Source organism: Schistocerca cancellata, chromosome 5 (genome assembly GCF_023864275.1).
Source record: "Schistocerca cancellata isolate TAMUIC-IGC-003103 chromosome 5, iqSchCanc2.1, whole genome shotgun sequence".
NCBI classification, from domain to species: domain Eukaryota; kingdom Metazoa; phylum Arthropoda; class Insecta; order Orthoptera; family Acrididae; genus Schistocerca; species Schistocerca cancellata.
The window spans coordinates 250196874-250341052 of record NC_064630.1 but is presented as its reverse complement, the minus strand read 5'-3'; the positions used below and the strand labels follow the sequence as shown (position 1 = coordinate 250341052).

General features: G+C 43.3%; 1 protein-coding gene across 1 annotated transcript; it reads left to right on the top strand.

Moving 5' to 3' along the window:
• Positions 1 to 51177: 51177 nt before the first annotated feature.
• On the top strand, positions 51178 to 138061 carry LOC126188467 (peptidoglycan-recognition protein SC2-like). The gene is given in 3 exon segments (XM_049930070.1): positions 51178 to 51379; positions 137446 to 137925; positions 137928 to 138061. Coding segments are annotated over 3 exon segments (816 nt in total).
• The last annotated feature ends 6118 nt before the right edge of the window (positions 138062 to 144179 follow it).

The window sequence follows — 144179 nt, the reverse complement described above, 5'->3', positions numbered from 1 at the left end:
ACAAAACATTTTACCTAGGCCAGGGGCCAGTCCATCAGAGACAATGGCTGGATGGCTGAAAGTGGGTGGAGAAACCCATTTCAGAGAGACTGTTGTCAACTGAGCTTTTGTGCAAATTGGTGAGAAGGTCACGAAACTTCATGGAGTCTCATGTTAGAATCTAGGACAATATGGACACAGTGGCTAGCATATACGTCTAGTTGACATAGGACTTTAATCCCCCCTTCCCCCCCCCCACTATGCCAGGATGTCGACATTCTCTTCTAGGATAAACATATATTGCATGGGGTCGATTGTCTGGGAAGCTGAACAGCCTTCTTTCAGAAATTGGAACTGGTCGATTTGATCACTTCATAAACAAGGGACTGTGGTCCCATCTAGATAGACATTTTTGTCAAAACATGGCCACGCTTACTATGAGAACGACGCCTCCGTAGACTAAAATCTTGTTTTTTCAAACAAGAGATATGGAGCCCCTGATTGGTTCCTCTCAGTATATACAAAGGAGAGGCTTGATCCCCAGTGTGAGAAACCTGGTACTGTGTCACTGGCAGCTAGACCAACAGACCTGTCAAGAGGGAAGATTCAATGTGTAGAGTACTGTAGGGCAGTTTGGTGTTGCTACTTGGGCTCCCATGCAGAGGATGGTGGAAAGTGTGTGTGTGCGTGTGTGTGTGTGATTCTTTGTTGTCTTCGTTTTCTGATTCTCCCCTGGTGGAAAACTTCACGTCTTTCCCTAGCAGGTGAGACTTGTGCTCTGTATCTTGTGGTGGACTAACAGCCTGTGGTAGTTTTCCAACTGTACTGACCGTCAAACTATATATCATCTTGAACATATAGTGTGCACAAGGCTGAACTTATTCGTCCTGCGTCGGCCGTCTGACATTTGACAATTCCAGCATGTATCGTCGTGGCTGTGAGTCAAATTGGATTGGCCAGACCAGCGGACTGGTGCACCTCACACTGAAATATGTGGGGATTTCAGGGCTCTGATAGGGAAGTTTCCCATGTTCTGGTAAGGAGAATGCCAGACCACATAGCTTGCACATTTTCGTGGACACGTCAGAAAATTACAGTTGTCGCAATGACCGCTTGCGCCACAGTGCGCCGTTTTCTGCTGCTGCCTGAATCAAGGTGAAAGGGTAAATTACTGCTGTACCAGAGTAGGGTTGTTAAATGATATTCACTGCTCCCTGTTCTCTGGTGAACCATAGTTTGTGACGTAGCTGATCGAAGTTAATTCCATGTGAATACATTTGGATCGCACAGTGAATTCATATAAACCAAGTCAGAGTGCAGTGTAAAAGGGATTAATTCAGGAGAGAATTAGTATAGCTTCCTCCAAAAAAAGTATGCTTTGCACATCAAACCCCGCTCCTTAGATGATTTTTTGTTTGTCATTTTTTTGTGTAAGATTTTTCGGGTAGTTTTTCAGAAAGCTGTAGTTACTAAGGGTATTTATTAAACTTGTCACTATTTTGTAAAGTTAAATACGCTACTGTTCTCACTCATATTCCGTTTACTATTCAAAGGTTAAATTTTTTTGTGGTCATACATGAGCACACCAGCATGTTAAAATTCAGTATTATTAAGTTAGTTAATTTGATTATTAATTTGACTTCTGAAAGTGATAAACGCATAGGGCAACAAAAGTACCGTGAGTGTATTCACCAATTCATATAAAGACTCATGTGAGTAGCGCATGATTTGAAGGTACTGACAAGATAATACAGTCTTTATATAAAATTAATAACATTTAGCTTGATAGATTGCAGGGCACTCTCACTTCTGATTCAGTGTTATGCCGCTTCATGTTCTTAGGGAATATGATTATTGCAATTTGACTTCATACATCATGATGAAATGGTGGGCAGTAGTTAGTGCTCTTGCTTGCGTGCTCTAGGGAAGGAATAACAGTAAGCTTTACCTGCGTTCAAAGGAATAGGGTGCCCATTTAAACGACTGCAGTAAAAGAGCACGCTGACGGTGGGCTGAGGGAAGCGCGTTTTTTTCTGCGGATCCTGGGTGGAGACATTTCCGAACGGCCGAGTTCCGCAGTCTCATTGTGCAGACACGTTGGTCTGCCCCTGTCGGTAGGCAGCCGCATCCAGGTAGACTGACTAGCGCCGAGAAGTCGCCAGAGCATTGTACAGCAACAATAAAGCAGAGGATGGCCCTGGTTAGGCAGGAAGCCGACAAGACAACTGTAAGCATTCTGCGAATTTCCGTGGGAGAGGTCACAGGCGTCCAGACGTGCAAACTCTGTTACAAAACATATTTGTGAAAGCATGAGGCTTTTACAGAGTTAATGGCCAATCTTTGGAAACTTCGAAATGGATGCAACAGCTGAGATAACAAGCATTTTATGGAGGGCTGTGGTTCCATCCTGGTCATGTTCTTAGCAAAAGGCACGGCGTAAACATGTGGGAAAGAGGACGTGAAGCTGAATCTATTTTTCCTTTTCCCAATTAACTTTAAAGTCTCTGATTGGTCAAATCGGTGTATGCGGAGCAAGGGGCGCTCTCCAACCTTCGAATGCCGCGCTCCTGCTCGTTATTGGCTTGTGCTAAAGTGGGGAAAGTCTAAGATGTAAATGGGCTTTTGCTACCGAGCTGAGAAGGAAAGCGGACAGAAAGAGATCACTCTTGTACTGGTGCTTCGCTAGTAAAGAACTGCAGGTTGTACCCTCCCCACAGAAAATTAATATACAGGGTGATTCAAAAAGAATACCACAACTTTAGGAATTTAAAACTCTGCAACGGCAAAAGGCAGAGCTAAGCACTATCTGTCGGCGAATTTAGGGAGCTATAAAGTTTCATTTAGTTGTACATTTGTTCGCTTGAGGCGCTATTGACTAGGCGTCAGCGTCAGTTGATGCTAAGATGGCGACCGCTCAACAGAAAGCTTTTTGTGTTATTGAGTACGGCAGAAGTGAATCGACGACAGTTGTTCAGCGTGCATTTCGAACGAAGTATGGTGTTAAACCTCCTGATAGGTGGTGTATTAAACGTTGGTATAAACAGTTTACAGAGAATGGGTGTTTGTGCAAAGGGAAAAGTTCTGGACGGCCGAGAACGAGTGATGAAAATGTAGCACGCGTCCAGCAAGCATTTGTTCGCAGCCCAGGAAAATCGACTCGCAGAGCTAGCAGAGAGCTGCAAATTCCACAATCAACTGTATGGAGAGTCCTACGAGAAAGGTTAGTTATGAAACCTTATCGTCTGAAATTGGTTCAAGCACTGTCTGCAGCTGATAAGATTAAAAGAATCGATTTCTGTGATTTTATCCTTGCTCAAATGGAAACAGATGAATCCTTCGTTTCAAAGATTGTGTTTAGTGATGAAGCAACTTTCCACACTAACGGGAAAGTCGACCGTCACAATGTCTGTATATGAGGCACTGAGAATCTGCGGAAAACAACTCAGTATGAACGTGACTCGCCTAAGGTGAACGTTTTCTGTGCCATTTCAGCCAATAAAGTTTTTGGTCCCTTTTTCTTCGAAGGTGCTACTGTAACTGGACTACAGTATCTGGAGACGTTAGAGAATTGGCTGTTCCCTCAGCTCGATCAAGAAGCACAACAATTCATATTTCAGCAGGATGGAGCGCCACCACATTGGCACTTATCTGTCCGTAACTACCTGAACGTCAACTACCCGAGGCGATGGATCGGCCGCCAGGCAGCCCGTGACAGAGCACTTCATCACTGGCCTCCAAGAAGCCCTGAACTTACCCCCTGCGATTTTTTCTTATGGGGGTATGTTAAGGATATGGTGTTTCGGCCACCTCTCCCAGCCACCATTGATGATTTGAAAGGAGAAATAACTGCAGCTATCCAAACTGTTACACCTGATATGCCACAGAGAGTGTGGAACGAGTTGGAGTATCGGGTTGATATTGCTCGAGTGTCTGGAGGGGGCCATATTGAACATCTCTGAACTTGTTTTTGAGTGAAAAAAAAACCTTTTTAAATACTCTTTGTAATGATGTATAACAGAAGGTTATATTATGTTTCTTTCATTAAATACACATTTTTAAAGTTGTGGTATTCTTTTTGAATCACCCTGTATATAATATATAATTATAACATTGACATTTAGTGTAACCTCCCAACAGTAAATTGCGTAACCTATCAATAACAAAAAAAACGTGACTAATCTCTCAATAAAAAATTGTGGCTCACTTATAACCTTTCAACAATTGACTGTGAATTTAAACTGGTAAATTTCAGACGTCAGCAGTGCTGCGTCATGGCCCTGAAAGATCATTCTAAAAAAAAACTGAAAATTCTTACCTCAATAAGGTCGCTGGATAACGCATATATATCTGCTCCTATAAAAAATTATTCTGGCACAACCGAGTGCAACGCTGGTTGATAGATTTGTCATGTATAAAAGGAAACAACTGATTTTTCTTCTCAATAATCGGGATGACCAAGGATTGGAGAAATTAGTAAATTCTTTAAATTGAAATGAATGGTTGTCAAAAGTTACTTTTTATGAGAAAATTTATTATTTCCATGGGACTTGATATAACAATACTACATATGCGCGAGGCTGTTTTCACCTTATACTACAACGCTCAAGCACCACCATCGCTCTACATGACCGGCCCAGCCAACACGATACACCAGACTGCCCGCTAGCAACTACTTACTGCTACTGCTACACAGTTCCTACTGCAGTCAACACTGCTCTTTGGTCTCAGATTCTCTTATAGCTTACATATCGCAGGCAGCGCATGAGCAATCCATCGAAAATACATCTGCTCGACTGCGCTAGCAACAAATTCTTTGATCATGGACCTCTTACATAACCCCCCACTGGGGGGGCAAAAATTTGGCAGCGATGGTGAGTCAATTGGACTTGCCATGAGCAACAAATTTTTCTATAATTATTTAGTTACTAAGTCTACAGTCACAGAGTATATACGTTATTGATAAGTGCAGAACATATTAAGATATGAAATAGAGTGCACACGCATTGAGTTGAGAACATATTAAGAAATGACAAAATGTATACGCAATGAGTATGGAACATATTAAGAAATGAAATAGTGTATTCGCAATGAGCACAAAATACATTAACAAATGACATAAAGTGCACACGCACTATAGAGGTCTTTAGCATATTTACATGAACTGAATACATTAAGAAATGAAATAAAGTGCACACACACTGTGAAAATCTTTAGCATATTTAGGACAACTGATCATATTAATAAATGAAATGAAGTGCACACACACTGTATAAGTCTTTAGCATTTTTTTACTAGAACTGAAAACATTAACGAAAAGTGCACACACACTGTAAAAGTCTTTAGCATTTTATCAGAACTGGATACATTAAGAAAAGAAATAAAGTGCACACGCCCTGTAAAAGTCTTTAGCATATTTAGGACAACTGATCTTATTAACAAATGAAATGAAGTGCACATGCACTGTATATGTCTTTATCATTTGGCAAGAATTTAAACGCACTGTATAAGTCTTTACCATTTTGTAAGAACTAGGAAAGGAATGGGAAGGATTGCATCATGGTTGTAGCACAGAAGGTTGCACATAGCTGCACTGAAAGTCAATATCTTTCTACAGAAGCACAACACCAAGTGAGACAATATGAAGTTCTCTTCCCTGAAGTATTTATCAGTGTAGCCAAGACACTGAAATGTTGTATTAATATTCAAGGTTATCATTTTGGTAGTACATTAGTTACACCAAACAGTAGGACCATAATAACATCTCCATCGTTCAAGGTGGTGGACAGCTTGGTATGTCAACACCACATTCTTGGAGAATCCATACTCTTACATCAACGTAGAGTTAGTGCAAAAACCAAATATAGTGATCCATGATCGTGAGGTTGGACAGGACATACAGATATTGCAGTAATTGCTGGTAATTGGGACTGATGGTGAAGGACATTAAGTCTTATGCTAGTCAGCATTCAGAATTACACTAGTGTATCAACCGATTTGAGTAATTGCTGGCACTCATTGGCTAGTTACTAAACATTTCTATGTATGTATGGAGTATTACAGAACAGTATTCATGTCATCTTGTTACAGTAATTATTGGCATAGTATTTATGCATAAGTCATCTCATTACAGTAAGCGGTGGCATTCATTTATGCATATGTCATCTTGTTACAGTAATCAGTGGCATTCATTTGCCAGTTACTAAACATTTAGCAAGTATTGAGTATTACAAAACACTATTCATAACTCATCTGATTGCAGTAATTATTGGCACTCATTGGCCATTTACAAAGTATTCATATAGTTTTACAAAACATTATTCAGTATTATTCACAAGTCAACATTCAAAACAGAAGCTTTTGAGTATAGCATCAAGCTACTGGTGTTTATATATGATGTCATGCAAGTGACATAAGACATATTTAAAATGTAAGACATTGTAACTATTACTCAAGGTCTGTAGTCCAATAATACATAGACATAATGGAATCAATACACAGAAAAATTTGCATTATATTTAGGACTAGGAATATATCTTAAACTGGTAGCATTATTTAATTGTATACTGGTAATAGTTGGGACTGGTAATGAAAGATTTTTTTTGTGCTAGCAATGCATTGCATTGGGAACTATAGTCAATTGCTGGAGCATGAAAATATTTGTTTTTGACTTACTGCGGGAAATAAGGATTAATAATGTCATTCGTCATGAGTCAGCTGTAGCAAGGTTATGAAACAAGTAGAGTATATGTGATCAGATTCATGAATGATACACACAACTGGGTAAAAAAATGCAAGTTTTAGAACAGGTTTCATAATTAAGCGCTTATAGTATATTAATCTCATGAAAAGCTTCTCCTGGAAAAAATACAATAAGCATTACTAACCTGAAAGAAAAAATCTATATTATGCCGAAAAGTAGTAAACTTCGAATTAACAGGTAATGACACGTGTACTCAATATGTATGTACTCTAGCTGTCTTTCCAAAACATTCAATCATTATACTAGGCGACATAAGACATACTGTCAAAAGGAACTGCAACAAATACTTAAATAACTACACAGCATATCTTAGCTAATAGTAAATATATAACTCCATCATTATCATCATCTGCAAAGAAAAACTTCATTATTCATATTATCATAACTTCATCATTACCATCATCTGCAAAGAAAAACTTCATTACTCATATTACCATATTCTTCATATAACTATTCATCATCATTTATTATCATCAGCAAAAAAATAGACACTTCATTATTCATTATTCATATTACAATTTACTTCATACAACTATTCATAGTATAGAGTTTCTTGCTTCTAGCATATTTCATCACTAAAACTAACATGTGTAGTTCTTTCTGACAGCTTGCTTAATCGCCTCGTATTCTGAAAGAAAAATAATTAGTTAAGACTGCTATTATACAGTATGTATAGTATATTCATGTTAATGCTTGTTAATTCTGATCCATTTACTCTTCATGACACGGTATTGCATTTTCTTTCTTTCATTCTGATGGTAAAATTTCCATTTCGTAGTAGACCACTGTGGTTGTATAATTTATTTCTTTTACACGGTATTGCTTTCTGAAAATGATGAATAAGGATTAATATCTTGCATTTAAATCATATACTCATTAAATAAAAACTTGTTTCTAGTGATATAACTAAGCATACATGACAGAAAACGTGTTAGGTCAAAAACAAAGACAGTTTTCAAGTGCGAAAATGTACACACAATATCATAACGTAGTAGCAAAACATGTAGAATAATCAAGATATTGAGATATCATAAGGCAAAAATGTCAAAGTCAACTGGTGTTTGTTACATCTTAAAGATTTCATAGTCCATACAGAGAAAATTCTACTTTCGATAAGAAAACAATCATTCATGCACCAAAAAATGGAAAATGTCTGATATAAGACGACAACAAAAGCTACCTGCTAACCTTACTTTGCCGGGCACTTGCCAGGAAAAAATATTATCGTCAGTAAGTGGTCATATAATTATCTGGAAATGGCATTACAGTGTGATAAATCGTAAACTATGTTCATTCAATGAAGGGTTTAATATTGGAAATATGGTGATTGCCCTTGCTTTTTCTGGTTCTCAAAGTTTCGACATTTACTACATTGGGGCGAGGAATGCTGCGAACTCTATATGGACATGCGTATAGAAGCTCAAATTTACTGCATCTACTTTTTCCTCTGTTGGGTAAATAATGTGTGCGTACTAATATCTTCTGTCCAATGTGAAAGTCACGGCGTGTACAAACCTGTTTTTGCTGTCTTCTCCGGCGCTCTGCGGCACGTTTGATGTTGTTCAGCGCAATGTCAATTATTTCATGATGTCGTAGTCGACGATATGTAGGAAAGTTTACTAATTCTTTAATTTTGTTAGGTGGTTCGACATTTTTCAGTATAACAGACGGAGATAGCATAGTGGATTCATTTGGTATGGAGTTAATTACATCCTGGAATGAGAGTATGTCTGTATCCCAATCAATATGTTTTTTATGGCAGTATATTCTACATAGTTTACCAATTTCTTTCATTAGTCGTTCACAAGGGTTCGAAGAAGCGTGATACTTGGATATATAGATCGGAGAAATGTTTCTAGCTCGTAACATACGTGTCCATATAGCAGATCGTAATTGTGGTCCATTGTCGGAAATTACTTTCAATACATGCCCTACATGAAATAGAAAATGTTTTACGAATGCATTCGAAACAAATTTAGCAGTAGCTTTGCGTAACGGAGTGAAGGTAACAAATTTCGAAGTGAGTTCAACAGCGACAAAGATGTAGCAAAAACCTCTATTAGTTCTGGGAATCGGTCCAAAAATGTCTACAGCGGCCATGTGTCTCAATTTAACAGGTACAATAGGATGTAACGGAGGAATATGTGAAGTCGTGTCTGATTTAGCTTTCTGGCAAATTTTACATGACGCTAAAACTCGTCGAATACGTTTCTCCATGTTGGCAAAATAACAGTCCTGTCTCAGTATAAGAAAACATTTTCTGGCTCCATAATGTGCGTAACTTAAATGAGTATACCAAATTAATTTGTTCACGAGCTCGTCAGGAATACATAACAACCAATTGTTGCTGTCAGGGTGAGAGCGGCGAAACAGAATGTTATTGCGTACAGTGTAATGGTTTCTAATGGTAACATTATTCTTATCTTGCCAAAGGCGTTTAATTTCTTTCCACACGTTGTCTTTGCTCTGCTCTTGTGCTATGCCTCGTAATGACGATGAAATGAAATTTTCAAATGCGACTTGTTGAATATACATGACGCTAGAATTTGCTTGGCAGAAGTTGGTTGCGATGTCTTGCTGATTGTTGCTGAGAGAACGGGATAGTTCGTCTGCTACAATATTTTGTGTACCGGGAATGTGAACAATTGTGAAATTAAATTCCTGTAAATAAAGTTTCCATCTGCTTAACCTGTCGTGTGTAAATTTTGCGGAAAGTAAAAACTGTATAGCTCTATGATCTGTGTAAACGGTCGTATGTCTTCCATAAAGAAAATGCCTAAATCTCGTAAATGCCCATACAACACATAATGTTTCAAGTTCTGTAACAGAATAATTGCGTTCTGCAGGTGACAGAATGCGACCTGCAAAGGCGATGTTTTTAATTACTGTAGTACCGTCTTCTTCAATTTCCTGAAAAATGTGTACGCCTAAAGCGGTGTTAGAACTATCGGTGGCAATGGAAAAATCTCTAGTAAGACCTGGGTGTGATAAAAGAGGTGCATCAACAAGGCATGTTTCAAATTAACAAATTCAGAATGTGCTTGGCTATCCCAGGACAAAATAGCGTTTTTACCCGTCAATTGGCATCATCTAGGGGTGTCTAAAGCAGAGTAATGAATAAATTTACGGAAAAAGTTAATTAATCCCAGAAAGCTGCGTAATTGTTTCTTTGTCGTTGGAACATTAATGTCACGTAAAGTTTGAAGTTTTTTAGGATCAGGCGCAATGCCTTCTGCTGAAATTACATGTCCAAGAAATTTTATGGAAGTTTTGCCAAAGTGCGATTTGCTAAGATTAACTGTGAGTCCTTGTGCACGAAAAGTTTGCTACAGTTGTTCCAGAATCAGATTATGTTCAGACCAGTTAGCTTCTGCAATAAGGATGTCGTCTACATATGTTGTGATTCTCTCTTTAAGTTCTGTCGGAAGTATAGTACTTAAACCGCGAATAAATGCTGCTGAAGAAATTGTTAAACCGAACGGTAATTTACAAAATTGATAACAGTCACCAAAACAGAGAACCGCTGTGTACTTTCTGCAGTTCGGATGGAGCTGAATTTGCCAAAATCCCGGTTTCAAATGTAATGTGGAATAAACAGCAGTACCATGAAATTTCTGTAGAAGTTCTTCTAGTGTTTCTGGGCGATCTGTTTCATTAATAATAATGTCATTGATGTGACACGAATCATGTACGAGGCGGAGTGAACCATCCTTTTTCTTAACAATATGGAGCGGGTTTCTGTATGGACTAACTGCCGGTTCAATAATTCCTTGGTGAAGCATAGCTTGTAATTCTTTCTTAACTTGTTCTCAGTGAGTATACGGAATGGGATAATGTTTTGCTTTAAACGTGTCGTGCTGTTTAACTTGAAATTCATACATGAAACCGGACATAGTACCAGGGATGTTGTCAAAAACTGGAGCTTGCTGCAAAAGAATTTTGCGTAGCTCTGTACGTTCGTCGTCTGTATTTGCACTGCTTTGCTTTACTTTCTCAGAAATCATTTGCATAACGTCATAGTCAACTTTGTCTGGTGTATTATAGTTGTGTACGTACGTATCTGTGAACAAAGTGGAATGACAGTCCGTGTTACGTGATGTAGAAATGACCTCTGTTCGATTAATTGCCTGTTCTTCTGCTGATAAAACGTGCTGAAATTCTAATGCCAGTTGTACTTTTTCATCCTTTCACATTAAATAGGAATTTTGAAAGTCAATAATTGCGTCATGTTGTACCAAAAAATTCGTACCTAAAATAACGTCTGTTGTCAATAAGGGAACAATCCAAAATTTGAGTGGAACGTATGACCTGCAGTACAAAATTATAAGTGTGTCTGTAATTTTACATCTACTCCTTTAGCAGATACTGCTCCTTTTACTTTAGTTTTACCTAATGGTAACGTAGGATAAGTAATCTCTTTGTTACATTCGTTGAAAGTGTCTTCATTTATAACTGACATAGGTGGTCCAGAATCGATTACTGCTGAAAATGTGTATCATCAAATCTTCACTTCAATGACAGGGTGGGAAATGGTTTTTTGAATAACTGGTTTTTCATGTAAAACTGTCTCGGATGTCGTCAAAAGTAATAACATTTTCGTGAACATGATTGTGTGTGAACTATCCCGTTCTCTCAGCAACAATCAGCAAGACATCGCAACCAACTTCTGCCAAGCAAATTCTAGCGTCATGTATATTCAACAAGTCGCATTTGAAAATTTCATTTCATCGTCATTACGAGACATAGCACAAGAGCAGAACTTGAAACATTATGCTTACGTTGCTGGAAGATGCATCCTGTACTGTATCTAGTCAATTTCTTTTTGACGTGCTGTTATTTGCGGGAGGATGCTGTGGCATTTCGACTATTTGTACTGTTCTGTTATTTCTTCCTGACGTATTACGTTCGAGATGATACCGACTATCTGGTTTATTCATAATAATCTGTTGTTGTGGTTGACTCTGCTGCTGATAAAACCTACTGATGTTATACGTGTGCTGAAAACAGTGCATCTGTCATGATAGTCCTTACTATACGGCGCATTGCGATAGAAGTTGAAATGGTGTGTTTTCTGTACGTAGTGATTTCCTTGTTGCTGTGCGTTACTATTTGGTGGAGCCGACGCTACACGTGTAGGCGGCGGAACATTAAAGCTTGGTTGACCGCGCAGACTACGTTGTTGGTTAGGTATGCTAACCGGCTGGTTTTGTTGCTCTTGTGGTGAAAAACCTCTATTATTGCCAAATGTGTCTGCGATTGCTGAAAATTTTGTACATACTGATGATTAAAATTTTGTCTGATATTAAAATTACTCTGGTAGTTCTTATCATTTCGGGAGTGTCTGATGAAAACTGTCACTTTCGGTAAAACTTGTCATATCAGGTTTTTCTTTACTCATTCTAAATCCTAGATAGATCGATAGTTGAAGAGCTGTTTTGATAGATATAAAGGATAGTAAAAGAGAAGGCAGCAGTGCAGAAAACTAAAGAGGAAATAGCACTACTACGGCTCGGGGCCCTGTGCACGCTACGGCACGTATACATCGAAGTGTAATGAATCCCCTGAGGCCTCTTACACACTGCAAATAAATTTTAATTTCTGCATTAAAGGCCAAGCTGGTGGAAATGCGAAAGGAAATTATTGTATCCAATCCAAAGGGTGTATCTGTGTTCTGTCATTTTTAAATACCTTAAAATTTCTAACAAATAGAAAGTGCTTGTAATCAAAATTATCGTCTCTGAATGTCTGAACAGGTTCAGGATTGTATGAGAATCTATTTGTCTGTGTCTGTTCAGATTCTAAGTCACGTACTCTCTGTAAATTACCTAAATTATACTAGCTGTGTGAGTGTGAGAAATGTTCGGGAAGTGGCGTATGCTGTATGTTAGAGGCTGAGACATTTTTCATCTCTGTCACTTCTTGCTGTAAAGATGACACTTTTCTACGCAATGTATTATTGGACGAACTTATCTCACAGATTGTCCGCTGTAAATTTTGGAATTCGGGTGTTTGAATGAAAGAAATTGGTGACGTATCTTCTGATTTGGTATCATTGTTATTTTCGATAACGTCAATACGACTGGCCAATTCATCAAATTTTGCAGTCAGTGCTTTTACCTGATCGTCATTTTTAGTGTCACAAACATTGATTTGTTTTTGGATTTTACGTGTGGTTTTGTTCAATTTCTTAACGTCTGCTTTAATGGCATCGGGATCCTGTATTAATTCCAATTGTTCAAGTCTGCTGGTCACTGTCTGAAAGTCTACTGTGTGCGTGTCTGTTTTTGTTTTAAGATCGGATATTTCATCATGCAATTCGGTGTTCAACTGTTTGATTTCGTCTGATACTGTAGCAATATTGTTGTCTACGTATGTTTTTGCCTTCGTAAACATTTTACGCTTGTCTTCCTGTCTCTGTGAAGTAATTGTTTCCATGACTTGTTTCTTTACTTTATTCTGTTCCTGTATAAATTTATGGTAACGCGTTTCACTGTTTTGTAAGTGGTGATTAAAACGTTCCTCAATTTGGCTTTTCTGTTGGTCAAATTTCGTGTCTACTTTCGCAACCAATGTGCGTGAAAGTTCTGCTGACATTAACTTAAACTCGTCGCGTAACTGCACTAATTTCATCTCTAAGTAATTTTGTTGTGGCTGCTTGCGTATCATTCTTGTGCAACAGATCTAATTTCTTCACTACTGTTCCTAGCACAAGCCTTAATTTCCTCGCGTAATTGTTCTTTAGTATCATGACATTCCACGGCAACGGCTGTAATCTGTTCACTAAGCTGTTTGAAATTGTTGTCTTGTTTTTCGTTAAGTTGTTTGTTCGATTGATTAAGGTTGTCCTGTTTTTCATTAAGTCGTTTGAAATTGTCGTCTTGTTCTTTCTTCGACTGTTTGAGATTTTCATTAAGTTGTCGCAATACTGCCATAACTTGATCCATGCCCAAATTAGCGACTCTATTTTCTATGCTGTGTGTTGGTGTATCTGCATTTGTCGCGTTTTGTGTAACCATTAGGTCATTGTCTGATTCTAGAAAAGGTTTGCCAATTGGATGTACTGTTGGTCACTACACCGGAATCAAATAAATCTGACGCGTTTTGTGTATTTCGTTCACCTTCGTTAGAAGCATTTGTCTGTTCACTTTGTAAACTTTGCAAATCAGGTGTTTCAAAATGGGCAGCATTCATTGTAACGGAACGTGCCGCGTCATCAATTGTCGTTAAATTAACAGTGGACACAATTGAATTTGTTTGCTCATCATTAGAATTAAAATCATTACTAGTTGTCGGTACGCACTGATTATCTGTAATTAGGGGATTATCACTGTTACACTGAGTGTCGCAAATATTATCGGTCAAACTATTCGAGTCGGCTATTTCACTCATTGCACATCGCGATGTACTGTTAACAGTTTTTCGCGGCATTTTCACAAGCCAAAGTTATGCACAAAATCAAACAAATACAAAGCAAAAATGGAACAAATACAATTACAACAAAGAGCAATAAACTGTCGATGATCTGTGAGAGAAAGAGTGACAAATTAGTAAATGCGTTGCGCCAGTTGCAAACTACATTTAATATTAGGTAAATAAGAGCAGATATATAACTGACTACTTCTCAGAAATTCACAAAAAATACGATCCTGGCCGGTTGTCGACAAGTGTAACCTCCCCACAGAAAATTAATATGTATAATAACCTCCCAACAGTAAAATATATAATTATAACATTGACATTTAGTGTAACCTCCCAACAGTAAACTGCGTAACCTATCAATAATAAAAAAAAATGTGACTAATCTCTCAATAAAAAATTGTGGCTCACTTATAACCTTTCAACAATTGTCTGTGAATTTAAACTGGTAAATTTTAGACGTCAGCAGTGCTGCATCATGGCCCTGAAAGATCATTCTAAAAAAAATTGAAAATTCTTACCTCAATAAGGTCGCCGGATAACGCATATATATCTGCTCCTATAAGAAATTATTCTGGCACAACCGAGTGCAACGCTGGCCGATAGATTTGTCATGTATAAAAGGAAACAACTGATTTTTCTTTTCAATAATCGGGATGACCAAGGATTGGAGAAATTAGTAAATTCTTTAAGTTGAAATGAATGGTTGTCAAAAGTTACTTTAAATGAGATAAATTATTATTTCCATGGAACTTGATATAACAATACTACATATGCGCGAGGCTGTTTTCACCTTATACTACAACGCTCAGGCACCACCATCGCTCCACGCGACCGGCCCAGCCAACGCGATACACCAGACTGCCCGCTAGCAACTACTTACTGCTACTGCTTACACAGTTCCTACTGCAGTCAACACTGCTCTTTGGTCTCAGATTCTCTTATAGCTTACATATCGCAGGCAGCGCGTGAGCAATCCATCGAAATTACATCTGCTCGACTGCGCTAGCAACAAATTCTTTAATCATGGACCTCTTACAAGGTCTCCACCTAAACGGTGAGACTTGTGGACTTTGCTAGTGTCCACATAGAGCCTGTGCCAGTCACCTTCTGAACCATCAGAGCTACTGCTTCTAGCATCATGCACACAATGAGTGATGCGTGGGTGTACTTTTTTGTCTTGAGTCAGCCGTCTTAATATTTGACATATTCCGCCGTGCATAGCCATGGCACAGAGTCAAACTGGTTTGGCAGGCCAGCAAACAGGTCCACCTGCTCACAGGAATCCATTGGGGTTTCCGAGGCTCATAGGGAAGTACCTGCGTTCCGAATTAACCAAATTTGAGAATGCATACTTGCATTTTTCGCGCGTGCGCCAGTAATGACAGATTGCGGCCGTCCATGACTTCAGTCGCCCAACGCATCGTGGTGTGCCGCCTTGACCAGCAGGAGGGTAAGGTATTCGCTGCTGAGGCGTAGGGCTCCAATATATGTTTCTCAACATCCTGTTCTTTCGAACCATATTTTTCTTTTTTTGAATAGTAGAGTATAGATGCTTGGTGGTGGCGTAGTTTTTGTGCCATAGCCCGGATTCATGTGTATGAAGTCAGATAAAGCGATTAGTGTTTTGGTTAGTGTCGTGTGTCGATCCCCAGCTGATCACTTTGTCCACCATAGACCCCATGTTAGTGAAAGCGTTTGTCAAATTAAAATGTTTGTGTGACGGTTCTTTAGTCATTTTTGTTGTCTTGTGATGTTAAGGATGAAAAAATCTATTGCCATTTAGATCACTACTTCTCCCTGTGTTCTGATTAACATTACCTTGCCATTTTTATTAATGTCTAGATTCTAAAGGAGAGTAATAAGTTTGCAAGCTTCACTCAGACATGACACCTTGCAATTACAGACCCTGCCAGGATCTCGAATCATGGCATAATTGTGCGCTATCTTGCAGAACAGGAGAAATTTTTTTCCAGTTGAGAATGTGGAGCTCTGAGATAATTTGGAATCGCGTTTGGTGCTATGCGTTGTCTCTCAGCAATTTGTAGTACTATAAGTTTCCTTTAATTTACGTCTATGGTCACAAACTGTTTGATAACAGATCTGATGATGGTCATTAAAGACCGAAACCGGCAATCTGTTATCAAACAGTTTGGGACCACAGACGTAAATTAAAGGAGACTTATTACATACACGGGTCACTGTTTTTTCGCGACGATGTCGCAGCTTTTGATTGTAGTATTATGTTGTAGCCATTTTATTTCAGAGTGTGTATTGTTTGTGTCTTTTTTGTTTCTTATTGTTTCTTGTCACAGACTTCTGCGTCACTTGTTGTCTGGTGTTGCGTCGTTGCTAACAGCGCTGTGCAAGCTTTTGTGGGAGAAATTTGACTATGGTAGTGTGTACGGTATTTTAGAGTACTTTTTTTTTCATGGACTTGCGCATAAATGGGTGAATTATTTAGAAGTTGAGAGTAGAATTGTGGCGCCTGATGCGTTGAAATCGGAAACTTGCGAAAGTAACAGTCAATTTGAATGCTTACGAAAAGCAAATCCCGTTTTTATAGTGAGAAAGGCTACGCACTATTGTTGTCCAAAATGGAACACCAGCCAGTATTATAGCAGAACAAGTCATAATGGCGGAAGAAGTTCATTTAAATCAGTCTGCAAACACAACGCTAATGTCAAAGGCAATATTCTCCGAGGATGACAGGTCAGTTCACTCAGGAAATGTAAGTGGAAACGATGCCGAGGCAGCATACGCTAAGAGGTATAGTCGGGGAAGTTAACAGTCCGATTTCACTGAAAAGGCGTCATAGAGCAGTTGAGACGCATAGAGCATTTGAGACGCATGCATCTACTCCAGAATACGTTGCTGGAAGCGAGCAGTTAAAATCGAGCATTCAATTTATGCAAGAGGCAGAGAAGAGATGACAGGAAGAGGAACAACACAGGGAGGAAAGGTAAGAAAAGAGACCGTACGATGAACATCAAAAACAGCACATCCTCATTAATGAAAATTCAAAAGCGACAAGACAAGAAGGAAAAGAGACAAGACGAATTCATGAAAGAAATTAAAGGAGTGTTGATGAGTTTATCGAAAACTTAAACCAGGTCAGCAATGAAGTGTAGGGTGTAAAAATCAGACGCTGAAGACATTAGGAAAACGTCAGATGAGGCGGTCGAGTCCAAACGTGAGGCTAAGGCAGCCAGATTAGTAGTACGTGATGCGCGAAAAAATGCCCGAATTGAGCCAGTCCAGGCAGTGCTGGGAAAGATAGATGCGAGCGCAAGCAATACGGCTACCTCTGCTCTTAGAAAACAGGAACAGGGATTAGCGGAAAAGACACAGGAAGAAATGATCTGAATCAAAGATGAGCAAACAAGTCTCACTACCCAGCAGAATGAGCCAGCGGATGAAATGAGACACATGTGTGAAAGGATCGCACTTGCAGAAAGACAGTCAGAAGCAACAGCACATCGCCTTGAGCTAGTTGGTCACCAGGAATGTCAAAAGATAATTTTGCAACACAACCCGAAGCCACATCCCCGGCACAGTCCGATAAACGGCCGGAGCGCCCGCTTAATGGGGTATGGCGTTCGGCGGAGCGCGCGCAGTCAGTGGCGCGTAGCGAACAACGTACCGAGCCGGATTCCAATGGCGCGCGACTCGAACGTACGGAAACATTACTACATGGTTCTGATGACACGAGACGAGGGTCCAACAACATTCAGGTATCGGTCGGCCATGAAATATCGGGCGCACTACCCTATCGACAGTAGAGAAGTCCAGTGGCGCAAAATTATTAATATTTCGACTTAAAACTTTTTCGCTCACTTCAGAATTTTCAGATTAACGAAGAAAATTACAATTCATTACATTCCAAGTCATGGATTGCTCACTATGATAGGGTACTACAAAAAGTCATGGTCATTAGTATACAAATTGGAATTTGTGGATACCTGGAAATTTAATAGCAGAGCGCATGCATAGTGTTGCAGCAAGCCGTCGCAGCTACAGCGAATTGAGGGAGGCTTTCCTAAATGCCTACTGGTTACAGGAACTCAAGAAAGGATTAAACAGGAGATTGTGTTACGGAACTATTACGGAGCATCGGGATGGCGCAGTTCGGTAAAGTTTTTCGAGACGCTTGTCAACAAGAACCGTTACGTGGACCAATCTCCATAAGGAGATAATGCGACACTGCTACATGAAACTGCCATTGATGTACAAAGAACTACTCACTGGGAAATGTAATAACACAACAGAGTCATTCAAAAGCTCTCTACGAGAGTTAGATTTTGCCAAGGAAGCACAAAACGCAAGGGACCGAAGCAGACGTAATTAACGAAATTCGCAAGGTGCATCTCGTGGAAATAATGATGATCAAAACACAAAACAGAAACAGGAATAGGGTGACAAGAAACCAGTATGAAGGCCAAAGATTTAATGATGAGCCTCAGTGGAATGATAGGAGCAGAGGGGGACATATGATGATTTAAAGAAATGGTCCAAATGGCCCTGAGCACTATGCGACTTAACTTCTGAGGTCATCAGTCGCCTAGAACTTAGAACTACTGAAACCTAACTAACCTAAGGACATCACACACATCCATGCCCGAGGCAGGATTCGAAACTGCGACTGAACCTAGATTTGTTGTACGGTTGGATAGAATCTGTCATGTTATTTGTCTCTTTGGAGGATTAAATCACTGGGAATGCTTCGGTAGTGGTGACAAAATCTCGGTGGTACAGAATGCTCAACGCTCAATGAAAGTATACTGTGGTTAGGGGTATACTGTGGTTAGGGCAGCCTGTCACCTCTGACCTCAGATTCGGTGTCAATGAGATAGTTAAAAGTGTGCATGACCTTTTAACCGTTCAATCATTGTATTGTCCGCCTCAATAGCTGAGTGGTCAGTACGATGGAATACCATGCAAAGGGGCCCGGGTTCGACTCTCTGTGAGGTTGGAGATTTTCTCGGCTCAGGGTGTCGTGTTGTCTTCATCATCATCTCATCCCCATTGACACGCAAGTCGCCGAAGTGGCGTCAACTAAAAAGACATGCCCCAGGCGACCGGTCAACCTGACGGGACGTCCTATCCTCAAGACATTTCTTTTCATTATATTTATCCTCTGGGATGCATGTCAAAGACCTGAGAAAAATTCAAGAAACCAGAAAATCAAAAAATTTTTGCAGGCATGCAAAATGAGTGTATGATCCCTGATTGAATAAGGTCAAGACAGGGTATGATATTTTTTAGGATTTGGTTGGCAAAGCTGTTATCCAGAATAAGACTTTCACTTTGCTACGGAGTGTGCACTGATAGGAAAGGTCCCGAGTTCTAGTGTCGGTCTGGCACACAGTTTTAATTGCCAGGAAGATTCAAAGCTGTCACGGTCTGGCATGTCATTCTCGAACACCAAGTTAAAGTGTCATAATATCTTCTGCTCCACCTCACACTAACCTCTTTACTGAAGTGTGACACTCACTATTATTATTGGGTAATGGGGAGGTAGTGAGAGTTGGTATGGCACTCTCTCACTTTAACAACATTGCCAGTCACATTAAAATTGATATTTTAGGGCATAATCTCGGTGTTCCCTGGTACTGCATTTCCTATGTATGGTTAATAAGTTTTCCTACATGAAGAAACTGTGGGCCGAAAGTTCTTGTAACTGCATGTGTAGCCTGTAGAGAGCTTGTAGCCAGGTGGACACAGCAGAAGCGACCAAGAACAGGGAGCAAGACGAACTGGGGGTAATAAATGCTTAACATAGCAACCTGGCCATGTCAGTGATTCTGGGAAACAGTGTTTAGTGGTTGTTACCTGCAGATTGACTTCTGGCCGAAGCTGACTCCTCCTTTAGCTTAGACTTGGAGATTTTAACTGGGCGTGGTACCAGTTCATCATAGAAGATGGCCATATGGCTGAAACAGGGTGGAGAAAACCAATTAAGAAAGACTGCTGTCTGTTGACCTTTTGTGGAATCGGAGGGAAGTTCATAAAACTCTGTGCATTCTCATGTTGTATGCTAGGACAATACGGGCAGAGCAGCTGGTGTAAATGTATAGTGGAGGGAGGACTATAACCCCACCTCTGACACCATAATGTTGACAGGCTCTTCTAGTGAGCGGAAAAAACACATATATTTCACAGGCACCATTGTCTGAGAAGCTTAACAGCCATCTTTCAGAAATTGTAAGTGATTGGCTCTGAAAGATCAGATCACTCCGTAAATGTGGGACTGTGGTTCCATCTAGATAGATGTTTTTCGCTAAAACATGGCGATGCTCATCGTGAAAACAACGCCTCCGTAGACTAAAATCTTCTTTTTTTTCAAACATGAGATTTGGAGGTGGTGATTGGCTCATCTCAGCATACATAAAAAAGAGATTTGATCCCCAACACGGAAACCCTGGAGCTGTATCTGGATTGGCAACCAGACCAACGGTACAGTCAAGAGGCGAGATTCAATGAGTAGAGAAAAGTGCGATTGATTTGTGCAATGTGAGGGCAGTTTCGTGTTGCTAACTGGGCTCCCATACCGAGGCTTGGTGGAAAGTGGGTGTGATTCTTTGGGGCCTTCATCTTCTGGTCCTTCCCTAGTGGAGAACATTAGGTCTTTCCCTAGTGGGTAGACTTGTGGCCTGTATCTTGTCATGGACTAAGAGCCTATGGCAGTTTACCAACTGTACCAACAGGAGGACTGTATACCATCTCGGACATATTGTGTGCACAAGGCTGAAATTATTCATCCTGAGTCGGCCCTCTGACGTTTCACAGTTCCAGCATGTATCGTCGTGCCTGTCAGTCAAATTAGTCAAACTGGTTTGGCTAGACCAGCGAACGGGTGCACCTCACACTTTCACTATTTTCGTGGGTGAGTCAGAACGTTACAGTTGTCACAATAACTGCTCCTCGCCCACACACTCTGTTTTCTGCTGCTGCCTGAGTCGAGGCGAAAGGGTGAAGTACTGCAGGACCAGCATAGGGTTGTCAAGTGATATTCACAGCTCCCTGTTCTCATGTGAACCATAGTTTGTGATATAGTTGATAATAGTTGATTCCATCTGAATATTCTTGGGCCTCAGTGGATTCATTTATATCAAGTACGAGTGCAATGTAAAAGGGATTAATTCAGGGAGAATTTGTATAGCTTTCACCATGCTGCAAGCTTTGTATGTCAAACACTATTCCTAAACTGTTTGTCACTTTTTTGTAAGATTTATCATCTGGTTCTCCAGAAAGTTGTCGATACTAAAGTTTTAATAAAACTTGTCATTATTTTGTCACCTTAAATACGCCACAGTTTTCATTCCTACTCCCACAGTTTTCATTCCTACTCCCGGTACGATTCACTGCCGGCCGCTGGTGGCCGAGCGGTTCTAGGCGCTTCAGTCTGGAACCGCGCCACCGCTACGGTCGCAGGTTCGAATCCTGCCTCGGGCATGTGTGTGATGTCCTTAGGTTAGTTAGATTTAAGTAGTTCTAATTTCTAGGGGACAGATGACCTGAGGTGTTATGTCCCATAGTGCTCAGAGCCATTTGATTCTGTACGATTCACTGTTTTTGTTTTATTGTGATGGTACATGAGTGCACCAGCATGTTAAAATTCAATATTATTAAATGATTAATTTGATTATTATTTTGACTTCTGAAAGTGATTACACGCATAGAGCAACAAAAGTGCTATTAGTATATCCACTAATTCATATAGAAGACTTAAGTGAGTAGCACATGATTTGAAAGTCCTGACAGGATGATACTTTTTCTTTATGTAAAGATATTAACATCTAGTTTCTCTCAGACATGATTTATGATTAAAGCGAGCGGCAGCTTGCAATATTTTACGTGTTAGTAAATACAAGTGAATTGTTATTTCGTTATTATTTCATTTTGTTAGCTTTCCATGTGACTTATACTTTGCTTTTGCATTGCTAAATTAAAAAGTTCAGGGTATGATTTCGGGGATCCAAGTTGTGTAGGAAAGTTTCTCAGGATAGTATTTCATTCGCAAGTTTGAGTTGTAAAACTGATGCATGTACTCGCCAAGAAGTAGCACGAGATGGAAGGAATTAGACGCTGGGAAATCTGTTACAGGAAAGAATCTCCTCACGTTCTGTGAGGTAAATGTTGAGAGCGAGACAGCACGTGCTCTTGGTGCTAGGCTTACAGAGGAGCAAATGGACTGAGCTGGATTTCATGGGCTTTGCGGAAATGTTAAATTTAAAGTATATACAGTGCACTCCACTCACAGTCGCTGGTAATTCGAGCCAAGTACTGTATACAGTTTTCAAAATACGACTGCAGACGAGATTGAAGCCCAAGTAAATGATAAGAATTGACCAGTAAGTATGGCTCCGAGCTGCAAACGGTCTTTGTTTGGAAATTTGCCTGACATGAGAAAAACAATAAGTCCAAAAAATGCAAATCCGAAACAGAAATCGAAAGAAACGGTAAGTTAAAGAAAGAGTTAATAGCAGAAAATTTAAACGCATATGCAGAGCAGAGCGACAAGTCGAGGAAAGAGTTAATTACGGAAAATGCGAAACTATGACAAAAGTAACTGAGGGAATTGATAACTTTAAGAAAAAAATTAGCTGCGGAAACTGATGAGTTAAAAAAACAATTAGGTTGGAGAAATCGATGGAAGGTTCCAAAACCATGACGCTTGAAATTAAAAATGAGATAGATACTGAGTTTGGGACAAAATTTGATACGTATAAAGCCGTTTAAATGCAATGGAGGAGGAACAGAAAAGAGTAAGCCAAGAAGTTAAATCGCAAGTTGAAAATTTAGATATTGAGTTCGGCATGTTGAGTGAAACATGTGATCAAGAACAAAATGCATTTCTTACTGAAATATTAAACAACGAGTTAGTAAAAGATAGGGCTGAAGAGAACAGTACCACTACCAGGAAACTAGAGTAGATGAGAAACACGATACGTTAAAACTAAATGGTTCAGAGGAAAATTTAAAGTTCAAGTAGCAGCTGAAAATGCTCATAGAGGGCATAGAGAATGTAATGGTGCCCGGAAATAGTAATAGGACGGCACCTGTGACCTGTTAGGAAAAGCGAGGGGCTAAGAACCTTACTGAAGCTCAGTAAGGCAGTATCAAGTAACTGGAAGGCAACGAGGTGCCGTGAATGAATGCAAAAGAGTGAATCTCAAATAGAGAACACTATTGGGTGTGATATTGAGGACAGAGCATGTGCACGGATTCAACGTGATGATTATAATGAGAGTGATACGGGTGATTGAGGACTTTGCTCACAAGCAATTCCTCTCCATTAAGAAACTCAAAATATTTCGAAAATCGTCTAAGTTTTTTATAAACACAGCACCAAATTAAACATACATGTAGAGCATGAACTCCTGGATAGTATTTATTCCTTTGTGACTGATTGCACCTACCTAGGCAATGCATTTCATGAAACGACGGTTTAGAGGTGAATAAGAATACTTTGTTCCAAGTGAATCCACATGCAGTTGTGAGTTTTATTTAAATCACGTTTATACTACTAGCTACACAATAGTATGACACGGTACAGGCAGTGTTCTACATTTATATCCAAAAAACGTGAAAAGCACTCAGAGTTATTTGTAAAGTCTTTCCACAGTGTACTGTCAGAGACTCAGATCAAATATCAGAAAATCAGATTTTTTGGAGGTTATATGCAATATGAAGCCGCAGTGTGAGCAACAGTAGCTGCTGACACATGCTACACACACCAAGAATCTGAGAGTGGATTTTTCACATCTACATCTACATGGATACTATGCAAATCACATTTAAGTGCCTGGCAGAGGGTTCATCGAACCATCTTCACAGTTCTCTATTATTCCAATCTCGTATAGGCCTAGCGCGCGGAAAGAACGAACACCTATATCTTTCCGTTCGAGCTCTGATTTCCCTTATTTTATCGTGGTGATCGTTTCTCCCTATGTACCTCGGTGTCAACAAAGTATTTTCGCATTCGGAGGAGACAGTTGGTGATTGGAATTTCGTGAGAAGATTCCGTCGCAGCGAAAAACGCCTTTCTTTTAATGATGTCCAGCCCATATCCTGTATCATTTCTGTGACACTCTCTCCGATATTTCGCGATAATACAAGACGTGCTGCCCTTCTTTGAAGTTTGTCGATGTACTCCGTCAGTTCTATCTGGTAAGGATCCCGCACCGCGCAACAGTATTCTAAAAGAGGACGGACAAGCGTAATGTAGGCAGTTTCCTTAGTAGATCTGTTACATTTTCTAAGTGTCCTGCCAATAAAACCCAGTATTTGCTTAGCCTTCCCCACAATATTTTCTATGTGTTCCTTCCAATATAAATTGTTCGCAATTGGAATACCTAGATATTTAGTTGAATTTACGGCTTTTGTATTAGACTGATTTATCGTGTAACCGAAGTTAACGAATTCCTTTTAGCACTCATGTGGATGACCTCACAGTTTTAGTTATTTGAAGTCAACCGCCAATTTTTGCACCATTGATATATCTTTTATAAATCGTTTTGCAATTTTTTTTGGTCTTCTGATGACTTTATTAGTCGATAAATAACAACGCCATCTGTAAACAACCTAAGACGGCTGCTCATATTGTCTCCCAAATCGTTTATATAGATAAGGAACAGCAAAGGGCGTATAACACTACCTTGGGGAACGCCAGAAATCACTTCTGTTTTACTCGATGACTTTCCGTCAACTACTACAAACTGTGACCTCTCTGACAGGAAAGCATAAATCCAGTCACATGACTGAGATGATATTCCATAAGCTTGTGTGGTACAATGTCAAAAGCACTGAACACTTCATGTGAATAAAGAGCTAGTTGTGTTTCACAGGAACGATGTTTTCTAAACCCATGTTGACTGTGTGTCAATATACAGTTTTCTTCGATATAATTCATAATGTTTGAGCACAATATATGTTCGAAAATCCTGCTGCATATCGACGTTAACGATATGGGCCTGTAATTTAGTGGATTACCCCCACTACCTTTCTTGAATATTGGTGTGACTTGTGCAACTTTCCAGTCTTTGGGTCGGATCTTTTGTCGAGCGAAGGGTTGTATATGATTGTTAAGTACGGAGCTAATCCATCAGCATTCTCTGAAAGGAACCTAATTGGTACACAGTCTGGATCAGAAGAATTGCTTTTATTAAGTGATTTAAGTTGCTTCACTACTCCGAGGATATTTACTTCTACGTTACTCATGTTGGCAGCTGTTCTCGATTCGAATTCTGGAATATTTACTTCGTCTTCTTTTGTGAAGGCATTTTTTTGAAACGTTCATCACAAAGAGAGTAAGAAAAATTGTGTAAGGAGGTTTTCCATCCTATTTAATCAAAGGAAAGTATGGTAATCAGGATATGTCACAAGTACAGGTTTTAAACATTTTGAAGGAGGAAACCTCAACATCACAGAAAAATTATTAGCAATACCAGACTATGACTTATAGAAATTTTTGTTGTACTTGACAGCACCTGCATGTTAGACAACGATCACAGAGTCATAATTTGGCTTAGTTTTAGGACGTCATGGAATGGTGGTGAGAATAATGAGCACAGTTGGAGTAGGGATATTCAAGACCCAATGGGAGAGAGTTACAACACAAGAACAGTGGAGAAAAATGAAGAGAAGGAAACAATCATGGGCATGAAATATATATTAATAGAAGGTATTTACAGTCGAACCAGAACCACTGGTACCAATCTGGTTATTGTAATAACCTCCTAATAGGGATTAGAACTGGAATGAAGGAGGATGGATTTATTACAACTGGAAAACTAAGGGCAGTCAGTCATAGCCCTGAAACATTTATCAAAGGTATGGGAAGGGCAGCACAAAAGAACTAGGGCTCTTATGCTATTACAATGGGAATCGGACTGAACAAAAAAGCAACAGTCCAAAATCAATCAAGCAGATCCCGAAGTAGATGTAAATAAGATACCAGTTATGTTAGTTGTGGACACAGACATGGATCTGAAATTAGTTTCTGCATATTTATTTCGCTTCCTGGTTGGAAACAATAAAATACAAACATTTCCAGTCAGTGAGTTGAGACTGATAAGAGCTGTAGTACAGAGAACCAAGCCTATTAAGCGCCAAATGCATCTGAAGTAGAGTTGAATGGTAGGAAAATCGAACATTCTTTTTCGGTGGCTGGAGATTTGAATTTTGACTGTATTTGGGGCTGAATTTTTGTGGAAGAAAGACGCAAACATAAACTTATTTGCTGGTAAGTTAATGATGTATACTAAAGGTGATTTTCTGAGGCTGATTTGCTAAGGTCCAACACTACACTCGGAACATTCTATGATCAAAGGAAAATGCAAGTAGTAATTACTGAAGATAGGCCATCGCGACAAGTGTACAAGAGGGAACAGGTTGAAATGGCTGCACTGGAAGAAACTGAAGATAAAGTAAACGAATTAGGTTGTTTAAACGCCACATAAAACCAGGAGCTGAACGACATACTGTGTATTTATTTAGATTTTTTTTAGGAATGACCTGAAATAATTAAACAATACTAACATAGTCTTGATTTAAAGTTCCATAAAAGATTTTTCTTTGGACATATTCTATACCTAGGCCTGAACCTTCGGAAGTAAATGATAAATTAAAAGGATCGAGATTGTAGTCCCCTTTTAGCTATAACAAACTCAGGAGAAGGAATTCGATTAGTTTTCGATGAAAGAGCGATGAATAAAATTTTAGTACCAGTAATGAGACTCTCACAAAATTTGAACAGTATTTACACAGATTTTATTGAAGAACAGTATCAATGAAGTGTATATATACTTTTTGTTTATGTGTAAAAATATGAGTCAAAGGGCATACACATAGCCTACTTGGTCAAAAGTAAAATAAACCGTGAAAACTGAAGCAGACAGCAAGATTATTGGTTAGCTTCCATGTCTTTAGAGACTGAAAACAAACTGATGTAGCATACAAACTAAATCTGAGGGCATTTTGGTTGCATCAAATTTGCTAGTAATTTAAACAAATACTGTTACTTCCTCATCATAAGAAGAAAATTAATGAATCTTTTGACGTCTTGCCTATTATATCAAAAAACAAAACCAAGAAATAAAAGAAGAAATGGAAAGTTATACCTGATTATGCCCACTCAGCCACTGAGTATAGCTACTGTGGATATTTCTGGTGTTTTGTCGACAGGACAAGGACATAGCCTACATAAAATTAAATTTATAAGTCAACCCATCAGAACGAGTTTTTCATGAACTGAACCAATTTGTGAGAATAAATTGCTCCCAAAGTCAAAGAAGGTGCTTTGACAATCTAAACCAGTGTCAGAAGATCATGAAAAATCTATCACTCTCTACAGGTTATAAGCATGGACTGATGTTTATGAACAAAGATCGAAATGAACATGAAACAGAACAGCGTTACTTTTACATATATGCAGTATGTAGCCGATATGTTAATGATCAATTAAATATTATTGTTGGGAGAGGAGATGTTATTAAACAATTGCAAAAGTAAACTGCGATTAGTTACTGCTCATTTATTTCATTATTATATATTGAAGGATGCAAAATCATGTTCGGGAAGTCCGTACTCTTCCTGGCGATACTATATTTTATTATTATGAAAAGATTTTGGCAAAGAAATGAGGAAGCTATAAGACTTGAGAATGGCTGACCTTTTTCCCTTGTCGCTCCATTTTGGAAACGCCTTTAGAATGAGGAAAAATGCACAGTATGATGACCCATTGTACAGCGTCGAGATAGGATTGGCACATGTGTCTTGTCGTTTCCATTTTGTGAATACCTTTTATGTGGAACGAAGTGCACCACAGACAGAATTAACTTTGGGAAGTAGCCACCTAGCAGTGAGTGTATGAGATCATGTACTGATGCATTCCTCAATAAGTGAAAGAGTTTGTGTTAACATCGGCACAGATTATGCAAAAAGGTGGTAACTAGCAGATCTGCTGTCTAATGTAAATTATGGCTCCGGATGAAAGACTTTACGAAGACAAAATGGAGTGTCGCAAGAATTACACCATCGTACTTCATGAATGCTCCTCAGATGTGTACATTATGGCGTCTTTGGCCTATCTAATTCTACATCTACATCTACAGCCACACTCCGCAAGCCACCTGACGGTGTGTGGCGGAGGGTACTTTGAGTACCTTCATCGGTTCTCCCTTCTGTTCCAGTCTCGTAATTAATAACAAGCATGAAGACTACAGAAGTACTTTTGCTCCACATTCGCAACTGCACAGCTTCTGACAAGGTAACCTGAAGACAAATTTATTTCATTTTTCGTGTAAGGAAAGCCAGACTTATGTTAACAGGAGCTTACGGAAAGTGTGTTTAATTTAATGTATTGACAGTTAATTCTAAAACGTTTTCCTCTCATTTCAAGAACCTATCATTTACTTGATTAAATCATACGTTAAAATTATTATTTATTGAGTGGAAAAGTTACAACTTTCAATTCACTGTAGGTGTAATTTATTAAAGTCAGGAAGTGGAGAAACGCAACTATGATGGGTCGCATTGGAAAAGTACTTGCTGAAATTTAGTTTGCTTAAATTCGATTGCTAAAAGTCTCAAGCTGAAAGTAACCTCAGTCTAACGACAATATTAGTAACTTCATTATTTTTGTTTTTTTCATTCTGGTACAAAAAGAACCAATTATATTTATTTAAATAAGGCAAGTAATTCATGAACAGATTTACTAACAAAATTCGCCCTTTCTGGACTTGGTAGCTTGTTTCAGTAAGTATAAATAATTTTCAGGTGGGAAGTTCCCAAGGTTAGTTAATACTTGTTCCTGGCTCAGTGGTAAGTGGTAACATTTATTATCAGAACAATGAGTGAAGATAAGAGTGAAGTATAAACTTTGTTTCTGGATAAGACAACCCTAGTTTGTCCACTAAATACTCTGCAAGAAGTACTATAGCTTAATTAATACCTACTGACAAAGGTACAAATGGGTTTAACGTCCGTAAGACTGTTCAGTTTGCTCTAAAATAATGATGAAAATGTTAATATCATTGCTTTTATCAGATGATATCAAATGCAGCTAAGGTTGCAGCAAGGTCACACAACTTAACTGGCGTGAGCAGAACAAGATGCTGCCAGAATTCCGTTTCATATATTTTAAAGTAAGACGATTCATATGTTTCACTCCAGTTGGTGCGGATTCATGTTGCGTAAACATGTTTATACGAACAATCTCCACTTTGGGTGCTAACGATGATGAGCGATGGATTGTCTCACGGAGAAACTATTAATGTGTGACTCGAGGAATGTAATTTATGCAAACATTTTGTATAATAATAGTGAACTGAGAGTAACAAAAATATTATCTTATAGAGTATTCCATCAGGGAATGTGTATGTGTTAAAATGTATATTAACAGTAGCTGCCACTTTCAGGAAGTAGATTACCATCAAAGTTACGTAGAATATTCAAACACTTGTACAACTGTTACGTGCCCACAGTTCTGATGAGGCAGATCCAAGAAGGAATAACTGGATGGAAGACATCGAACATCGCGTCCTATACAGCTTTGTAGTAAAATTTATACTCTGTGTATCGATTCCACGGATTTTCTTGGGAGATCTTTCCCATGCATCTAACAGTGGCGAATGCTGGGAAGGAGAAGATTCTAGAGGCCTCCAATAAAAACTCATCACAAAAAAAAATTCGATATGTAGACTGAGAAATAATTACAGAACAACCTGTCTTCATAAATAATGGTATTTATATGTAATCATACGTAGTTCGTTTTTGAAAACTGCGTAGCAGTTACAATACATAAACTACTTCGTTTATAAACAAGAGGAATGGGTGTCGTATTCATATAAGTTAGGAAATGCGATATGACTGAAGGTTTTGGTTAATTAAGTTTAACAGTGTAGAATTTCAAATCAAGAATTAACATTTTTGTTTCTTTCTTCCGCTTTTTAATACCAAATTAATAATGAAAAACAGTCACACAAATACAGACACTACTCCTGAATCAAGACAAGTGAAAGCCTGCCATGACACTATATAAATCTGTAACCGTTTGGGTTATGGCGTAGCTGGGAACCCTGAAATATATCAATATATCAAACTTCCCCTGGCCGTGACGTAACTCTCTCCCGTTTTGTTTCGTGGTTTTTCACAGAGTTTTCATCTTCATTGTTCTTTGTCATTTACCATTTATTATCGATTGGGCACTCACTTGCACAGTTTTACTTCTGCCGCTGTCCAATTTTCAATTCTCTCGAAATAAATGGAAAAGGAGAGAGAGAGAGAAGGAGAGACGTAATTTGTCGTTTCCTGGTGGATATTGTACTAAGCGGAGGCAAGGGGCAGTGGGCTCCTTTTTTTGTAATAAATGGACTCAATAAATAGGGTCAGTCAGAATAAATGTTGGTGTGAACTACAGTCATTAATAACCGTTTCATTTCTTTTCCATTTATGATACTGGAAGGACACTGAAAGATGCCTGTACCGTATCAAATGAAGGAGCCATGAATAGATTTCCTCTACCATTCCCAATGAAAATAATAAGAGATAACGTACAGTCAGAGCTATATTGAAATTCCAGAGACCACCCTTTGCATGCAATGAAAGTGAATCGCATGCATCAGCGAATTACTTTTACAATTTTATATATCAGTCGAAAAGCACTTATTTCTGTTACCAAAAGTTACTCATTAGCCATCTTCTTGGCAACCAGGTCCAACCAATTATAAATCTTGATTCCGAGTCAACAGTACCGCTGTTCTCCAGAGGAATACATTAAAAATGTGTACTTTCCGTCTTAATTTGGAATTTATTTCAAAATAATAAGACTCAAAATTCATGATGTATCAAGTGGATGGTGTTCACTTTAAGCTTTCTGTAGATGATTTTTTACAATACTTCAGGGTTTTTCACAATACTTAGCCACAGTGGTTTGTGTTGGAAGTGTGATGCTTTTGTTTACGTAATAAAGTGTATTTAACTGACCGGGTTTCCTGAGTAATTATATAATGAGCCTGAATACGTTGAACACTGGATAACGGTATAGAACTACAAATGATGCGGAGATACACTTTTCCACTTGTAACGTTCTCCATATATATTGCCGCAAAAAGTGTGTCGGAAACGACCAAACAGGCTCTGACATAAAGCAAACATTATTTAATCAGATCCACTGCAACAGGTAACAAACTGATTTTGCATTGTGGAAATAGATGAAGACTGACACAGTTAGAGGAAATTTTAAGTATGGCTTTAATTCTGTCCTAAGCTACAGAACCAGGAAGACATAGTAAATGTGACCCAGATTTTACAGAAATAGGGTGGCGTGAACAGCCGGAGTGACGCGTTCGCGTAACACCATGATGTATGGCGTAATTACGCTGAGACTACGCAGCAAATGCTGGTGGCGTGTGTTGCTTCTAGCAGCAGGATCGACGAAGCCGGCGTTGTTTGGTATGACAGAGATATATCGCCAGAAAAACAAGCGAGCGGGAAGCGGAAGACTTAAAAAACAACGAAATACACATGGCCAGCATTGACAGCTCACATCATTCATCTCCGACAGGAAACCCGTGCGGACATATTGAAAGACTTATGACCATGGCAATGAAGCAAATCGTATTCAGAATAGAAGAGGTGCTGCTGTTTCATCGAATTGTAAACTAGTGACATCTACAGGGATGATGTTCCATTGTGTGGCAGCTATACGAGAACCGCATTACTGTGGAAACAGCATCGTAGCATGAACCTTGGACAGAAAACAGCGAGAAACTGTTTCTCAGGCCTCAGTTTACCAACTCAATCAGTTTTTTAGGCATCGGAAAACCCCTACATTATATTTACTGTCGCCGTCAGCCGGGGAAGACCACGAATCTATCAGAGATACTTCAAACTGAAATCGCGTTTTTAAACTTATCCGTAAATGATTTGACAATCATAGAGCCAGGTCACATACAAACTATTGTTTACATTCATAAAATTTCCGTAATGCAACCAAATACAAATTCTACACTATGTTTCTGACGTGTAGGGCACCAAGAATGTTTCTCTAAAGGCTTGACTGTCACCTCCACACTGGACCACTGTTTTCTAATATCAAAAACGAATCTCCTAACAATGTGGAAGAAAACGAAAAGCCATGAAATAGCGAAAAAGAAGTGTTTACAACATGCTTATTAAAAGAAGAGAGTACAAAACTTTATATCAAAGAAGATTATCTGCTTACACACACGAACAAGGAATTAGCCAAAATATTAATCAGGAATGAAATAACATTATACAAACTGTAAGAACTATGACTAATGAAGTGTTAGATAAAAAAGAAAGTACCACAAGAAATGATGATTGAGGATATCTAATGAAGAAAGTGCAAACGCATCTCATCTACAAGGATTGCAACAACAAACGGACAAAACAAGAGAGATACATAGAGAGAAACGAAATGGAGCGAAAAACATTGTAGGAAAAGCTTGCCAAGTGTCTTAGCGCAAAGAACCGTTGAAGATGACATACATGGGAGACAAATGATGGCTTGTAAAGTGCTTAAGCAACTAAATGGCGAAGAAAGACGTGTTAGCAAATATAAATGTATTCGAAGAAGAACAATGAATACAAAATTATAGGGATTTATGGTATAACGACTGCCTGCAAAAAGAAGGTGAAGACTATGACTCTATTTATGGAAATGAGAACTCATTACCTTAGAAGAATCAGAAACCGCTTTAAATGAAGTGAAAAATACGAAACCTGCGTGAGCAGATGGAATAAATGCAGAATTGTGGAGATATGGAAATTCAGTACTAAATCGGAGGTTTCTGAAATTGATTAATGGATGCTAGAAAGGATGTCATATTTCAGGAACATAGTCGCACTCCGAAGTTATGCCGATATTTGAAAACAGGGGAATAAGTAGTTTCCATACAATATATAAAATATATGCAAGAATATTAAGTAAAAGAATACGAGCCATCAGAAAACGTTTTGTTACTAGAAAAAGAAAACGATTTTAGAAAGGGACTATCCTGCAGAGATGCCACTTTCACATTTAAGCAGATAACAGGAAACAAAAGGAAAAGTGACCTTGAAATTCATACAATTTTTATTGATTACGAAAGAGCATTCGACTAAGTAAGTAGTGAAACATTGTGGGAAAGAGATTATCCGTATCAACTAATTAAAGCATTAAAAAGTATCTATAGAGTCACAGCAGTCACTGTAAATGTGGGAAACTGAATGAATAATAAAAAGTACATATAAATCAAGATGAAAGGTGAAGTTGTTGCTTGTCTCCTGTTTTATTTATATCTTATACAGACCGTCTGTTTAGAAAATGGATACATAAAATTAATAGAGATATTTGTATTGTACCAAATTTTACATTTAAGGCGATGCTGTTTGCTGCTGGTCAGATTATTATAAATAAAACTGAAGACGAGCTGCAAGGGGCAGATTACATGTTACAGAAGTTATGTGAGAATTAGAAGTTTAACATCTCCATAAGTAAGACAAAAACAATGGCCTTCAAAGGTAAACATATTGTTAGATCCGAAACAGTAATTTGTGACACTCTATTAGAACAAGTGAGAAATTTAAATTACTTAGGAACATATGACAGGTATAGATGTAAAATGTATTTTAAAAGCAATTTACCCATGTTCAAACAATTAAAGCCTTAAACTTGAAACCAAAAAGGAAACACCAATAAAGTTTCACCAAGTAATGGCTGTGACTACTTTTCTCTATGGGTCTGAAACATGGATGTTGGTAAAAGCTGATAAAAACAAGATACAGACTGATGAGGTAAGTCTTAAGAACTGTGGTATCACATGTCAATACTTCCCCATGGGTGCCACAGCAACAGAACTGCAATTTCCATCTGACACCCAGTGGAAGACGCCTTCTGGGCTGCGCCTTCAGAAGCTCAGTATCACGAGCGCCCTCTGCCACCGGTATGGGAGAGCCAGTTGCAGCCACTGTGCTCACTTTTGCTGGCAGCCACATGCTACATGAAGCTACGCAGAAGCCTCATACTGCGGCTTTGTTATTGCTGTTTTAACAACTGGACTCTGTCTCTTGAAGTATCATTTGTAAAGAGTCTTCGTTCATTTGGAGAAATACAAGTTCAGTAAATCTTCTGTTTGCTGTATTACTTGTTCACTAATAATTTCTGCTCCTCTCTAGCTTTGCAATGACAACATTTGCCACACCACTCTGTAGTCCACCTCTCCTTATCGTTATGTGCGAAGTCGTGCTTAACAAGAATTAGATTGGATGACGTAGAATTGCTACACGAAGTATATTTCTGCTTCTGATGTAGGTATATTTAGATATACCGAAACCGTGTTCAAGGATTTCAATAAATCTTTATCCTGCAACTGTTTGGTTGTTATCATTTACCGTGAAGTTTATTCCTAGTTATTCCCCATATTTCTTCATTTGATATTTTATTTGAAGGATTACATCCTTTCACCATTCTTGTTATCACGACTTCGCACATAACGATAGGGAGAGGTGGACTACAGAGTGGTGTGGCAAATGTTGTCATAGGAAAGCTAGAGAGAAGCAGAAATTATTAGTGAACAAGTAATACAGCAAACAGAAGATTTACTTAACTTGTATTTCTCCAAATGAACGAAGACTCTTTACAAATGATACTGCAAGAGGCGGAGTCCAGCCGTTACAACCGCAGTGGTAGAATGGTGAAGGAGAGAATGCCAAGAAGAGTGTTGTACAAATGGCCTAAGGGAACACGATGTCCTGAAAGACCAAGGAAACGAGGGTCAGATATGTTTTGAAGATCTACATGGATACGCCATGTAAACTGGATGATGTAGAATTGCTACACGAAGTGTATTTTGAAAACCTTCTCGATAATTGATAACAGCCAAACAGTAGCAGGATAAAGATTTATTGAAATCCTTGAGTATAGTTTCGGTATATCTAAATATACCGAAAACATAGTCAAGAATTTCAATAAATCTTTATCCTGCTACTGTTTGGCTGTTATCATTTATCGTGAAGGTTTTCAACAGTTACTGTTCAGCCATGTTTAAAATTTTGAGAAATAAACGTGATAGAATTTTTTTTTTAAATTATAGTTATGATTGGAGAGAACATTTTAGTAGAATGACGAAGGAGAGAATGCCAAGAGGAGTGTTGTACAAAAGGCCTAATGGAACACGATGTCCTGAAAGAACAAGGAAACGAGGGTCAGCTATGTTTTGAAGATCGAACAGGCAATACTGCCCAGTCCACGGAGTGCAGAAGAAAAAGAAGACTCTACACGGCAAGGTATCTCCACAGTACTAAGAAGACTCTGACGTCAACAGTGGACAATAACCGCAAACGATGTAAAGGCTGTGAGGTTCCCTGTGTCTCAAGTTCAGTTACTGACCAAGCTGGATGCCGGTTGGCAGCCGAGGACCACGTTGTTAATGTCCTCTTCCCCTCCGCACTGACAATAAAGAGAGTTTACCTTCACAGTTCTGTGCAGATATTGCTTGAAGCGTCAACTATAGAACAAAAATATGCCAATTTTTATGGAACGTTTTATTCAGTATGGCAACTGCAGAGAGGCACACCGGTAGTAGTTAAAAGTACTCCAGGAAGGATAAAAGAAATAACGAAATATTTGTTATTGTGGGTATATACAGGATGTCCAGAAAGCTGCTGTGCAGCTACAACATATATCGGAAATGACGTCCAAGGTCGGCTATACAAATCTGAAGACGCTTAATATTACTAGAAACACTTTCTGAAGGTCTGATTGTGATATGCCTCTCACTTGCGAAGTGATTTCAATTTTTAAGTTACAAAGCATGTGTAGGCGATTGCGATACACTCCAGATTTTGTTGCTCAATAAAGAAAAAAGTCTGGTGGGGATGACGCATTCCCAAAAGAGTTCCTAAAAAAGCTTTTCCAGAAGGCGCAGTGTATTGTTAGCTCAAAATGTTCATATTTGTGTGAGTTCTTACGGGAGCAAACTGCAAAGGTCGTTCGTCCCTAGACTTACACACTACTTAAACTAACCTATGCTAAGAACAAAACACAGACCCATGCCCGAGGGAGGACTCGAACCTCCGGCGGGTATAATTAGCTGTGCGTACAGTAGCACCAGCTTGCTCAAACCATCTGTAGTTCATTTCGTCTTCCTTTAGCTGGCCAATGAAATCGTGGATCATTACGGAATAACGATCACTACTCATAGTTTCTTAAAAAAGCTGAAAGTCCAGTACTGTGCTTTTCGGATATCGCTAGCCACACTCCAGTTTTCTGATCATCCATTGGCGTATCATGCACAGCATAAGGACCCTCCGGTGACAATGATCATGTGTTTTGTGTGTTAACGTCAGCAGAGAGATGGAACGAGACCTCATTTGTGTAGAAGGTGACGTCAAGAATATCTGTCATATTCGTCTCAATAAAAGATGTAAATTACTTGCTGTAACGCATTCGCTTTTCATCATCCGCATGTTTTATTTCTTGGATTGCTGACAGCTTACGCGAGAACATTTCAAATTTTGGCCAACCGCTTTATGCCTGCTTTTTTTTGTGCCGGCTGGCGCAATGATTTTGATAGGCTCTGATGCATAGGGTCAGAATTATCCAATAACGTTTGCTCGTTTCAGGTTATTTCACAATATGGTGAATGTGGTCGTTTTATATGAGTCATGGTATGATCAGCGTCGACGTATCACACCTCTCCTGAATCGTGTAAATGTTATCTTCCAATTTATTTGTGAAAAATACAGTTCGGTCGTAAACGAGACGACATACCCGTAAATATTCACACAGAAGCGTTCTTTTTTTGACTTCTTTTGGAATGTGTCAACTTTTACAGCTACGAATGCTAGATCATACTTTCGAGAACCATCTATTGCGCACAGGATACATACAGAACCCATTTCTACTGACAAATTTTCGTTGCCTTTGGTTAGCCTTTGTGCCGTAATTACTGTTGCTCCTATAAGTACGAAGTTGTAAAAGCTAAATTTAAGGATGGAATACCCATGTATGTAGTTGTCCCTACAGGGTTGCAAGCTAAATTTAAGGGAAAACAATTATTTTGTAAAATACTACAGAACAGAATGACTGTAAAAAGTGTGATACTATATTGTAATACGTCCGACCACGGCCACGCCACTTTCGCCAACGCACCGTGAAGGGCAGAGCCGGACACCTCCGGTGGATCACACTGTAGTCATTCTGCAGCGACACAGCGGGAAGGCGGGGCGGACGGACGCACGCACTCAAGGAGGGACACAATGCGAAGGGCCTATCTGACAACGAGAAGCGTGCCGTGTCGACAACTGATGGACATTTGCAGCCATTAGGATGGAACGCCAAGAATGTACGAGCGAAAGTGTCTGAGTTGCTTCTGGCAGGGTGGCAGTCATTTTACCTGCCTTAGAAAGCATGAATGTACCGACATTTCCAATACTCCACGGGCACAGCGAGGGGAGTACACAAAGCACGGTGAACTGGCGCAGGGAGGCGTGTTAGAGAAGTCAGCGTTCTTAAGAAGATGTTTTTCTCGACAGTGTGGACATTACTCACAAATCACGGACGCTGGCAGACGGAGCCCAAGCGTAAGAGTGTCCAAGACTCACGCAGAGAGAGAGCGATTATATAGAAGTGTTGTTTAGCTGCTCTCCCAACAGCCTCGGGATGCAGAAAAACATCTTAAGAATGTGAAATCGTGAGAAAGATGCCAGTTCACGAGGCACACACCAGTCCACGCCAGGTAGGAAATTTCCACCCCTCACGGAGAGGCGTGGCGATGAAACGGCGGTCTGTCATTGGGCTGCATTGTAAATTTCGTCCGCCAATTACAGCGCCGAAAGGAAGAATATTACGAAGAGGAGTTTAGCTGAGAGATGGAGGAGATGCGAGAAGGGTGGGAGGGGGGGTGTCATGGGGACACCGTGGAAGCAAGAGGACATGGGCGCTCCTCCACCCATCACCAACATCCGCCTTCCAACACCGTCATAGCACAGCTTCGGTCACGTGACAACTGTGAGACAACGCGAAAATCATACTTGGGGCCCGACGCAATGCCGCGACTGCTGATGAGGGCAGCCGACTCGCGCAGTACGGCTCCGAGACGACGCGCCGTACCGACACAGCGCCTGCCGCAGTCAGTAGTATACGAAGAACGATAACGAAGAATGGTGAGACCATTCGTTCATTCTTCCTTCCCCTTAATAAATGAGTCGTATCCACGTCCAGTCAAATCGGCCCTGCCGGCCGTTGTGGCCAGGCGGGTCCAGGCGCTTCAGTCCGGAACCGCGCGACTGCTACGGTCGCAGGTTCGAATCCTGCCTCGGGCATGGATGTGTGTGATGTCCTTAGGTTAGTTACGTTTAAGTAGTTTTAAGTCTAGGGGACTGATGACCTCAGATGTTGAGTCCCATAGTGCTTAGAGCCATTTGAACCATTTCAAATCGGCCCTGAGTTTTTTAATTTTGTTTTGGTTTGTGTAAACAGCATGAAAATAAATACATTTCTTTCATATTTTGACCATTTAAGCAATCTTTTACGTTCATTCATGAACCACTTAATTTTGTACCCTTTGTCAGTGATTCCATTTTTCTTTTTTCCCTGCATAAGACATGAAGCCATTGCAGTTTAAACAACAACAGCAATAAACACCTCAGTAAGGGTATTATGTTAGACTGTGAGTTGTATTCAGTGGCTGTTTCTGAAAATCGACGACATGGTGATGCCACAGTCATGTTATCTGTGGATGAATGTATGTGCCTGTGTGATACTTCAGTGCAAATTTCTGCTTTGTGCCAAGGAAACACTCACTCTCCTAGAGTAATACTGGATGATCATACAGTAACATCAAGAGACTTTCCAAGAACAGTTAAAATATTTGACAAAAAATAATACACACATCCACTTAGATGGTTTCGAAAATTATAAGGTGAGTGTCATATCTGACACTGTTGAAAACGACATCTCATTTTCCAAACGAATCACTCCTAGAATGACACTTTGTTTTCTGGATTCGCTATGTTTCATGCATGTGTTACTTCATAAATTTATTACGAAAAGGCGTCATGAGGATATACATACAACCAGAGATGCGTATCTTGATGTTGTGAAGTTTCAAAAAATGGCTCTGAGCACTATGGGACTCAACATCTTAGGTCATAAGTCCCCGAGAACTTAGAACTACTTAAACCTAACTAACCTAAGGACATCACACACACCCATGCCCGAGGCAGGATTCGAACCTGCGACCGTAGCAGTCCCGCGGTTCCGGACTGCAGCGCCAGAACCGCACGGGTGAAGTTTCAGCCTGTGATGGAAAAGTGGGTCTTCCCTCACGAATACATGGATTCAAAGGTGAGACTCACCGAAACCACGTTGCCCTACGAAGCTTAATCACCAGTAAACTCAAAGGCACTGCTGTAAAGGATGGGCAAGTGCTGGATGTTTGTCAGAAGCCTCACTTCCCTACTTAGAGGAATAGGCTGGATTATGCATGAACACTGACATACACCTGCTCGCTGATAGTTTTGAGAAATTTCAGAGTGTGTGTATGGACACGTACACTCAAGATCCTACCATCCATTACACTGCACCAGGGCTGCCATGGCACACAGTGTTAAAAAAGACACGTGTCTGTATCGAACAGTTGACCAGTATTGACACATTGTTCTTTTTAGAACGTGGGATTTATGGGAACTTAGCCATTGTGTATACTGGTACACGATGGCAAATATCTGAATCTACATTCATACTCCTCAAACCATCATACAGTGGAAATATCTACATCTACACACATACTTCTCAAACCACGTACAGTGCATGGTACCTTGTACCACTAATAGTCATTTCATTTTGTGTTCCACTCACAATAGAGCGAGGGAAAAACAGCTGTAAGAGCCCTCGTTTACCGCACCTTATCTTTGTGGTCCTTACGAGAAATGTACGTTGGCGGCAGTAGAATTGTTCTGCAGTCGGTATCAAATGCCAGTTTTCTAAATTTGTGCGATGGTGCTTTGCAGAAAGAGCATCGTCTTCCATCCATGGATTCCCATTGGTGTTCATGAGGTATCTCCATAATACTTACACGCTGATCAAACCTACTGGTAACAAATTTAGCAGTACACCTCTGATTTGCTTTGATGTCTTCCTTTATCCGACCTTTGTGGATCCCAGATACTCGAGCATGGATTGCACTATCGTTTTATACGCCGACTCCATTATGGGTGTACTACACGTTGGCAAAATTCTCCCAATAAAATGAACTTGAGCATTCCCCTTCCACATTCTGAACCTGGCATCCTCATTCCACTTCATGTTGCTTTCGAATGTTACACCTAAACATTTAACCAAAGAGAGTGTTTCACGCTGCACCCTACTAATGCTGTATAAGAAAGTAACAGGACTGTTTTTTCTACTCATCTGCATCAACTTACATTTTTCAACATTTAGAGCAAGCTGCCATATATCATACCAACTATAAATTTTGCCAAAGTCTAAATAACCCGCGAATGATGAAGGACGAGTGCAAGGCATCTGTCGGTTTGCGTTACATACTTCACTTTGCTGTAAACTACCGATACAGGCATGCTCTGCAGCAATCACAGCCGTTTGGACGCTTCCAATGTTAGCGATGTGACGAACTCGTCAGATTGGTTAAGTTCCAAGATGTTCCAAGGCGTGGGTGCTGATTCTGGGGGAGGATACGTCATGCAGACGGACATGGCGTATCCTACTTTCTGGCATGATGCGCATAACAACTTGCAGCTGTGTCTGGAGCACTTAGTCCCTGTAAAAAAGATAGTCACAAAGCAGTGGGAATATGAGCGGTTGAAGAATTAATGTCCTGCGGGAATACCAGCTAAGATGGAATATAAATGGGTTAAAAAGACAAAGCGGAAGTATAGTTATGATAAAGTAGATGATAAATGGAAACAAATTTATGCAGAACAGGTGCAGACAGTGAGTGATTTTTATAACTCTACAGAGTATTATGAGAATGAATGTCAGGATGAATTAATTAATGACATAGACGTAGACGAAGAGCAAGCAGATGGCTCTGAAGTAAGACTGGAATGGCTAGCGTGCAGACAGTAAATGACGCTGTTGTGTGCGAAATTGTGAAAAAGTGTGGTGGTAGTAAGGATGTTTTTGTCTAACAGAAAGTATTGACATCTTTGTCAACCTTTAGGCAAAGTTTGTGGAAGTAGTGGGTGATGTTCTGGCCATAGTAGCTAATAGTGTGAATGGATGGGAGAATGAGAAAAAATACGAGAAATGAAAATGAATATACCAATATTTCAGATGAAAAGGTTAACCAAGTTGGTGATCTGTAGGTGGTGCAGAAAGACATGGATATAAATACTGGTATATGTGATGATAATAATTATGAATTATTTTTTGAATGCAGTGCAAGTAAGTAATGTCAACATTCTGGATCTGGGAGTCGATCAGAAAACTGTGGATGTACATATTGACATTCTTGATATAGAAAGGCAGTGTGTATAGGTAGTGAATGAAAGTGTTAGTTATCTTTTTAACAGTGAATGTAAATGTATGGAAATCGATAGTAAGGCAAATGAAATGCAGCTAGTAAGTATCAATGAAAGTAATGCTGTAGCAAAATATAGTTCTGTTGAAAAAGGAAAAGTTGCCAAAGTAATGAATTGTGTTCGTAAATTACCAGCAGTTACTATATGCAAACTATTGAAAGTTAATGACAAAGTAAACTGTATAATGAGCATAGAAAAAATTTTTGGTATTGGCAATGAAAAAAATAACTTTCGAAAACTGATGTTTAACGTAATATGCAAATAGAATTCCTTATTATGTTAGTAATGCTCATTCCTTTTATATTCACTGGACGAAAAATGGTCAGTAGATTTGTGTCAGCCATAGTAGAAAGTACAAAAATGCTGTTGTGTTTTGCACTGATCTGACAACCATTATGATTTGGTGCTATTTGTGACAACATAAAAGTTTTGTATTCAGTGCAATACTATTCATCAACAGGATTACCCATTTGTGTCAAAAGATGTCATACTATAGCCGGTCAGACCTCAGTAAAACAATTCCCTATGATAATAACGTGGAAAGAAAAGTCAAGATTTTTGTGTGTATTGCCCTTCAGGCTTCAATATGATATTTTTGTTAAAGACATTGAAGTAATGATTTTAGCCATTCACATTTTCATACTGAGAAATGTGTTATGTAGAGTGTTAATGGTTAGGGAGTCAGACATTGCAGTAGAGTAATTATTGAGAATTCACTCCTCAAGATAACAATGTTATGACTGAAACTAACAGAAATAAAAGAGAAATGTAATGCTATCTGTATACAGGAGATGTTCTGTTATAGTGAAAACCTGTTTAAGCTAGGAAGCATTTGGTACTACTTACATTGTGTAATATGCGAGAGTGAAAATGGAAATTTGACTGAAAAATTACTAGTTTGATAGAGTGATAATTATGTACCATTGCTTGTCTGGTTTTACACATTAATGGAAATTGCTATCCGTCTTCTGGGTAACAAGTGGCTTAAGATAATGATGATACTACATAGGAAAAATATTTTTAGTAATTAACTGATAATAGTAACTCAAATGTAACATGAATATTCTGTGAAGAGCAATTTAGTGACATTCTGAGAATTTCATGAGGATTTAATTTTTGTGTTTGGTAAAGGTAGTAATCTAAGCTGAACGACGTAATGTAATGATCCCCTTAATTTGAATAAAGTAGTAATTATATAAATGCACTCTGATGACGGATATTTCCTCTCTTTAATAAGTAAAATTCGTGCTTTTCATATGAAATATGAACTGCGCATTCGGAATATATGAAACAATTATCAAATGATAGTATTAGCCATTATATTTCAGATTTAGTTGTGATAATTATTGGTATACTAAAAGGATGTTTTCTTTTGCTTTCCATGTACAATGAAGCAGGAAACAACCTCCAAGTGCACCTGTGAAATTAGTGGACATTCGACAACCCTTTGGACCTGAAACAGAGATGATTCCAGATACTGCTAACTGTAACAGTGAGACGAATATTGGTAGTCAACAAGTAGTGAAGTGATGGGAAGATCTAAATTCCTTTCTTTTTGAAAAGTAAAGAGTGTGAAGTCTTTCTAATTTGCTTTCTTTTGTTATGTAATTTCTGATTTTCAGGGACAAACATTTTAAATGAAATGTGTTTCTGCTTTATGATATATCATTTTATATTTGAAAGTGTTTCGACCAGTTTGTTATTCTTTGCTTTGCAAGTAGCCAGTTGTGGTAATCAAAATAAAAACTGAATGTGTGATTTTTTTTGGTAAATATTTTGTGGTTAATTCTCTAGTTACTGGATTATACAGTTAAATATTTGAAAATATCTGTTTATATAAACCAGTATTGGGATGTAACAAAGAAGGCTGATTCCTTCCGCTGTTACGTTTTTCTTCACTCTGCAAACATATCTTCGATAGTGTCACATGTATAACAATAGCACAGTACCAAAAAATCTCAAATATTGACCCACAGCATTAACTTAAGTTAATTACCTATCAAACTTCTTTGATTAGCAGTAGTTAAGAAGCTACCTACTTTACCTAAAAACAGTGCTAATTAAAAAACATCAGTAACCTCAGATTTCGATGTCATTGTTCATAGATAAACATATCACCAACTACTAATTTCTTGATAAATTAGATGAAAAAGTTATATAAATAACTAATGCATGCCATCAAACAATGATGCAGATATGTTTCGAACTCTTACACTCATTAATTAACATCCTTAGTAAAAACATTATTACTGAAATAGAGCGCCATGTATAAGCAAAGTAACAAGTGTCATTTAAGAGAAAGTATTGCTATATTTGAAAGTCCTTGTTAAAAGTAATCTCCCTAACATTTCAGTGACATAGAAATTTAAATATTCAATTGTAATTTATGAAAATCCAGTAAACAACAATAGATAACCATAGATAACCACAGTTTTAGTTACTCTGAACTTACAAACTTGTTGGAAGCCATCTACTTGCATCTTGTGGAAAGTTATGATATGTACGACATCTATGTTTGCCACTGTGGGGAAACGTATTACAGACTAGTTAGTACAAGATAAAACTCAAAAAATCAACCGAGTTTCGTATAAATTTCGCGTCCTGAAGCGTAATTTGTGATTCAGCTACTGACTTTTAGTGAACTGTATCATAGTAATTAGTATCATGAACTATTTCAAAATTTAATGATGATCATCGTCAAATTTGACAATAGAGGTAGGTCATGACCATAGCTATGCTTAATATTGATACTTACTGTGCACACTTAATTCTTTCTGATATTATTAATTGTTTGGAAGAACAGTGTTATGAGTAACTTGTACTGGGTTAATTAATTAGTTGCCACACATTGCTAATTGTGCTTAATTACGTCATTGTCAGGTTGTTGTTGTTGTGGTCTTCAGTCCTAAGACTGGTTTGATGCAGCTCTCCATGCTACTCTATCCTGTGCAAGCTTCTTCATCTCCCAGTACCAACTGCAGCCTACACCCTTCTGAATCTGCTTAGTGTATTCATCTCTTGGTCTCTCTCTACGATTTTTACCCTCCACGCTGCCCTACAATACTAAATTGGTGATCCCTCGATGTCTCAGAACATGTGCTACCAACCGATCCCTTCTTCTAGTCAAGTTGTGCCACAAGCTCCTCTTCTCCCCAATTCTATTCAATACCTCCTGATTAGTTATGTGATCTACCCATCTAATCTTCAGCATTCTTCTGTAGCACCACGTATCGAAAGCTTCTATTCCCTTGTTGTCCAAACTATTTATCGTCCACGTTTCACTTCCATACATGTCTACACTCCATACAAATACTTTCAGAATCGACTTCCTGACATTTGAATCTATACTCGATGTTAACAAATTTTTCTTCTTCAGAAACGCTTCAATTGCCATTGCCAGTCTACATTTTATATCCTCTCTACTTCGACCATCATCAGTTATTTTGCTCCCAAAATAGCAAAACTCCTTTACTACTTTAAGTGTCTCATTTCCTAATCTAATTCCCTCAGCATCAACCGACTTAATTCGACTACATTCTATTATCCTCGTTTTGTTTTTGTTGATGTTCATCTTATACCCTCCTTTCAAGACACTGTTCATTCCATTCAACTGCGCTTCCAAGTCATTTGCTGTCTCTGACAGAATTACAATGTCATCGGCGAACCTCAAAATTTTTATTTCTTCTCCATGGATTTTAAAACCTACTCCAAACTTTTCTTTTGTTTCCTTTATTGCTTGCTCAATATACAGATTGAATAACATTGGGGACATGCTACAACCCTGTCTCACTCCCTTCCCAACCACTGCTTCCCTTTCATACCCCTCGACTCTTATAACTGCCATCTGGTTTCTGTACAAATTGTAAATAGCCTTTCGCTCCCTGTATTTTACCCCTGCCACCTTCAGAATTTGAAAGAGGGTATTCCAATCAACATTGTCAAAAGCTTTCTCTAAGTCTACAAATGCTAGAAACGTAGGTTGGCCTTTCCTTAATCTTTCTTCTAAGATAAGTCGTAGGGTCAGTATTGCCTCACGTGTTCCAACATTTCTACGTAATCCTAGCTGATCTCCCCCGAGGTCGGCTTCTATCAGTTTTTCCATTCGTCCGTAAAGAATTCGCGTTAGTATTTTGCAGCTGTGACTTATTAAACTGATAGTTCGGTAATTTTTACATCTGTCAACACCTGCTTTCTTTGGGATTGGAATTATTGTATTCTTCTTGAAGTATGAGGGCATTTCGCCTGTCTCATACATCTTGCTCACCAGATGTTAGAGTTTTGTCAGGACTGGCTCTTCCAAGGCTGTCAGTAGTTCCAATGGAATGTTGTCTTCTCCGGGGGCTTTGTTTCGACTCAGGTCTTTCAGTGCTCTGTCAAACTCTTCACGCAGTATCATATCTCCCATTTCATCTTCATCTACATCCTCTTCCATTTCCATAATATTATTCTCAAGTACATCGCTCTTGTATAGACCCTCTATATACTCCTTCCACCTTTCTGCTTTCCCTTCTTTGCTTAGAACTGGGTTTCCATCAAAGCTCTTGACATTCATGCAAGTGGTTCTCCTTTCTCCAAAGATATCTTTAATTTTCCTGTAGGCAGTATCTATCTTAACCCTAGTGAGATAAGCCTCTACATCTTTACATTTGTCCTCTAGCCATGCCTGCTTAGCCATTTGCCACTTCCTGTCGATCTCATTTTTGAAGCGTTTGTATTCCTTTTTGCCTGCTTCATTTACCGCATTTTTATGTTTTCTCCTTTCATCAATTAAATTCAATATTTCTTCTGTTTCTAGTAGCCCTCGTCTTTTTACCTATTTGATCCTCTGCTGCATTCACTATTTCATTCCTCAAAGCTACCCATTATTCTTCTACTGTATTTCTTTTCTCCATTCCTGTTAATTGTTCCCTTATGCTCTCCCTGAAACTCTGTACAACCTCTGGTTTAGTCAGTTTATCCACCTTTTTGCAGTTTCTTCAGTTTTAATCTATAGTTCATAACCAATATATTGTGGTCAGAGTCCACATCTGCCCCTGGAAATGTTTTACAATTTATAACCTAGTTCCTAAATCTCTGTCTTACCATTATATAATCTATCTGATACCTTTTAGTATCTCCAGGATTCTTCCATGTATACAACCTTCTTTCATGATTCTTAAACCAAGTGTTAGCTATGATTAAGTTATGCTCTGCGCAAAATTCTACCAGGCGGCTTCCTCTTTCATTTCTTAGCCCCAATCCATATTCACCTACTATCTTTCCTTCTCACCTTTTTCCTACTTTTGAATTCCAGTCACCACTGACTATTAAATTTTCGTCTCCCTTCACTATCTGAATAATTTCTTTTATCTCATCATACATTTGATCAATTTCTTCGTCATCTGCAGAGCTAGTTGGCATATAAACTTGTACTACTGTAGTAGGCGTGGGCTTCGTGTCTATCTTGGCCACAATAATGCGTTGACTATGCTGTTTGTAGTAGCTTACTCGTACTCCTATTTTTTAATTCATTTTTAAACCTACTCCTGCATTACCCCTATTTTATTTTGTATTTATAACCCTGTATTCACCTGACCAAAAGCCTTGTTCCTCCTGCCACCGAACTTCACTAATTCCCACTATATCTAGCTTTAACCTATCCACTTCCCTTTTTAAATTTTCTAACCTACCTGCACGATTAAGGGATCTGACATTGCACGCTCCGATCCGTAGAACGCCAGTTTTCTTTCTCCTGATAACAACGTCCTCTTGAGTAGTCCCCGCCCGGAGATCCGAATGGGGGACTATTTTAAATCCGGAATATTTTATCCAAGAGGACGCAGGATACTGTACTCAAACGATATTAGAGGGCATCAGTACGATATGTAGCTATCCAGGATATTGATGATGACCAGTTACAACAAAGCTTGTCTCAGGAGAGTAATGGCACTATGACGTCCTGCCCAACCGAACCAGTGCTCGCATTCACTCCAGAGTGGTGCACTGTCATACTAATAAGTGAGATCATACTGCCAAGTTCTTTGTAAATTTGACTTGACTTTGCAAACATTGTAATAACATCGCATACATATCTAGTCGCGAAGTTTCATTTCCTATCTTTTCTTCTTTTGAGCGTCCTACTTTTCTTTGCCAGGCCATATACATACGAATATATTTGCACAAGCAAGAATAGGTACATGTGGACCCAAAAAATGGCTCTGAGCACTATGGGACTCAACTTCTGAGAACATTAGTCCCCTAGAACTTAGAACTAGGTAAACCTAACTAACCTAAGGACATCACACACATCCATGCCCGAGGCAGGATTCGAACCTGCGACCGTAGCGGTCTCGCGGTTCCAGACTGCAGTGTCTACAACCGCACGGCCACTTCGGCCAGCACATGTGGACCAACTCAGGAATATATATGGTAACAATTAAATGTATTAGTGAAAGTAGAGTAATGTTTAGACACAGCTACACTTACATGTTTATACTGAATTATTGTCGTCTAATAGCATCCCTATACTAAAGGAAAATCCTTAGATTGCTTCGTAAATGGATACAAATTTCTTAATTATAAAAGTAAAAGCAATGAATACAATGTATATGTAGATAAATCCACACACGATGTGTATAGAGGAAGAAGCCCTTAAAAATAGACTATGAGATGAGGACGACGAACCCGCATCACACGTAACCTTCCAATGTGGAGTTTTGCATGGCAAAAGGTACAGAATATTCAGGCCATCAAGTCTTGAAGAAATCGTGTCTAATACGGAGCTAGTATAGGGTCTCCCACTTAAGGCCACTGGTTGGATTTACTAGAATTGTAAGGAGCGAAACCGCAATAGTGGGCTAAGACATCTATTGTTTTGTCTCCTTGTGTTAATCAGATCGAATCAAATCAATGTAGAGGAAATGTAAATACGTCAGATACCGTTTGGTCGAAACGTATATCTGATTAAGTTTTTTTTCTTGAATGATCACTAAAAAAAATCACTGCCAAGCATACTTACCTCAATATACAGAGCGATCAGAAATATTCTCAAAAGCTTGTAAGGGTGTTGCAGGGGAAGCTGTGCTAGTTAAGAACAAAATTCCATAGGTTACGCCTTTTCAGGATTGTTTAACATTGAATTTATCTAGGCGCTACAGTCTGGAACCGCGCAACCGCTACGGTCGCAGGTTAGAATCCTGCCTCGGGCATGGGTGTGTGTGATGTCCTTAGGATAGTTAGGTTTAAGTAGTTCTAAGTTCTAGGGGACTGATGACCACATCAGTTAAGTCCCATAGTGCTCAGAGCCATTTATTTATTTATTTTTGAATTTATCCAGTCTGGTCGTTCCATGCTCAAATCCAAGCACTTGCACACGCTAAATTGCGGTAATGCACAGACATATGTGAGTCTGTAAGTTACTACTTGTTAAAATGTCTATTACCAGTTACACTGTGCCTTTTTCGGAATTTAAGCTTGGTGACAAAAAGTAACGTTTGTCGGGACTGAGGAAATCAAACGAAGAATACGTTTGGTGGCAATGCCTCTGGGAGGCTGCTTGAATTTTCGTGCGTGACAACCTGGTTAGTCAACTTCAATGCTACATAACTAGGAAACAGCGCAATGTATCGATTTTTTTTCTTAATAATTATTTCTCAGCACAATCTCCCGTGCAACACGCTTACAAGCTTTTCAAACTGTTTCTACCCGCCTAGTAGATCTTGTATTCCAAAATAATATTATAGTATCACACACAGTTTAACGATTGTTTGAAAAGTATTACGTGAGAAAAAAATTAACAAATGTGTTACATGTATCGTCCGTCTAAAAATTTCAGAGACTGATTTTATTCCTGGCGTGTATGCAACGTCAGCACAATAATTATCGTGGCAGTTTGAACTAACGAACAACAAAGGGGCACTAGTGCAGCCAGTTTTGAGCAGGCTATGTTGCGTAGTGACGTTCATTGATAGAGTGTCAGCTTTGTTATGTCAGAAATCACAACGGAGCAACATCTCTAAATTAAGTGTTCAAGATATGCTCTATGTACTTTTGAAGGATAGAGAAGTGTATGTAAAGTTGGTCCTGCACACCTTGACTCCTTGACGCGCGGACACCTGCCATGACTTGATTTAACGGCTAAATACGGACAATTCTTTTCTAGAAAAAATCACCACAGAAGAGGAGATTTCGTGTTAGTAATATGGACCTACCACAAAACGACAAAACGCAGAAATTCACACTAAGGGCTACAGTTTCACATGGCTGTACGAATATTCTGCGCATTTTACTTAAGTGTGGGCAAACTATTTAAAACACCTGAAACATCAAAATCATCTTAGAACATGTCGCTTTTTTGTTAATCCAGTCTCGAAAATTTTAGGAATTACAGTAGTTCACCTTCTACTTACACAGTAACATACAGATCTGCATAACTTGAATTGGCCCATTCAGGAATATGTTACTTAAATAATAATAGTGACATATCCTGAAACACTGGTTCAAAAATGGCTCTGAGCACTATGGGACTTAATATCTGAGGTCATCACTCCCCTAGAACTTAGAACTACTTAAACCTAACTAACCTAAGGACATCAAACACATCCATGCCCGAGGCAGGATTCGAACCTGCGACCATAGCGGTCGCGCGGTTCCAGACTGAAGCGCCTAGAACCGCTCGTCCACCAGTGGCCGGTGAAACACTGGTGGAAGACGGTCTACACTGTACAGTCATAAATGATTGAAATGGCTCTGAGCACTATGGGACTTAACATCTATGGTCATCAGTCCCCTAGAACTTAGCACTACTTAAACCTAACTAACCTAAGGACAGCACACAACACCCAGCCATCACGAGGCAGAGAAAATCCCTGACCCCGCCGGGAATCGAACCCGGGAACCCGGGCGTGGGAAGCGAGAACGCTACCGCACGACCACGAGATGCGGGCACAGTCATAAACGTTTCATTAGTTGCTCTACCTTTGATAATCTGCATATATGTTCAGACTCACTCTACGCGCAATTACATAGTTTCTTGAAGTAGTGGACTGTGACTTCGATGCCGCTGGGGACAAAGAAAATCACTGTTAGGTAGCGGGAGGGTGGGGCGCACGTGACAGCTTGCGAGGTCAGGAAATACAGTAGCGTCATATTGTTGTACCAATACATACAGTCGCCACATTCTGGTAAATTTTATATAAGCTGCGACAGCAGTGCGCCAAGCGGCCAGTGAGTCATCTAATTTTCCAGTCCAGTTTCTTGTCCTTTTTTCCACTGTGAGCACGGAATAGACTTCCCTACTCACGCATTAATCTTATTAGTTTGATGATGGCCTAAAAGTAGATGTGAAAACGAATTCCCTGTTCGTAGCAGTCACTGATAAGCACCCCTCCCTCCCACCCCCCGTCCATGTAGGGAGAGGGGGATAAAACGGCACTAAAAAAAATGTAGCTGAAATGCTTTTATAAATAAAGATATTAAAGAATGTTGACGGAATGACCGGCAGCTATCTCACTAAGGTATTGGAGAGGCGACGCCTCTGTCTTGCCGTCTTCTGGAGACGGCCTCCCGCTGTGTGGGACAGCGCCAGCTGCCGCTCCGGCTTGGGACGAGCAATCACGGCTACGCCCCAGTTTGCCGCCCACTCGTTCCGGCGCCACCCCGTGCCTCACCCCTTAGCTGGGCCGGAGCAGAAACGTGTGGGGGTTGGGGGGGGGGGGGCTCGACACCGCGCGATCGCACAGTTGAGAGGCGGAAATGAAGAAGCTGGCAGCGAGCCGTCCAATTCTGAAGCTACAAACGACATGGAATCAACAGCAATAGAATATCTGCCTGAGAACCACAGGCATCTCTTTGTTCGAAAGTACCTTGCAAACCAACGAATGGAAGGTGGTGAAGGGTACGTAGGGTAAAATTTAAAGCTGTTTCTGGGAGGGGTGTTGGAAGGAAGATAGCCATTACACTCCATATGAGCCGAATTCCTTTCATTTTATCCCGATTATCATTACTTGAGAAGTATCCTGGAGAAAGCAGTGTTGCTTCACTTTTACTTATGTTTGATTAAGGTAATTAAAATTACGCAGAGAAATTTAAATAATCCCTTTAGAAAGAACAATGTTTCATAGTTACGTCTACCATAGACCTGTCTACGTTCTAATCGAAATGAGCTGAAACTAGTCAGTTTAAAGGCTATCGATGTATGATTTGTTGGTGTATGTGACTATATGCAGCAGATTTGCAGGATATTAAACAGTACACTTGTTTTAATTTAATAAAATTTTATAAGTTTTTATTACTTACTCTTACTACCAGTTTTTAGTTACAAATTCGTCTACAGGAGACAAGTATTCCACAAGAAATGATTTTATGCCTGCTTTACACAACTGTTTGCTACCTACAGTATGTGATCAAAAGTATCCGGACACCCCCAAAAGCCAGCCGCTGTGGCCGAGCGGTTCTAGGCGCTTCAGTCTGGCACCGTGCGACCGCTACGGTTGCAGGTTCGATTCCTGCCTCGGGCATGGATGTGTGTGATGTCCTTAGGTTAGTTACGCTTAAGTAGTTCTAAGTTCTTGGGGACTGATGACCTTAGATGTTAAGTCCCATAGTGCTCAGAGCCATTTGAACCACTTGAACACCTCCAAAACCATACGTTTATCATATTAAGTGCATTGCCCTGACACCTACTGCCATGTACTCCATATCAGCGACCTCAGTTGTCATTAAACATCGTGAGAAAGTAGAATGGAGAGCTCCGTGGAACTCGCGGACTTCGATCATGGTCAGGTGATTAGGTGTCAATTGTGTCATACGTCTGCACGTGAGATTTCCACGCTCCGAAACATCCCTAGGTCCACTGTTTCCGATGTGATAGTGAAGTGGGAACGTGAAAGAACACATACAGCACAAAAAATTACAGGCCGACCTCGTCTGTTGACTGACAAGAACACCGACAGTTGGAGAAGGTCGTAATATGCAATAGGCGGACATCCATCCAGACCATCACATAGGAATTCCAAACTGCATCAGGATCCCCTGCAAGTACTATGAGAGTTGGGCGGGAGGCGAGAAAACTTGGATTTTATGGTCGAGCCGCTGTTCATAAGCCACTCATTACGCCGGTAAATGCCAAACGACGCCCAGCTTGGTGTAAGGAGCGTAAACATTGTACGATTGAACAGTGGAAAAACGTTGTTTGGAGTGACGAATCACGGTACACAATGTGGCGATCCAATGGTAGGGTGTGGGTACGGCGAGTACCCGGTGATCGTCATCTGCCAGCGTGTGTAGTGCCAGCAGTGAAAATTTCTCTTTGTTGTTTTGCGTGGCACTATCACAGCACAGGCCTCCATTGACGTTTTAAGCACTTTCTTGCTTCCCACTGTTGAAGAGCTATTCGGTGATGGCGATTGCATCTTTCAATACGATCGAGCACCTGTTCATAATGCACGGCCTGTGGCGGAGTGCTTACACGACAATAACACCCCTGTAATGGGCTGGTCTGTACAGAATTCTGACCTTAATCTTACAGAACACCTTCTGGATGTTTTGGAATGCCGACTTCGTCCCAGGCATCACCGACCGACATCGACACCTCTCCTCAGTGCAGCACTCCGTGAAGAATGGGCAGCCATTCCCCAAGAAACCTTCCAGCACCTGATTGAAAGTATGCCTATGAGAGTGGAAGCTGTCATCAAGGATAAGGGTGGGCCAACACCATATTGAGTTCCAGCATTACCGACGGAGGGCACCAGGGACTCGTAAGTCATTTTCAGCCAGGTGTCCGTATACTTTTGATCACATAGTGTATCAGACATTTTATTTCACTGTGTAACTGAACAAATCCGCGCCAGTCATAGCTTTAGTGTCCCTCCAACTCGTGATACACATTTTCTCTGTTATGTTTTCAGATACTCACAGTTCCGTTTTGCGATGTGCAACTGGAGTCATGCCAAACAAATACTGTTAATCTCGTATCTTTCATGTGACGCCCAGTGTTTACGGCAAGCATCGGTTTGTTTCCCCTTACGAACAGAATTGATTAAAAAGCGGTTTTTTAGTGGCCCATTCGACAGAGTGGTCCCAAAATAGTACGAAATTGGTTTTATCGACATGGGTTACCACGGACAGCAGAACACGAAGACTAACCAGTACTGTACTCCAGTGGCGACACCATGGCCCTGGCCCCCGCTGGCTGTTGTCGCCATGTGGCAGCGCTGCTCAGTGGCTGATGGAGTACTGGTTATTCCTTGTGTTTTAATAACACTGATAACACTTGTCTATACATCAAATAACGCACTACACTAATTTAGGACCTTCTTTGCGTGTTTTTGGTACTTGCATTGCTTAATTCATAAATTTCTGGCGTATTATAGTGTTTGAGAGTGTAGCATCGCGTTTTAGTACCTGAATAGTGTAAAATCGCGTAGTCTCCTTCCGCCGCCGAGCAGTGCGTCAGCAGTGCGCAAGTAGCAGCATTACTGCATCTATTAGGCAATCTTGTATTTTAATAACCGTTTAAATTTTGTGTCGAATTGTTTGTGCTCTCTGTAGATTAGTTCAGAAGTTCTTTGCACAACCGTTTTTAGCATGGATAGGAACTGCAACTGCTGTGTTCGGATGCAGGCTGAGTTGGCATCCCTTCGCTCCCAGCTTCAGGCAGTGTTGGCTTCGGTCACACAGCTTGCGGCTGTTGCCAATGGGCATCACTGTGAGGGTCCGGATGGGGGTTTGTCGGGGACGGCCAGCTCGTCCCACGCATCCCCCGATCGGACTACGACTTTGGCTGCCCGGGATACTGCCCATATTGAGGCTGATCCCTCACCTGTGGTAGAGTGGGAGGTTGTCTCGAGGTGTGTCAGGGGGCGAAAGACATTCCGGAGGGCTGAACGGAAGGCCTCTCCAGTTTGTCTGACGAACCGGTAACAGGCTCTGTCTCAGGCTGATACTGATCTTCGGCCGGACATGGCTGCTTGTCCTGTTCCAGAGGTTGCCCCTCAGTCTGCAAGATCCAGGCGGTCGCAGAGGGTGGGCATACTGGTAGTTGGGAGCTCCAACGTCAGGTGCGTAATGGGGCCCCTTAGGGATATGGCAGCAAGAGAGGAGAAGAAAACCAATGTGCACTCCGTGTGCATACCGGGGGAAGTCATTCCAAATGTGGAAAGGGTCCTTCGGGATGCCATGAAGGGTACAGGGTGCACCCATCTGCAGGTGGTCGCTCATGTCGGCACCAATGACGTGTGTCGGTATGGATCGGAGGAAATCCTCTCTGGCTTCCGGCGGCTATCTGATTTAGTGAAGACTGACAGTCTCGGTAGCGGGATGAAAGCAGAGCTCACCATCTGCAGAATCGTCGACAGGACTGACTGCGGACCTTTGGTACAGAGCCGAGTGGAGGGTCTGAATCAGAGGCTGAGACGGTTCTTCGACCGTGTGGGCTGCAGATTCCTCGACTTGCGCCATAGGGTGGTGGGGTTTCGGGTTCCGCTGGATATGTCAGGAGTCCACTACACGCAGCAAGCCGCTACACGGGTAGCATTTCACACAAATTTTCTCAGCATGTTGTAGTCTTAGGTGGAGATTTCAATTTGCCAGATACAGACTGGGACACTCAGATGTTTAGGACGGGTGGTAGGGACAGAGCATCGAGTGACATTATACTGAGTGCACTATCCGAAAATTACCTCGAGGAATATAAAAAAAGGGAGGAAGGTTTATCTGTTTAGCAAGAGTAATAGAAGGCAGATTTCAGACTACCTAACCGATCAAAACGAAAATTTCTGTTCCGACACTGACAATGTTGAGTGTTTATGGAAAAAGTTCAAGGCAATCGTACAATGCGTTTTAGACAGGTACGTGCCGAGTAAGACTGTGAGGCACGGGAAAAACCCACCGTGGTACAACAACAAAGTTACGAAACTACTGTGAAACCAAAGAGAGCTTCACTCCAAGTTTAAACGCAGCCAAAACCTCTCAGACAAACAGAAGCTAAACGATGTCAAAGTTAGCGTAAGGAGGGCTATGCGTGAAGCGTTCAGTGAATTCGCAAGTAAAATTCTATGTATCGACTTGACAGAAAATCCTAGGAAGTTCTGGTCTTACGTTAAATCAGTAAGTGGCTCGAAACAGCATATCAAGACACTCCGGGATGATGATGGCATTGAAACATTGGATGACACGCGTAAAGCTGAAATACTAAACACTTTTTTTCAAAGCTGTTTCACAAAGGAAGACCATACTGCAGTTCCTTCTCTAAATCCTCGCACAAACGAAAAAATGGCTGACATCGAAATAAGTGTCCAAGGAATAGAAATCAACTGAAATCACTCAACAGAGGAAAGTCCACTGGACCTGACGGGATACCAATTCGATTCTACACAGAGTACGCGAAAGAACTTGCCCCCCTTCTAACAGTCGTGTACCGCAAGTCTCTAGAGGAACGGAAGGTTCCAAGTGATTGGAAAAGAGCACAGGTAGTCCCAGTCTTCAAGAAGGGTCGTCGAGCAGATGCGCAAAACTATAGACCTATATCTCTGACGTCGATCTGTTGTAGAATATTAGAACATGTTTTTTGCTCGCGTATCATGTCGTTTTTGGAAACCCAGAATCTACTCTGTAGGAATCAACATGGATTCCGGAAACAGCGATCGTGTGAGACCCAACTCGCTTTATTTGTTCATGAGACCCAGAAAATATTAGATACAGGCTCCCTAGTAGATGCTATTTTCCTTGACTTCCGGAAGGCGTTCGATACAGTTCCGCACTGTCGCCTGATAAACAAAGTAAGAGACTACGGAATATCAGACCAGCTGTGTGGCTGGATTGAAGAGCTTTTAGCAAACAGAACAGAGCATGTTGTTATCAATGGAGAGACGTCTACAGACGCTAAGGTAACCTCTGGCGTGCCACAGGGGAGTGTTATGGGACCATTGCTTTTCACAATATATATAAATGACCTAGTAGATAGTGTCGGAAGTTCCATGCGGCTTTTCGCGGATGATGCTGTAGTATACAGAGAAGTTTCAGCATTATAAAACTGTAGCGAAGTGCAGGAAGATCTGCAGCGGATAGGCACTTGGTGCAGGGAGTGGGAACTGACCCTTAACATAGACAAATGTAATGTATTGCGAATACATAGAAAGAAGGATCCTTTATTGTGCGATTATATGATAGCGGAACAAACACTGGTAGCAGTTACTTCTGTAAAATAGCTGGGAGTGTGCGTGCGGAACGATTTGAAGTGGAATGATCACATAAAATTAATTGTTGGTAAGGCGCGTACCAGGTTGAGATTCATTGGGAGAGTCCTTAGAAAATGTAGTCCATCAACAAAGGAGGTGACTTACAAAACACTCGTTCGACCTATACTTGAGTATTGCTCATCAGTGTGGGATCCGTACCAGATCAGGTTGACGGAGGAGATAGAGAAGATCCAAAGAAGAGCGGCGCGTTTCGTCACAGGGCTAGTTGGAAACCGTGATAGCGTTACGGAGATGTTTAGCAAACTCAACTGGCAGACTCTGCAAGAGAGGCGCTCTGCATCGCGGTGTAGCTTGCTGTCCAGGTTTCGAGAGGGTGCGTTTCTGGATGAGGCATCGAATATATTGCTTCCCCCTACTTATACCTCCCGAGGAGATCACGAATGTAAAATTAGAGAGATTCGAGCGCGCACGGAGGCTTTCAGACAGTCGTTCTCCCCGAGAACCATACGCGACTGGAACAGAAAATGGAGGTAATGACAGTGGCACGTAAAGTGCCCTCCGCCACACACCGTTGGGTGGCTTACGGAGTATAAATGTAGATGTAGATGTAGATGTAACGTGAAATCATTATTTAAAAATCATATTTCGTAACGGGAAAGAAACAACACTTTACGGTGGCATTGGGAGTCATTAAAGACGTGAAGAGTACTACTTGTTTGGGGTCACTCCATGTGCGCATCACAAAAATTAAAATGCAAATATCTACCGAAACACCAGAGACAAAGCGTCTGACGACCCTTAGGATGGATGACCGGTGTTATGATATTAAAAAAGTATTTCATATTTTTGGAGGTGACATTGTGGACCAAAACCAGAAAAAAGTCTAGTAAACATGTGCTCTGAAACGTAAACCTTAAAACAGATCAAGACTTTCCCATTTTCGCTATTGTGAACATATCTTTTCTACTGCAAGCTCTTTGATATAGCGAACGACTTACAGACTGCAGCAAACAAATGAGAACACATTAATCTATTGCGGAGATTCTAATGTAATTTGCTTGCTATTACCTACGCCCTCCACTTACTTGCCAGACCATAACAAAAGATGAAAAATGTTCAAATGTCATCGGTCCCTAGACTTACACACTACTTAAACTAACTGATACTAAGAACAACACACACACCCATGACCGAGCGAGGACTCGAACATCCGGCGGGAGGGGCCGCGCAGTCCCTGACATGACGCCTCAAACCGCGCGGCAACAAAAGATCCAGTTGGCCTTTTCCCATGTAGTATAATAATTTCCATTATTCTGGTATAGATGTGTTTCACAGGGAAGTTGAACAAGTGCTCAAAGCTCTTGAATTATGCACTCTAGAGCACTTGTGGACTGGACGTATTTTCTTGTCTTGGTCGCTACGTCCAACTCTCAAAATATGGAGCACCTTTTTTACCACCTTGCATATGTTAACCTCATGTGCGCTGTACTGGTTGTCCAACGGTAGCTGTTATGGTTATACAGACACGAGTGTTTCAGTAGTCGCCATCACATCATGGTGGGCCCTAGCACATATTCTGTCTTTTTCACATCAATATATTTTTCGAGGAGAAACATTCGAGATTGTTCCATAACGTCATCGAATACTGTCGAATGTTTATGAATATTTTCAAATGTCCTAGAAACGGCACATATTCCACCGATCTACACTCGGGAAAAAGTGTGCTAACCGGCGTACACCTCATCGGAAAAATGTATCAGTTTATAGATAGAAGCTACGTAAACAAAGAATGTTTACGTGACTGAACAGTTAGAGCAACAAAAAAGGACATAGTCCAGCAAACAAATCAACAAATACAGAATATAATACCAGTGACAGAAAAATATTTAAATACAGAAGTGTAATCTTCAGAATGGAATTCTTACTTTCACCTAATGTTCCTGGTATGATGATGATGCCGGCCGTGTTGGTCTAGTGGTTCTAGGCGGGCAGTCCGGAACCGCGCGACTGCTACGGTCGCAGGTTCGAATCCTGCCTCGGGCATGGATGTGTGTGATGTCCTTAGGTTAGTTAGGTTTAAGTAGTTCTAAGTTCTATGGGACTGGTGACCACAGTAGTTAAGTGCCATAGTGCTCTGAGACATGATGATGATGAGGTCCCATGCTTCGGGGAGCGTAGGGGATGATGCGGGAGACCCGCAGCGCCGACTAGGCACGGTCCTAGCAGAGGTGGTTTCCCATTGCCTTCCTCCGACCGTAATGGTATAAGCAGGCAAACAGCTTCTAAACAACATCACAGATGGGGAAGTATTAACTGGAAAAGTAAAACTAATGTTGATATTCACACCACGAATAACATTCAATTCCTTACTAGTTAGCTTTAAATGCGCCCTTTCCGGTAGGATTAGCGTACAGTGTAACTATCCATAAGGCACAGCGGCAAACATTCGAATGTTTCGAAGGGAATTTTTTAAAAAACCGTATTTCTCGCATGAACAACTAAGCCAAACATGTTCGCGGTTTGGACAACCACAGATCTTATTCGTCTTTCCAACGGAAAGTAAGATACGAAATATGGCTCATACGAATATATCGTACTTTGAGTAAGTTAGATGCGATATAAATGATGTGATTAATTTACATATATTTCCCATTCAGAATACAAATTAAACTTCATCAAATAAAGCAGATACATTTCACCTAGAGAGTAATAAAGATTGAGTTTTCTCATAGTGTCGCAGCTGTGGACATCATTATTATTACGGATTACACTGAAGGAGCGCTTAAATTTTCTCACTTCTTGACGAAGTGTCCATAAGATGATTTTCGTTTAAAACAAAATATCAGTCTCACTGCTCGGTATTTTGAAAATAATATTTCGTTTTCAATCCGGATTTATGTTGTTATTCAACTTCAAATAGCTCCGTGCAAAACTGACATTTTGTGGCTAAAACGGCGATTATTGCCACGTAATAAAATTATATCGTGTCATTTCGTGGTTTATGCACATTATATTACATTTACTCGCACATACCTTCACTTTTAACTGCTTGAGAACGGCCGTTGATCATAAACCGACTCGTGACACAGGGGAACGCTGTGTCGCCTGATAGCAAATGTCTTTCTTCCCCTCGCGCACAATTGGGCCTTTCCTTCGCAAAATATGAGAGTTATGTGTTAGGTGGTTCTCTTGATTGTTGGCGACTGCACTGGATGTGTGTGTGTGTGTGTGTGTGTGTGTGTGTGTGTGTGCGCGCGCTTAGTGTTGTGTCACGTTTGTGTTGTATGATGATGAGAAAATGGAGAGGGTGAAATCAGGTGCCGGCACACTACATTCTCGTCAGGAGTTAAGATCCCCGTTCGAAACGTGATCTATATTAACAGTGTCTCATCCCCTCATCCCATGAGGCAGTCTGAACAGGTCTGCTATTTAATTTAGGATATTGGCGCAAAATATGATGATGAGGAACTTTATGTATCACCACTTCTCCCCTTGCCGACCACGTAGTGGCTGTTAAAATATCCGCCACCATCGGTGTTTGAATCGGCTTACCTCCTCGTCAAGTGCCACGGGTACGTTAGCGATCTGCTGTGGAGGCGGTAATATTCAAAGGAAACATCAACACCCCTACCCAAAAGATTCACATAAAGTCACGTAACCAGTTACCCACTTCCGATGCAAATTATTGCAGTTTGTTTATACAGGGAAAACGACTGCTTCGAAGATCAATCTGCAGTACAAAGATATTGATCGGTTCTAAGTTGTAGCAGTAAGCACAGTATCCGGCGTTGCTTGAGGACCAATGGCAGGGAAAGATTAGATCTGCTTTTCATTCCACTAGATCCGTAGTGGGAATATCCTCCAGCATGTAGAACGTGTCAAAAAATAGAATACACAATAAACATATACAAAAACAACACATTAGCTAATGTACATTCCACAGACCTAAAGTGAAATGGTTTTGATGGATATGAAATAGTCAAAAAATCTTAAACATATTTTCATTTAAAAGGTAATAACAAATTTGTCACAAAAGATGTAAATGTTCAACTCACTGAGGTTCACATGAAAATTCTTGGGCAGTCAAACATCATCAGATAAAAAAAAAAATATTACAGCGCTTATTTTCACTTATCCCATTACTGCACTTAATTACTTAATTTACAGAGGTCCGATTGTACATATTACTCGCGCTCTATGATGTTATTAGTAACATATACACATCAGCTGGTTCTACTAAGAAATTCATCAATGGTGTGGAAGCGGTTGGCCGCCAATAAATCCTTTAGGCTCCTCTTAAACTGAACTTTATTAGGAGTTCAAATTGTTTTGACTGCTGGCATGTTATTGTTCCTGAGTAGTGGACGCCTTTCTAGGCCAAAATAAGTGACATTAATTCTTCATGAAGATTAGTATTATGTTTAGTATTGGTCACATGACCGTTGGTCTGAAAAACAGGTTTTATTTTAATGACAAATTTCATAAATGGAAGCAGCTGTTAATACTCCTGGTTCACTTAACAGATAATTGTTATTACACGTTTCTGAATGCGGGAAACTTTAGCTTGGTTTGACGAGTTACCCCAAAAAATGATTCCATACCACATCATAGAACGAAAGTAGCCATACTACGCTAGCTTCCTAATTTTATATCGTGTCTGTTTGACAACGTTCGCATTTCAAATAGAGATTTTTGTAGGTGCTTCAACAGTTCTGTAGTATGCTCCTCCTAGCTGAAATTATTGTCAAGCTGTAATCCCAAGAACTTAACACTGTGAACTTGTTCTATCTGCGTGTGTTCGTATCTTAGGCATATTGTGACGGAAAATATCTTACAAGTTCGGATCTGTCTACGGTGCCCTTTTTTTATGTTTAGTGACAAATCATGGGATAGGAAACACTTATTAACGTCCAGGAGATGTTCATTAATCGATCTTTCTAAGATTATACTTGATTTGCTATTTATTGCAACGTTTGTATCAACTTCGATCTCTGCATGACACTCCAAGCCCCTTTGCTTGGACAGCTGTGAATAAGCTGGAAGAATTATGACCGGCCTTGGAAATAATCAGAAAAATCGTTGCGCTATTTAGCACTTATAACGATATGTTTACGTAATGAGTATACATAAACATACAGTTATAAACGTCCCCGTTCGTAGTCGCTAATTATAACAATATGTTTACTTTTGTGCTGTAACATATAGCTATAATCAGCGGTGGAAACATATTTGCGAACGCCGACCGTTTGCGGCTGTTTCTTGTTGGATCGTCTGATCAGTCGGAAGTTGCACTGCAGAGGAGAGTAAATGCCTATTCAAAATATAATTATTTTGGATAGCTCAACATGAATTTCCTAAGGGACCGTAGTTTATCATGCATTTATCAGTAGAGTATGGCGCGGAGAAAATATTTCGCCGCATGCAACTTCCGTCCGATCTCGACGAAAGAATTCGTGACTGTGAACTCTCTATTTGGCAGAAACATAAAGAAAATTAAATAACTTCATGAAGAAATGAGACATAGATTCTATATTAAATAAATAGTCCATACACCATTTCCATTTAACTCTGAATTTATGGCAATTAATAGAAGAACTTACACTGCAATGAAGGATTTAACATGGATGCCGTTTTGACTGGCACTTCTCTTAATGAAAACAATTCCTTTGACGTTTTCACATACACGTCGCACAATAAATCTACTGCTAGGCACTTTTAGTATTACACATTTACTTTATGTAGAACAATATTAATTTTAACAATAATAATACGGCGGCAAGACATGCGCGTCCGACACAAGTTACAGGAGACAAGAGAAGAATGAGTAACTGTTCATCGAGAATATCTCGTACCTCAAAAAAAAAAAAAAATGTGTAAAAGTGTTCTTCTTCTGTCTGTTTTTCGCGCCGCGGTTTTCAAAGTCAATAACTCACTGCATCTCTGACGGCGCTTCGACAATAAACAAGTTACGTCACAGGTCGTTCACCTTTTACATTCTCGCAACATTATTTGCTAACTGTAGCTGTTGCCGAGCGACTGCTCGATTAGTGAATGATTTAAAATGATAAGACAATTACATAATGTTACACACTTCAGGACCACGAGGATACTATCAAGAACAGCACCTCGTTACAAGGTTGTAGAAGTGTAGGTGATGTGTGCCGTTGCATTTTTCTGCATGAAATAACCGTAGGTTTTTTTTTTATTACTTATTAGATAGCTGTAAAAGAGTTGAACTGTTAGAGACAGGTAGCAGTCGATACTACACAGTAACTAAGTGCACCGGATCGTCATATCGTCTGGAGTCTTGATCTGAAGATAGTCTTGAAGATCGAAACCGGTTATCAGACATAAAAATAAAAATTTATTACTAATTGGCCATCTTTTTGTCAAAATAAAAAAATCCTCTTAACATGAATGGGACGTTTTATTGCGAAGTTTTCATTTTCGTAGGGTACTTACTAATAGAGATTTTGACTCCTGTGTCGCAGTGCGGTTGTGCCACGTCAGCACATACGTCAGCGCGTAGGGCAGGAGCCGGTGGCTGGTGCTGTAATTGGTCCAACGCGCCGCAGTGGCAGCACTAATGCGGTTGCCAGCCCTCTGCTGCCTACCGTTGAGAGGAGAGCGGGCCAGAGCCTGGTAGCTGGGAGCGGCCAGCGGCGGATCAAAGGCGGCAGTCGCCCCACAGAGAGCGCGCCGCCGCCGCCCGCTTTACATATAACTAATTAGTCGCACTCCGTCTGCGCGGCCAGTGGACTACCGCCACTCTGCGTTAGGCTGTGCCCTCTGTAGCCGCCACAATGGCTCGCTTGTGTCGGCTGTGACGACAATGCCACGCCTAACCTCTCCCTCCAAATTTAATAACTTGACAGATTCCCAAAAGTCTGTGATAGCATTGAGGGGTCCCTATTAAATACCGCATGCTACTCTTAACAAAGATAAATCGCCAGATCTAAAAGTAACTTCGGGTGTACCCCAAGGAATTGTTGTGGAGGCAGGACTGTCAACAATAACGTACTGTGTAAGGTCGGAACTAGAGATGGGTCGAACTCGTTCATTCCCGTGAACTACTTCATTCATTTCACTCTTTGCCGTGAAGCGTTCAAATGAAGTAGTTCATTCATGAAGTACGGAAGCCTGGCGAAGTTGCCCAGTTCGCCGCTCAGCCGCGGCTACGCTCGCTTCGCCTCGCTCGTACAATAAAGCTTCGTAATACTTCATAATTTTTCCAACAGATGGCCGAACTATGCAGCATCGTGCACACAACGTTTTACGCTCTTACAGCGTATGAGCTAACTTAAATAGAGCATAGTCGAAGGGGACAAAGGAAAGATAAACAGAGAAGCCTGTCACATATAAAAAAGGTATTACATTTATCCTGCTCGACATTTTCTCATGAAGCGCCCAAAAAAGTCTTTATCTGCCAAGTGAAACATTATTTGTTGTATTCATGGAAAGAAAACTAGGGCTACCAACGAAATGTAGTCCAATTTCATGTTCCTTTTAAAATTTAATTCAAAACAGAATGAGTATGTTTACCACTGTCACAAAGTCTATATATCTACGTTAAGTAATTATTCAGAAGTTTTCCTGTAGATTTTATTTTTGTTGAGAATAATAACCCTCCAGATTCAAAACGTAAACTGTCACCTGTAGTCATTGGTAGGATTTCAGGTAAAATCCTTCTTTCAGTGTTATTAGCAAACCTTTTATTTTCATATTGGCTGTGCGTGCTGACACAGCCAGCCTCTTCGTTTGTATCTATATTCTGTAATATTCATTTGTCCGCAAGCGCTGCCAACGGTAGACTACCGGTAGACCCGAAGTGTAACTGAACTGCACAAATAGATGTCAGCACTGCAGGAAGCAGCTGACGCTGCCTTCCCCTCGCCCCTCACCACCAAACCCATCGCAAACCTATCGTTTCCCACAAACGCCGCGCGATCCGTCGACAGGCAGTAGAGGGGGCACTGAAGTGAAGGGAGAATGAGTGACGTAGCGCCGAAGTAATGGGCGAGGGAGAGGGGAAGAGAGTGAGTGAACTAGAAATAAGTGTGGAGTGTGTTATCTGTGAAGAGTTTGAAGTACCAGTTCATTGAAATTGAGTGGTTAGTTCACACTTCACTGGAGTGAAGCGTTCATTTGAACGACTCATTCACGAGCTCCCCATCACTAGTCGGAACCTCCATGTGACTGTACGTGAATGGTGCTGTTGCATATATGATAAATGGTGGTAAGACTCTTATATCTCTAATTTTATTATGATGATCGTTTCTCCCTACGTAGGTGGGTGTCAACAAAATATTTTCGCATTCGGAAGAGAAAGTTGGCGATTGAAATTTCGTAAATTGGTCTCGCCGCAAGAAAACCGCCTTTGTTTCAGTCACTGCCACCCCAACTCGCATATCATATCAGTGACACTCTTACCCCTATTGCGCGATAACACGAAACGAGCTGCCCTTCTTTGCGCTTTTTCGATGTCCTCCGTCAATCCTACATGGTAAGGATCCATACCGCGCGGCAATATTCCAGCAGAGGACGAACAAGTGTAATGTAAGCTTTCTCTTTAGTGGATTTGTCGCATCTTCTAAGTATTCTGACCGAGCGAGGTGGCGCAGTGGTTAGCACACTGGACTCGCATTCGGGAGGATGACGGTTCAATCCCGTCTCCAGCCATCCACATTTAGGTTTTCCGTGATTTCCCTAAAAATCGCTTCAGGCAAATGCCGGGATGGTTCCTTTGAAAGAGCACGGCCGATTTCCTTCCCCATACTTCCCTCACCCGAGCTTGCGCTCCGTCTCTAATGACCTCGTTGTCGACGGGACGTTAAACACTAATCTCCTCCTCCTCCTCCTCCTCATTCGGGGGAAATGCACAAAAAGGCCGGGAATCGAAACGAGGGCCTCGTGGTCTAGAGACAGCCTCTCTAACCATTAGACCACGAGAAGCTGACGTCCTTGTACACCGAGGTGACAAAAGTCATGGGATACCCCCTAAAACGATGTCGGACATCCTTTTGCCCGGCGTAATGCTGCAACCCGACGTGTCACCGACTCTAGAAGTCGTTAGACGTCCCCTGCACAAATATTGAGCCATACTGCCTGTATAGCCGTCTTTAATTGCGAAAGTATAGCCCTTGCAGAATATTCTGCACTAACTGACTTCTCGGTTATATCCAATAAATGTTCGATGGGATTGATGTCGGGTGATATGGGTGGCCTAATCATTCGCTTGGACTGTCCAGAATGTTCTTCTTCGGGAACAATTGTAGCCCGATACATGGCGCATTTTCATCCATAAAAATTCCTTCGTTGTTTGGGAACATGAATTCCATGAATGGCTGCAAATGGTCTCCAAGTAGCCGAACATAACCATTTCCAGTCAACGATCGATTCAGTTGGACCAGAGGGCCCACTCCGTTCCTAGTAAGCACGGCCTACACCATTATGGACCCACCACCAACTTGCACAGTGCCTTTTTGACGACTTGTGTTCATGGCTTCGTAGGGTCTGTGCCACACTCGAACTCTGATACCGCCTTTTGCCAACTGAAATAGAGACTCATCGGAAACCTTTTCACACGAATCACCTGAGTACAAACTACAGCTCAACGAATGCACTGCCCATTAACAGCTTGTGTGCGCGATACTACCGCCATTTGTAAATGAGCATATCGCTGTCCCACGACTTTTTTCACCTCAGTCTATACAGAGAAATCGCAAGGCTTGAAGATTATGGAAGACCTGCGAAAAGGTCGACTTCTGGTGCGGGGATTAATAGTTTACCCTTTATGCAAATAAACGTATCGTATTGCGTAGAAATAGGCAAATGGTTCCGCTACTGTGTGATCAGTGTGATCACATAATTTCCAATCACTGGAAGCATTCACATCTATTAAATATCTCATAGTATTTGCTCAGGGTGATTTAAAGTGAAACAACTACATAAAACTACACCTAAGAAAGATACTCGTGTAGTCACTTAAAAAAGACGGTAGCTTACATCGAAACTAATTCGACCGGAACTTCAGTGTTGGTCATCAGTCTGGGGTCCGTATCAGGTAGGAATAACAAAGGAAACAGAGGAGACTAAATGGCGAATAGTGCGTTTAATGACGATTTCGTTCAGCAAGCGTGAAAATGTCATGGGGCAGACATTCAACACCACTGACAGAAGATACAAGAGAGGCGCCGTGTGTCGTACTTTTGAAATTCCTAGATTGTGTCTTCCGCGAAGACTCAACCAATATACAGGGTGTAACCGAAAACTTTTTTGTAGCATCCACAGTGGTGTATGTGAAATCGAGACGACCAAATTGATCTAACACACTTGCGGACTATCAACTAGGGAAAAGACATCTAATTGCCCCTTAAAAGCTACTTAGCACTGAAAGACCTAAGCCGAAACAAGGCACCGGGAGTAGACAACATTCCATTAGAACTACTGACAGCCTTGGGAGAGCCAGTCCTGACAAAACTCTAACATCTAGTGAGCAAGATGTATGAGACAGGAGAAATTCCCTCAGACTTCAAGAAGAATATAATAATTCCAATCCCAAAGAAAGTAGTTGTTGACAGATGTGAAAATTACCGAACTATCAGTTTAATAAGTCACAGCTGCAAAATACTAACGCGAATTCTTTACAGATGAATGGAAAAACTGGTAGAAGCCGACCTCGGGGAAGATCAGTTTGGATTCCGTAGAAATGTTGGAACACGTGAGGGAATACTGACCCTACGACTTATCTTAGAAGAAAGATTAAGGAAAGGCAAACCTACGTTTGTAGCATTTATAGATTTAGGGAAAGCTTTTGACAATGTGGACTGGAATACTCTCTTTCAAATTCTAAAGGTGGCAGGGGTAAAATACAGGGAGCGATAGGCTATTTACAATTTGTACAGAAAGCAGATGGCAGTTATAAGAATCGAGGGACATGAAAGGGAAGCAGTGGTTGGGAAGGGAGTGAGATAGGGTTGTAGCCTCTCCCCGATGTTATTCGATCTGTATATTGAGCAAGCAGTAAAGGAAACAAAAGATAAGTTCGAAGTAGGTATTAAAATCCATGGAGAAGAAATAAAAATTTTGAGGTTCGCCGATGGCATTGTAATTCTGCCAGAGACAGCACAGGACTTGGAAGAGCAGTTGAACGGAATGGACAGTGTCTTGAAAGGTGGGTATAAGATGAAAGTCAACAAAAGCAAAACAAGGATAATGGAATGTAGTCGAATTAAGTCGGGTGATGCTGACACTTAAAGTAGTAAAGGACTTAAAGTAGTAAAGGAGTTTTGCTATTTGGGGAGCAAAATAACTGATGATGGTCGAAGCAGAGAGGATATAAAATGTAGACTGGCAATGGCAAGGAAAGCGTTTCTGAAGAAGAGAAATTTGTTAACATCGAGTATAGATTTAAGTGTCACAAAGTCGTTTCTGAAAGTATTTGTATAGAGTGTAGACATTTATGGAAGTGAAACATGGACGATAAATAGTTTAGACAGGAAGAGAATAGAAGCTTTCGAAATGTGGTGCTACAGAAGAATGCTGAAGATTAGATGGGTAGATCACATAATTAATGAGGAAGTATTGAATAGAAATGGGGAGAAGAGGAGTTTGTGGCACAACTTGACCAGAAGAAGGGGTCGGTTGGTAGGACATGTTCTGACGCATCAAGGATCACCAATTTAGTATTGGAGGGCAGCGTGGAGGGTAAAAATCGTAGAGGGAGACTAAGAGATGAATACACTAAGCAGATTCAGAAGGATGTAGGCTGCAGTAGGTACTGGGAGATGAAGAAGCTTGCACAGGATAGAGTAGCATGGAGAGCTGCATCAAACCAGTCTCAGGACTGAAGACCACAACAACAGCAACAAAAGCTACTTATTTAACAGTGCATGCTTGTCGTGCGACATTTTGGCTAAAATCGTACCCAATATGAAATACTCCTTGTTATTGCACTTACGAAATGTAAAAATGACGTTTGTGTACATGTTAAATGAAAATATTGTGAATTTTAACGGCATAAAATTAACAACTGAATCGTTTTATTTTTCTGGCCTTCTTACTATTAAAGTGCTGTGTATGTAAGGAAAGAGTTTAAATCGAATAGCAAACGTAAATAGTTTTTGCGTAAGGTTTAGAAAAGCGTTTATTTGAATACCTTCTCGGGCAAGATTATGTTAAAGAAATAACCGACTAAATGAACGAAAGGATGTCGAAAATCTCGCATGGCACGCGCGCGCTGAAGTTTATATGCCTTTTGTACGCCAGTTTGATATTATTTCCCAGTCTAATAAATCGCAAATGTCCTATACGATATTGTTCATTCCAACTTACCCTACGCCACTGTTGTGTATTGTGAATTGTTATCGTTTAAGTGCAACGTTAAGTTCCTCCCACATGCACCATCCGTTCAGATACCTCCGAGATTGACTTTATTTCTGGTGTGTAAATGACGTCAACATAGTTACTATGTACACGGCTTGATCTGACAACTGTAAACAAATGATGTGCATCCAGCCAGCCAGTTGGGAGCAGGCTGTGATAAGAAGTGGGCATGCGATCGCAGTGTGTTAAAACTGTTGTTTCACTAATAATACTGGAGCAACATCTCTAAATTAAGTGTTCAAGATATTCATCCGAAAAATAGAAGAGTGTCTGCCAAATCTGAGGCTGCACACCTTGACTGCAAGGAAAAACTATCGCATAGACTCATTATCGGCTTTGACAGAAATGCAAAATTCTGACCGTTTGTAACATTCTTTAATTTAAGTATAACGTTCTTTAATAAAAAGAAAGATAAAGATAAAGACTACAATTACGTTGAATTAATGTCTGAACCGTGGAATGGATACAAAACTCGAATTATCGTGTAGCGTTTTGGAACTGCAAGTGGTGTACTATGTCATTATTAGCAAAACTTTACGAATCGATTGGGCAATGCAACTCTCCAATACCAATAAAGAAATACAGTGACTGCAAAATACATTCAGCCCCTTAAGCACTGAATCCTAAGACCCTGTTCAGAACTAATAACGTTGGATCCTGTGCACATAACAAATGAATTAAATCGTCTTACCTATAGAGCAGCAACGGTGGAACGCGATATACTCTGGTATCTCATACAAAAATATAAAAATGCTAACTACAGGCTACGCAGTGGTGAATCGGAAAGGTTATGCTGGCGTTCTTCTTTGACCAAGATAGCTCCCTTCTGATTAACTTCCTGCAGCACGGGACATCGGTCAATGCCCAGCGTTACTCGCAAACCTTGACCACCCTTCGCCAAGCGGTCAAATCAAAACAACTAGGCAATCTCACCCTTGGGGTCATTCTGCTCCACGACAGTGCAAAGCCTCATACGGCCAACACAGTCGCGGCACTCCTGCAGAAATTCGTGGGAGGTTCTCGGCCACCCTCCATAAAGTCAGGACCTCTGTCCCTGTGATTACGCCATTTTTGATCTCCTTAAAAAGCCTCTGAGGGGCAAACGATTCACCATGGACGACGACGTCCAGTTGTATGTTTGAAAATGGTTAACATCGCAGCCCCGGGAATTTTATGAGACAGCCATTCACCGCCTTGTGTCACAGTGGGACACGTGTATCAACAGCCAGGGTCAATGCTTCTAACATACAAATACTGGTTCCTGTAATTATGCCTCCGGCTCGTTTGTTTTTGAACGCCCCTTATACATTGATTTCTTAAATCTACATAGGTGAAAGCAAGTAAACTGGTCATCATCAAGTACAAGAGATATACAGGACATTAGAACGCAAGATTGTGCATAAATGAAACATGGAAACATTATGAAGTACTAAGAGTGACTAACCTAACAAAAAATGTAATAATAATTCTTCAGACAGTAACATACACTCCTGGAAATTGAAATAAGAACACCGTGAATTCATTGTCCCAGGAAGGGGAAACTTTGTTGACACATTCCTGGGGTCAGATACATCACATGATCAGACTGACAGAACCACAGGCACATAGACACAGGCAACAGAGCATGCACAATGTCGGCACTAGTACAGTGTATATCCACCTTTCGCAGCAATCAGGCTGCTATTCTCCCATGGAGACGATCGTAGAGATGCTGGATGTAGTCCTGTGGAACGGCTTGCCATGCCATTTCCACCTGGCGCCTCAGTTGGACCAGCGTTCGTGCTGGACGTGCAGACCGCGTGAGACGTCGCTTCATCCAGTCCCAAACATGCTCAATGGGGGACAGATCCGGAGATCTTGCTGGCCAGGGTAGTTGACTTACACCTTCTAGAGCACGTTGGGTGGCACGGGATACATGCGGACGTGCATTGTCCTGTTGGAACAGCAAGTTCCCTTGCCGGTCTAGGAATGGTAGAACGATGGGTTCGATGACGGTTTGGATGTACCGTGCACTATTCTGTGTCCCCTCGACGATCACCAGTGGTGTACGGCCAGTGTAGGAGATCGCTCCCCACACCATGATGCCGGGTGTTGGCCCTGTGTGCCTCGGTCGTATGCAGTCCTGATTGTGGCGCTCACCTGCACGGCGCCAAACACGCATACGACTATCATTGGCACCAAGGCAGAAGCGACTCTCATCGCTGAAGACGACACGTCTCCATTCGTCCCTCCATTCACGCCTGTCGCGACACCACTGGAGGCGGGCTGCACGATGTTGGGGCGTGAGCGGAAGACGGCCTAACGGTGTGCGGGACCGTAGCCCAGCTTCATGGAGACGGTTGAGAATGGTCCTCGCCGATACCCCAGGAGCAACAGTGTCCCTAATTTGCTGGGAAGTGGCGGTGCGGTCCCCTACGGCACTGCGTAGGATCCTACGGTCTTGGCGTGCATCCGTGCGTCGCTGCGGTCCGGTCCCAGGTCGACGGGCACGTGCACCTTCCGCCGACCACTGGCGACAACATCGATGTACTGTGGAGACCTCACGCCCCACGTGTTGAGCAATTCGGCGGTACGTCCACCCGGCCTCCCGCATGCCCACTATACGCCCTCGCTCAAAGTCCGTCAACTGCACATACGGTTCACGTCCACGCTGTCGCGGCATGCTACCAGTGTTAAAGACTGCGATGGAGCTCCGTATGCCACGGCAAACTGGCTGACATTGACGGCGGCGGTGCACAAATGCTGCGCAGCTAGCGCCATTCGACGGCCAACACCGCGGTTCCTGGTGTGTCCGCTGTGCCGTGCGTGTGATCATTGCTTGTACAGCCCTCTCGCAGTGTCCGGAGCAAGTATGGTGGGTCTGACACACCGGTGTCAATGTGTTCTTTTTTCCATTTCCAGGAGTGTATATATCTGTAATAATACTATTTTGCCCAGGGTGTGCAATAATGGCAAAGGGGAGTAGCATAGCATCAAAAAATGGCACATTTCATGGTATCTGTAAAGACAAAATAGCATGTAAATGAACATACAATATATAGAGGCTATATACAAAAAGGACACAAATTCGTTTATGTAAAAAAAATGTATAAGTTACAGTTTGCAGCGGTCAGACCCAAAGGATGTGATTCGCTGGACACATGTCAAAGTAAATGGTGTCTCCTTCAGTTGTTGTTTTCATGAACATGCGTATGAAAACAGAAAAAAATGCAAGGTCTGTGTTTACGGTAAGAGAACCGACCTGCAAGATTCTCCCTGCCGGGCACGTCACCACGTAATGAAATACTGAATAATCAAGGAAACGTGAAATCCAGGTACCAATAAAATTTGTATAAGCGTGGGAAATACACCAGGTAAAGGGAATGTGTGTTATGTCATATTATTATGTACACTCATATGTAAATAAGAATAAGCATATATGAAAGCTGGCAACATAAACATGAATATCTAGTAAAAAAAATTTTGGCAATTAGCATAGTTCCTCAAAAATAGCAAAACCCAAGCTGAACGGCGAAAACATATATTAATAGTAGAATGTAACAGATCTTCACAATGCAAGACATCGAAGTGAAGAAATAATTTATATCGTCAAAATTTGTGTATATCACTAGTGGAAATAAAGCAGCTGATTACATAGAAATTTCGTAGAATAAGTGCCTATAAAAGTTTCTTCTGAAACTGTTGCTGCTGAAAGAAGCGTACGTATATTTTCGTTCATAATCTCTGCCGTATTCTTGGCGCTAAACCTCATCTTATTGGTATTTCAATAATTTCTCATTATTGCTAAACGATGAAAATTGAAATTCAGTATGTATTCAGGTGTTGCACAGCTACAAAAGACGTAAAAAGATGGACACGTTCAATGTATCTGTGTCCGAATCGTGTGTAACATCGCAGTCCGGGAGAGCAAAATCATATGAAAGCAATTTATGCGATGGCAGAATCTGCTATGTTGTATTTACATAGCGCAATATAAGGTGCAGCTCTGTGTTTGGCCTGGCATGATATTTTTGAGATGACCGTAGGTGTGATTAGTTTTGGAAATCGATGTTTTCAAATAAATCTGCTTAACTGTTTGCTGCTCGTGGTATTGAGGTCTGGTTATTTCATTGTAGGCTGATTTTCTGTTGATGATTTGGCAATTAACCTCATAAGATCTGTGCACTGCTGTTAAATCAGATGGGTATTGTGAGTAAAAGGAAGTAGGTTTGAAGTGAGAGGGCTTGAAATATCCGGAGCAGAATTTTGTTTTGTTCGGCGTAGCGCTACATTGCCTTAAAGTAAACTGTGACGTGCCCTGTGCAGCCCGACGGTATTGTTGACCGCGTCGCTGCTAGTTTCAAGGAGGGCATGTCACTTACCTGTCGCAGATATCATACTCCGTCTGTTCGTGGCCTCTATGCTTTCAATAGGCTGTACTACCGATTGAACTTGACCTTGAATAGTTTGTTACACTGGAGGAATCTCAAGTGTTATCAGAGCTGCTTTCAGCTTCTGTAGGATAACTGTGCGGGTTCAAAAATGGTTCAAATGGCTCTGAGCACTATGGGACTCAACATCAGAGGTCATCAGTCCCCTAGAACTTAGAACTACTGAAACCTAACTAACCTAAGGACATCACGCACACCCATGCCCGAGGCAGGATTCGAAACTGCGACCGTAGCAGTCGCGCGGTTCCGGACTGTAGCGCCTAGAACGGCTCGGCCACAGAGGCCGGCTGTGCGGGTTCGATATATCGGAGTCTGTTCAATTTTGCTTGTGACAATAAACGGTGAAGTGAATATAAAACATCTCTTCCTCTTCCATAGTCTGTTACGAAAACAATTTGGAACTGTTTTTGGCACTATCCTGACGGGCTGTCTCGTGAGATAGAACTGATTGATCGTAGATAATAAAATCCTGTTGACATAAAATGACACCTGCATGTATACTAGTCTTCTGGACACGCTACCCACGACGCTGCTTTTGTGGCTTAGGCTTTCCTGTACTGGTAATGAAAGTATTACTCTGAGCGGTTTCACAAATTTTACCTGTAATATCAGAAATGTTGCTTGACAGTGTAAGGTCAACTATGCCAGAAGATGATTTTTTTATGAAAGCTGCTGTTAATTGAGTTCTCTAACGTAATCAGAGTGAATATGCTGTTCGTTAGAATTAGAAGGTATATGCTGTTCGTTAGAGTTAGAAGTGGACTGTTGAAATAAATTCCAACTGTTGTGACCATCATTCTTACGGGCTGTGACATCAGATTGGGCTGCCTTACCATCGATAATAAAACTCTGTGTGCTCAAAATAACATTTGCATCTGTGCCTAAATTCTGATTGTGACTTCCATGAACTTGCTTTGTTTTATTTTCTGTAGTAATGGAAATCGTCTTCTTGTAGCTGTTAAATTTGCGTTCTGATTGTAGGTTGTCATGATTATACGTAGCTGCTTTGCAAGAGATAAACGGAATGGTGATACACTGCATGATTTCATAGGACTCCGTAACAATAGTGGATCGAACAGAAGTGTTGTTAGAAAAATACTGCGTCTCGGAATGGGCTGCTAATACGTCAGTGGGCTGTGAGGGGTATACGTAGTTTGCTTTTGAGCAGTATTAGCTGCACAATTCAAAGATTCAGTGTAAGGGAAATCATCTTGTTCTTCAAAAAATTTAGCATTGTGACGCAGTGACAATCTAATATTTCTGGTATGCCACGGAAGGAAACAAACTCTGTTCTTTGTTCAGACTGAATGTGGCGTCTAATGTTCGCATCCTTAATCTGAGGGAAATAACAGTTATTTGTTGAGGGCTGATTTTGCCTTATGAATCTAGTCTGCAAATCGATCGGTGGGGGATTACATTTAACAGCACGAAGGTTGACTGAAGAGAAATGTTTGCACACGATGAAGCGGAAAGCTGTGGTGTGAACGGAAGGCTTCCACGATAAAAGGCGGCGTTGTGTGTACCATTTTTGGGTTGACGGAAAACTGCTTCACTCCTAGTGTCATCATGCTTAAGGTAGGGCTTGATAACTTCACTATTACCTCTTTCAGACTACGTGGGTGGCTCAAAAGAGCGGTCATGTGCGTCACTCTAGACGGGTACTGTCGTCAGTGTCAATGGAATGTAATGAAATTTCTGAAGTGGGAAATTTAACTTTGTTATCAGATTTGGTAGGCACAAGTCGTTCATTACTGTTTTACATCTACATCTACATTTATACTCCGAAAGCTACCCAACGGTGTGTGGCGGAGGGCACTTTACGTGCCACTGTCATTACCTACCTTTCCTGCTCCAGTCGCGTATGGTTCGCGGGAAGAACGACTGCCGAAAAGCCTCCGTGCGCGCTCGAATCTCTCTAATTTTACATTCGCGATCTCCTCGGGAGGTATAAGTAGGGGGAAGCAATATATTCGATACCTCATCCAGAAGCGCACCCTCTCGAAACCTGGCGAGCAAGCTACACCGCGATGCAGAGCGCCTCTCTTGCAGAGTCTGCCACTTGAGTTTGCTAAATATCTCCGTAACGCTATCACGCTTACCAAATAATCCTGTGACGAAACGCGCCGCTCTTCTTTGGATCTTCTCTATCTCCTCTGTCAACCCAAACTGATACGGATCCCACACTGATGAGCAATATTCAAGTACAGGTCGAACGAGTGTTTTGTAAGCCACCTCCTTTGTTGATGGACTACATTTTCTAAGGACTCTCCCAGTGAATCTCAACCTGGCACCCGCCTTACCAACAATTAATTTTATACAATCATTCCACTTCAGATCATTCCGTACGCATACTCCCAGATATTTTACAGAAGTAACTGCTACCAGTGTTTGTTCCGCTATCATATAATCATACAATAAAGGATCCTTCTTTCTATGTATTCGCAACACATTGCATTTGTCTATGTTAAGGGTCAGTTGCCACTCCCTGCACCAAGTGCCTATCCGCTGTTGATCTTCCTCCATTTCGCTGCAATTTTCTAATGCTCCAACTTCTCTGTACACTACAGCATCAGCCGCGATAAGCCGTATGGAACTTCCGACACTATCTACTAGGTCATTTATATATATTGTGAAAAGCAATGGTCCCATAACACTCCCCTGTGGCACGCTAGAGGTTACTTTTAACGTCTGTAGGCGTCTCTCCATTGAGAACAACATGCTGTGTTCTGTTTGCTAAAAACTCTTCAATCCAGCCACAAAGCTGGTCTGATATTCCGTAGGCTCTTACTTTGTTTATCAGGTGACAGTGCGAAACTGTTTTGGAACGCCTTCCGGAAGTCAAGGAAAATGGCATCTACCTGGGAGCCTGTATCTAATATTTTCTGGGTCTCATGAACAAATAAAGCGAGATTGTCAAACTGCTGTTTCTGACGCTAGCTTTGCAGGAAAAACTGACAATATCATGCCGCTTAATAGACGTCATGGTCAATTTCTCAGTAAAATTTTGATAGGTTTCACTACATTGATGTCTTATAGCATTAATGTCATCTCTCAAAGGTTTGGTGCTTTCTGCGCATTGCCTAGCTAGGGCTTCAATTCCATCCCAAAGACGTTTTTCACTCGCCTTGATGTCTGTATCTATCTGTCTGAAACGGTTATCAGTCGTTTCTGTATACGATATAAGCTGGTCATATATGTTGGAAAATTGTTCATTGAACTGAGTAGTGGTGCCAACTTGTATTTCTCGTATAATTGAAAATTGTTCATCATTTTTATTACATCGTTCATTCAACTGAGTGGTGGTGTCAACTTCTATTTCTTGTATGAAGGAAAATTGTTCACTGAACATGTGCATGAGATTTTGAAACATCGCTTCCATATTGTTTTGAATTGATGCGACAGGTGTCACCTGTGTTGTGCTTTTTGGGGTTGAGACATCATCTGCAACCATGAACGTCTCGTTTGTTGCATTATCTGCATAATAACCGTTAATGAAATGTGACGGATTTTTAAGAACAGACTGAGTGCTTTGCACTATTGTGTCCTCTGACATACTGTTGGCAATCTGATTAACTGTGTGAACCGTAGGTAAATCACCGACCTCATTCGGTAGACAATCAAATTTCGAATTGTGCACATCAGCCATGTGCAGATCAGTGGCGTCCGCAACACCGGAATCTACCGTCTCATTACTAGTCAAATTGGTGGGTGAAGTTATAGTGTCAGGAAACTGAACATTATTGTTGGAAACGGAACTCGCGTTTTCTGTGGTGCATTGCAACTGTTACGCCGCAGAGTGGTCATCACTATCTCTCGACATTGTTGTCAATAACAGGAAAATCGTCTATTTCGCTATCTCTGATTGTAAGATTACGCGCCGGAACCGTGACACTTCTGCGCGGCATCGTAAATCAAACCAAATACAGAGTACAAATCGAAGGACAAATTTCAACAATCAACTTAATGAAAAGAAACGAGACGGAGCATATGCAGAGATGGCAGTAGACATTTTGTGTTGGCCATCATGCCGGTGTGGGCGTGGAGGGGCTCCACCTCTTATAAAAAGGTACGGCCAAACTTTCAGGAAACATTCCTCACACACAAATAAAGAAAATATGTTATGTGGACATGTGTCCGGAAACGCTTAATTTCCATGTTAGAGCTCATTTTAGTTTCGTCAGTGTGTACTGTACTTCCTCGATTCACCGCCAGTTGGCATAATTGAAGGAAGGTAATGTTGACTTCGGTGCTTGTGTTGATATGCGACATCAGTACGTAGCGTCAACAGGTTAGTGTTCATCACGAACGTGGTTTTGCAGTCAGTGCAATGTTTACAAATGCGGAGTTGGCAGATGCCCATTTGATGTATGGATTAGCACGGGGCAACAGCCGTGGCGCGGTACGTTTGTATCGAGACAGATTTCCAGAACGAAGGTGTCCCGACAGGAAGACGCTCGAAGCAATTGATCGGCGTCTTAGGGAGCACGGAACATTCCAGCCTATGACTCGCGACTGGGGAAGACCTAGAACGACGAGGACACCTGCAATGGACGAGGCAATTCTTCGTGCAGTTGACGATAACCCTAATGTCAGCGTCAGAGAAATTGCTGCTGTACAAGGTAACGTTGACAACGTCACTATATGGAGAGTGCTACGGGAGAACCAGTTGTTTCCGTACCATGTACAGCGTGTGCAGGCACTATCAGCAGCTGATTGGCCTCCACGGGTACACTTCTGCGAATGGTTCATCCAACAATGTGTCAATCCTCATTTCAGTGCAAATGTTCTCTTTACGGATGAGGCTTCATTCCAACGTGATCAAATTGTAAATTTTCACAATCGACATGTGTGGGCTGACGAGAACCCGCACGCAATTGTGCAATCACGTCATCAACACAGATTTTCTGTGAACGTTTGGGCAGGCATTGTTGGTGATGTCTTGATTGGGCCCCATGTTCTTCCACCTACGCTCAGTGGAGCACGTTATCATGATTTCATACGGGATACTCTACCTGTGCTGCCAGAACATGTGCCTTTACAAGTACGACACAACATGTCCTTCATGCACGATGGAGCTCCTGCACATTTCAATCGAAGTGTTCGTACGCTTCTCAACAACAGATTCGGTGACCGATGGATTCGTAGAGGCGGACCAATTCCATGGCCTCCACGCTCTCCTGACCTCAACCCTCTTGACTTTCATTTATGGGGGCATTTGAAAGCTCTTGTCTACGCAACCCCGGTACCAAATGTAGAGACTCTTCGTGCTCGTATTGTGGACGTCTGTGATACAATACGCCATTCTCCAGGGCTGCATCAGCGCATCAGGGATTCCATGCGACGGAGGGTGGATGCCTGTATCCTCGCTAACGGAGGACATTTTGAACATTTCCTGTAACAAAGTGTTTGAAGTCACGCTGGTACGTTCTGTTGCTGTGTGTTTCCATTGCATGATTAATGTGATTTGAAGACAAGTAATAAAATGAGCTCTAACATGGAAAGTAAGCGTTTCCGGACACATGTACACATAACATATTTTCTTTCTTTGTGTGTGAGGAATGTTTCCACTACGGGCATCGCTGGCCATAATACTTGAAATTCCTTTGGCTGATAAACTAGAACATTTAAGGAAATCTAAATTATTTGAAAATTATATGACCTGGAATGGGAGGCGGTACTTAATTATGTTGAATTACTAATACTCAGTTTTTTAGCCAAATTATATTGCAAGTTAAGTTTGTCTTTTCAAAAACATCTGACAATTGAAGTTACATTACTCACAATTGATTCACAAACAATGAGATTTAAACATCAAGTATTATCTAAAAACAATGACATGTATACAGCAAGTATTATCTAACTTCATTAATCCAACATAAATCCAAATCATCAAATTACACATAGCTCTGTTATCAAATCTTAAATATCTAATTATAAATTTTATAAAAACCGTTAACGTACAATCTGGAGTTACTCAACAACTGCAAATTATCAGCCAACTCATCTATACTAAGGCACTTGCAAAAACAGAAATCATAATTATTTAACATCTCTACCTTATTTGCATGAAGACTTCTGCTTCCATGTTCAACAATATTGACATACCTACATTAATCTAACTCTTGGTGGCTTCACGCAGCACACCCGAAAAACTGCCTACTCCATCGTCTTTCCGTCACAGACAGCTACGTACAACTGTGCGCCAAGCGCTCTCTTACTCCAACACTAGCAGTATCTTTGGCTCTGCGGTCGGGCACAGTCAGCGATCCGCATTATCGAGCCTATTAGAGACATTCATCGTTTATAGTATACTAGTTTCATTTTAATTTATTAATATTCTTATCTTATTCTGGTGCCACATACAAATGCGCCCCAGTATTCATGTTATTTTCTCGAAAACATTATCATGGGTAAGGAGACTTGGTGTTACCATACGAACGTACTACAAAACGATTAGCGCACATTCATAGGAAGGATAAACGTTTTGACGACAAAGCGGACAATCAAACCAATGTGATGCACGGGAAGAACAATGTCCCAAAGAAGATCTTTCCTGACAGTTCCACCGGGTCGTATGAACCTTTTGTGCGTTGTACTCAACTGCGGAAAGACTACGTAGAGAACGTGAAGCATTAAAACCAATCTTATCGATTCTCTACTTTTTTACATTTGCAGTCTCGAAACGTCCTGGACTGACAGAGTACGTCCAGTGGAAAAAAATCAAGAAAGTTGAATTAGACGTTAGACGGATTAGAGCTCACGCGCAGGGTTGTCAACGATCGCTATACCCGCACACCATTCCCAACTGGAACGGGAAAGGTAAGACTTTCTTCAGTAGCAACTACCTACTGCCACGCACCGTAATGTGGGTTGCGGAATATAGAAGTAGGTGTAGTAGAAACTAGTACGCCAGAGAAATGATATTGCATGATTTCGCCAGGTGGGTGTGCAGCTCGTTCCCTGTCGGTTTGAACCTCTCTCTCCTTTAAGCCCGGAGACAGGCGCTTTCCGCGAGGGATGGAGCAGGAGCGCACCGATTGTCCACCGAGAGGACGGCGCCGCGGCCGCCTTAATGAGGTGTCACGCCAGCTGCTCCGAGCACAGGCCAGACAACTGCAGGGGAGCTCTGCTTCTGACAGCCGGCACCTCGTTATCTCCTGGCTTACACCGCCGGCAGACAGACAGTTACAACGCCGACTACAAGGGGATGCTTCTTTCGCTTCATGTTGTGGGAACACCATCAGTTAGCTACGGCTCTCTCTATGTGGTTGTAACCAAACTTCCCGCAGCAGTTCTAGAGCGGAACACAACAATAGTTGGTTATGTCGAATAGTTGCTTCCTTTATTGGATCAGAGATCATTTACACCAATTTGTTTCAGATGTCATCCAAAAACGATGTGATAACCAATAAAAAATTTAATCACGTCATCCGTGCAAAGATATTATTATAGGGGGTATAGTAGACAAATTATTTACGCGTTGTGTGCATTGCTTTTTTGTAGATACAAGGTGATTCTTCTTAACGTTTAAAAATCTCCGAAGCGAAGTAGATGACTCAGAGACAAGTACACTATTGGCCATTAAAATTGCTACACCCAGAAGAAATGCAGATGATAAATGGGTATTCATTGGACAAATATATTATACTAGAACTTACATGTGATTACATTTTCACTTCTCTGCCTCGTGATGACTAGGTGTTGTGTGCTGTCCTTAGGTTAGTTAGGTTTAAGTAGTTCTGAGTTCTAGGGGACTGATGACCATAGATGTTAAGTCCCATAGTGCTCAGAGCCATTTTGATACACCTGGTCATTGAGTCAAACAGAGCTTGGATGGCGGGTACAGGTACAGCTGCCCATGCACCTCCAGCACGATACCACAGTTCATCAAGAGTAGTGACTGGCGTATTGTGACGAGCAGTTGCTCGGCCACCATTGACGGCACGTTTTCAATTTGTGAGAGATCTGGAGAATGTCCTGGCCAGGGCAGCAGTCGAACATTTTCTGTATCCAGAAAGGCCCGCACAGGAATTGCAACATGCGGTCGTGCATTATCCTGCTGAAGTGTAGGGTTTCCCAGGGATCGAATGAAAGGTAGAGCCACGGGTCGTAACACATCTGAAATGTAACGTCCACTGTTCAAAATGCCGTCATTGCGAACAAGAGGGACCGAGAAGTGTAACCAATGGCACCCCATACCATCACGCCGGGTGATACGCCAGTATGGCGATGTCGAATATACGCTTCCAATGTGCGTTCACCGCAATGTGGCCAAACACGGATGCGACCATCATGATGCCGTAAACAGAACCTGGATTCATCCGAAAAAATGACGTTTTGCCATTCGTGCAACCAGGTTCGTCGTTGAGTACACCATCGCAGGCGCTCCTGTCTGTGATGCAGCGTCAAGGGTAACCGCAGCCATGGTCTCCGAGCTGATAGTCCATGCTGCTGCAAACATCAAATGGCTCTGAGCAATATGGGACTTAACAACTGAGGTCATCAGTCCCCTAGAACGTAGAACTACTTAAACCTAACTAACCTAAGGACATCACACACATCCATGCCCGCGGCAGGATTCGAACCTGTGACCGTAGCGGTAGCGCGGTTCCAGACTGAAGCGCCTAGAACCGCTCGGCCACACAGGCGGGCGCTGCAAACATCGTCGAACTGTTCGTGGAGATGGTTGTTGTCTTCCAAACGTCCCCATCTGTTGACTCAGGGATCGAGACGTGGCTGCACGATCCGTTACAGCCATGCGAATAAGATTCCTGTCATCTCGACTGCTAGTGATACGAGGCCGTTGGGATCCAGCACGGCGTTCCGTATTACCCTCCTGAACCCACCGATTCCATATTCTGCTAACAGTCATTCGATCTCGACTAACGCGAGCAGCAATGTCGCGATACGATTAACCGTAGTCGCGATAGGCTACAATCCGACCTTTATCAAAGTCGGAAACGTGGTGGTACTCATTTCTCCTCCTTACACGAGGCATCACAACAACGTTTCACCAGGCAACGCCGGCCAACTGCTGTTTGTGTATGAGAAATCGGTTGGAAACTTTCCTCATGTCAGCACGTTGTAGGTGGCGCCACCAGCGCCAAACTTGTGTGAACGCTCTGAAAAGCTAATCATTTGCATATCACAGCATCTTCTTCCTGTCGTTTAAATTTCGCGTCTGTAGCACATCATCTTCGTGGTGTAGCAATTTTAATGGCCAGTAGTGTAATTTAATATAGGACACATGGGGCAGCAATTATCGGGAAATACACCAAATGCTGATGACAGATGTCGAACATGTGACGTCACCAGCTGATGCACGTGTAGCTGTTGAGCCGATCGGACTGTCGCCCCTGATTATACCAACCCAAATTAAGTATTCGCGTTGGTGTGGCTCTGGTTCCACGCGCACAACTTTAGAGCTTGTGGTTTGGAATTCGAGTCTTGAGTGTGGCAGGCAATATCTTTTTGCCTTGTATTAGACAGCTGCCTGTCTATACTGAGGTAAGATTAATTATTTGATTTATCTGTCTCACGGTCTCCACTGGTTTACTGCAAAGTACAGTATAACAAAACCTAGCGTATTGCGTCACAAGTACTTGAGTATCAGCTTCCGAACTGCTTTGCTACCAGTAGATTATCTACCTTTTCTTTACTAAATAAAGTGCGTAAATAAAACAAAAAAAGAAAGGACAAAAAGAAAGGAACACAAACCGCAGTGAAGACAACAATTTTGTATTTTCTACGTTCATAAAAGATCAGTTTTACAGAAAGTGTTCGAAAAAAAGAGTAACTCAGCGGAACACCGCTTCCTACTGGCCAGGTATCATCGACAAGCCCTACCGCTGCATGTGTGGCGAGGTACGTCGTATAGTGGCGTCATCCACTTCTGTGGCATTTGAAATGATAATTAAACCGAAACCCTTAGCTGCCAACAGGTGTGGTTGATATCCATCAATGGGGACAAATGTGTACCCCGACCGGGACTCGAACCCCGGATCTCCTGCTTATATGGCAGACGCTCTATCCATCTCAGCCACCGAGTGCACAGAGGATATTGCGACTGCAGGGACTTATCTCTTGCACGTCTCCCGCGAGACCCACACTCCTAACTGTCCATAACCTACATTCGTAATACTTCTAATAGATATTTGCCCATTCACTCATCACTTGCGCCTGACTAAGCTGACGAGTCCCGTAAGAGTTTGGGCGAAGTGAGTGCATTTGCACACAAGAAGGTCAATGGCCGGGTAGCCTTTAACTAAATGAAGATAGTATCTGTTCCCGAAAGATGGTATCTGTTCTTTTGGGAACAGATACCATCTTCATATTTTGTTTTGTGTGTGTGTGTGTGTGAAAATGAGTTAGATAGTGTATGTGGGACATTCATTAAAACTTAATATGTCATTTTTCATATGACCTTGTCAAATAGACCGTGGGAAAGTTATGGTGCAACCATGATTTAGACGACGTAAGTCGGTGTGAGCCTACTTTTGTATAAACGCAACCAGAATGAAAGTTAGAGGCGGAATAAGTTTATCCATCAATTTGAAGAATAATTCGTACTTCGCTTATTTTGATTAAACATTATACTAGAAACTTAAGTTATAATGACGTTAATTACTATCAGATTATTGATTGGATAAGGCAAGTTTTGCCGCGAGAATGATGTGGAAGGAACATTTTGACTGGTCATTTAGATCAACAGCCAATCAGAATTAAACTGTTCCCGCACGAATATAGTGGATTGGGCAGTGAGTAGAGCACGTATCTGCTACTACAGAGTGAAGGGACGTCGGAAGGAAGCATATCGAGGTAGGTGGACTTTCGATAAGTGAAAGAGAGAATGCAGACGATCGACCCAACTCTGCCGCAACTGCATTCATGATTTCTTGTCGGAAATATCGTATTTCGTAATAACTGACTGGAAGTCTTCGAGTGAAACGGAAGTGATATCTGACTTTCCCTGAGGAAGTGTTATAGGCCCACTGCTATTCTTAATCTATATTAACGACTTCAGAGAGGATCTGAGAATATATCTTAGATTGTTTGCAGATGATGCTGTCATTTATTATCTACTAAAAATCATCAGAAGATCAAAATGAATTGTAAAATGATTTAGCCAAGATATCTGTATGGTGCGATAAGTGGTAGTTGGCCCTAAGTAATGAGAATTGTGAGGAAATTTACATGAGTACCAAAAGGAATCCGTTAAATTACGGTTACATAATAAATCACACAAATCTGAAGGCTGTCAATTCAATTAAATATCTAGGAATTACAATTACGCACAACTTAAATTGGAACGATCACATAGATAGTGTTGTGGGGAAGGCAAACCAACTGCATTTATTCACAGAACCGTTAGCAGATGCAACAGCCGGCCGGTGTGGACGTGCGGTTCTCGGCGCTTCTGTCTGGAACCGCGTGACCGCAGGTTCGAATCCTGCCTCGGGCATGGATGTGTGTGATGTCCTTAGGTTAGTTAGGTTTAAGTAGTTCTAAGTTCTAGGGGACTGATGACCACAGATGTTAAGTCCCGTAGTGCTCAGAGCCATTTTGCAACAAGTCTACTAAAGAGACTGCATACACTACGCTTCTTCGTCCTCTGCTAGAGTACCATTTTGCATTATGGGATCCTTACCTAATTGTACTGTCCAAGGGCATCGAAGAAGTTCAAGTAAGGGCAGTTCAATTTGTATAATTGAGGAATGGGGGACATAGTCTCATGGATATGGTAATCGAGCTGGGCAACCATTAAAACAAAGGAGTTTTTCGTCCCAGCTAGGTCTTTTCACGAACCTTCAATCGCCAGTCCTCTTCCGAATGCGAAAATATTTTGTTGACACCCATTTACATAGGGAGAAATTATCATTCCAATAACATAAGAGAAATCAAAGGTTGCACGGAAAGATTTATGTGTTCATTTCTCCCACGCTGTTGGAAAGTGGAAGGGAACACAAATACAGTAGTATGAAAGTATTTCGATGAACTCTCTGCCAACTAGTTAAGAGCGAACTGCAAAGCAGTCCTGTGGGTGTACAATTTCATAGCTGCAGCCGACTACATGTCTCTGGTCCCGAAGCTCATTGTGCTATAAGATATTTGTAAGTATATGGCATGTAAATGTTGGTAAGTTCATATCTTCATAGCACATTATTTAGTTTGTTAACAGTTCACGAAAAACGTTCACAGGCAACTGACATCGGAGTAGTTGGTCCACTGTCTGCCAACCTACATTTGGTTTGCATTCACATAAATTAAAACAACATGAACTCACTCCCAAGCGGCGCGAGACGTCTCTCTACACCTGTATAAAGACTCTCTCTGCCTACCAGTTTCAGGGATGTGATCTCCCAAATCGAAATATATAGATACATTTAATAATATGAAGAAATAAGCAGCTTGAATGTTGGCGCTATTTTAATTTATTTTAGTGTAAACTTAAAAGAATTTTTCTGTTGTATATTACATTTCTTTGAATGTATATTCATGTGGTAGAGTCCTCTAATATTTATCCAAACCTGTCTGCCAACTAATTAACTAAAACAAAAATTTCATTTTACGAAATCTGAAACAATTAAGAACTGATTTGTAAAGCGTCTGATCTTATATGAATTTTTGCGCTGATTCCTAAGCTGCTCTTAGGTTTTTGTGAATCTGTACTAATTTCTAATTTATGGAGAATTTGATATAATGATTTATATTTTAGTAACATCAAATCAACTGATGATTTTGCGTTACAGCTGTGTATGTAAAATAAGATCTTCTGACTTCATCATCTGTTGAACAAATATTACTTTTCGGAACAGTTGTTTAATTGAATTTTTTTGCTCCACAGCTCTTTCCTTTGTTAATACGTGATACAGTTTTGGAGTTAGCTAATTGAGTAATGTTGTGTTGTTCTCACAAATTTTTGTTAACTTTAAGAAAAATATGGATTTCGCTTGATAGAAACTTTGAATGGGCTTGTACGCTTGGCTGGTGGGTGTCACGATCCACTACGCTTCGGTAAACGATAATTGACTATGAAACTTTACCAAATATGATAAGTGGGTTTTTAATCGATATTAATAAATTGCAGCTTTTTATTATACCTGTGATGAAGTATTTTGCTTACAGGCTTTGATTGTGTTCTGCTAGCCCTCACTACAATCCTCTATGCTTTCCAGTCCACTGGAGGTGATTGTATATGTTCAAATGTGTGTGAATTCATAAGGGACAAAACTGCTGAGGTCATCGGTCTCTAGACTTACACACTACTTAAAGTGACTTATACTAAGAATAACACAAACACCCATGCCCGAGGGAGGACTCGAACCTCCGGCGGGAGGGGCCGCGCAATATGTGACATGGCGCGTCAAACCGCGCGGGCACTCAGCACGGCCGGTGATTGTATAATTGCCCCATATGATCTTCTAGCTGATCTGAAAAATTTCGTCTACAAGGACTTAATTCAGAGCACAGATTTTCACACAGTGGTACACCAGAAACGCCATGCAGCTGCTCCCTCAGACGACTACCTCAGTCCATGTCAGACTGTTCTACCACCCGTGTCTAATGACCTAATTGTTGGTTGGTCATTACTCTAATCTTCCTTTTCATTTTGTTCTACCAGTGCAGAATCACGAACACGGTGGTGCCGCGATCCAACCATAATGTCACAACATCACAGCGCTCTTTCAGACTTGCTGTGGCAAGTGCATCCGTGAACATGATGAAACGGGCAGCTATCCATTTAAATTCAGCTCGCGTTATTACGTGCTAACTGACTGTTGATCACGTTCCACGCTGCAAGTAGCATTAACATTCTGAATGGAACTCATTCGTTTCAGGGGACAAGAAAAGAACATTGGAAGTAAAGGGAATAGTTCACAGTTTAAAAAAAATTCAGAATCCGTTGGATCAAAAAGCAGATCTTTCTCGTTTCGTTCACTTCATTATACCCTCCACACCTCCATGCGACATGGTGTAAAGCTCAAGGCATACTCTGCAAGTGACTGTATAGCGCAAGGCAGAGGTACTTCGAATATTACAGATTCACGGGATATACACTCCTGGAAATTGAAATAAGAACACCGTGAATTCATTGTCCCAGGAAGGGGAAACTTTATTGACACATTCCTGGGGTCAGATACATCACATGATCACACTGACAGAACCACAGGCACATAGACACAGGCAACAGAGCATGCACAATGTCGGCACTAGTACAGTGTATATCCACCTTTCGCAGCAATGCAGGCTGCTATTCTCCCATGGAGACGATCGTAGAGATGCTGGATGTAGTCCTGTGGAACGGCTTGCCATACCATTTCCACCTGGCGCCTCAGTTGGACCAGCGTTCGTGCTGGACGTGCAGACCGCGTGAGACGACGCTTCATCCAGTCCCAAACATGCTCAATGGGGGACAGATCCGGAGATCTTGCTGGCCAGGGTAGTTGACTTACACCTTCTAGAGCACGTTGGGTGGCACGGGATACATGCGGACGTGCATTGTCCTGTTGGAACAGCAAGTTCCCTTGCCGGTCTAGGAATGGTAGAACGATGGGTTCGATGACGGTTTGGATGTACCGTGCACTATTCAGTGTCCCCTCGACGATCACCAGTGGTGTACGGCCAGTGTCGGAGATCGCTCCCCACACCATGATGCCGGGTGTTGGCCCTGTGTGCCTCGGTCGTATGCAGTCCTGATTGTGGCGCTCACCTGCACGGCGCCAAACACGCATACGACCATCATTGGCACCAAGGCAGAAGCGACTCTCATCGCTGAAGACGACACGTCTCCATTCGTCCCTCCATTCACGCCTGTCGCGACACCACTGGAGGCGGGCTGCACGATGTTGGGGCGTGAGCGGAAGACGGCCTAACGGTGTGCGGGACCGTAGCCCAGCTTCATGGAGACGGTTGCGAATGGTCCTCGCCGACACCCCAGGAGCAACAGTGTCCCTAATTTGCTGGGAAGTGGCGGTGCGGTCCCCTACGGCACTGCGTAGGACCCTACGGTCTTGGCGTGCATCCGTGCGCCGCTGCGGTCCGGTCCCAGGTCGACGGGCACGTGCACCTTCCGCCGACCACTGGCGACAACATCGATGTACTGTGGAGACCTCACGCCCCACGTGTTGAGCAATTCGGCGGTACGTCCACCCGGCCTATTGCATGCCCACTATACGCCCTCGCTCAAAGTCCGTCAACTACACATACGGTTCACGTCCACGCTGTCGCGGCATGCTACCAGTGTTAAAGACTGCGATGGAGCTCCGTATGCCACGGCAAACTGGCCGACACTGACGGCGGCGGTGCACAAATGCTGCGCAGCTAGCGCCATTCGACGGCCAACACCGCGGTTCCTGGTGTGTCCGCTGTGCCGTGAGTGTGATCATTGCTTGTACAGCCCTCTCGCAGTGTCCGGAGCAAGTATGGTGGGTCTGACACACCGGTGTCAATGTGTTCTTTTTTCCATTTCCAGGAGTGTAGTATGGTGGTAGCAGAATGGCCTCGCAGTCAGCTGTCCTGTTTCTCTTCAGTCTTATGCTTACCATTTTTTTAAAAGGCTAGAAAATTCACTAGCGTACAACGAAATAGTGAGCTGATTTTTTAAACGCATGTGTAAAGGAATATTGCTTTACGTCGCAACAGTAGTGAGTAATTTGTGTGAATCGCCGTTAATATAAAACACAATCCCTTATGTTTGAGCGTTTGAGATTGGCAGCTGTTTGTGAGATGTGATGTTTTTTGCCTCATTAGTATCTATATTACTACCTCCTTTTTCCTAACATGTATACGATAGTTGACGATTATGGGTCCTATCATTGGTTTGCTGCTGTTGAATGCACATACACTCACCGAAAAAATTTTGAAACACTAAGGAAGAGTTGACGACACAAACGAAAGTTGGTATTGGTTTTCCCTATCTGAAGGATGACATGTATTCAAATTTCACGCCAGCCGCATAAGAGTGACGCTAGTATAGCCACTATGAGTATGCAAATCAGTTTTGCTTGAAATAAATTCTGTAACGCTCGTTAGCGTTAGTTACCTTAGAGGATATTCAGATGTATGTGAAATTCCTAAGGGACCAAACTGCTGAGGTCATCGGTCAGTAGACTTACATACTACTTAAACTCACCTATGCTAAGAACAACACATACAGCCATGCCCGAGGGAGGACTCGAACCTCCGGCGGGAGCGGCCGCCCAGTCCGTGACATAGCGGCTCAAACCATGCGGCCCTTACCTTAGAGAGTGGACGTGGTGAGTAAGGCGACAAAGACATCATCGTAAAATGTAGACGTTCACGACCGGAATTGTCACTATTAATAAAGTATTCCGGGCTATTATGCCGTGATCGAAGGGATTTCACTTTAAAACCTGACGTTTCGTCCTCATTGCGGAGGACATTTTCAAGAGGGATCGTAGCTTTGTTGAATGTTCGAGTCACACCCTAGCTCGCTACCGACTACAGCAAAATTCCGCTTCCGCGAGCTTCCGCTCAGTGGCGTGACGTCACATGTTTTGAGTACGCAAGCGCAACTGGCCATTGTTAGTTGCCGTCAACGACTGTTACCATCATCCTATGGTGGAGGACTGGCACACATCTTCCTCAGCACCGGAATCCAAATTTCATTCAATTTCGCGCCATCCTCCTTCCTGGTAAAATTCCTGGGGTGTTTCACAATATCTACGGCCTCTCTGTAGAGCCTTTCGTGGTATCCGTTTGTGGCTGCCAATACTTGAGTCCAGCCAAAATGAATGTGGTGGTCTCCTGGCGGTAAAGCATGTTCCGCAACAGCTGATCTGTCAATCTGCGCTTGTGCTCTTGAAATCGCTTTTTGACAGTTCCTTTTGTATTAGCCACGTACACCTCCCTACAACTAAACGGAATCCTATAAATTCCAGCTTTTTTCCAGCGTTTGGTGAGTATACTTGACGGATTTTAGGTGATCTTGTATCTTCCGTTTGATTGAGTGAATTACAGCTATATTCCGCTTTCTCAAGATTTTTCCTATGCAGTCAGTCACGTCCTTAACGAATGGCAGGGAAACCTTCGATTTCACTAGCGCTTGAGCATCATTGTGATTTCTATGCATTGGTGTTAAAGGTCTTTTCTCCTCAGCGAACAAATAACCATTCTTGAGCATTGCAGTGGTGAGATGTTTGAATTCTGCGTCAAACAGCTCTGGTTGACAGATTTTGCTATCCGCCAACGTTTTTACGACGCCTCGCTCTGCAGATGGGGACAAAACTTCCGGTTTTAAAGTGGAATCCCTTCGACCACGGCATAATAGCCCGGAATATTTTATTGATTGTGACAATTCCGGTCTTGAAAGTTTACTTTTTACCATTAGACGCCTCTACAGGGAGGAGATGTCAAGAAGTGTGCGACGCATGGAAGGTCTCCGGAAGAAGAGAGTGCACCTTCTGTGTTCCCAAAGTTTTTGAAGATTGAGCGACTCTGCAGCTCGGCCAAGGCGCAACGGATGTTCAAACGGAGGGAAAAGGCTTTACTACGAGAGCGGATTCAACAGACCGGCCGGGACCTGGTAAGCACAGACTCTGAGTTAATGTCTCTCCATATTACTCTCAGCAATAAATTGCGTAGTATGACTGGGATAGAACTGACAGCCTGTTGCACGATTCTATTAGAAAGCGTAGGCTGACAACGTCTAATAGTCTGAAAAAGAAATGTGATAACTTGCAACCTAATAAGAGGTTCCACCATTTAGACGCTTTCCGCACCGCTATCAATTTATCCGGACGTTCGTTATCTGACGACGAGAGATCTGTGCTTGCCAAGGTTGGAAATTTTGCCATTACCCTGCGAGTTGTGCCGACGGAAGAAATAATAACCAGTCAGAAGCAGGCATCCGTAGTGTGGACAAAGTTACGGCTGAAGAAATCTGTATAGAAGTTGTAAGAATGTTGTCTAGCGCAAACCCTCCAAAAAGTAATTTAATTGTGGGTGAGAGGAATGCCTTAAAGCGCCTGAATGAGGACGATAGAGTTATCATTCTCCCCGATGACAAGGGAAATGCAACGGTTGTTTTGAATGTGACCGACTATTATAGCAAGATTAGCGACTTATTAGATCCGCAAACATATAGGAAACTAAGTAAAGACGCCACTGACAAAGTTCTTACGCGGTTGATAAAGAAGTACTCTGTCGAACAGAGCAATCAGAAAAGACGGTTCAATTTAGTTGCTCCAGCGCCAAGACTTCATGGATTGCCGAAGCTGCACAAAGAACATGTTGCTCTAAAGTCTATAGTGAGTGCTATTGGTTCGCCCACACATTCGATTGCCAAGTTCTTGAGGACATTATTACGACCGTATGCGGGCCATTCGGATTCTTATATCAAGAATTCGGCACATTTTATCAGTAAATTAAATGGCATTGTGGTACAGCCGGAGGACATATTAGTTCTGATGTGGTGATGCTATTCACTATGGTTCCACTGAATGAAGTGCTACAATAGCTGAATCGGATTTTGCCTTCCGATGTTGCAGAACTGTTTAAATATGGCCCCACAGCCACGTATTTCAAATGGAACGAAGATTTCTATGAACAGACGCATTGTGTCGCTATGGGGAGCCCCTTAAACCCGGTTACAGTTAACTTTTTTATGGAAAAATTGGAGAAAAAGGCATTGGACACTGCGAATAAAAAAACCTAATATTTGCTTCCATTACTTGGGTGATACGTTTGTTTTGTGGCGGCATGGCGAGGACGAAGTGGATAGTTTTCACAAACATCTGAATGGGATCAGTTCGAAGATTCAGTTTACTGTGGAGGAGAAGGCAGGCGGAAGATCAAATTCTGTTGGTGTGCTAGGTTTTAAGAGAGAAGATGGTAGTTTGGGCTACACAAAAATGGTTCAAATGGCTCTGAGCACTATGCGACTTAACTTCTGAGGTCATCAGTCGCCTAGAACTTAGAACTAATTAAACCTAACTAACCTAAGGACATCACACACATCCATGCCCGAGGCAGGATTCGAACCTGCGACCGTAGCAGTCACGCGGTTCCAGACTGAAGCGCCTAGAACCGCACGGCCACACCGGCCGGCTGGGCTACACAGTTTACCGAAAACCGACGCACACAGACCGTTACCTCCACCGAGATTCGAACCACCACCCACAACAAATGCGAAGCGTCATAAAAATGTTTGTGGATAGAGAAAGGAAAATCTGTGAACCAGAGTTGTTTGACGCAGAATTAAAAACATGTCACCACTAGGTTGATCAAGAATGGTTATTCGTTCGCTGAGATGAAAAGAGCGTTAAGACCACCGCTTAGAAATCATAGTGATGCTCAAGTGCCGGTGAAATCGAAAATTTTCCTACCATTCATTAAGGTCGTGACAGAACGGATAAGAATAGGAAAGGCGGAATATCGCGGTAATTTACACTCCAACACGGAAGATACAAGATCACCTAAAATCGGCCAAAGATGCTCGCCAACCGCTGGAAGAAAGCTGGAATTTATAGGATTCCGAGTATTTGTGGGGAGGTGCACGTAGCTACTAGCAAAAAAACAGTCAAATAACGACTCGAATAGCACAAGGGCAATTGCAGAAGAGGGGAGATTGACAGATCAGCTGTTGAGGGCGTGCTTTACAGCCAGGAGACCCCCACACTCATTTTGGCCGGAGTTAAGTACTGGTAGCCACAAACGGATACCACGAAAGGCTCTTCAGAGAAGAAATGGCTCTGAGCACTATGGGACTTAACATCTACGGTCATCAGTCCTCTAGAACTTAGAACTACTTAAACCTAACTAACCTAAGGACAGCACACAACACCCAGTTATCACGAGGCAGAGAAAACCCCTGACCCCACCGGGACTCGAACCCGGGAAACCGGGCGCGGGAAGCGAGAACGCTACCGCACGACCACGAGCTGTGGACCTCTTCAGAGAAGCCATAGAGATAGTGAAACACCCCAGGAATTTTAATAGGAAGAAGGAGGGTGTGAGGTGCTGAAGAATATATGTACCAGTCCTCCATCACAGGATGTGACGTCACGCCACTGCGCGGAAGCGGAATTTTGCTGCAGTCAATAGCTAGCCAGGGTGTGAATCGGACATACAACAAAGCTACGATCCCCCCTGAAAATGTCCTCAGCAGATGGGGACGAAACGTCAGGTTTTAAAGTGAAATCCCTTCGACCACGGCGTAATAGCCCGGAATATTTTATTAATTGTAAAGACGGCATTATCAGCACCTCACTGAATTTGAAGCAGGTCGTGTAACAGGCCTACGAGAAGCAGGATGTTCCTTCTGCGATACTGCAGAAATACTCTGCAGGAATGTAGCCACTGTATGTGATTTCTGGCAGCGGTGGTCATGGGAATATATGGCAGCAAGAAGACGGGACTCCGGACGGCCGCGTTGCACTGACGAGAGAGACGGTGTATGGCTCTGGCGCATCGTACTGCGTCTGCAGCAACAATTTCACCAGCATTGGCACCACAACGACACAACGAACTATCAAAGGACAATTCCAAGACAGACATTCTGTAGCGTGCATTCCACTGACCCCAAGCCACCACCATTTGCGACTTTAGTGCGTGAAGCGAGAGCTCATTGGAGGGCAAGGTAGAGGTCTGTTGTGTTTCACGATGAAACATCGTTCTGCCTCGGTGCCAGTGACTGCCATGTGTTAGAAGGTGGCAGGCTGAGGACCTGCAACAGAACTGTGTGCGTGCTAGGCGCACTGGACCTATATTTGGGATTATGGTCTGGGGTGCAGTTTCGTACCTCAATGTGGTGATTCATCTGTTGTGCTGCCATTCATGAACAGCATTCCATGGGGTGTTTTCCAACAGGATAACGCTGGCCCACATGGCGCTGTTGTAACCCAACAAACTCTGCAAAATGTCGACATATTGCCTTGCTTGCTCGATCACCAGATCCGTCTCCAGTCGAGCATATATGCGGCATCATCAGATCCCAATTCCAGCGTCATCCACAAACAGCATTAACCGTCCCTGTATTGACCGAGCGATTGCACGAGGTATGGAACTCCATCCCAAAAGCTGAGATCCGGCACATGTACAACACAATGCATGCACGTTTCCATGCTTGTATTCAATTTTCTGGCGGCTACACCAGTTTTTAATATACCAGCATTTCACATTTGCAATGGCTTATCTCGTGCTTACAGTAATCTGTTATCTTGCAATGTTAATCACTTAAATACGTTACCTAGACAAATTTATTCCCGAAATTTCAGTGCTGTACATTTTTTGTGCGGTTTTGTTCTAGTCAGTGAATTTTTGCGAGGCTAGATCACCAAAATAATACACGTGCTCTTACCTTTATTTGTTTCGTGTCGACTTCTAAAATGGACTTTGTTCCGAAATATGTTCATTGTGCTTAAGAAAAGTGTGTAGCGCAGCTACTGATGTCTCACTACGGTGTCATTTAAACTGTAGATAAAGATGTGGTGCTGTTGTCGATGTGGGGAGCTTCTGTGTGTCGCTGAAGACATTTATCTCAAATAGCTCCATATCTGGGTTAGTGGCTTCGTGGAATGTGAGAGGGTGTAGGGGTACGAAGGTCTCATCTTAGACGTCAATGCTGGAATCTCCAGGAGTGTCGTAACGCAGCAGTGTGGAAATGTGGACGGCATAACGCAACATAGCTTCGGCGAGAAGACGCGATAACAAGTAGCTACAACTAGTATGAGGGACTGTGACCTCGATCAGGAGAAAGGAATAGCCACTGCGTCAAATTTGTAGGGCGTGGCTGACAATAGAACAGTCTTCAAATTTTCCTTTTTAAGACAGCTGTAATAATTAACGTTAATCCTGTGAGGTTTAAGCCAATTTTAAGTTTGCTGCTTGTGTCTGAAGGCTGGGTGAAGACCAGGTACTACGCATCTGATTTTGCTTGGTTCTTGATAACTACCTCTCTCAAAGAGATTTACTGAACAACTTTTTCATCGAACTACCTCTTCTTCGGTCGCGATAGACCACATGAAACTCAGTCAACTACGTAAAAAAGATATTTAGGCCCTGCAGATTAACATGCAACTGAAAACTGTAATGTAACTAGATTCTCCCTTGGGGAATCATCCGCGTAATAGACATGCGAGTGCAATTAGTACAAGGTGAAAAACGTATACGAATTTATCAAATAACGAACTAAAGAGAGGTTATGCCACCGACTGTAAGACACGAGAGTAATAATTTAGCATATAGTGAGGAGCGTCCTGGATACTAATTCAAAGAAATGTACTGCACGTGTTAGTGTATGCACTGCTCGTCAACAGCTTTAGTAATGCAGCTACTGCTGAGAGACATCTGGAGAAGAAAATAGAGTTAAATGGTTCAAATGGCTCTGAGCACTATGGGACTTAACATCTATGGTCATCAGTCCCCTAGAACTTAGAACTACTTAAACCTAACTAACCTAAGGACATCACACAACACCCAGTCATCACGAGGTAGAGAAAATCCCTGACCCCGCCGGGAATCGAACCCGGGAACCCGGGCGCGGGAAGCGAGAACGCTACCGCACGACCACAAGCTGCGGACAGTTAAATGGTGTCATATACAGTACGTAACACTGTTTGCTGCAGGCTTGTGAAGGCTTGGAATGGGTGCTAACTTGGGACGACAGAAGAAAATCTCGGGAAAATCGCTCACCTCTGTACGTCTAGTTTAGCTGTCCTGTGTGTAGCTGATAACATAAAAAAAAATTACTGTCGTACAAGGTAGATTCGCTAAGTATATGAAATTCACGAGGAGAATGTGGAAGTCCACTAACAATGCATTGGTTAAGATTTAACAGCCTACATAATGCACAAAATATCAACGCAAGAGGGCAGAAAACAACTGTACTCCCTATCCATAAACCTGATCTTCAGCTTCACAAAGAAAGGCAACTATCAAATAACTATGACTCACATTACTTGAAGATAATGCACGATAGAAATCCTAGGAAATAACTAACATGCTTCCAGCTGAAAGAGGCTACATACGCATTATACTGGAACGGATAATGAGTGAGTAGATATCCTCGCCCACATTCTTAACAACAATCTCCTCCTCTTTCTTCTAACGAGTTCAGTGGCATCTATACGGAAATCGAACTGTTAAAAAAAATACGAAGATACTGATTATCTCGGAAAACCTATATTTGGCCGGACTAGCACAACCGATTCAAGCCCAAAATGTAAACACGTTAGCGAAAATGCAAAATTCGATTTTCGTCTCTCGCAAGACGTGTCAGATGTAAAGGGAGTGAGAAGGTGTGAGTCCCATACGTTTTCTGCAAACGAGGCGGTGCTGTTGGCTCTCCCTTGTGGTGAAGCTGTCGTCTGAAGTCACGTGGCCAACGCCTGCCTGTCTCAAAAGTCAGTGCGTTCTCATGTTATCTCGCAGCGTACACAAAGCACAGTCAGCTGTGGCTCCTAGACAACAACGTGTCGGTAAGTGTAGTTGAGTAAGCAGTGGTAGCAATGTGAAACCACATGAGTCACTAGACTCAAAGAACAGTCACAAGAAAGTGTTTCTGTTTTTCGATTTTCACGTCCATGGCTTTATCTTGCATTACTGTCTTGCGGTTTGAACGCCAGAGAAAATATTTTGAAATTAAAGAAAATCGGTTTTTTTTACTGTTTCCTTTGATTACTTGACTTCTCGGACGGGGACCCACAGATGTTTTCGAATCGGTATGTTCTTCCTGCTGATGTTGTAACATTTGGACATTTGGGAGGATATTGGAGCCAGCATAAAAAGGAAAACTCAATAACAAACAGTAGTAACAATATTAAATTCGCTGGTTGGTAATAAATGGTAAGGACCGAACATTTATTCTAAGAAACGAGAATGTAATACTACATAATGTTACGTTGTAAGGTGAGATTTTTTTATAGTATTTTTTTGGGGTGGTGCAGCGTTTTTTATTGTTATTTATCTAGCCCGTCTCCGCCTTAAACCCCTATTTCCCGCAGTTGTTCTGATAGTTTCATTTTATTAGTGGATGAGACGTTCATGTGTTCTCATTGTGTGTGTGTGTGTGTGTGTGTGTGTGTTGGGGGGGGGGGGGGGGGGGCTTTTGTTGAGTTGTATAGGTCAACAGAAATGTCCAATTCCACTCTTCGGAGTTGCAGGTATTTGTTTTTTTGAGTAGGGGGCTTCGTTTGAGCTATATAGTAAAGGGAAATGTCAGATACCGCATTTCAGAATAGCATACATTGGTTTTGTTACCGTGGGCTTTGTTCGAGGTATATAGTTAAAGTGTAAGATTCCTGTTGGTTTTGTCGCTGTAGCGTTACGTCTTAAGTCGAGTTTTTTGGATTATATTTGTTTTAGGATGGTGCTGTGTTTCGTATTATTTATTTACCTTGTACCGGCCCTAAACCCCTATTTCCCGCTGTTGTCCTGTTAGTTTCATTTAATTATTGGAGTGAGACGTTCCTGTGTTTACATTTTTGTTATGTATTTTGTTATGTATGTCTGTACGTAGTGACGACATAGCAATCATTTTGTAACGCTGGAAGTAGGCTTTTCCGCCATATTGATGACGTCATGCGTCAAAGCAGATAGGTGGAATTGGACGCTTCCATAACGGCTATGACAATAGGGACTCAATACCCAGCTAAAGATTACACTTGTTTTTGCGTGTAGTCTGCTCATACAGTTACAAAGGTAATGAAAATATGGATCAGCACGATTTAACGGTGTGAAACTTTCATGTTCTTCCAAATATAACTTACACTGGTCACTCCTTGGTGTCTGAAATAATAGCTTTAAAGAATGTTGCCTCGTATTGTAGCTCATAAGGTTTCACAAATAACCTGGGCGAAAAAACTAAATGCGCTAGCGAACACAAAAATAAACAATACAGTTGACGCAGTCGGGAAGTGTCATGTTAACTAGTAGCAGTTTTGTTTCCTTAAAGTCCGTTTCTATCGTGTTTGCCTTCTACAACATTAATCAAACAATTCAGGACAAGTGTAGTTTCACACGAGTTTAACAAGAAAGAATAATTGCTGAAAATTGTTCTAACCGTAGCATGTAAATGGAAAAGTGCATTTGATCTGGGGTTTTACAACAGCTACATCAATTATTGTGCTCCTGTTCCTTGTTCATTCTTATTAGATGATCTCAGGTAAGACACATACTGCATTAGTACCTAGGTTTCTATATAAGAGTGACTATCGGTAGCAGGTTTGTTTTCCATGGATACTTAAAACAGTAAATATTCTGTTGCATAGTCTTGCTCACCCATGATGATATGACTGGGTTTGTTTATTCATCGAGAGATCAGTTGACATAATAATACAATGAAAATAAACTGCTCAAAATACTGTCTGGTACATAATTCCAAGCATAGGGTAGGTGGCTTTTCTGAACAAACCATATCGAAATTTGTCTTAAATGATATTGTAAGATCCAAATCAAAACTTTTTCGAGGGTAGAAATACCCTACAATGACCTCTTCACTCCCTCCCGTCTCTGAGGAAAGCTGACTCGAAATTTGTAAACATGCAACTACGCCCCACGCATACCGCGTGACTCTTGTTGAAGTTGTATGATAAAGAATATTACCTTATTTTCACGAGTTTTTTTGAGAAACTCGCTAGTTACTCGTAACTGTTTTAATAAGTACCTTACTCGCTACAAAAATTCGCAGATCAGTAGTAGATCAATAGTGAGGTCACACAAGACATCAACAAACGTAAAACGAAAGTACATATGCAAGCGTTCAGAGTGACGCGTCTGATACAGCATAATTAACATCAATCTGGCCACTGCATTTCATTTGAAACATCGACTTTGCATATCACTAATAATGGCCCTATGGCAGCCTATAACAATAAATGCAGGAAGTTTCATTTAAAGTGAAGTATCTCTGCGCTTTAAGTGATTTGGAAGAAATTATTGAATTTTCTGAAACCAATAGTGCTACAACCAGAGTCAAAATGCATGGTTGTCTGAAATTTCGTGTAGCTACATAGAACGCTACTGATCTTCGGAAGAATTAACTTTCAAGAAGAATATGGAATGTTTACCTTTAGCAGCGGCTAAGGCGATAGTGATTTCACTGAAGTCACAAAGCAAAATGTAAATCTCACCCTTTCCTTGTATTTACGATGTTCATATTTTTTTAGTGTGTGAGGATTTGTGAAGCACCAGAGACACTTATGTTTTTTTTTTTTTTCAGCACGTTCTAGCAGCCATGGAATACTTTCCTTTGCAGTACAACGCGCCAACTGTGGTAAGATATCTGCAATTTTACTGAATTCATTATTTGTTGTTTACAAAAAAAGTCTTATATTGTCTGAGACCGGGGACATCAGTAGATGCAAGTGATAGAGCGATCGGTTTATTCTGTGACGAGACCGACGCTAGAGAGAGGGCGAAGCGCTTACGTCCCACCATGTGATAGTGCCGTCACCGGCGGGGAGCGAAAACTATTTCAGATGAGTTCACTAATTCTTATCTATGCGTTTAAAGGCAAGCAATCTCTCGAGAGCACACGAAAAAGTTAAGACCTTTATTGGGTACTTTTTCATTGACATTGATATCCTATGGGCCCTGCACGAAGCCGAACGTTTACGAAGTGTGGTAGATAAGGCGACTATTATAATATTACATATTCGTAGAAGGGAAATACGGAAGCGTCCGATCCCGCCCGTCTGCTTTGACCCATGACGTCACAAATATGGCTGAAACGATCATAAACCATGATTCCAATATGGCGCATATAAAGTCGGTACGTACACATTATGAGGACGAAAATACATCGAGAAATAAACACACACACTTTCCACAAAAAGCCTAATGACACTAACGGGACAAGCGCAGGAAATGGGGTGTTTTTGGGTGCGGACAAACTAAATATAAACAAATTTAGACACCCACCCCCATACAAAACCACACAAAACGACGAAAAAAAGCGACATCACAAAACTCCCCAAATACCACTAAACACAATATCATCTGGAATCTGACACTTCCCTTGACCTATGTAGCTCAACAGCAGCTGCCGATCCCATAAATTAGGGTCAAACACTTCCCTTGGCCTATATAGTTCAAAAACATCTCCCGATACCAATATCAACACACACAGCCACACATTGGGATCGAACACTTCCCTTGACCTGCGCACTGGTAATTTTATCCGTCATATCCATTCCTGAACAAAAACAACAGCCGACTAATGTTACTAAAATTACCACACAATGTACAGCGAACAACACTAAATTAACTTTCACACAAAATCGTTAAGTCACTGAAACGAATTCCACTACAAGACACAGCCGACACTCGAACAATTCTGGATAATGAGCAAAAGCAAACTGAGCCCATTACACCACACAAACGAAAACCCTGAACATACCACCAGAGAGCACAACACGACAACATCTACAAACACGCCACACTCACAAACCAAACTCCGCGCCGTCATGACGTCACACACAACACCCTTACTTCACGGGTCACAGCCGACACGTGGGATCGGACGCTTCTGTCGACCCTCGTAGAAGAGTCTGTATTTCTTGTTCTTTGAAGTGTGACGTACATTACATAGCCGATGCCTCTGATTCTGTTCGCATGTCACAGTTTGACATCTTAAGAGTGCTTTGTGTCCAAAAGAAGTTCTGTTGTTGATGGTAGCTTTGTTGGTGCTGTTAGACTTGTGTATAAGTAGTTGAAATGGGTTTCTGCTTTGACCTGTGACTTCACCGTTAGAACTATTTCATTAATTTTCACCTGCAGTGCTGTGACATTCGTCTGTAACGTAGCGCGAAGTCTGCTATAGATTGGAAGGTAATAATCTGATTGTGGTATGGCGAAGCCAAAGAATGTGTCGAAATAATGTTCGTACGTTGCACGTTTGTCATATTTGCGTCTGCAAATATAACACCCATTTGATCATTGTGGTATGATAATTCAAAGTTCTTGATATTTTAAGGTGTTGCGAGAAACCCAAAAGCACTGTTACCTTTGAGGCCGCATAAGTCAGTTTGTTTTGATACTTTTTGTGTCACTAGTGTCGTCATTCACTGGTCGTTTCGCAAGGCTCAAAACTCTTGAGCAGATGACCTTAAATTAGTGACTCAATTCCGTGTAGCGTTGTTTATAAATCTCTTGCCAAGTTCTGGCTGCTATTCCTTGTTACAGTATTTATGTACATAGGACGAGAAGCGGAAAAAAACACATCTCTGCATCGTAGTTAATTCACTGCTTTTTAAAATGCAAACTTCGCTATTGCTCCAACTATGAACAACAGTGTACTGACAATCAGTGTCATTTGTCATAACTTCAATGAACCAAGCAAGGATGTGGAAACAAACCTATTTAGAAAGAGAAAATTAAAGAAATGCAGCCTGAGTGTTACTTACATATTTCAGCTATGTACCATAGATTTGTCCTGGGGTGACAATTTGAAATAGCTGCGACCACCGCGTCACTCTCTCCAGGTTTCCTTCACTTGTTACAGAGTTCGACGTTCACCTATGAGAAGTATTATATTGCTCACAGCTCTGACAGCTTAGTTAGTCTGCTCGTTTTCATTCGTTGTTTTCACAACCGTTCCTCAGTTTTTTTCGTCTTAGACTGTCAGTAGTAGTTCCCGATAGTTAACGCGACGTTTTCAAGACAGCGAAGTAATCCTATATGATGGCCGACCCTGCCTCCTGGTTTGGGCGAACATCGCCATAGGCGCCAGTGACAATAGAAATGATTTATAAATCATCGCCTAGTGGCTATCACTTTCCCTGAGTGAAGCGACAACGGTCGCTCCGAAGTGATGGTCAGGCTTGTGGAACTGCGACGCCGGTAAAACTGTGGAGGCTTTCTTGATGGGTTGCACCTTTCATCGAAGCGCAAGTCGCTGAAGTGGCGCCAAATACAGAATTGCACCAGGTTGCCGAATAGCTGTCAGTGCCTTACAACATTTCATTTAGTGTTCACTGTTCCTTCCGATAAGGGCTGAACCATGTCAGCCGAATGCGCTAGTCTATATCTACAGCATACTCCGCGAGACACCTAACATTTTGTAATGGAGGGTACTTTGTGTGCCCTCCAAGCTTCTTCCACTGAAGAGTAGCGCTTGGGAAGAATTGTCGGTAAGCCTCTGTACTACCTCTAGTTTCTCGAATTCCTTCCTCATGATCATTACGCGAGAAGTATGTAGGGGAAGCAGTATGTTGTCAGACTATTCCCGGAAAATGCTGTCTCGAAATTTCAATAATAGATCTCTCCGTGATACACAATGCCTCTTGTAAAGTCTGTCAATAGAGTTTGTTTAGCATCTCCGTAACGTATTCTAAACGATACCGTGACGAAACGCACAGCTCTTCGTTGGATCTTCTCTCTTTCTCTTTTCTATCGGAAAATAGATGAACAGCATTCAAGAATGGGTCCAACAAGAGCCTTATAAGCCACTTTCTTCGTGGATGAGTTACATGTCCTTCAGATTATTCCTGTAAATCGGTGTCTGGCATTTGCTTTCCCCACTATTTTATTTGGTTATTCCACATCACGTCGCTCCGGATAGTTACTAGATAATTTACAGCAGATACGGTTTCCAGCGGTTTATCATCAATAGTATAGTTGTACAGTAGTGCATTTCTTTTCCTACGAATGCGCAATATGTTAAATTCATTTACGTTCAGTGTAAACTGCCAGAGTCTCCACCATTTATAAATCTCTGGAGGTCATTTTGAAAATTGTTACTATCTTCTGCCTTCACTACTTTCTTGTAGACAACAGCATCATCTGTGAACAGCCTTAGAGAGCATCCGACGCTTTGTTATATATATATATATATCTCAAAGAACGCAACTTGTCTAGCTTGAAGGGGGAATCCAGATGGCGCTATAGTTGGTCGGCTAGATGGCGCTGCCATAGGTCAAATGAATATCAACTGGGTTTTTAAATACGAACCCCCATTTTTTATTACGTATTCGTGTAGTACGTAAAGAAATATGAATGTTTTAGTTGGACCACTTCTTTCGCTTTGTGATAGATGGCGCTGTAATAGTCACAAACATATGGCTCACAATTTTAGAATAACAGTTGTAACATGTAGCTTTTTTAAATTAAAATACAGAACGTAGAACATTTTAACATTTTATTTCGGTTGTTCCAATGTGATACATGTACCTCTGCGAACTTATTTCTGAGAACGCATGCTGTTACAGCGTGATTACCTGCAAATACCACATTAATGCAATAAATGCTCAAAATGATGTCCCCCCCTGCAGGTTCGGGGGTTAGAATAGGCCCGCGGTATTCCTGCCTGTCGTAAGAGGCGACTAAAAGGAGTCTCACATGTTTTGGCCTTATGTGATGGTCCCCTCTCGGGTTTGACCTCCATCTTTCTAAATTATTCCGAAGAGCGAGCCAATTGGGGAAGGGCGCCTTACATGGTGCACTGTATCCGTCGTGCAATTAGACCTTTAGCCGGCTTTCACGTCGTTGCAATGGTGTCCCGCTCGTTTTCGATCTTTAGGGCGGGGATACGTCCCTGGGTGCGATTACCACGCTGCCCTCTGCAGTGTTTCTTTTAACTGCGACGACGACCTTGGACAGTTTTGCACCTAAGATCCAGCACGGCAGCCAGTCCGTTGTGGTGGGGCCGCCATGTACCCTCTTGGTTGTAGCCCCCTGACAACACAGGGATCGCTCTACTGATGCCTGCGCCGTTAACTCCCCACGTATGCCAAGGAGTAGATGCCTATCCTCCTGGGGTATCGGGACTCCCGGCAACGGCCATCCTGCCAGGTGGCCTTTGCTGTGGCTGGGTGGCGCCCGTGTGGAGGGCCCTTGGTCGGAGTAGGTGGCATCAGGGCGGATGACCCGCAATGAAGCGTGGTACATCATCTCTCGCTGGCGGCCAGCCGCCAGCAGTCTCTAAGCGTTCTTGGGCTCAATTTAATGCTCAGAAGTACGATCCGAAAACGTTCCCCTCCTTGGCCACGCCGTGGGAAGAGAGTAAGTCCCAGGATGGAGGTAACAGTTATTCGCCCCGATTCTTAGTTTGCACGAGAACTGATGGGGAGTCTTTTCTCTCCACAAAGCCTCAGTTCTTCGTCGAGCATTTAGAGGACAAGTTTGGGGAGATAGAGGGCTTGTCTAAAATGCGCTCTGGCTCAGTACTGATACAAACGGCATCCTCCGCCCAGTCACGCAGGTTACTTGCTTGTGACAAGTTGGGGGATGTTAACGTTACTATTACTCCACATAAGAGTTTAAATATGGTCCATGGTGTTATTTTCCATAGGGACCTCCTTTTGCAGTCTGATGACGAGCTGCGCGCCAACTTAGAACGTAGAGGTGTTCATTTCGTCCGGCGCGTTCATCGGGGTCCGCGGGACAATCAGGTTGCTACCGGTGCCTTCATCTTGGCCTTCGAGGGTGATACGTTACCGGAAAAGGTCAAGGTGATGGTCTACCGATGTGACGTCAAGCCCTATATCCCTCCCCCGATGCGGTGCTTCAAGTGCTGGAAGTTCGGCCATATGTCTTCCCGCTGCACTTCCAGCCTCACATGTCGAGATTGCGGACGCCCATCTCATCCCGATACTCCATGTGCCCCGCCTCCCATCTGCGTCAACTGCGGGGAGCACCATTCCCCTTGCTCGCCAGACTGCAGAATATTCCAGAAAGAGCGCAAAATCATGGAATATAAGACCCTGGACCGACTGACTTATACTGAGGCCAAACGGAAATACGACCGATTACATCCAGTGCGAATGACAACTTCCTACGCCGCTGCTACAACACCTGTGCTAGCCCCATCAGTTTTGCGCCTTCCGGCCGGATCGACGAGTGGTACAACTCCTCCTGCCCCCTTGCCAGTGGGGGGCTCTACCCACCGGGTTGCTCCTGTGCCACCTACCTCAGGAGCAACACCATCCCCCCCATCGGGGACGTCGGTCCCCGCTTCTAAGCCGGAGAAGTGTCCAACTTCTTCGGCTTCTCACGCTCGCAAGGGGTCCCTTGGGTCCCTCCCTTCCCAGGTTTCCACCGGCGGGAAGGCTGACGATCGACAGTGGCGTATGTGCCCACAATATGCAGGTCGAAGGGCTTCCCGATCCTCCTCAGTCCCGGAGACTGAATCGGTGAAGCCCTCCCAGCCAGTTAAACCCAAGGAGCAGCGTGAGAAATCAAAGAAGAGCAGCTCTAAGCCCAAGGAACGCGCGGTGGTAGCCACCCCATCGCTACCTTCTAGCTTTGCGTCTGAGGACGAGGTGGAGATTCTGGCGTCCGCTGAGGACCTCGATCTCGCCGGTCCCTCAGACGCCGTGAATAGCAATAGCACTAGCACGGGTGCTCAATCGGAGGCAGCAGGTGACCCAGCGGCGTAATCTGCCGTCCCAGTCCCGGCACGCCTTTCTCAGCCATGGACAAAACCATCCTCCAGTGGAACTGCAGCGGTTTCTTCCACCATCTAGCTGAGCTCCGCCAACTTACCAGCCTTCACCCTTTCCTCTGCATTGCTCTGCAGGAAACTTGGTTTCCAGCAATGCGCACCCCCGCCCTCCGTGGCTATCGGGGTTATTATAAGAACCGAGCAGCTTATGAAAGGGTGTCTGGTGGCGTCTGCATCTATGTCCTTAACTCTCTTCACAGCGAGTCTGTCCCTCTACAAACAGCTTTAGAGGCTGTCGCTGTTAGGGTGTGGACGCCGCAGGCTCTTACCGTCTGCAGTCTTTACCTTCCACCGGAGGGTGATGTCGCGCGGCATGTCCTGGCTGCGCTGATAGCCCAATTGCCGCCACCTTTCTTATTACTGGGCGACTTTAACGCCCATAACCCTCTGTGGGGTGGGTCAGTGGCAACAGGTCGAGGCGCCACCGTTGAGCATTTATTGTCGCAGCTCGATCTCTCGATTTTGAATGATGGTGCCTCCACACACTTCAGTGTGGCGCATGGCACATCCTCCGCCATTGACCTTTCAATCTGTAGCCCTAGCCTCTTACCAACTGTCCACTGGAGTGTGCATGACGACCTGTGTGGTAGTGACCACTTTCCGATTTTTCTGTCACTACCACAGCGTCACTCTTCTGGGCGCCCTAGCAGATGGGCTATGAATAAGGCTGACTGGGACTTGTTCTCCTCCACTGCCGCTATTGAGCCTTTCTCAACTGATGCCATTGATGCGGTGGTTACATCGGTCACCGCCGGCATCGTCACTGCCGCCGAGTCTGCCATTCCCCGTTCTTCTGGGTCCCCTCGGCGGAGGGCTGTGCCTTGGTGGTCGCCTGAGATCGCTGAAGCGATTAAAGATCGCCGGCGGGCGCTCCAGCGTCACCAGCGACATCCCTCCATGGACCACCTTATCGCCTTCAAACGACTGCGTGCGCGGGCCCGCCTCCTTATCCGCCAAGGCAAGAAGGAGTGCTGGGAGCGGTATGTGTCCACCATTGGACTCCATGTCACTCCATCGCAGGTCTGGGCCAAGATTCGACGGGTCTTCGGCTATCGGACCCCTGCCAGCGTCCCTGCGCTTTCACTGAATGGAGCAGTTTGTACTGACTTCGACGTCATTGCAAACGGCTTAGCAGAGCATTTTGCTATGAGTTCCGCTTCTGCGAATTACCCCCAGGCCTTCCGCTCCATTAAAGAGCGGATGGAACGTCGGAGCCTTTCTTTTCGCACCAACGCTTCTGAACCCTACAACGCTCCATTCAGTGAGTGGGAATTTCAGAGTGCCCTTGCCGCTTGCCCTGATACCGCTCCCGGGCCAGATCGCATCCACTGTCAGATGCTGAAACACCTTTCAGTGGACTGCAAGCGACGCCTCCTCGACCTTTACAATCGTCTCTGGGTCGAGGGTGAGTTTCCGTCGCAATGGCGGGAAAGTATTGTCATCCCCATTTTGAAACCTGGAAAGAACCCTCTGGAGGTGGACAGCTACCGTCCCATTAGTCTCACCAACGTTCTTTGCAAGTTGCTTGAACGGATGGTGAGCCGGCGCTTAAATTGGGTGCTGGAGTCTCGGGGCCTTCTGGCTCCGTCTCAGGGTGGGTTCCGTAAAGGCCGCTCCGCCACCGACAATCTGGTGAGCCTTGAGTCGGCCATCCGTACAGCCTTCGCCCGCCGTCAGCACCTGGTCGCTGTCTTTTTCGACATGCGGAAGGCGTACGATACGACATGGCGTCATCACATCCTTTCTACGCTTCATGGATGGGGTCTTCGGGGCCCTCTGCCGATCTTTATCAGAAATTTTCTGTCGTATCGTACCTTCCGCGTGCAAGTCGCGGCCTCGTATAGTTCCTCCCTCGTCCAGGAGAACGGGGTACCCCAGGGCTCTGTCCTCAGTGTCTGCCTGTTTTTAATTGCAATAAACGGTCTCGCTTCGGCAGTAGGAAATTCTGTCTCCGCTTCCCTGTATGCTGGCGACTTCTGTCTTTACTATAGTTCTATTAGCATTGCAGCAGCTGAACGTCAGCTACAGGGCGCAATCCGCAAGGCGCAGTCTTGGGCTGTAGCGCGTGGTTTTCAGTTTTCGGCTGCCAAGACCCGCGTTATGCATTTCTGCCGGCGCCGAACGGTCCATCCTGAGCCGCGGCTTTATCTTGCCGACGAACTTCTTGCTGTGGTGGAGACCCACAGGTTTTTGGGTGTCCTTTTTGATGCCCGGTTGACTTGGCTGCCTCATATCCGGCAGCTTAAACAAGCGTGTTGGCGGCATCTCAACGCCCTTCGTTGTTTGAGCCACACCCGCTGGGGCGCCGACCGATCTACCCTGTTGCGGCTCTACCAGGCGTTACTCCAGTCTCGCCTGGATTATGGGTGCCTAGCTTATGGCTCAGCATCCCCATCTGCGTTGCGGGTGCTGGACCCAATTCTCCACAGCGGGATACGCCTTGCCACTGGTGCTTTCTGCACCAGCCCTGTGGACAGCGTCCTAGTGGAGGCAGGTGTACCTCCACAGCGGTTCCGACGCCAACGTTTGCTGGCTGCTTATGCTGCCCATGTTTTTAGCTTGCCCGGGTATCCAAATTATCGTGTCCTGTTCCCGCAGTCAGTCATCCATCTGCCAGACCGTCGGCCCCGGTCGGGTTGTCCGATCGCCGTACGCATCAAGGAGCTTCTCTGCGGGCTTGGGTTTTTCCCAGTTCCACCTCCTTTCCAGGCGCCTCTGCGTACACCCCCGTGGTGTGTTCCTCGCCCTTGCCTTCGGCTCGACTTGGCACAGGGCTCGAAGGACTCGGTCCCTCCTGAGGCCTTCCGCCGCCGCTTTTATTCCATCCTGGCCACGTATCAGGGCTCTGGAATTGTTTACACCGACGGTTCGATGGTTGCTGGTCGTGTCGGGTATGCGCTAACTCTAGGGGACCATTCCGAACAACGGTCCTTGGCGGCTGGCTGCAGCGTTTACACTGCTGAGCTAGTCGCCATCTTTCGTGCCCTAGAGTATATCCGCTCCTGCTCAGGTGAATCCTTCGTTATCTGTAGCGATTCCCTGAGCGGTTTACGAGCTCTCGACCAGTGTTTTCCTCGTTCTCGTCTGGTGATGGCTATCCATGAGTCCCTGCATACTCCTGCGCGTTGCGGCCGCTCTGTGGTCTTTGTGTGGACCCCCGGTCATGTTGGTATCCCAGGCAATGAACATGTTGACCGCCTGGCGAAAGAGGCCACGAGTAAACAGTCTCTGGACGTTGGCCTCCCAGAGACTGATTTGCGGGCAGTCCTCTGCCGAAAAGTTTTTGCGCTTTGGGACGCTGAATGGCGCAATCGGATCATGCCCAATAAACTCCGTGCCATCAAGGAGACGACGACTGTGTGGCGGTCATCCCTGCGAGCCAACCGCAGGGACTCTGTCGTCCTTTGTCGGCTCCGCATTGGCCACTCCCACCTGACACACAGTTATTTACTGCACCGGGAGGACCCTCCTTGCATGTCGCTGCGGGGCGGCTTTGACAGTGGCCCACATTTTGTTGGCCTGCCCCCTTTTAGCTGTGGTCAGGCAGACATTTGCGCTGCCTGATACGCTCCCTGCCCTCTTATGTGATGACCCTGGTATGGCTGACTTAGTTTTCCGTTTTATTCGGGCAGGGGGTTTTTATTATTTACTCTGAGTGTTTGTTCTGTTCTTTTGTGTTGATTCTGGCCATTGGCCTACGATTTTACGCTGAGTTTTTAATGTGTTCTCGGTGGTTGGCTTTTCCTTTTTATTTCTATGGTCGGCCAACCACTGTCACACTCTGTGTGATTTTAATTTATTTCGTCTGATCTCTGTAGGAGTATTTCTTGTCCTGTGTCGTCTGACGTCTTTCCTGTTGTTCGTTTTTTATTCTCTTTGGGTGGTTTTACTTTTTTTGGAAAAAGGGACCGATGACCGTCGCAGTCTGGACCCTTTAATCCCCCCCCAAACCAACCAACCAATCAAAATGTCAGTCAACCTCTATGCATTTGTCAATACGGGTAACGACATTCCTCTCAACAGCGAGTAGGTCGCCTTACGTAATGTTCGCATATGCATTGACAATGCACTGACATGTCAGGCGTTGCCGGTGCATCACGATAGCAAATATCCTTCAACTTTCCCCACAGAAAGAAATCTGGGGACGTCAGATTTGATAAACGTGCGGGCCATGGTATGGTGATTAGACGACCAATCCACCTATCATGAAATGCCCTATTCAATATCGCTTCAATAGCAGGCGGGCTATTCTCTCATGCAGTGAAACATCTTATGACATCGGTAGAACATTACGTAGGAAATCAGCATACATTGCACCATTTAGATTGCCATCCATAAAATGGGGGCCAATTATCCTTCTTTCCATAATGCCGCACCATACATTAATCCGCCAAGGTCGCTGATGTTCCACTTGTCGCTGCCATCGTGGATTTTCCGTTTCCCAATAGTGCATATTATGCCGGTTTACGTTACGCTGTTGGTGAGTGACACTTCGTCGCTAAATAGAACGCGTGCAAAAAATGTCATCGTCCCGTAATTTCTCTTGTGCCCAGTGGCAGAACTGTAAACGACGTTCAAAGTCTTCGCCATGCAATTCCTGGTGCTTAGAAATATGATAGCGATGTAGTTGATGTAGCATTCTCAACAGCGACGTTTTTGACATTCCCGATTCTCGCGCAATTTGTCTGCTACTGATATGTGGATTAGCCGCGACAGCAGCTAAAACACCTACTTGGGCATCATTTGTTGCAGGTCGTGGTTGACGTTTCACATGTGGCTGAACACTTCCTGTTTCCTTAAATAACGTAACCATCCGGCGAACGGTCCGGACACTTGGATGATGTTATCCAGGATACCGAGCAGCATACATAGCACTCGCCCGTTGGGCATTTTGATCACAATAGCCATACATCAACACGATATTGACCTTTTCCGCAATTGGTAAACGGTCCTTTTTAAAATGGGTAATGTATCACGAATCAAATACCGTCCGCACTGGCGGAATGTTACGTGATACCATGTACTTATACGTTTGTGACTATTACAGCGTTATCTGCCAGAAAGTGAAAAAAGTGGTCCAACTAAAACATTCATATTCCTTTACGTACTACACGAATATGTAATAAAAATGGGGTTTCTATTTTTAAAAAAACGCAGTGGATATCCGTTTGACCTATAGCAGCGCCATCTGGTTTTCCCTTCAAGCTAGACAAGTTTAGTTCTTTGTAGTTCTTTCGTTTGACGCTTATTTCCTGAGATATTTGGCCCGGTCACTATCAATGGACCACCCTATATATACATATACACACTAAACCGTAACAGTCCTATCACACTTCGTTGGGGTACTCCAGAAATTATTTTTACATCTGTCGATTTTGTTCCGTTAAGAGCAGTGTGTTGAGTTCTGTCTACAAGGAAGTGTTGACTCCAGTCGCAAGTCGGCACCGATACTCGAAAAGCTCGTATTTTTTCCACTGGTTGATGGAGTGGGACGGTGTCAAATGCCTTCCTGAAGTCAAGGAACACAGCATTATCTTGAGCGGCATTGTGTACGGGACTGTGGATCTCGTGGAGGAACAGAGCGAGCTGAGTTTCGCAGGATCTCTGTTTTTCGAATCCATGTTGATTTTTATAGAGGAGAGTTTCCTCCTCCAATAGTCATAGTTCTTTAACATAAACCATGTGTCGTAATTCTAAAACACATTGACGTCAAAGATACAGGTCTCTAATTGTTTGCACATGTGCTACGGCCCTTCTTAAAAACGGAAATGACCTGCCCTTTCTTCCCGTCTCTAGGCACCCTTCGTTGCTCAAGCGATCTACGATAAGTTACTGCTAGAAGGGGAGCAAGTTCTTTCGCACAATCTTTGTAGAATCGCATAGATATCTCATCTGGTTGTGATGCCTTTCCAGTATTGAGTTATCTCAATATCAGCCATACTGACTTTCGTACTACGATTGAAAGTAGGGACCGTGTTACGATCTTCCACGATGAAACAATTTTGGAAGACCGAATTCAGTATTCGTGCCTTCTCTCTCTCTCTCTCTCTCTCTCTCTCTCTCTCTATCTCTCTATCTCTCTATCTATCTTCCGTTTCGGTGCAGTATGGTCACTGAGTGAATGAATAGATGATTTTGACCCATTTACTGATTTTACATACGACCAAAATCTCGTAGGGTTTATATTCAGATCGGTTGACATAGTTTTACTTTCAAAGTCGTTGAACGGTTCTCTCATTGCTCTCCTTACGCACATTTTCGCCTCATGCGCCTTTTGTTTGTCAGCTACGTTTTTACTTCACTTGAATCTGAGGTGAAGTTCTCTTTAAGTAGCAGTTTTCTACTTGGGCTATTATACCATGTTTCCCATCCCTTTTGACCTGCCTCGGAACATAAATGTCTAGGGCATATTGAACAATTCCTTTGAATTTTTTCGATTTGTTTTCCATATCTTCGTCCTTATCGGCGAATATTTGATGCTGATTGCTCAGATACTCCGAAATTTGTATCCCGTCACTCTTGATCAAAAAATCTTTCTACCCCCCTGTGGGTTCGGGGGTTAGAATAGGCCCGCGGTATTCCTGCCTGTCGTAAGAGGCGACTAAAAGGAGTCTCAAATGTTTCGGCCTTATGTGATGGTCCCCTCTCGGGTTTGACCTCCATCTTTCTAAATTATTCCGAAGAGCGAGCCAATTGGGGAAGGGCGCCTTACGTGGTGCTCTGTATCCGTCGTGCATTGAGACCTTTAGCCGGCTTTTTCGTCGTTGCAATGGTGTCCCGCTCGTTTCCCATCTCTTGGGCGAGGATACGCCCCTGGGTGCGATTCCCACGCTGCACTCTGCAGTGTTTCTTTTAACTGCGACGACGACCTTGGACAGTTTTGCACCTAAGATCCAGCATGGTAGCCAGTCCGTTGTGGTGGGGCCGCCATGTACCCTCTTGGTTGTAGCCCCCTGACAACACAGGGATCGCTCTACTGATGCCTGCGCTGTTAACTCCCCACGTACGCCAAGGAGTAGATGCCCATCTCCCTGGGGCATCAGGACTCCCGCCAATGGACATCCTGCCAGGTGGCTATTGCTGCGGCTGGGTGGCGCCCGTGGGGAGGGCCCTTGGTCGGAGTAGGTGGCATCAGGGCGGATGACCCGCAATGAAGCGTGGTACATCATCTCTCGCTGGCGGCCAGCCGCCAGCAGTCTCTAAGCGTTCTCGGGCTCAATTTAATGCTGAAAAGTACAATCCGAAAACGTTCCCCTCTCTGGCCACGCCGTGGGAGGAGCGTAAGTCTCAGGATGGAGGTAATAGTTATTCGCCCCGATTCTTAGTTTGTACGAGAGCTGATGGGGAGTCTTTTCTCTCCACAAAGCCTCAGTTCTTCGTCAAGCATTTAGAGGACAAGTTTGGGGAGGTGGAGGGCTTGTCAAAAATGCGCTTTGGATCGGTCCTGATCCAAACGGCATCCTCTGCCCAGTCACGAAGGTTGCTTGCTTGTGACAAGTTGGGGGATGTTGCTGTTACGATCACGCCGCATAAGAGTTTAAATATGGTTCAGGGAGTTATTTACCATAAGGACCTTCTTTTGCAGTCTGATGACGAAGTGCGCGCAAACTTAGAGCGCAGGGGTGTACATTTCGTCCGGCGCGTTCATCGGGGTCCGAAGGAAAATCAGATAGCTACCGGTGCCTTCATCTTGGCCTTCGAGGGTGATACGTTACCGGAAAAGGTCAAGGTGATGGTCTACCGATGTGACGTCAGGCCCTATATTCCTCCCCCGATGCGGTGCTTCAAGTGCTGGAAGTTCGGCCATATGTCTTCCCGCTGCACTTCCAGCCTCACATGTCGAGATTGCGGACGCCCGTCTCATCTCGATACTCCATGTGCCCCGCCTCCCATCTGTGTCAACTGCGGGGAGCACCATTCACCTTGCTCGCCTGACTGCATAGTCTTTCAGAAAGAGCGCAAAATTATGGAATATAAGACCCTGGACCGGCTGACCTACACTGAGGCCAAAAGGAAATATGACAGACTCCAACCTGTGAGAATGACATCTTCTTATGCAGCCGCTACGACAACTGTGCTAGCCCCATCAGTTTCGAGACTTCCAGCCAGCTTGATAAGCAGTAAGACTCCTCCTGCCCCCTTGCCCGTGGGGGGCTCTACCCAAGCGGTTGCTCCTGCACTACCTACCTCAGGAGCAACCTCCTCCCACCCATCGGGGACGTCCGTCCCCGCTTCTCAGCCGGAGAAGCGTCTAACTCCTTCGGCTACTCTCGCCCGTAAGAGTTCCCTTGGGACCCTCCCTTCCCAGGGTTCCACCAGCGGGAAGGATGACGGCCGCCAGTGGCATAAGTCCTCACCAGCGGCCGGGCGTAGGGCTTCACGATCCTCCTATGTCCCGGAGACTGAATCGGTGAAGCCTTCCCAGCCGGTGAAACCCAAGGTTCAGTGAGAGAAGTCCAAGAGAAAGACCTCTAAGGCCAAAGAACTTGGGGTGGCACCAACCCCACCGCACATTTCGCGCCCTGCGTCTGAGGATGCAGTCGAGATTCTAGCGTCCGCAGAGGACCTTGATCTCGCTGGTCGCTCAGACGCCATGGATGCCTCTCGTACGGGTACTGAATCGGTGGCAGTGAGTGAACAAGCGGCGTAAATTGCCTTCCCAGTCCTTTCACGCCTTTCTCAGCCATGGACAATATCATCCTCCAGTGGAACTGCGGCAGTTTTTTCCACCATCTAGCTGAGCTCCAACAACTTATCAGCCTTCACCCTTTCTTCTGCATTGCTCTTCAGGAAACTTGGTTTCCAGCAATGCGAACCCCCGCCCTCCCTGGCTATCGGGGTTATTATAAGAACCGGGCAGCATATGAAAGGGTGTCGGGTGGCGTCTGCCTCTACGTCCTTCACACTCTGCACAGCGAGTCTGTCCCTCTCCACACACCTTTAGAGGCTGTCGCTGTTCGGGTGTGGACGCCACAGGCTGTTACCGTCTGCAGTCTTTACCTTCCACCAGATGGTGATGTCTCGCAGCATGTCCTGGCTGCGCTGATAGCCCAATTGCCGCCACCTTTCTTGCTATTGGGCGACTTCAACGCCCATAACCCTCTGTGGGGTGGGTCAGTGGCAACAGGTCGAGGCGCCATCGTTGAGCATATATTGTCGCAGCTCGATCTCTCGATTTTAAATGATGGTGCCTTCACACACTTCAATGTGGCGCATGGCACATCCTCCGCCATTGACCTTTCAATATGTAGCCCTAGCCTCTTACCGTCTGTCCAATGGAGTGTGCATGATGACCTGTGTGGTAGTGACCACTTTCCGATCTTTCTGTCACTACCGCAGCGTCACTCTTCTGGGCGCCCTAGCAGATGGGCTATGAATAAGGCTGACTGGGACTTGTTCTCCTCCACTGCCGCTCTTGAGTCTCTCTCTAATGAGGACATTGATGCGGTGGTTCAATCGGTCACCACCGGCATCGTTACTGCCGCCGAATCTGCCATTCCCCGTTCTTCTGGGTCCCCTCGGCGGAAGGCTGTGCCTTGGTGGTCGCCTGAGATCGCTGAAGCGATTAAAGATCGCCGGCGGGCGCTCCAGCGTCACAAGCGACATCCCTCCTTAGACCACCTTATCGCCTTCAAACGGCTGCGTGCGCGGGCCCGCCTCCTTATCCGCCAAGGCAAGGAGGAGTGCTGGGAGCGGTATGTGTCCACCATTGGCCTCCATGTCACTCCTTCGCAGGTCTGGGCCAAGATTCGACGCGTCTGCGGCTATCGGACCCCTGCCAGCGTCCCTGCGCTCTCACTGAATGGAGCAGTTTGTACTGACTCCGACGTCATTGCCAATCGCTTAGCAGAGCATTTTGCTATGAGTTCCGCTTCTGCGAATTACCCCCAGGCCTTCCGCTTCATTAAAGAGCGGATGGAACGTCGGAGCCTTTCGTTTCGCACCAACCACCCAGAATCTTACAATGCTCCATTCAGTGAGTGGGAATTTCGCAGTGCCCTAGCTGCTTGCCCTGATACCACTCCTGGGCCAGATGGCATCCACTGTCAGATGCTGAAACACCTTTCAGTGGACTGCCAGCGGCGCCTTCTCGATCTTTACAACCGTCTTTGGGTAGAGGGGGTGTTTCCGTCGCAATGGCGGGAAGGCGTTGTCATCCCCGTTTTGAAACCTGGAAAGACCCCTCTGGAGGTGGACAGCTACCGCCCCATTAGCCTCACCAACGTTCTTTGTAAGCTTCTCGAACGGATGGTGAGCCGGCGCTTGAATTGGGTACTGGAGTCTCGGGGCCTTCTGGCTCCGTCTCAGGGTGGGTTCTGGAAAGGCCGCTCCGCCGCCGACAATCTGGTGAGCCTGGAGTCGGCCATCCGTACTGCCTTTGCCCACCGTCAGCACCTGGTCGCTGTCTTTTTCGACATGCAGAAGGCGTACGATACGACATGGCGTCATCACATCCTTTCTACGCTTCATGGATGGGGTCTTTGGGGCCCTCTGCCGATCTTTATCCGCAATTTCCTGTCGTATCGTACCTTCCGCGTGCAAGTCGCAGCCTCCTATAGTTCCACCCACGTCCAGGAGAACGATGTACCACAGGGTTCTGTTTTAAGTGTCTGCCTGTTTTTAATAGCCATTAACGGGCTCGCTGCGGCCGTGGGGAAATTCTGTCTCCGCTTCCCTGTATGCTGACGACTTCTGCCTTTATTACAGCTCTACTGGCATTGCAGCTGTTGAACGTCAGCTACAGGGCGCTATCCGTAAGGCGCAGTCTTGGGCTGTAGCGCATGGGTTTCAGTTTTCGGCAGCCAAGACCCGCGTTATGCATTTCTGCCGGCGCCGAACAGTCCATCCTGAGCCGCGGCTTTATCTTGCCGACGAACTCCTTGCTGTGGTGGAGACCCACTGGTTTTTGGGGGTGGTTTTCGATGCCCGGTTGACTTGGCTGCCTCATATCCGGCAGCTTAAACAGACGTGTTGGCGGCATCTAAACGCTCTGAGATGCTTGAGCCACACCCGCTGGGGTGCTGACTGCTCTACCCTGTTGCGGCTCTACCAGGCGTTAATCCAGTCCCGTCTGGATTATGGGAGCCTGGCTTATGGCTCAGCATCCCCATCTGCGTTACGGGTGCTGGACCCAATTCTCCACAGCGGGATACGCCTTGCCACTGGTGCTTTCCGCACCAGCCCTGTGGACAGCGTACTAGTGGAGGCAGGTGTACCTCCACTGCAGTTCCGGCGCCAACGTTTGCTGGCCGCTTATGCTGCCCATGTTCTAAGCTTGCCCGGGCATCCAAATTATCGTGTCCTGTTCCCGCAGTCAGTCGTCCATCTGCCAGACCGTCGGCCCCGGTCGGGTTGTCCGATCGCCGTACGCGTCAAGGAGCTTCTCTGCGGGCTTGGGTTTTTCCCTGTTCCACCTCCTTTCCGGGCGCCTCTGCGTACACCCCCGTGGTGTGTTCCTCGCCCTTGCCTTCGGCTCGACTTGGCACAGGGCTCGAAGGACTCGGTCCCTCCCGAGGCCTTCCGCCGCCGCTTTTATTCCATCCTGGCCACGTATCAGGGCTCTGGAATTGTTTACACCGACGGTTCGATGGTTGCTGGTCGTGTCGGGTATGCGCTAACTCTAGGAGACCATTCCGAACAACGGTCCTTGGCGGCTGGCTGCAGCGTTTACACTGCTGCGCTAGTCGCCATCTTTCGAGCCCTAGAGTATATCCGCTCCTGCTCAGGTGAGTCCTTCATTATCTGTAGCGATTCCCTGAGCAGTTTACGAGCTCTCGACCAGTGTTTTCCTCGTTCTCGTCTGGTGATGGCTATCCATGAGTCCCTGCATACTCTTGCGCGTTGCGGCCGCTCTGTGGTCTTTCTGTGGACCCCCGGTCATGTCGGTATCCCGGGCAATGAACATGTTGACCGCCTGGCGAAAGAGGCCACGAGTAAACCATCTCTGGATGTTGGCCTCCCAGAGGCTGATTTGCGGGCAGTCCTCCGCCGAAAAGTTTTTGCGCTTTGGGACGCTGAATGGCGCGATCGGATTACACCCAATAAACTCCGTGCCATTAAGGAGACGACGACTGTGTGGCGGTCCTCCATTTGAGCCAACCGCAGGGACTCAGTCGTCCTTTGTCAGCTCCGCATTGGCCACTCCCGGCTAACACACAGTTATTTACTGCACCGGGAGGACCCTCCTGTATGTCGCTGCGGGGCGGCTTTGACAGTGGCCCACATTCTGTTGGCCTGCCCCCTTTTAGCTGTGGTCAGGCAGACATTTGCGCTGCCTGATACGCTCCCTGCCGTTTTATCTGATGACCCTGTTATGGCTGCCTTAGTTTTACGTTTTATTAGGGCAGGGCGTTTTTATTCTTTCATCTGAGTGTTTCTGTTTTATTTTATTTTTGTGTTGATTCTGGCTTTTGGCCTATCATTTTAAACTGATCTTTTAATGTGTTTCTAAGTGGTTGGCTTTTCCTTTTTTATTTCCATGGTCGGCCAACCACTGTCACACTCTGTGTGGTTTTAGTTCGTTTTGTCTTGTCCTTGTCTCCTTTTCTCTTGTTCTGTATCGTCTGTGATCTATTCTGTTCCTTGTTTTTATTCTCTCTGTTTGTTCTTTGTATTTGGAAAAAGGGACCGATGACCGTAGCAATCTGGTCCCTTTCATCCCCCAAACCAAACAAACCAAATCTTTCTACCTTTCTTAACCTTTATTTGTCAGACTCATTGTCATAGATACTATCACAGTCTTACGCTCACTGATATCTTCCTCTACGTTAACTGATAAGTTCAGGTCTGTTTGTTGGCAGGAGGTCTAAGACGTTACCAACACGAGTTGGTTCTCTATCTGCTCTAAGTAATTTTCGGACAAGACCTCGAGAATTTCACATGAATCCCTGTCTCTGGCACCAGTTTTCATAGCACGACACTCTCAATCTAAGCCTGTCAAGCTGCCCCCCCCCCTCCTCCAATTGCGATGTCATGTTCAGGAAAACTACTAACGATATGCTGCACGTTCTGCCTGTAGCTGTCTACCACTAGAGCTCTTGACCCAGGCGGTGTATAAAAGTATTCGATTACCGCTTTTGATCGATCTTTGATACTTAACTCCATCCAGATTAATTCTCAGTCGGAATCTGTGATAACCTCGCTACAATTTATCGAATTCTTTACTGCAATAAACACGCCGCCACTATTGGCGTCTAATCTATCCTTACGATAAATATTCCAATCTGAGCTTAGGATTTCGTTGTCATTAATGTCCGGTTTGAACCAACTTTCTGTTCCTAGTACTATCTGTGTTTCATAACTTTCGGTAAGAGATACTAACTCAGGGATCTTCCCTTGGACGCTCCTGCAGTTTACTAAAATCATATTAACCTCTTCTGTATCTGATCTGCGACGACGAGCGTTTTCTGAGGACATTGTGGGTAATTTACCAGCCAAATCGTCTTTGATCCCAAGGGAGGGTTTTCCTGACCTTGACAAACTTTGTCACTTGGGCTAGATTTCGGAAGACGATTGATGACCGTGTGTTGAGTATACTGTGTAACTGTTACCCGGGGCGATAAGAGTCTAGACAAGGGACAGTGCCGTTACTTGGGTACTCAGCGGCACAATATTGGCAGCGCATGGAGGGTGGCCGGGAGGGAACACGAGGTAGTGTCAGCAGTTTAGCTGCCCATCGAGAGAGCAATAGGCCGACTTCTTTCGTGCCAGTAATAACTGTGCCAAGAACGGAACGAATAAAACCGCAAAATATCCAAAATGCCATTGTAATCTCAGAGGTTCCCAAGACAGTCACGGGAATAATTTTGTGCCAAATGAAACAGCCGCAGTCACCACTAGAATTGGACAGTAACTGTGGCAGATGTTGCACTCGCGCCACGTCCGTTGGCTTCGCTGTCGCGCAACACTGGAATCTCAGACCTCATAAAAAATTAGAGAATGGTTTACCACGCCTGTATCGAAAATAGTAGAAGAAATGTGAAAACTCTGCCGTCAGCTGTTTAAGGCAACTTTCCATTATAACCTACCAAGAACATCTTGTTTAAATTTTTGCTCTCAAACACGGCGCTACTTTTTTCGCTCCCATCTTTCTTTACCGAAATCTATCCTCTCATTAGCTGCACGAAACAGAACGTCAGCCTCTATATCAAACAAGGAAAGCTCCCTGGCTGACATTCCCGTTGTTGTGAACTTCTATCAAGCATGTCTCTAGATCAGGAAAGTACCTACATTAGTACTCCAGAAACCCCCTTTGTTTGTGACGGAGGATACTTCTAGTACTACCGTCGTGTCCATCTTCCTTACTTCATTTTTTCTTGTTGCCTGCGAAGAACGATGGTCTGCAAGGCTTCATATGACATCTAATTGCTCTGATTTTCTAGTTATTTCGCGGGATACACGCCGGAGGAGTTAATGTTTCCTGACTCAACGGCGACCATATACTCTCGTAAGTTCAGCAGCAAACCTGTCAGTAATCGGCAGCGTCCCTTTTGTAGCGTCTGCAATTGCACTTTGCTGAGCATGTCTGTAATAGCGTGGCATTGCCTTCTACAACTACTAGTTTGGTTATTGTGCTTCAGATCAGCATGACCGGTTACTCCTCGGTACTTTACGATTAGTATTTTCAGTGATATATCGTCAGTAGAGTAATCGAACAATAAAGGACCTCTCCGCGCTATACTTTTTTTGCACTTACTGCTGATTCTCTGCAAGTCTTCCATTATTCGTTACAGTCTTCCGGCGTTTCAACGTTCCTTTGTACCACATCATCCCACGAATAGCTTTAAAGCTCCAACGTAATACAGTAGCTCATTTATGGCACTGATGGGCACAACTTAACTCATTTCGTCCCTTCCTCTCTCCCTCCCTGGTTTGTCTCAATACTGTGAAAAAAATCAGTTCGCAACCCTATTCTTGAACTCCGCAGTTGTTAAATTGCCATCGTCCCAATGGAAGTGGTGTACCGATGTGTTCTCATGACCTTTGAGCCGATTTAACCAACCAGTTGCAGTGGACGTACAGCTTAACGTAGGTTCCAAAGCACAGAGCAGCTTGTCATGTTACACACAGACAAATCATTGACAGAAGTAAACGTAGTGATGTTAGAATTTCCATGCAACGGACGAAGCTACTGTGTTAGTAGACTCACTCTCGCTACCATCGATCTATACAGTCTTTTGCTATTAACAGATAAGATTTTGAAAGTGAAATTCTGTAAACTAACCTAAAAATTCTAAGAAATTTTGGACCTATGAAAAGTCAGTAAGCAGATATAAATAATCTCAATACCGACACAGAAACGGGACATCAGAGACAAGGCCAAATACGAATCAGTCACCCGAAATTGTTTCACTGCGGAAGATCGAAATACAGCATACATGCCGAATAGATAAAAGTTAAGAAATCGCGGAGTGAAAGATAAAATAAAATCGCCTAACAGTGATAAATTCTTTGTAACGGATGAGATATATTTTAAATTCTATAAATATTATGTGAATGAACTCCCTCTCTGCTTTTAATAGCATTTGTTGTAAGCTGCTGGACCAAAAAAAAAGGGAAAAAAGGGGAGATCATTCTTCCAGAATGAGATTGTCACTCTGCAGCGGAGTGTGCGCTGATATGAAACTTCCTGGCAGATTAAAACTGTGCCCGACAGAGACTCGAACTCGGGACCTTTGCCTTTCGCGGGCAAGTGCTCTACCATCTGAGCTACCGAAGCACGACTCACGCCCGGCCCTCACAGCTCTACTTCTGCCAGTACCTCGTTTCCTACCTTCCAAACTTTACAGAAGCTCTCATGCGAACCTTGCAGAACTAGCACTCCTGAAAGAAAGGATATTGCGGAGACATGGCTTAGCCACAGCCTGGGGGATGTTTCCAGAATGAGATTTTCACTCTGCAGCGGAGTGTGCGCTGAGATCATTCTTGTTTTCGAGATGGGTTGTCAGACAGACGCACATAATTATTGGTCTATATCGCTGCTGTTAGTTTGCTGTAGAGTCAAACATATTTTATGCTCATGCAGGTGACTTTTTTCTAGAAAGAAAAACTGCCGTGTAAAAATAAAAATGGTTTCTGGAGACAGAGCTCTGGCGAAACTCGGCTTGCTTTGTTCATCTTATCAAGAGCGTCACAGACAAAGACGCGAACGTCGATGCCGTGTTCCCTGAGTTTGGGAAGGTATTTGACAGTTCTCCATCGCTTTTAGTGACAAAACTCCGATTTTACCGGATATCTGACTATATTTATTACTGGATACGGGACTCAATTGGAGAGAACCCATGTCGTCCTTTACGAAACAAAAGTGGCGGATTTCAGTAACACCCCAAGGGAGTATAAAAGAGCCGTTATTATTTACAATTTATATTAATGACTAGCTGCAGTGCCCGGCATTGCCAGGATGTGTAGTATCTGTTACAGTATTTGGTCATGTGTCTCGTTGATACAGCGAATGCAAGCCAATTGAGAAACTGCAATCGCTTTAAATCGAAGGGCATATTTCAATCACTGGGTGTCGACGGAATGCGACGGACGAATGTTTCAATCTATATGAAAGGATTAGCTGCCCCATCTGTTGTTACATATGCGATAAGTATCTCATTGTGGTTTTGGAGAATGCGACTAATTGTTTCAGCTCTGTGTTACAGTTTCAAGTTGGTATGTTTGAGAACGAATCCAACTATTCGAAAAATTTGCGACACAGTTCGGGAAATCTTGGGTTCTGTTCGATTTTCTGATAGGCTCGCGATCTAGAGACTTTGGTTATTACTACATCCATGACCTGCCTTAGTGATGGTATTTTGATTTTAATAGTAAAAATGACTATGAAACACGGACTAAACTATCTTCAAGAGTGTATGTCATACGTCACAACGGCAACTAATCAGTAAATAAGAGTTTGCAATCACGTTTCTGTCAAATTCTCAAGCTTTTACTCGTCCTGCGACCCAGTGACGTTTCATGGATATTGCCGCCATAATTTAATCTCGCTATAGGAATTAGTCATTTTATTAAGATATATAACGTTTGTTAGGCATGTAATATGTGATTAATTTCTTCTTTGCATCTCCTGAATGTAGAAATTTGAAGTAAATTGGCCAAGAACAATGGAGTAAATCGGTCAAGTACGTTCCGAGATGTCTGGAAGCGTTTCCCTTTTATATATTAGTCATATGTTTGTCAGATCGCGAAATCTTATGTAGACTGTGAGCTTCCTCTTGTCTTAAAGATAAAGTGCGCAAAATGTCATTAAGATCGGAATAAAACTGTAGGTTGTATGAATAAAAACGGAAACTCTTTTTTACATAAAGGTTGAACATTATCAAAACCGACAATCTGCACGGACGGATTCCTGACTGGAAATGGACCAAAAGTACTATGTTTATCCGGAAATGCATGGTTGCCACGGGAGATGCGCCGACGAACGACAGTTCCTCTGACCATGTGCCGTGTGTTCCGTGTGTGTTGTAGGACGTGTGATGGACGCAGCGTACTGTAAAGAGGCATAATAGTCCGGTACTGATGTCGGGAACACGGCGAGATGGTATTTGTGTAGCGCCAAGCAGATGGAAACGGTCGAGAGGCAGCACTGCCATACCAAAACAAGTACCCTCACACACTTACCTTATCACAACATTTAAAGCCCTTTTTCGACGTTTGTGTCATTATGGGTCGTTTAGGACAGACGAACGTGCAGGGAGGCGGCGGACTGTACGCACACCAGATATGGAGGACAGAGTTCAGCATCTCGACAGTTTCCATCTGCACTGATGGCTCAAAAACATCGTTTGGTGTAGGGAGTGCCTATATTGTTGGCGACACCCCAAATCACTTTCGGCTTCCCGACCAGTGTTCGGTTTATACTGCGGAGCTTTACGCTGTTCTCCAGGCTGTCCAATACATCCGCCGCCATCAGCGGATACAGTATGTTATCTGTTCAGATTCTCTCAGCTCTCTCCTCAGTCTCCAGGCTCTCTACCCTTTCCACCCTCTGGTCCACCGGATTCAGGACTGCCTACGCTTGCTCCACTTGGGGGGGCGTCTCGGTGGCGTTCCTCTGGATCCCAGGACACGGTGGTATCTGTGGAAATGAGGCGGCAGATATAGCGGCCAAGGCTGCAGTCTCTCTTCTTCGGCCAGCTATTCGCACGATTCCCTTCGCCGATCTACGGAGTGTTTTATGTCATCGTGTTCTTTTATAGCACGCACATTGGTCGACACTTCCCCATAATAAATTGCGGGACATGAAAGCTCTTCCCTGTGCTTGGACCTCTTCCTCCCGAACGCGTCGTCGGGAGGAGGTAATTTTAACTAGACTCCGGATAGGGCACTGTCTTTTTAGCCATCGACATCTTCTAAGCGGCGATCCTCCCCCACTCTGTCGACAGCTCTCAGCTGTGGACGGTAAGACACCTTTTACTTGAGTGCCCCTATTTTACTCCGTTACGCGCCCGTCTACAGCTGTCGCCTGATATATCATCCATTTTAGCAGATGACACGCACTCAGCCGATCGCGTTCTCGAGTTTATTAGTGCCAGTGAGATGACGTCAGTCATTTGAAGCTCTTTTTGGGGACAACCAACCCCTTTCTGTAGTGATTTTTTAAGCTTTCCTTCTGCTTTGTTTCTCCAATTTTTTGAGTTTCGTTCCCATTGCTGCTGCTTTCCATTTTCGTTTGTACCTTTTCCTAAGTCACAGACCGGGCGCTAATGACCATATCAGTTTTGCGCCCTAAAACCAAAACAAAAAGTTTCCATCTGCCTGATATCCCAAAATCACCATCTCGGCTTGTTTTCCGGCATAAATACTGGCCTATTCTGCTGCTTACAGTATGCTGCGTCAGTCATACGGCCTGCAACATACAAGAAACACATGGCATGTGGTCAGAGGAACTTCCAGTAGTCAGTGCCGTCTACCGTGGCAAATATGCATTTCCGGCTACGTCTTCATAGGACCTTCTTACCTCTATTTGCAGCCAGGAATCCATCCCTGCAGTTTGTTGGTTTTGTTGATGTTCACCTTGCATATGGATTTAGTTGATAATGTAGTAAGCTTTCAGGCTGTTAGCACACGATGTTGTCCACAGAAAGGTAGCAACTGCAGACGAATGTAGTAAATTCGTGGAAGACTTGCAGAGGACGGATTATTGGTACAGGGACTGGTAGTTTGCCCATCAACATAAATAAAGGAAACGGGCTGCGCATAAATTGGCCAATAGATCCACTACTGTGTGACTACACATTTGGCAACAAGAGATCGTAACAATAATAATCTGTCCAGGGATTAGAGAACGGAGCAACCTAAAGTGCAATGAGCACGTAAAACTGGCCGAGACTCATTGATAGAATGCAGTTCACCCGCGAAAGAAATGGCGTAAGAAACACTGTTAAACCCAATTCCTGAGTTACTCACCAGTCCTGATCATTACCAGAGAAACGGAGGATATAAGATCCAACGAAAAGCAACCCATTGTCACGGGATCGTTCAGTCGGAGAGAGCGTTAAGCAGATACTCAACAAACTCAAGGGGTCTCGTTACAAGAAAGAGATTACTGTTTGAACTCAGAGAGCGTGTGTTGGAAGGAGGCTAGCAATATATTACTTCTATACGTGTCCTGCGAAATGAGAACGATGAGAAAATCACAGAAATTAATATTCGTTCGGAGGCTTAAAGACAACCGTTCATCCCTATACCATTCATAAATGAAATAATAAAGGAGAGTAAGTGAAAAGTAACCTCCATGAGACACCGTAAAATGGTTTGTGGGGTACAGATGTAGATGAAAAACAATCGAAGCAGCTAGATTTTTAAATCCGTTATGGTCAGTTCTAAATATAAACATAGGTGGTGACCTGTCACATCACATATTGCTTTTTCAGAAGACTAATTCGTTTGTGGTGTAGAGAAACGCGTTGTCACAGTGCCTCAGTACTCCATGATCATGCCACAAAAATTGTACAGCAAGTTCATAAAAGGACTGCTTACTATCAAAGGCATTGGAACGTCATATAATTTTATGTTACCTCGTAGTGGCCTCTGTCGTTTCCCATAAGATCTTTCTCATGTTTCTCCAGTTGCTTTATGGCAGATAACGAATATAATTGATGGGTTACTATTAGCTTGTCATCCTTCACTTCAACTTAATCAAAACGTTCCGAATGACGATGGTGCATCTTTTAAAACAGTAAAAGAGGTTGCTAACATCACTTACAATAATTTTATTATACGCATACACAGAAAAGTCATTACTGTAATTAAGCGCAATTTTCTGAATATTTTCAGCTTCCTCCAAGTGCATCTCCCCGGGTGGAGCACTCAGCTCTACTCAACGGTCATGGGGAAATGGATAAAATCGAGGTAAGAACTTCATCACCATGGAAATATTTCTAGAACATAAAATCTTATTAAAGAGGCTTCACATACTCACACAAAGGCTCGTATGTTCACAAAAAATTATTACGAAACACTTTGATCTTAGATACTAAAGACAACGATGTACCCAGTGTACACGCAATTGCTTTCGAAGACACCTTACCCTATTACCCTATTACCACGTCTGCCGTAGTTCTTTTTTTTTCGTGATTTATGTGAATTGCTTAATGCCGGGATGGCTGCTTTGGATAGATAGACGAGTTTCTTTCTGTCATTTCGCTGTCCGAGCTTCTAGCGCCTCCGATCACCTGGCGTCGACGTGACTAGAAATCCGCCTTTCTTTCGTCATCTGGGCGCGACATCAAACTCAGAACCCACGACCAAACTGTAAAATAATCAGTTTATTGAACAGTTTCTACGGTTACCCGTTTTTTATAAGGTCTAACAGCAGCTATGTTCGTAGAACAATTTTTGAACCGGCTTCAGAATGTCTGAGAAGTGCACATTCCTCTTATTTTACTGTTTTCACAAAAACACGTCCCCCTGCGGGTCCGGGGATTAGAATAGGCCCGAGGTATTCCTGCCTGTCGTAAGAGGCGACTAAAAGGAGTCCATCCCCCTCACGGGGGTAGTTAGCGCCTGCGTCCGGAGACGGACGGTTTCACGACCTATAATCGTGGTCTTTTTGGTTTTTCACTTCTCGTTTCTTCCTTCCTTTTGTTGGTTCCTTTCTTTGCTCTTCTCCACCTCACTGTCTTCCTTACTCTTTCCCTTGACTTCTCCTTGCCTTCTCATTGCCTTTTTCTCCTTGCCTTCTCATTGCCTTTTTCTCCTTGCCTTCTCATTGCCTTTTTCTCCTTGCCTTCTCATTGCCTTCTTCTCCTTGCTTCCTCATTGCCTTCTTCTCCTTGCTTCCTCATTGCCTTCTTCTCCTTGCTTCCTCATTGCCTTCTTCTCCTTGCCTTCTCTGGTCTCCGCTTCGGCGTTTGAGACAGTCTGTCCTCTTTCTCCCTCTCTCTCTTCTTTTTCCTCTTCTTCCTTCCTCCCTGTGCGTGTCTGAAGGCCGACCCACGCGTTCGCACGCGTAGCCGGTGACGGGGTAACGCGTAAGTCCCCGCCCTGGGTAGACATGTAAGGCACGTGCGTACCCCCTGGTAAAGGCCAGGCCCGGGGAGGGGTGATTGCCTGAGCTGATACCTTCTGACCATGCCGATTGGTCCCTCCGTCTGTTTCTCGGGAGGTGTGACCTGAGGTGTAAACATTCACCTAAGGCGGGAGTGCCCTCTGAGAGGGTGCCCACAAGGAAGGAGCGCGCCATCGGAGACGCTGGCAATCATGGGGGATTCCTCCGCAATGGATTCTACTCCATCGCTTTCGACTTCGACCCAAAAACGGAAACGTGACCAGCCAACAGTGACAAAAGTACTACCGCCTGCCCCACAGTTCCTCGTAGTTTCTCGATCTGAGGACGGAAAGGATTTTTCCTCTGTCAACCCTTTCGTTATTCAGAAGGGCGTAGATGCCATAGCCGGATCTGTCAAATCTTGTACCAGGTTGCGTAACGGTACCTTATTACTAGAAACTGAGAATGCCTTTCAGGCACAAAAACTGCTTCGGGCCACACTCTTGTACACGTTCCCTGTCCGGGTGGAGGCCCACCGAACTTTGAATTCGTCTCATGGTGTAGTCTATAGTAGCTCCCTCGACGGATTGACTGACGAGGAGCTTCAATCTTTCCTCGCTGAGCAGGGCGTGACGGCTGTCCATAGGGTCATGAAAAAGGTCAACAATAACCTTGTACCGACCCGGACACTTTTCTTGACCTTCGATAGTGTTAAGCTGCCATCGCGCATCAAGGCGGGCTACGAGGTTATTTCTGTTCGCCCCTATGTCCCGACACCTACGCGCTGCTACCAGTGTCAGCGTTTCAATCACACTCGACAGTCTTGCTCCAATGCGGCTAAATGTGTCACTTGTGGCAGGGATGCCCATGAGGGTGACTGTCCACCTCCGTCTCCTCGTTGTGTGAACTGTCAGGGTGACCATGCCGCATCCTCCCGCGACTGTCCTGTCTATAAGGAAGAACGCTGTATCCAAGAAATTCGGGTCAAAGAGAAAGTGTCCACCTCGGCTGCTCGCAAGCTATTGGCTAGTAGGAAGCCCACGCTGCTCCCAGCGGGGAAATACAGCACTGTCCTCGCCTCTCCTCGGACTACCCGGGAGGTAGCAACCCAGACATGCGATCTGACCTTCAGCACCACGGTCGTCCGTTCGGCCAGTGCTAAGGTCGCGCGGTCGACGTCTCCTCTTCCTCCCATCACCCCACAGACACCAGCCACTTCCTCAGCTTCTGCTAAGTCGAAGACCCCGAAGTCAGATGCACGGGCCTTCAAGAAGGAACCATCCCGTGCAGACTTCCTCCGTCCCTCGACCTCCCAGCCTTCGACCGGTACTTCCACCAATCGTCCTTCTAAAAAGGCGCATAGGAAGCACAGTTCTCCTTCTCCGCCACGGCGCCTTTCTTCTCCTGCGCCACCCAGCGGTTGCCGCCCCAGGCCGTCATCCGTTTCGCCTGGCCGCACCGCTGGTAGCCGAACATCTGGCCGTTCACCGGCGGAGGAAGCTCCCCCTCCCGGCCATCCTCCCGAGATGGCCGATGACCCTATAGACCCCATGGACGATGACTGTCCGCCTACTGATAGCGGCGGCAGTGCTCGCTCGAAGCCAGGCCCTAAGCGGCCTTCGAGGTGACCCCTTCTCTCATCTTCCTTTTCTTACGATGGCACTTATTCACTGGAATATTCGCAGCATTCGCTCCAACCGAGAGGACTTGAAGTTGCTGCTCCGCTTGCATCGTCCGCTCGTCGTAGCCCTCCAGGAAACGAAGCTACGCCCATGCGATCAAATTGCCTTGGCACACTACACCTCTGTGCGTTTTGACCTACCCCCTGTGGTAGGTATCTCAGCTCATGGAGGGGTTATGTTGCTGGTCCGGGATGATATTTACTACGATCCCATCACGTTGCACACCGGCCTGCAGGCAGTTGCCATCCGCATTACTCTCCCCACCTTTACGTTTTCCTTTTGTACCGTTTACACTCCATCGTCATCTGCCGTTACCAGGGGAGACGTGATGCAACTTATTGCTCAGCTACCTGCACCATTTTTGTTAACTGGAGACTTCAATGCCCACCATCCCCTTTGGGGCTCTCCAGCATCCTGCCCGAGGGGCTCCTTGTTAGCAGACCTTTTCAACCAGCTCAATCTTGTCTGCCTCAATACTGGCGCCCCTACTTTTCTTTCGGACACATCTCATACCTATTCCCATTTAGACCTCTCTATCTGTACTCCCCAACTTGCACGCCGGTTTGAGTGGTATGCACTTGGTGATACATATTCGAGCGACCACTTCCCGTGTGTTATCCATCTCCTGCAGCATACTCCCTCTCCGTGCTCCTCTAGTTGGACCATCTCCAAGGCAGACTGGGGGCTCTTCTCTTCCAGGGCGACCTTTCAGGATCAAACCTTCACAAGCTGCGATCGTCAGGTCGCACACCTCACGGAAGTCATTCTCGCTGCTGCTGAATATTCCATCCCTCACCCTACTTCTTCTCCACGTCGCGTACCGGTCCCCTGGTGGACCGCAGCATGTAGAGGCGCTTTACGTGCTCGTCGACGTGCTTTACGCACCTTTAAACGCCACCCTACAGTGGCGAATTGTATTAATTATAAACGATTACGTGCTCAGTGTCATCGTATTATTAAAGAAAGCAAGAAAGCCAGCTGGGCTGCTTTCACAAGCACCTTCAACAGTTTTACTCCTTCTTCTGTTGTCTGGGGTAGCCTGCGCCGGCTATCTGGCACTAAGGTCCACTCCCCAGTTTCTGGCTTGAAGGTCGCGAATGAAGTCCTTGTGGCCCCTGAGGCTGTCTCCAATGCCTTCGGCCGCTTTTTCGCCGAGGTTTCGAGCTCCGCTCATTACCACCCTGCCTTCCTCCCCCGCTAACAGGCAGAGGAGGCTAGGCCACCTGACTTCCGCTCCTCGAATTGTGAAAGTTACAATGCACCATTCACCATGCGGGAACTCGAAACCGCACTTGGCCGATCACGGTCCTCCGCTCCAGGGCCTGATTCTATTCATATTCAGATGTTGAAGAACCTTTCTCCTGCGGGTAAAGGTTTTCTTCTTCATACATACAATCGCATCTGGATTGAGGGACATGTTCCCGCATGCTGGCGCGAGTCTATTGTTGTCCCGATTCCTAAGCCAGGGAAGGACAAGCACTTGCCTTCCAGTTATCGACCTATCTCGCTTACCAGCTGTGTCTGTAAAGTGATGGAGCGAATGGTAAACTCTCGATTGGTTTGGCTGCTGGAGTCTCGACGCCTACTTACCAATGTACAATGTGGATTTCGAAGGCGCCGCTCTGCTGTTGACCATCTGGTTACCTTGTCGACCTTCATTATGAATAACTTCTTACGGAAGCGCCCGACCGCGGCTGTGTTCTTTGATTTGGAGAAGGCTTACGACACCTGTTGGAGGGCGGGCATTCTCCGCACCATGCATACATGGGGCTTTCGTGGTCGCCTCCCTCTTTTTATTTGTTCCTTTTTATTGGATCGACAGTTCAGGGTACGTGTGGGTTCTGTCCTGTCCGACACCTTTCGCCAGGAGAATGGGGTGCCACAGGGCTCAGTTTTGAGCGTCGCTCTCTTCGCCATCGCGATCAATCCAATAATGGATTGTCTCCCAGCTGATGTATCAGGCTCCCTTTTCGTGGACGATTTTACCATCTATTGCAGCGCGCTGTGTACACGTGTCCTGGAGCGCTGTCTTCAGCGTTCTCTTGACCGTCTTTACTCCTGGAGTGTCGCCAATGGCTTCCGTTTTTCTGCCGAGAAGACGGTCTGTATTATCTTCTGGCGCTACAAAGAGTTTCTCCCACCGTCCTTACGACTCGGTCCCGTTGCTCTCCCAATCGTGGAGACAACCAAATTTTTAGGCCTTACCTTTGACAGGAAACTTAGCTGGTCTCCGCATGTGTCATATTTGGCCGCCCGTTGTACCCGTTCTTTAAATGTCCTCCGTGTTCTCAGTGGTATGTCGTGGGGAGCGGATCGAACCGTCCTACTTCGTCTATATCGGTCGATCGTCCGCTCCAAGCTGGATTATGGGAGCTTCGTATACTCCTCTGCACGGCCATCCATCTTACGCCGCCTCAACTCCATACAACATCGGGGTTTACGACTTGCGATCGGAGCATTTTATACCAGTCCCGTAGAGAGTCTTCATGCTGACGCTGGCGAATTGCCACTCACCTACCGGCGCGATATACTGCTTTGTCGGTATGCCTGTCGGCTACTGTCAATGCCCGACCATCCGTCTTATCGTTCCTTTTTTGACGACTCTCTTGACCTTCAATACGGGTTGTATGTCTCTGCCTTGCTACCCCCTGGAGTTCGCTTTCGTCGCCTCCTTCAACACCTTAATTTTTCACTCCCTGCAACCTTTCGAGTGGGCGAGAGCCGCACGCCACCTTGGCTCCAGGCTCAGGTCCGCGTTCACCTCGACCTCAGCTCGCTCCCAAAAGAGGTCACCCCCGGTTCGATCTACCACTCCCGTTTTTTGGAACTTCGTTCGAAGTTCATCAACATGACCTTCATTTATACAGATGGCTCTAAGACCAATGACGGGGTCGGGTGTTCCTTTATTGTCGGGGCACAAAGTTTCCAATACCGGCTCCATGGCCATTGTTCGGTCTTCACAGCTGAGCTCTTTGCCCTCTACCAGGCTGTTCTTTACATCTGCCGCCACCGACATTCTGCTTATGTCATATGCTCAGATTCCCTGAGCGCCATCCAGAGCCTCAGTGATCCGTACCCGGTTCACCCTTTCGTACACCGGATCCAACGCTCTCTCCAGCAGCTGGTGGACGTCGGTACGCAGGTTAGCTTTATGTGGGTTCCTGGCCATGTCGGTATCCCTGGGAACGAAGCTGCAGATGCCGCGGCCAAGGCTGCGGTCCTCCAGCCTCGGACAGCTTCTTGTTGTGTCCCTTCGTCCGATTTTAGCAGGGTCATTTGTCGGCGCGTCGTGTCGCTGTGGCATGCCGATTGGGCTGCACTTACCGACAACAAGCTTCGGGCCTTAAAACCTCTTCCCGTGGCTTGGACGTCCTCCTCACGCCCTTCTCGGCGGGAGGAGGTCGTTTTAGCAAGGTTAAGAATTGGACACTGCCGGTTCAGCCATCGCCATCTGCTGACGGCTGCGCCGGCGCCGTTCTGCCCATGTGGGCACTTGCTGACGGTTAGGCACATTTTAATGTCCTGTCCAGATCTTACCACACTGCGCCTCGATCTTAACCTGCCTAATACTTTCGATGCCATTTTAGCGGATGTCCCACGAGCAGCTGCTCGTGTTCTTTGTTTTATCCATTTGACAAACCTCGCTAAGGACATTTGATGATGTTTTTTAATCCTCTGCCTGTCCGTCTGTCTTTTATTGTGTTTTCCCTTTTAGTTGTTGTTGTCAACTTGTGCCTCGCGGTGCATTTTTAGAGTAGTCAGGGCGCTAATGACCATTGAAGTTGTGCGCCCTAAAACCACAAAAAAAAAAAAACACGTGTCTGCGTATTTATACCATCATCAATGGGCTACTTTTCATTTGAATCTGAAAAACACCTTTGATAACATATTTGATACAGAAAAGACCTAAAACATCTATTGCAATCTGCTGCATTCTGTAATAATTGCTTATGCGCTGTAGACCGCTCATTACCTGGCTGTATAAGTTGCCATCTGCAACATCTTGACCCTCCATGAAGGCAGCAAAAAAATAAGTTCTCGTTGTAGTTTCACTGAATGAAAACATATCGTGAATATTCAGAATCTTAAGCATGGCTGGAGGCAGCAACTGTAATGTAAGTGTAGCAAAAGGTGAAAAATGGCCAAATCACATGCAGCAGTAAGAGTTTTATTGAAAACCTTTGACGGAGGTTTCGACGTCTTTAAAGATGTCTTACTCAGAAGGATCAATGATTAACAGCTAAAATAATTAACATCACTGATTACATACATGTTAAAATATAGGTTGAAGGCAAAGTAAAATAAATCACTGACTTCCAAATAATTTTTACGCTTTCTGGTTATGTAATGTTATGGAGGTTCGTCAAACGTGTACCCAAAAGGCTCAAATGAAGGTGTGATTCACCTCTATTATAACAATAAAACCACAAAATATCGCACTGACTGTCACTAGTAAGCTTTTCACAAAATCAACTAACGTCGTGACGATGTCTCTTGAATTGAGAGAAATTAGGACGCGGGAGGGCAATACACATATGCGCGGAATAAGTGCGGAAAAGAATAGCACTGACGTAGGAACAAAACAACTTAATTATTAAAGTATTGGTATAGAAGAGTCTTGGTGTACGATGATACTATAGAACAGAAACGTACGGTGTTTAATTTAGTTACCGCCCAAAAATTGTTAATAGGAGCCACTGAATTAAGTGAAATGTAACATAACTTGCAGTAAATCATTAGTAAGTGTAAAGAAGGGGAAGGAGGTAGTAAGTGAAATGTCGGGAAAGTGTGGAAAATAATGGGGATGGGAGGGAAAGGGAGAAATTTAATAAACTGTAATGTCTCATCATAAATTCGTAGGAAAAAATCCAGAGCATATACGAAAGTCAAAATAATTACAATACAAATGTATGCACAAACATTGGGTGCTACATAATGTGCTCTCTGTAGAGAAAACGGATCTCTCTCATACAAAAAGGTGAATGTCCGAACAAAAAATTCTGTACTAACATCTCTTTTGCCGGCCGCGGTGGTCTAGCGGTTCTGGCGCTGCAGTCCGGAACCACGGGACTGCTACGGTCGCAGGTTCGAATCCTGCCTCGGGCATGGGTGTGTGTGATGTCCTTAGGTTAGTTAGGTTTAAGTAGTTCTAAGTTCTAGGGGACTTATGACCCAAGATGTTGAGTCCCATAGTGCTCAGAGCCATTTTTTTTAACATCTCTTTGCAACTGTCAATAATACTAGGAAAATGTGTAAAGAGGAAATGATATCTTGATTACAGCGTACATAACTACTCCCCTCTATTTTCACTTACAGACGTGCTTAGTTATTTTATATTTGAAATAATTCTTTGTTTCTATAAATTTTTTTCGGCGGTAACTAAATAAAAGCCGTACGTTTGTCTCCTATGCTATCATACAAATACAAAGTCTATTTTCCATTTCAGTATTTTAATAACTTAGTCGTTTTCTAGTTACTCCACTGCTATTCTTTTCCGCAATTTTGCACCCTTACCGCGCGGATAAATATACTGTCATGTTGTGTTACAAATTTAGCTTAACTCAAGACATTGGCGCGACATCAGTTCACTAGTTGCATTTGTCAAAATTTCCTAATGAGTCAGCACTATATTTTGTTCTTTTATCATGGAGGTGAATTTGACGGTCATTTGTGCTTTATGGCATACATATTTAACTCACTTCCACAAAATCATGTAACCAGTACGTGCAAAAAGTTTTCGCAAGTCGATAGTTTGTTGTACCAAAATTTTAACATGTGTGCTATGTTAACCATTTAAGGCATTAATCATTGATCCTTGTGAAAACGTTTTTAATGACGTCGAAACCTAGATAAATGGGTTTTCAATAAACCTTGTTGTACTTGCGACGGGGCGGTAAAATAATAAAGAATTGCGGATGCAGAGTGTTCCCACGAATGTGCATATACAACTGTTGGTTAAAAAATTTTATTGCAAATTTTGGCTCTCACGTGAGTCTCAGGGGATGATTTCCACACTTGGTGCGTTAGTACACTGATCCACAACCGCGCATTAGTTATAGTTTTTGAATTAATTATTCATTCAGACATGAGTACAGTTTATGCTAGGGAACCAAAATTAGGCGATTATTATAGCAAAATCAGTTTTTTCACGACACAGTTCAATCACTATTTATTGGCGTCGTCCTTTCCTTTCACACAATGAAATTAGCACTGGTGAGACGGTTTACAGTTTTACTTTAATAATAATTTGACTCCGAGCTCCCAATAGCAGTAATGTAGGTTGCTATAAACGAATCAATTCGAACAGAACCACAAGTACCACTGTCTTCTTTGTTCTAAAAGTTTTGACGCGAAATCACAGTTCGCCACATGTTCACTTAAGACGACGTATACCTCGTAAATCGTACTCACACAAATACTCGTAACACTTCCAGTTCACCAAATATAAGCTTGTACACTTGCACTATTAAACAATACTCTCTGTCGAAATAAATCGGCGCGAAAAATTCTCACTTAAACGACCACATGGGCCACCCCCCCCCTCCAAAACAACTGACCAACGACTGACCCCTGGCCATTTTTTTTAATAGAGGTGGAGCCCCTCCATGCCCACACCGGCATAAAGGACAACTCAATAGGTCTACTGCCATCTCTGCATAAGGGTTAGTTTTCACCAAAGTGAGATGTCGCAGGATGGGGGTACTGCGTTGTTTGCGTACGTCTGGTTAAAGTTAACCATTAATACACGCTCATCTGGAGATAGATTGGGTCGAAATCGAACGAAGGGTAGCGGTTTGAAGGGCAGAGGAAAAAAAGTGCCTAGACAAGAGCCAAGGGAAAAAACCTCTGCGATAGTTAGGTCGGGTTGTAAGAGCAGTAGCGGATGTCTTGCTGCCTGCGATAGGTCGTGCAAGGTCAGGCTTTATTAGTAGTGGGTACCATGCCTGTTGATACCTTTGACGTTGTGCAGTGGTGTTGCTCGGCGGCTGCCGCTGGGTGCCAGTGTAGAGCTCTCGTTCAGCGTCAGCAACCTGCAACAGTTAGGTTTATTATCGTTTTTGTGTCCGATAGGTCATATCGGATGCACAGTGTTTCGGTGATGTTGGCGGATTGTTTGTGCGTCAGTGGGCGAGCTCGCCGGTGTCCGTGCTGTGGCCTGTTGGTCGGCTCTAATAGCAGCTGGTAATTACCAGTGAGTGTTGCCGACATGCAGAGGCTTGCGACGTTTGTCGTTGTTAGTGTATGTTAGTTTACCATAGGTGGCTATGCCCTAGCTAGTAGAGTCTTTGGCCGCTTGTGCTTCCACCTATGGTTGTGATCGTAGTTTCCCAGAGTGAGGATCAATAGATTGTATCTCGGGTTCCTGTATAGTCGAGTGTCGTGTTTTTTGACTACTCCCTTGAGGGTATCAAGGCGATATTCTTGGTGAAGATCCACGGTGCGTGTGTAGCGTGGAGCGTTGCTAATGATTCGTAGCACTTTGTTCTGTATCATCTGCACGTGGCGCAGTCGTGTAGGAGCTGCATATCCCCAGACGGGAGTTGGGTACCTCATCAGAGGTCTAATCAGTGTCATGTACATGGACCTCGACACCGTCCTATTCATTGTGCTTTCCCTGTTGAGTATTGGGTAGAGCTGTTTGAGCCTCGCGTGCGCTCTGTTGGCAACGTACTCTATGTGGTCCCCCCATGTAAGTTTCCGGTCCAGCCAGACACCTAGGTATCTGACTTTCTCTCGAAAATGTATTGGGTGTTTATGTAGTGTTTTCGGCCTACTGTGTTCTTTGCGCTGTAGTTTCGGTGTACGTGCGAACAGAATTGCATCGCACTTCTCGACGTTTACTTTAATACGCCATCACTCCAACCAAGGCTCAGCTGTTCTGAGTGCTGTCTGTTGTAAGTAGGCTGTTAGGTTCTTATATTGGTAACGCCGCCGCCACGTAGCGCTTGGTATGAAAATCACTGGCTGTGCTGTGTGCAGTCTGTAGCTAGTTTGCATTGTTGTCTGCCATTGTAGTGTTGGGCAGCGGCAGCTGGATGTGAACAGCACGTAGCGTTGCGCAGTTAGAGGTGAGCCGCCAGCAGTGATGGATGTGTGGAAGGAAATGGCGGAGTTTTGAAATTTGTAAGACTGGATGTCATGAACTGCTATATATATATTATAACTATTAAGTGGCTGAAGACTCGCCGTGCCCCCGGATCGTCAGCCGCGAGGAGTGGGGCGCTCGGGAGCCATTGGTCCCTCACGAGAACCTGACTATCTCGCCGGTACCATATGTGGTGGTCCATCACGGCGGCCTGCAGGAGTACTGCTTTGACGAGGAGGCGTGTGCCGCCATTGTACGCTCTTACCAGGACCTGCACATGGACACCAACGGCTGGGACGACATCGGATACAACTTTCTGGTGGGCGAGGATGGCAACGCCTACGAGGGCCGAGGCTGGGACACCACGGGGGCCCACGCGCCGGTCTACAACCAGCAAAGCATCGGTATCTGTGTCATCGGAGACTTCTCAGATCGGCTCCCAAACGATGCGGCTCTGGAGGCCCTGCAGAATATGATGGCCTGCGGTGTGTCCCTGGGTAAGGTCAGCGACTCGTACCTGGTGTTGGGCCACCGGCAGGTCAAGGCGACGCTGTGCCTGGGCTACCAGCTTACGCCTGGGTGATGCAGCTGCCCAACTGGACGGACGACCCTCAGCCCTGTGTAGACGAGGAGTGCCCCGATCCGCCAGTTGGCTCCAGGCTGCGCACGAACCCACACTCCAGCCTGCTCAGCAGACGCTGAAGCTGCTGCATCCTATGTCGACGGGACCTTCATGGAAGCAGCTGACAACTGACTCTGTGCTTCGTCCGAAGTCGCTGGAGACCATGTAGTACATCAACACTGCACTAGTGTAAGGAAGAGTAAAGGTTTACACCACATTTCACATGTAAAACCGTTTATTGAAAGATAATCTGCCTTTTAACTTTGTCTTTGCCATATAAATTTTCACTTTACATTACTAGTATGCTTTGTCAGACTTAGAATCTGTTTGCGGTGTTTCTGTTTCATACCTGCACAGTTTTTCTGTATTATTCTGGAAAGTAAAACATGTTTCAGTAGTAACTTTTGTGGTATAGCTACAATGAGACAGCCTCTTTCATAGCACAATAATACGTTACAGCACAGTACTTTCTTCATCACGGCAATAAGCGTAATAAGTAAGATATCTATACGCAATGCATTTCACTTTTGTTTATCATGAGGTAAGTACATTGACTTCTGCAGAACTTAGCTTTTGGAGGACAATAACTACGACACTTCCACAGAGATTATCTTACAACAAGATGCACATTTAGCACTACAAGACACGCATTTCAGTGATTAATTTTGTACTTAAACATTTATTTTTAAAGATTTTTGAATTACAAAGAAAGTTTTCCGTGATACATTTCATTCCATTGCTGTAATCTGTAACACCTGAGGGTATAATTACATTAATCCTCGGGGGGGTACACGCCTACTTTGTGTACCATATGTTTGGCAAGCACAAGGAGCCCTAGCTAATATGGTATTTGCTTATACAACTTTACACATCGGTACCATATTTCTCTAACACATAATTACACAGCTATCTGATCATTTAACTGAGAGATAAACTTTTCTTACTACGTCAGTGACAGATGTTTACGCAGTTACACAGCTGGATAACTTCACACTTATGAAATTGTATTTTGTTTGTACTTTGTGACCTGTTCATATTTTTTCAGACCCATTGTGATATTATGAAAGATTTGAATGATATATTTGGTAAGGAAGCATGATTTTGAAGTACGTTTGAGGCAGATGACACTCTTGAAATGAGCAGAGAATTTTTTTAGGTTTTGACATTATTGCAGAAAGCTACGACGTTTTTGAGATTTGACTGAGGTGTTATGATGTTATTATTACGACGACGATGTGTATTATGCTGTTGAGGTATGTTTATGATCAATAAGCCGATGTTATATGAGGAATTTGATTATGCTACATATTTATTAAGATGAAATATTGAAGAAGTGTCGACGAATGAGGTAAGGAATAATGAGTAGTCGTTAGGGACTCTGGTTTGTGAAAAAGGTCGTTGGAAACCAAGAATCATACTTAAAGAGTTATGAAATCTGTGTAAATGCGTGAATGCATCACAATGCCGGCGAAAATTTTTTTTGACACTGTTATATTCATAAGATTTTGTTTCTACACATTTGCAACGCAAATTCTTGACCTGTGAAATATTTTTATATGAGACTGTCACTGTAGCAGAAACTGCTGTCGTAAATATTTCCGTAAGAAAGTTAAGTGACCACCTGCACGTAATGTGTTGTGGGCACCCAGCTGTGCCAGCCGCCTTGAGAAAAAGCCATTAGGGTGTGCATTTCAGAGGCACAGGTAGAAAAAAAGAAAGGGGAGGCCATTATCCTCGCTATTGACATTTCCTTGTTGAAAGCATACTGTGGAGCTCTTAATTTATGATATTTACTAAAATGCCTAATGAAACGATGAGAAACATTTCACGGCTATTGTCTTGCTAGTTGAGAAAAATGCCATATGGCTTGCTTTATGTATTTATTTACTAGTTTTGTTTAATATCATGTTTCTAGCTGCAGCAGCATTGGTTAAAATAAAATTTAATAGATGTACTAATATAAATATTTTATGCCTACAGATCCAGTAAATAATTTTATGATCTATTCAAAAAAACGAAGGAGCATAAAAAGACGTTTCCCTTCACAGGAATTGCATACGGAATTTTCTTTTCAACTACTTGGTAATTTCTTTTGTAGAATAAATTGTGATGCATCACTCTAGTGTTAAGATGTGACATAGGCATTAAACATGGCCATTTTTACTGTAATATTTTTTCTGCTTGAGCTATGTCATGTTTAGGTATAAGTTACTGCTGTTTGCCAGGCATAGTGTTACTGAATTTGACTTTGTGTTACTCAGCTAAGCCAGTTTATTACTGATTTATTTTTCTCATTTGCTGCTCATTGCATATTAGTTGTAATATTGTTGCTTACTTTGCAAATTTGAATTTTTTGTCATTGATGTTTGTGTTAATTATTTTGTGCTGCTGCATTGCCTTGTCCCTTGTCTGAGCTCAGTAGATTTAAGTTAGCTGAAGAGGGGGTAGCCTATAAGAGAATGAGTTGCGATGAATTTGAAGAGATGCACTGAGAGGTTATACGAGAAAAATACAGAAAGCATGCTTGGATAGGATTTTTTTGGTGGAAGCAAAGGTTGAAATAAGACGAACGATCTATGGAATGAAGTTTTGGGTTGGACTGCAGTACCAAATGTTACACTGAAAACAAACCCTGTCCTTTCCTGTTGTGTTATCCCACTATGTGTTTGTGTACCCTTGTGTATTTGTTTTCTTCCTGTCTCTGTGTAGTTTCATAGAATTTTTTCTTCTTTTAATATTAAGCTACATTCACTATGATGAGGAATACTGTTATCCTCAAATATAATTGGCATTAATAATATGTTATTTACCTTGTAAATATGCTTAGACATTATTTATTCTGTTTTGTTTTAATGCTCATGTGTGAAGTTGATGTTTCAGAAGTTATTCTGATCATTTATGTATGTACTCATGTCATAATTCCTGTAACACTGATGTACATGTTTATTTCTATTCTTTTGTAAATCCTGTGTTACTACAAATGTTATCTGTACTGTTATGTTCTTTAATGATGTATTTTGTACCTTTGTAATTGTATTCTTATATTGTAAATTTATAATTGTAGAGATACCAGTTCTTCAAATTATCATTTCACTGCACATGTTTCTGTTGGTGATAGTATATGGACAATATGTGAGAAGTTGGGACTGTTAGTGTTTGCACGTGTGTTAATAATTCAGCAAGGGACTGGATAACAGCTTTGCTGGTTCTAAGGACAATTCCAAAAACTTTGTGAGTGTACAAGTGGTGGTTTATGGACTTGCTATCTTCTCTGCAAGACTCTTTGATGGTGATTGTCAGTTGCAGCAGATGGCTGCTGGCCATCTCTACAAGGACTACAGTGGGTCTATACCTTTGCTGACTCACCAGTACCATTATTTCTACAAGGACTGCAGTGGCACCTCTGGTGGCCCACCAATACCGTAATCTCTACCAGGACTACAGTGGGTCTACTCTGTAATGACCTACCTACCAATATTCTTCAAAACTTCGACTGACTCTGCTGTGGGTTTGCTCTGTTGTGGCCCATTACCTGTCTGCATGTCAAGAGTCAGCACTGTCTTTCCGTTGGAAGGACAACATAACTTCTTCAAGACTGCATGGAAATCCACTACTTCTGTGTGCAATTACTTTTACTAATGAGACTTTGTGAAAAAAAAAACTGTAATTCCTATTACGATGAATGATCAGGACTATCTTTATGGACTGTGAGAAAATTTTTAGCTTTTGACCAACATTGTATCAATAAGTGTGTGCATTTGATTTCTTTGTTATTGTAATTACGATTATGAAAAATTTTAACAGATATGTATTGCCCAGTGCCCAAAACAATTTGTCAAATTTTTTTGTGGGGAGCATGGGGGCTATGTAAGTAGGCTGTTTAGGTTCTTATATTGGTAACGCCGCCGCCACGCAGCGCTCGGTATGAAAATCACTGGCTGTGCTGTGTGCAGTCTGTAGCTAGTTTGCATTGTTGTCTGCCATTGTAGTGTTGGGCAGCGGCAGCTGGATGCGAACAGCGCGTAGCTTTGCGCAGTTAGAGGTGAGCCGCAGCAGTGATGGATGTGTGGAAGGAAATGGCAGAGTTTTGAAATTACATATATTATGACTTTTGATGATATTAAGGTAAATACATTGTTTGTTCTCTATTAAAATCTTTCATTTGCTAACTGTCCCTATCAGTAGTTAGTGCCTTCAGTAGTTTGAATCTTTTATTTAGCTGGCAGTAGTGGCGCTCGCTGTATTGCAGTAGTTCGAGTAACCAAGATTTTTGTGCGGTAAGTGATTTGTGAAAGGTATAGGTTAATGTTTGTCAGGGCCATTCTTTTGTAGGGATTTTTGAAAGTCAGATTGCGTTGCGCTAAAAGTATTGTGTGTCACTTTAGTGGAGGTTTATCAGCACAGTCGTGTATAATTGTTCTAAGGGGACGTTTCACTGTATTCTTGAATTAATGTTAGACCTCTTCCAATCTTGCGCAAGGATGGCGGTGTCATCCGCGTAGATGGCTAACGTCGTGTTTTGTGTTGCTGGGAAGTCGTTAATGTACAGGTTGAACAAGATGGGCCCTAGGATGCTTCCTTGGGGTCTCCAGCTTGGATACCATGTTGTGTTGATTGCTTATCGTGCACGTTAGTGTTGGAAACACCTGCTCGTGAGATATGAGTGTATGAGATGTAAGAGTCCATCCGGGAAACCAGCTTCTCTTAGTTTGCGTATAAAGCCGTTCTGCCAGAGATGGTCGAAAGCCTTTTCGATATCCAGGAACATGGCCCCTGTGCCTTTGTCCATGTTGTAGCCGTGTGTTATGTGCTAGACTACGCGGAGGAGTTTTGTTGTCAAGTGGTGATTCCTAAAGCCGAACTGCTCCGGTCTCAGGGTGTCATTGGCGCTGCAGTGCCTAGTGATACGTTTTAATATTACCTTCTCAACAATCTTGCCGAGTGAACACAGCAGACTGATGGGTCGGTAATTTTGTGGGAGGGAGTGGTCTTCCTGGCTAGCTGAACATCAGGACCTTGGCCGCCTTCCGTAAGTCAGGGAAGTGTTGGTGTTTCAGGATGGCATTCGTTAAGTGTGCGAGGTATTCTACGGCTTTATCCGTGAACTCCTGGAGGACACGGTTTTGAATGACATCAGGCCCAGTGGCTTTCCTAGAGTTGGTGTGCTTGATAGCCCATGTGATTTCATTTGTGCTAGTGCGTCTAATTTCGTTGCTGCGAGGGTTGGGCTAAAAGTCGTGTAACCTCCTGGTCTGTTTAAAGTGTAAATACTGGGTCAGAGGGAACCAGATTCGGCATGAAAGACGCTGAAAGTGTTGTGGCCATAAGCTCTGCCTTCACCGTCGCGGAGTAGGCTGGGCCGTCTGGCCCTTGTAGCGTGGGAATGTAATGTTTCTCCCTGGTAAAGTTTCTGGCTAGCTGCCACAAGCCAGGACGTGTGGTATCTAACGCAGCGAGTTTCTGCCCCCATTGTTCGTTTTTGAATGTTTGTATTTTATCCAGTATTATGCCCTGGAGTCTGTTGAAGTGCAGTTTATAGAACGGGCGCCTGGTACGCTGCCAGTAACTTCTGGGGCAGGGCCGTGTAGTGTTGTCTTGGTGTTATATATGGAATGGTGTCAGTCATTGCGTCTTGGACGCCAGTTGTGAGAGGCTCCACAGCCTCATTGATTTGCTGCGTGTCGTTAATTTCGTGGGTATCAGGAATACGACCCCGGGCCAAGATGGCCGCTCGCTTATACAGGCTCGGATGTCCAACCCCCTGGTTATTTAAGTACTAGTCTCACCAGTAAAGGTTACAAATTTTGGTACATACATCCCTCGACAGAAATAAGTATACCATCGGAACCGCGCTAAAAAGTACATCTTACTCAGTATATTACATTAATTTCTAGGATTGTTCTATCGGCCGTAAATCAAGTTTTAGTTTTTGCAAAATTTCCCTGCTTAGCACATATTTGTTTGTTGACATCCGCGCTCCAAAGTTTTAACATAGAACTGCATATAGCACCTTTTTTTAGATGTAATCTATAGCGATCTACACATTGCGCAACGGAAAATCTTCATATCTATAATAATTAATTATGGACGATAAATGTAATAATAATTTGCAAACAATGAAAACTATTGCAAGCTAAGTGTATAGTATAACTTAACTAGTTTAAAATACGTGTGATGCCAACCAAAATATTATATAGT